This window comes from Aotus nancymaae, unplaced genomic scaffold (assembly GCF_030222135.1).
Source record: "Aotus nancymaae isolate 86718 unplaced genomic scaffold, 86718_ANA_hifiasm-v0.15.2.pri h1tg000040l, whole genome shotgun sequence".
NCBI lineage: Eukaryota > Metazoa > Chordata > Mammalia > Primates > Aotidae > Aotus > Aotus nancymaae.
Genome location: NW_026988454.1, coordinates 54,671,414 through 54,815,592, shown reverse-complemented (window position 1 = coordinate 54,815,592; position 144,179 = coordinate 54,671,414). Strand labels below are relative to the sequence as shown.

Sequence of the window (144,179 nt, the reverse complement as noted above, 5' to 3'; positions counted from 1 at the left end):
ATATACAGGAGGGGACCAAAAATAGTCCGTACCTTTAAGGAGCTTTAAATCCATTGGGCTGTCACAAAGAATACTTTTATTAAGCCTCACTGTGTGAGGAAAATGTTTATTTCTCCCAAAGAATTGTTGTGTTTTCTTCAGGCAGATATTGGAAATTATAGTATTTAGAATCGTTCTTGTTCGCTCTTGCTGCCAGAATGCTGAGCACCAAATATAACATTTACAGACTATAATTACTTAAGCTTCAATTGCTTCCTTTTCTTTATATGGCTTTGAATTTATACAGTTATTATAAATGGATACATTTTATTGTAGGGTTAATCTTTTCTTAAGCTTTTTAGAAGTGACACTGGATTTAAATAACTAGACAAAACTTTAGCTTTGACCTGGTTAAAAATATAAGACATGCTTATCAAATTTGCACATGAGAAGAGGCTAGGAAAGAGCATTGCAGTATTTGGTACAATGCTGGGTCAATAGCGGCTTCATTCTTCAGAATTCCAGGGAAGTGACATCATGAGAAAAGCAGTTAGAGTGGATGAAGCCAAGGTTACACAGTAGGTGATGGGCTGTGAAGGAATGTCAGTGGGTAAATAACCTTGCAGAGAGGGGCAGTGATTTCCATGAAGTCAATTATACTTGTATGGGCCAGGAGTGAATTCTTAACGGATAGAAAGTGAGATTTTAAGTACTTTCCAGGTATCTAACATTTGAGGGAAGGACGATGCCTTTAGTGATGATTTTAAGAAAGTTTTCCTATCAAATGCTCTTTCTTCAAGGCTCTTTCAGTCAAGCTGATGTTTATTTGAATTTGGTGATGCCTCCAGATGAAAAGAAAGCTACTTGGCCTTGGGACAGTAACAGTACATAGACTCAGAATGTAGAGAGATCTCAGGGGGCTAGAAGAACAGTTTAGAACTGATGCAGAGAATACTAAAAGAAAACATAACACATTGGTTGTAGTTCATGTTCAAAATATAAATAAAAAATTAAGGATTCAGGTAGACATAGAAAAGAATGGGAGGTTTTCATTAATGCATGAGTTAAAAGTATGATGTGGGTTTCAAAAAACAGGTGCCTTCAGATCACTGGTGGTGGTCTGGTTGTACTTTATTCAGTTCTGAGCACACAAAAAAGAAGAATTTTTTTGTAAATGACCACATACAGCATATAGTGGCTAAATGGAAAAATAATTACAAATAATGTTACCAAGGAATGGTAAAGCCATTAAACACTTTTAATCCAAAGAAGGAAAAAATGGAATGAGAGGTAAGATCTTATTTTTAAGTATTTGAAGAGAAACAATCTGGCTTCAGGGAGGGAGCATATGATTTAAAGGTAGAGAATACTGTGACCAGATCTATGATCTGTCACCTACTTACCACCCACCCCGTATTGCCTCAACAACACCCATAAACTCTGTGATAAGTGGAGAGGAAGTATCTTGTGCAGCACATGGTAATTAGCAGGCCCTCCACAAATGTGATTTTATTTCTTTAATTAAGAAAATATGAGAAATCAATGTGTATATTCTCTACAGTCTCAAAGAGTTAAGTCTAAAACCAATGTACAGTACCTACAAGGGGAAAGGTTTTGCTGAATTAAAAATATAAAATACACACTTTTGAAAAGAAACTGGGCTTTCTCAGCAGATGATTTTGTTTTCCAGCCCAGAAAGTGTTCAAAGCCAAGCTTTCTGATCCCAATGTTACCTAAATAATCTGTGATCCAAGTGACAGCTCCTATTTTAAGACTTCCATTAGGACTTAGGCCAAGGGGCTTTTTTTGGTCTTCTCTTAGAAATGAGTGATGAAGGAGATGGAGAAGGGATGTAACTATGCAGGAAGAAACAGAAGTTGGGTAAAATCCGCAAAAAAGAACCTGTTGCTTTATGAATCTGGTACCCATAAAGAAACAAAGGCCCACTTGAAATTCAGTAATTTGAGGAAGAAGTTTATGAAGTTTTTGTTTACAAAGTTGAGTTGTTAGGGGCAGAATGTACCTGAGTCATGCAGTACCATAGTATGCTATTAGTGGAATGTATCCAAGACATAGCACCAAAGTACGTTACCGGCAACTAATCCATACGAGTTTGTAGCAACAATTCTTGCCTCCTTAGAAGAAAGAACTCAACTGAGGGTCATAAGGCAGAGGGAAAGACTGAGGGATTTAGAGCGGGAGTGAAAGTGTATTAGAAAGCTTTAGAGCAGGAATGAAAGGAAGTGCACTTGGAAGAGGGCCATGTGGGTGACTGGAGATATCAAGTTTGCAGTTTGACCTTTTGACTTGGGGTTTTATATGTTGGCATATTTCCTGGGTCTTGTGTTCTTTCTCACCAGATTCTTCCCTTGGGGTGGGTTGTTCACATGTGGAATGGCCTGCCAGCACTTGGGAGGTGAGCGTACACAGTATGTTTACTAGAGGTGCATGCATGCTTACCTGAGCTGTTCTTCCCTTACCAGTCAAATGTCCCTAGGAGGTCATATGCCAGTTAAACTCTACCGTTTTGCCTCTTAATGTGCATGTTTGAGCCCACTCACCCAAGTTCTGAGATCTTATCAGGAAGCTGCTGATCACCAGTTTCAGGTGTTTCTGCTTATTGGTAGACTGCCTTTCCCTGATACTGGGAAATTATTATTTTAGAGAGACAGTTAACAACCACCTGACCATCACACAACAGTTGCCTAACATTCCTGGTGTGTGTGTGGGTGTGTGTGTGTGAGCGGGAGCCCTCTCCTGTTCTGCCAGTGTCTGACTAGCTACCCATGTAACAGAGTGAGAAAGAACCACAATCCAACATTAGGGACAGAAAGAACCACCTAAATCTGGAAAGGGAGCATCATGTGGATAAGATTACCTTGGAAAAAAGAGAGATCATTGGTCAATAGAGGGTGACAGCCCTAGGAGAACTCACAGTGAGGGCATCACGGAAAGTATACCCTGACCTCACTCTCCTCCCTCCTCTCCATTTCCTTGGGGTCCCTGTTAGCCAAAGACAAGTGAAAGCTGGAGGGCAAGGAACCATGTTGATGTTTTCCAATGTGTCATCTTCCCAGGGCAGGGAGAAAGGTAGATCTTACTCACTGAAAAATGTTTAAATAGAGTAATACAACCCCTTTTTTGATGCTTTTCAAAATCCCTTTCTAAAGGCATTTGAACTAGAAACAAGTAGTAAAATCTCTCTTGACAAAAGAAAGTATTATCTGAATTATTCTTATCTTTCTCTCCCTTTTCTCTTTCCACATTTTCTCCTGTTGAGTTCACCACTATCAGTTCCTCCATTATTCTCCTCAGAACTCTGTGATTGGATCTACAGATGGGGCTCTATAGCTGATTCAGGTCTGTAGCTGCTCCTGAGAAATTTATGAGGAGCCAGGTTGGGTTTCTGTGAGTCCTTTCCCAGTGCTTAGGTCCCCTTTACAGTTGGCTAGTCACAGGGTACCATTTTTTCCTTCTGATATATTAAAACTGCTTCCCTGCATCCCCATTATGATTCTAGGAAGCCATACAGATCCTGAGCCTTGTTACTCTCTCTCTTTCTTCTTGTTGTCACTGTCTTTCATTCATTTATGCACTGATTTGTTCTTTTAAAAATACATTGAGAACCTATAATATGCACACATTGAGGATGCAGTGGTAGACATACCAGGCATGTCTTTAACTTCATGCAACTTTTAAATTTTATTTTATTTATTTATTTTTGAGATGGAGTCTTGCTCTGTTGCCCAGGCTGGAGTGCAGTGGTGCTATCTCAGCTCACTGCAAACTCCGCCTCCCAGGTTCAAGAAATTCTCTGTCTCAGTCTCCCGAGTAGCTGGGATTACAGGCACATGCCACCACACCCAGCTAATTTTTGTATTTTTAGTAAAGACAGGGTCTCACCACCTTGGCCAGGCTGGTCTTGAACTACTGACCTTGTGATCCACCCACCTGGGTCTCCCAAAGTGCTGGGATTACAGACATGAGCCACCGCACCTGGCCAACTTATTTTACCTTATTCATTTTATAACATTTAAATATTCTAGAAATTTTCAAAATTTAACTACATCCAAGACTTACTTTATAAACTTAAGATATACAAATATTCATTTCAGATCAGGTATTCTAATTTTTGACATGGAAAATATGTCCCTATAGCAATTTGAAGGGCAAATATGTTCATATTAGTGGTCAAACAATAGTTTGAAATGCCTGCTCCCTAATTAATTGTCACTGTTAGCTTATAGTTTTATTTAGTTTGATGACAATAGGGGTAGAATGTATATTTAATTAAAGTACCATAAAATTGAGATATGAGAATATTTTGTGAATAAAAGTCAGTTCTTAGAGTTTGCCTGTAAAATATACTCAGAGTTATGTGTAAGCTCTAGAGACTTAGGATGGGTATTAAAAATTTATCTAGTCCAACCTCCTTTCTCAGGTTAAGAAATTTAATTTCCACTTATATTAAAAGAAAAAAACAAGATATTCCACAGAAGCCCCCTATGTTTAATCTCCATATCTAACAATCTTCCTTTAGGATTTTGATTCTCAGCAGCAGGTATGTAAGGCTGAGTTGACCTTGACTTTTTTGTACAATTATGAACTTGGGTTGTCACTATTGTTCCTTGTCTTTATCTGAGCTGCACATCCATAATTTCTGGGATTAATTGAACCTCAGGAGCCCTATCCACAGACCCAAACTGCTTCTGAGCAGAATCTATAGATTTTCTGAAGAAGGCAAATAGTTTTTTTTTTTTTTTTTTTTTAACAAAGACTAAATAACTTTATGCATAGACATTGTATACTAGTATCTCCCATGGGCTAACTGATCGCCAGGAAATTCTTATACTAGCTTTGGGGATTTAATTTAATTTAATTTATTTTTTTCTGGCTTTAATTTTAAAGCTCATCTAAAAATTAATATAAGCTTATTCTTCGTCATTTAAATAATCACCATAAAATGGAGCACTGCTATGCACTATTAGATTCCCTATTTGTCTTTGGTTTAAGATTGAACTTGCCAAGTGACATTTGCTATAGGCACTGAGATTGTAGGTACTATAGCTATAGTTTGAAAAAATGCATTAGATGGACCTTATTTGTATACACACCACTTACATACTGCATTATCTCTAAGTGTGCCAGTGAATAAGCAATGAAGTTGCTTCTGTACCTGATTTGAGTAATGATCAAATTGTGCATTAATTCATTCAAGTATTTACTTGGCTAGGAATGGGGCTAGGTGAGGGGATACGGAAATAATGATGAAGTTTACATTCTATTGTTGGAGTGAGGGAAAGGATCAGAAAATATGCAACTAAGTAAATAAGAAACAAAGGCACATAACCAAGAAAACACAAGTTAGTAATACTTATCGCAGATTTCAGCGGAGCCACATGACAACCTCATCTTCACATGAGAGCTTTAAAGAGTTATTAAGTGACATTACAATAAAACTTGCTTTTGTGGCTAGCTTACTGGTAGAATTTTAGTTAATGTGGAGTCTGATTATCATGAACCCAGCAACAAAACTTTGAAATGATGAATATCAATTTGTAAAGCATGCTAACATAAACAGGCATTTATTCTTTACATTAGTATAACTGAAATGAAAACAAAGAAACTGATTAAATGGAGAAATAGACCTGTCTACATTTCTCTAATATTAATTCTAACTTCTGCTATTTGTTTTAGCACATCAATATCATCTATCACATTGCATTAATGTTTTAATTGTATTATATTTTTTGTAAATTTGTATCTAATTTGTAATTTTGATTTCTATTTGATAATTGCATAAAAGCTCTAGGTATGAGATGCTTACACCTTGTTCTATAGATATTTATTAATTAACATAATTTACATCAAAACTAGAGGTTCCTAATCTTATTTTCTTTAATATGAATTATTAATAAAATACTTATTACGTTGTTAAGATTGTGGGAAAATAGTTTTAGAGACTAAGGAAAGAATGAATTACTACAACCTTTTGAGATAACAATCTGGCAGAATCTGTTGAAATTCAAAAGCCTCATACCAATCAATTCACTTTTGGAAAACTATTCATCAGAAATGAAAGCATCTTCATATGTAGTTTTATAAAGATTATCATTGCAACATTTCAGGTAATGCCAAAACACAAAAAACAAAATTTTAGCAAATCAAACTCAACAATCTATAAAATGAAAAATACATTATGACTAACCATACTTTATCCCAGGATTTTAACATTCTTTGCCTTTTTTCCTTTTTGTTCTTTTGTGAGGTACAATATAATTTTCTAGAGGCTAAGTAATGTGTGATAACAACAGTTCTAATGGTCAGTGGAATTTGTGACTATGTGCTCTTGCGTTTTAAAACTTTCTCAGTTTTAATTTATAATAAAGCAAAAGCACTGATAGATATAACTCAAATTAAAAAAGCACTTTGGAGTCTACAATATTTTTTACTATAAAATGTTTTTTATTTAAGAAATTTCTAACAATTGTTACTGCTAGTGTTTGTGAATCTAAGAGTTATAATTTATTTCATCTATATCTATATCTATATCTATATCTATATCTATATCTATATCTATATCTATATCATCTATATCTATATCCACATCTTTATTGCACTTTAGGTTCTGGGGTACATGTGCAGAACATGCAGGATTGTTGCATAGGTGCATACATGGCAATGTGGTTTGCTGCGTCCATCCCCCTGTCACATATATCTGGCATTTCTCCCCATGTTATTCCTCTCTAACCTCCCTACCACCCACCGTCCGTCTCCTATGCCCCCCAACAGACCCCAGTGTGTGATGCTCCCCTCCCTGTGGCCATGTGTTCTTATTGTTCAACACCCACCTATGAGTGAGAACATGCAATGTTTGATTTTCTGTTCTTGTGTCAGTTTGCTGAGAATGATGGTTTCCAGATTCATCCATGTCTCTACAAAGGACATAAACTCATCATTTTTTATGGCTGCATAGTATTCCATGGTGTATATGTGCTACATTATCCTAGTCCAGTCTATCTTTGATGGGCATTTGGGTTGGTTTCAGGTCTTTGCTATTGTAAACAGTGCCACAATGAAAATACATGTGTGTATGCCTTTAGAACACTATTTGATTTACAGAAAAATTGAGAAGATGGTAGAGTTTTCATATATCCAAATTTAGTTTCCCCTATTACTAACATCTTATACTTTTCACAATTAATAAATCAGTGTTGATACATTATCATTAACTAAAATCCATATTTTGCTTAAAATTTGATATGATGTGATGAAAATGGAACTTTATTTCTGTTGTCTTCATCCTAAAATTATGTAACACCGGTTACATAATGAGAAAAACATTAGAAAAATTCCAGTTGAAAGGATCCTACAAAATACATCACTAGTATTTCTCATAATAGTCCTAGCCATAAAAAAAGAAACAGAAAAGTCTAAGAAAATGTCAAAATTTGTTATTTTTTTAACCTAATGTGCTTTTTCTCTATTCCAGGATTCCATCTATGATGCCACATTATGTAGAGTGCCATGTGTCTTTAGGCATCTCTTGGCTGTGACATTTTCTTAGACTTTTTCTGTTTTTTATGACCATGACTATTTTGAGGAATACTTAGCAATACATTTTGTAGGATCCTACTTTGAATATGATTTATCACCTTTGATGGTGACTTTCATCACTTGGCTGTGGTAGTGTTTGCCAGATTTCTATAATGTAAGGTTACTTTCCCCACATCCCCTTTTTATGGTACTCTGTGGAACAAAAGTCATTATAAGAGTTCTCCCTACCTGAAGGTGAAGTATTTACATAAATTATTAGGAATTCTTTTTTATGCACAGAAGATTTGTCCTTTTGCCTTTATGTATTGATTTAGTCAATTATTTATTCATATCATATGACTCATTGCTGTGGTTTGAATGTATCCCCAAAATTTCATGTATTGGAAACTTAAGATCTAAATTCATATGTTGTTTGAGGATGGGGACTTTGAGAGGTAGTTAGGATTCAAGAAAGTTTTCAGGGTGGGGTCCCCATCATGATGGCACTGGTAGCTTTACAAGAAGAGGAAGAGAGACATGACTTGTATGTTCCTGCTTTCTTTCCTTTTGATGCCCTCCGCCATGTTATGATGCTACAAGTAGGGTCTTACCAGATGCCGTCACCTTGATATTAATCTTCCCAGACACCAGAACTGTAAGAAATAAATGTATATTTATTATAAATTGCCCAGTCTCAGGGATTCTGTTTTAGTAACAGAAAAATGACTAAGACTCATGGATATTTATTTTATATGCTGTGTTATAATTTTTTACCACTTTGCTTATTTTGTTGCTCGTATTGTTCCAGTTTTGGCCATTGTGTGATATTTTAGTTGGTTTTTACATGCCTGTAACATACTTCTGTCAATGGGTAGGGGGGTGTTTTATTGGTGTGAGGGTGGAGAAGTACTTTCTCACTTTCTGGCACTTATATGAGATGCTACATGATCTCATTTTGGCCCAGTCCTAAAATTGGCCATTTATCCAAGGAGCTCTACTTCCTTTTATAGGAAATAGTATTAAAAACCAAGGCCTTGGTTGTTGAGGTACAATAATTTTTAAGAGTTTGTACTAACTGGTGCAAAATTCACTTAAATATTGTGTATAATTATACCTACAGATGTCTGGAAGAAAGTAGTGTATTGAAAAGAGCAGAGCACAGGCAGATTTTGTTTTGAGTCAAAGCTCTTCATTTTGGGGGCACTATGACCTTGAGACACTTACCTATCCTTCTGATTACTTCTTCAGTCTTACTCAAGCCAAACAAACTTGTTTTTCTTTGTAATTTTTCCAAAGCAAAAGAAAATTTTGTGACAAGTATCATGCAGAAAAAATATATATGTGTATATATGTTTAAAATAAAATACTGTACCTTAATGGTATCTCATAATCTACAGTAATTATTTACTCAGGCATTATAATCTTACATGCATTATATCCTTTAATTCTTACAACAACACTATTTGTATTATCTGTATTATTCTTTCCTGCATTTTAGACATAAGGAAACTGAAACTCAGGTTAATTTAACAAGTGTAAAGTTTCTAACATCGTGGCAGTTACATATTCAATTCTAATTAATGTTATTCCTCTTGTCTTTTACTAATGTGAACAAACAATGATGAAAGAGTAAACTTTTGGCCTGTCTCATGGGCCAGGGAGTTGCTTGCTAGATCTTACTGGTTTGCCAAAGTGTCTCACAGAGTCAAGCACACTGTGGGGGTTGGTGAGTCCACTGGCTAGAAGCCATCCCCCTCATGCCAAAGTTAAAGTGGCCTATATAAACTTTTTTCTAGAACTGGTACACCAAAGGCATAAGTAACAACAATCATCAGTAACAATAATATTTGACATACTTGAGATTTTACTTTGTACCAAGCACTGTTAAATTAATATTAATATTCATCATCTTAATTCATTGTCACAACAAATTTGCAAGGTCTTAAGTAGCCCGTTTTTTTTAGATGAGAAAACTGAAGCTTGGAGTGATTAATTTTATTTCCCAAAGTAATGCAAATTGTAAGTTGCAGAGTCAGTGTTTGCAGCCAAGATTGTGTGATTCCAAACCCGTTTTCTTCGCTATTATAAATGGGAGAACAGCAATTGTTGGCAAGTGAAGGATGCTATGGGAATTTTTAGAACTTAGTAACAGCAACAAGCTTCCCTTAAGTTCTAGGGTTGCAAATATTTGTGCACTGCAAATGAAGAGCAGGGTCATGAGGACTGTAGAAAGATAATTAATGAAGGCTTTATGCTTAAAGTCTGAACACTGAACAACTAGAAAGACCTGATGAGAATTTTCAACAGTAGGTACAGAAGTTCTGATACATGGATGCAGAGATCACTTGGCATAAGAAAGGAAACCAATGTACAACACAGAATTAGAGAAAACTATGGGAATTTAGGTGGAACTAGGATAAAGATGTATCCCTCAACCATTCCCAGCAAAGTATGTCAGCATTATTATACTGAAAAGAGTAGATATTAACATTTGACCTATATGTAGTCTTTTATTTGTAGTTTTTGTATGTGCATTGTAGTGGATTATATGTTTTAAAAAGACTTTGTGATGGTTAATTTCATATGCCAACTTGACTGGGCCATGGGATGCTCAGACATTTGGCCAAATATCTTTCTGAGTACATCTGTGAGGGTGTTTCTGGATTTGAATTGATAGGCTGGGTAAAGCAGGTTGTCCTCCCTAATGTCCTCCCAATCAATTCAAGATATGAATAAAATAGGCTGAGCAAGATGGAGCTCCTGTGACCTTACTGCTTTGAGTCAGGACATCAATCTTTTCCTGCCTTTAGAATCAAACTGAAATGTTGGCTCTTCTTGGGTCTTGAGATTGCTGGCATTCAGAATGGAGTAACGCCATCAGCTCTTCTGGTTCTCTGGTTTTCAAACTTATACTGGAACTCATACCATCAAATCTCTTGCATCTCCAGTGTGGGACTCATCAGCTTCCATTATAGCAAACCTTTATAATCTTTTATAAGGATTAAGTATTATTATCATATTAAAATTTTTATTATTAAGAATTGAATAATAATCATGCTATATTATATATTATTAATTACAATATATAACATATTATTATATAAAGATTATTATATTAAGCCAATTCCTTACAATAAATCTCTTGATATATGGTATGTAATATAAAATATGTATTAACTACATATTTAATACACAAAATATGTACAATATGTATTATGTATTTATATGTATTATATACATAATATATATACACACACACACACACACACATCATACCCATGTATTCTATTCTGTTTTTTCTGGAGAACCCCGACGAGTGCAGACTCCAACAATATTTCTATTTTCATGTGCTATTAAAGAACCTTACCATTCCTCTATTATGTTTCCTCCTTCCTGCCTGGGTTTAGGACTAATGGAATACAGCAGAAATAACATTGTGTGACTTCTGAGGCAAGCTCATAAAAGGTGACACAAATTCCAACTGCAACTCTCACTTGAGATGTATGCCTTACGAGAGTTGAGCTTCCGTGGAAGTGCTTGACCAGACATGTGAGTGAGGAAGACTTCCAACAGTTTCAGCTCCAGCCACTCACTGCACAAGAAAGCCTGAGAAAAAAATTGCCTAGCTGAGGTCAGTCAACACCCAGTACCTTGTGAGAAAGATAATAAAAATAATTTATTATTGTTTTATGGGACTAGCATGCAGTTTGTTACAGCAAGAGATAACAAAAATATGTGCACAGAAAAAAAATACTTAGAAAACTATAAACCTAAGTATATGAATGCATAAGGATGCAAATTGGAAGTTATAATTGAATGATTAAGATGCAATAAATACCAGATACAAAAGTGTGTTGTGAGATAGGCTTTCTATAACAATTTTAGAAATATATAACCAAAACTGGGCTAAACAGCTTACATCAAAAGTTTAAAGAAATTTAATTGTTGACATTTTTAGGTAGGAGTGTGAAGAGAATTTTTTTTTGGACAAAACTGCCCAGTGATGGCAACTCTCCCTGTCCTCCCACCATCATGTAGGAGGGAAAGGTGCTTCCACAATCTTAAATCAGTTAGAGAGTCCCCAGCGGAGCCTCTCAGAGGCTGCAGTATCTTACTGCAGCCTGGGAAAGCTAGAGGATGAGAGATGGGCTGGTTAGCTGCTTTAGTGGTTGAGTGAGAAAAGCTTAATGCTAGAATAAGATCACACAACACGCCTACAATTTGTTGGGGCAAAGAATGCTTATTTCCAGAGGATTAGAGGTAGGCTAAGTGGGGACAGACAGAGCTATCCTGTATACATTTTTAATTCATTCTAAGAGAGTTGCCTGAAGGCATGATGGAGAGTCTGTTTAGAATAAGCCTCCAATGCAAAAAGTGATGAGGGATGAACATGTACCCAGAGGAAAATGCACCACCCATACCATAGGAAATACAATGAATGCTCCTGGGAGTTTCTAAAGAATCCACAAAACATGCAAAACATGCAGAATCCACAAAAGCATGCAGAATCCACAAAACATGCAAATCCACAAGAATTGCATAAAAATTCTTCTTACATCTGCCTGGCTCAGGGTGTTTGAAGCCATCTTAATATAAGAATAGTCAACTAAGCAATGGCCTGCTTCTCCCTCCACACAAGACCAGCCTCTTTTTCTAATCTTTGCTCCAACCCAAAAGGATGAGGAAACTTGGTGAACTAAATGGAGTAGAAGTGGGGAAGGTAGAAGAGAAAAGGACTCCCTCATTTCCTGATCTTCTACCTACAGAAGAAACTAACTAAGGGAGAGAAAACAATTTAAATAACTTTAAATTATGATTATTAAATGAGATTAGACATTTTACAATTTCTGAATTGAAACTGTATTTCAATAGATATTTAACCAATAATTATTAAGCAACTATTATGTAGCAGTCACTATCAGAGGTTTTGAGGATAAAGCTGGGAATAGGACAAAGAAAATCCCCTGCTCTCATGGAACTTGCATTCTAATGGAAAGATGCAGACAATAAATAAATGAATAGGTTTCATTTGTGGTATATCAGATGGTGATATGTGCTGTGGAGAAAATATAACAGGGAAGGGTGGAGGGAGTGCCAGGTGTAGAGTGAGTAGATGATCATAGAAGGCATCCCTGAGGAGATAACACTTTCCATTAATGCTTTCTGTGGAATCTATTTTAAAAAAATTGAAAGCACCTCTGTTATATTAAAAAATTGTATTCATTAGGGAAAATAATGCTAGGAGTTATTCAGAAAAATTGTGCAATCTCGTTCTCTTGACAAAATACAGTTTTATTTTTGGGTCATGTTATAGGCTGACATGGCTCATAGCCTTTCAGGTACACAGGCTCTTTGCCTTGAGTGGCCACTCCAGCCCCAACCCCCAATCCCTTAGAGCCCTGCACTGAATTGGCCTCACTGGACCCACAGGTGAGGTAAAGAGTATATGTGGAGAAGGCACAGCTGTGTTTTATTACTTTAGCCCAAAGGAGACACACATCACTCTCACCCACATTCACTGGCAAGGAGGCACTTATCCATGCCTAGATGTAAGAGAGTTTAGTAACAAGTCCACAGAGGAGTAGAAAATATGGATTTTGGTGAACACTATGAATCTTGGGCCCAAAGATAGCTTCTTGGATTGAGTGCAAGCAAACAAAGACAAATACTGGGACACTGGTTGGGCTGGCTAGGCAGGGAAATTGTGCTAACCAATAGTGCCTGATAGAACAGTTTCTGATTATGCTTAATACATGCTAGATGTAGTTATGTTCAGTACTAGAATGGATTTGTTAGGGTAGAATAATTATGAATGACTTTTTATCTTGAATGTAATTTTAAATTAATTCTATTTACTTAATAAAAAGGGGGAAATACAGTTGAATACAAATAGTACAAGATTTGCTTGAGTAAATGTTTGCTATTGTTTTATAGAATGTCATTAAAGTGGCAGAAATGTTTCATTTTAAACCAAAAATATAATTTATCTAAGAATGTGCTTGAAGGATTCTTATTCATTGAACAATTTATCAAGGAGTAAAAGGGCATTTGTAATATTAAATGTGCTTAAGGCATTAACTAGAGAATTATTAACATATCCAACATGTCTTGTTCTGTTTTAGTATCAGATTATTGGTAGACATCATTTATTTAAGAAATAACAAAAATATTAGGAATATTAGTATTTTTAGTATTATAAAATATATACTATTTCAATAATATTTCCCCATTGATTTGCAGTGAGACCCCCCTCATTCATCCTTTATCAGGATTCTTTATGTGTGTGCATTGTTTGTGGCTCTTTGTGAAGAAGGTTCAGCGGTCCAGGTGCAGTGCTGATATGTTTGATATCCAGGGTGTTTATTAGGGATCAGCACTTGTGGAAGGGATGAGAAAGAAGCAGGATTGGGCAGATAAGAAGTCAATATGTGGTAGAGGGCTAAAAAAAGACTCAGACAACCTTTCAGGGAATTTGGAATAGGAATGTAATAAGCCTTGAGAATTGTCCCATGGTCCCTGGCCTTTTTACTTCCTCAGTCAGTCTTGGGATGTGGACCACTCTGGGAGGGATGTGCTGTGGAAAAGCAGGCCATTGCCTGGGACAAACCCTGAAGGAACTGATGGCAGAAGCTATAAGCACACAGCATCAGTATTAAATCCTTTCCTGAAGATGGAAGGCCTCTTTGGGAAGGCCCCTTTGGCACATCTCCCAGTCCACTATTATTCTCTTCCATTTGTGTATTATCCTATCCTTAAATCAAGAATTAATATATGCAGGCCGAGCCTGGTGGCTCACATTTGCAGTCACAGCACTTTGGGATGCCGAGGCAGGTGGATCATCTGAGGTCAGGAGTTCAAGACCAGCCTGACCAACGTAGTGAAACCCCATCTCTACTAAAAATACAAAAATTAATCTCACGTGGTGGTGCATGCCTGTAATCCCAGCTACTCAGAGGCTGAGGCAGGAGAATCGCTTAAACCGGGAGGTGGAGGTTGCGGTCATGCCAGAAGGCGCCACTGCACTCCAGCCTGGGCGACGGAGCGAGACTCCATCACAAACAAAGAAACAAACAAAAGAATTAATATCTGGGAGGGTGAATCTACCTACCTGACAATTATTCCTCAAAATGGAATTATCTATTATCAACCTTTTTGTTTCTATTTTAATACTGGGGATTGTATATCCAGTTTCAAGAAATTGCATAAATTTATAATTCAGGAAGAAATAGTATCTCTGTGATATCACCTTACTGTAAAAATATATAATATGTTTCTATTAATGTACAGTTTATGACCTTCCTAAGGCTTTATAATTTTCTCCATAGAAAATTATCATCTTTCCTTAAGTCAATTTCTACTTAAAGTTTTTGTAGCTATTTTAAGTGGATTTTTTTTCCTTTGGCAATTTCTATAGCTTTGTTTCTCATATATAGGAAAACTTGATTTTGTATATTCATTTTACATCTGGAAATTATTTTGAACTGTTAGTTCTATTCATTTGTCTATGGATTTTTTTCATATTTTCTTTGTAAAAAATCATATCATCTTCAAAAGACTGTTTTGCTGTAATTTTATATTTTAATTCTGATGCTTTTAATATGTTTTATTAAAAAATTATTATATAAAAATTATTTTATTTCAAGACCTAAAATTTTCAGTACAATGTTGAATAGAAACATTGTTTTGTTTCTCATTTTAAAAGGTATGTATCTAAAATTTCACCATTTACTTTTACTTTAGATTTAGGTTATTCATAGACGATTTTTATCTGCTCAAAATAGTCTATAATTCTCATTTGCTTATATTTTTTCTGCTTTCATAAACAAGTGTTGAATAGTATTCAATGCTTATCAATATCTTAGATGAACCTTTGGATTTTCTCTTTTACCATCTTAATGCTGTATTCTATAGTACATTTTCTGGTGTTGTACTCTCTTTGCATTTCTGGATTAAAAGCAAGTTGCTTATGACTCATCTTTCTTTTTATACATTTTGTGTTACAGTTTTATATAGAATATTTGAATCTGTTCAGAAGTGAGATTGATCTATAAATTTCTTAGCTTGTACTATATCTGTTTGATTTTGGGTTGAAGTTATTGAGGCACTTCAACTGTTTTTGTTTTCTAAATTATTTGAAATAATTTTTTAGAATAGGAATTTTTTTTTAATTGTTCACTTGGCAAAATAAATCCCATATAGAAATAGTAAAAGTGTGGAGATTTTAGGGGAAAGGGAGGGCATTGGGGGTAAGGTTTTGTATTATCAATTCAATTTATTCACTAGTCTTTATTTTACTCAAGTTTCTAATTTTTCTTGAGCAGATTTTATAATTTGTATTTGTTCTAGCTAATTATCTTTTTTGTTTTCATTTTTGAATTTATACACATAAAATTATTTCTTTAAAGCTTTTGAAATAAAAAAATCTTTACTGTAGTTGTCTTTTCATAATGGTTTAAGTCATTTTTGGATAAATATTCATAAATATTTATATGAGCTTGATTTTTTGATATAATACCCACTTTAGTTTATTAAATTAATTGTTATTTTCTGAATTACTTTTGTTTTGTATTTTTAGTAGAGATAGGGTTTCACTATGTTGGCCAGACTGGTCTCGAACTCCTGACCTTGGATTATCAATCCATCAGCCTCGACCTCCCAAAGTGCTGGGATTACAGATGTGAGCTACCGCTTCTGGCCAATTGGTTTTTACTCTTAATTATCTCCTTTGTTTTGTACTTTATATTATCTCTATATAATTTTTTTGCTATCTGCTTGACTTAAATGCTGAAACCATTTTTTAAATCTTTCTTTATCTTTTTTCACAGCCTGTACTTCAAGCTATATTTGTTCCATTAGGACAGCTTTAGTTAACAGAAATTTATAGTTTCTTTACTATAATTAACAGGAATTTATGGGTCCTTTTACTTTGAATGTGAAATGCTTTTTCACAACTGCTGTGAATTGACCTTTATCACATGAGCAATTTAGAATTGGATATGTAAGTTTCCAATTGTGTATGCTTTAAAACATTATCATAAATTACTGCTATTGTATGATGAGATGCAATGATTTTTTAGAGGAAATAAATGTCAGAGGAACCATGTGCTTAATGACATAGAATTGTGAATTAGGCAAATGCTACTGTGTTGATCAAAATTATTCTCTTTATTATTTGATAATATGACAACTGATCATAAACAACTATTAATTCTTGCTGATAATGATAGTTTTCCAGGGGAAATGTTCTGGTAGAAATGTTAGAACTATAGCAGGATCTCCTAGTGTTCCTGAAAGACTAGAAACCTATTCAGTCTCAATTTTTAAAATATGTAAACTGGACAATTTTGTTCTTAATTGTCATTTATTCTAAATGAAGTAACTCAAGAATGAGAAACCAATTGTATGTTTTCACTTATGATTTGGAAGCTTATATAAGGACACAAAGGTAGGAGAATGGTATAATGAATTTCAGGGACCCAGGGAGAAAGTTGAGAGGTGGGTGATGAATAAAAGACTATATATTGGGCACAGTGTACACTGCTGCACCAAAATCTCAGAAATCACCACTAAATAACTTATCCATGTAACAAAAAATATTTATTGTTTATATTAAAAATCCCCTGTATCCCCAAAACTACTGTAATTAATATATATAAAATGTCAGTCTGATAAAGTTGCAGTTTTGCTTTCCAAATAAAACATTTGAGATGGAAAAATGGAAGGCTTCTTATCAAAATAGATCTATACATTCACACTGTGGTTTAATATTTTGTTGTTGCTGTCATAGTAACTATAGATATAAAATGGTAAAACTAGGCTCAAAATATCTTTAAAGTCCATAATAGAACAAAAACCTAAAATGATAAGCAGAAGAGAAGGCAGAATCTAGTTAGGCTCCTCATCCAGGGTAGACAGTTGGGCCTAGGTGTGAGATAGAAAAGAGCAAAGGTGTTGAGTGGATGGGGCATTGGGGAACTAGAAAACCTGAGCCAAAGTCTCTCTCTTTAAAGCTAGGACCTAGAGTGTCACTGGAAAGAATTTTCCACAGTTTTTAGAAGGATGCAGTCCCAAAGAAATAAGAAAGCATAGATTCAAGAGCTGAGGCAAGTTGCTCATTTGTTTGAAGATAGTATTGTCAGTATCCCATTATAATGGTGGAGGATCTCAGGTTCTCTTATAGAACCTAATTCTGGACAAGAGGTCTGGCAAGCTCTGGGGATGCAACAGAAACCTACAACCAGAGAAGTGTCTGCAGAGAGTAAGATTGAGCAAGAGAAATAGAAGGAAAAAAAGCAAACACTTGAAAACACTGCCCACTTGAAATAACTCTGGTAACCAGTATTTCAAAATGTCTAATGCTAATATGTTTTTAAATTAACAAGCAGTTTAGAAATTTACTTCAGATCAAATTACTTTCATAAAACAGTCTTTAAAGATGACTTAAAATTAATACATATTCTATATATAAAAATAACAAATGAAAATATATTTTCTTTTAAAGTTGTGTCAGATATTTTTTAAAGTGGAAATGAAACAAGAACAAGAAAACATGAAAAATCATGAAAGCAATAGATGAAAAAAGTCTAGATGAGTGCATTTCATATTGTTTGTGGTAAAAGATTATTCTTTTCCAATTTGATATTTTTATGAAATAAAATAATGAATTCAGTTAAATTACAAAAACTATCAGAATGTGCAAAATGCAAGCACAATTTTTATATTCAATAGACATAAAATAATTTTAATAAATTTTAATACATATAATCAGAACAGAAAAAAGAAAATAATTTTAAATATTACACATCTGTTTTGAAAGCAATTAATATATGGAGTCACTATTACACTAGTAATTTAGTACCATTCTGTAAATAGTTATTAGTAAAATAATGATTCATTTTCTTAAACACTTTGAATGACACCACTGTATATTAATAAACATTTGAAGTTTTTTATATAACAAGTGTGCTTGCTCCTTGTTTATGAACTACTTAGGAAAATATTAGCAAAAATGCTCCCCATAGGGTATAATGTGCATTAAAAATGTTTCTATGTTTTATTTTAATATCATTCATAACAGAGGAATCACATTCACAAGAGATCTCATGATGCTCATTTTTAGCTTTCATCCAAAATGAAACAAATGACACCATTTTCAAACATCATCAATTTTTCTTTACTATCCAGATCCAACAATTTATAATGCAAAGTTACAAGAATTAAATTTAAATTAGCATCAGATGAAAGAAATGGACTCTAGATCTATAAAGTTTTTTTCTGTCTATGCATTTCTCTTGATTAAAAAAAGAAAATTGGCCAGGTGCAGTGGCTCATGCCTGTAATCCCAGCACTTTGAGAGGGTGAGGCAGGCAGATCACTTAAGGTCAGGCATTCAAGACCAGCCTGGCCAACATGGCGAAACACTGCCTCTACTAAAAATACAAAATTAGCCAGGAGTGGTGGCAGGTGCTTCTAATCCCAGCTACTGGGGAGGCTGAGGCAGGAGAATCGTTTCAACCCAGGAAGCAGAAGTTGCAGCCAGCCAAGACCACATCACTGCACTTCAGCCTGGGCAACAAGAGTGAAACTGCATCTCAAAAAAAAAAAAAAGAGAAAAAGAAAATCAAAACATTCTATCACATTACTTCAGTCTAATCATGAGAAAATGTTAGATGGCCTCAAATTGAAGGATGTGCCACAAAATGACTACTCTAACCAAAACTCTTTAAAATAATCAAAGACATTAAAAAAGAAAAGAAAAAAAGGCAAGACTGAGAAACTGTCCCAATTGGAGAAGACTAAAGAGATGTGATGAGTAAACACAACGTGGTATCTTGGGTTGAATTCAAATGAAGTCTGAAATTAAAGCTAAAATAAACATGTTAAATCCAATCACATTTGGTGATAAATTTTTGCAGATGTGCAATAGCAAGACAATAGCTTGTTTCATTGATGTATAATATTAAATTATGAAATTTGTCAAATAGGCAGTAGAAAATTGTTTTTGCCTTTAATCTTATCTGCAGTTGAAAAATATGTTGTGTTCCCTTCTTGATGTATGAGTATTAAGAACATTAAAATAGAATAATGGCCTCCAGCTCCATTCAAGTTGGGGTAAAGGCCATTAGTTCTTCCTTTTTATGGCTGAGTAGTATTCCATGGTGTATATATAACTCATTTTCTTTATCACTCACTGGTTGATGGGTATTTAGGTTGGTTCCATATTTTTGCAATTGCAAATTGTGCTGCCATAAACATGCGAGTGCATGAGTCTTTTTCATATAGTGACTTCTTTTTCTTTGGGTAGATACCCAGTAGTGGGATTGCTGAATCAAATGGTAGTTCTACTTTCAGTTCTTTAAGAAATCTCCATATTATTTTCCATAGTGGTTTTACCAGTTTACATCCTACCACCAGTGTAAAAGTTTTCTCTTTTTTAGCACATTCATGCCAAGCTCTATTATTGTTTGATTTTTTAATCATGGCCATTCTTGCAGGAGTAAGGTGGTATCTCATTGTGGTTTTAATTTGCATTTCCCTAATAATTAGTGATGTTGAGCATTTTTCATGTTGTTTGGCTGTTTGTATACCTTATTTTGAGAATTATTTATTCATGTCCTTTGTCCACTTTTTGATGGGATTATTTGTGTTTTTTCATGCTGATTTGTTTCAGTTCCTTGTAGATTTTGGATATTAGTCCTTTGTAGGATGCATAGTTTGCAAATATTTTACCCCACTCTGTGGCTTCTCTGCTTATTCTGCTGATTATTTCTTTTGCTGTGGAGAAGCTTTTTAGTTTAATTGGGTCCCATTTATTTACTTGTTTTTTGTTTTTGTTGCATTTGTTTTTGGGGTCTTAGTCATGAATTCCTTGCCTAAGCCAGTACTTAGAAGAGTTTTTCTAATATTATCTTCTAGAATTTTTATGGTTTCAGGTCTTAATTTAAGTCTTTGATCCATCTTGAGTTGATTTTTGTATAAGGTGAGAGATGAGGATCCAGTTTCACTCTTCTACATTTGACTTACCAGTTTCCCCGGCACCATTTATTGAATAGAGTGTCCTTTTCCCACTTTATTTGGTTTTATTTCTGAGTTCTCTACTCTGTTCCATTGGTCTACATGTCAGTTTTTATACCAGAACCATGCTATTTTGGTAACTATAGCCTTGTGCTATAATTTGAAGTTGGGTAGTGTGATGCCTCCAGATACGTTCTTTTTTGGTTCAATATTAATTTTAGGATTTTTTTTTATAGTTCTGTGAAAAATGATGATGATATTTTGATGGGAGTTGCATTGAATTTGTAAATTGCTTCGGACAGTATAGCCATTTTTTACAATATTGATTCTACCCATCCATGAACATAGGATGTGTTTCCATTTGTTTGTATCATCTATGATTTCTTTCAGCAGTGTTTTTTAGTTTTCCTTGTAAAAATGTCTTTCCTAGGTTAAGTGTATTTCTAAGTATTTTATTTTATATTTTTTGCAGATGTTGTAAAACGAATTGAGTTTTTGATTTGATTCTCAGCTTGGTCATTGTTGGGGTATAGCAGTGCTATTGATTTGTGTACATTGATTTTGTATCCTGAGAGTTTACTGAATTTATTTCTTAGATCTGGGAGGTTTGGGATGAGTCTTTAGGTTTTCTAAGTATATAATTATATCATCAGTGAATAGTGACAGTTTGACTTCCTTTTTTTCAATGTGGATGCCTTTTATTTCTTTCTCTTGTCTGATTGCTCTGGCTAGGACTTCCAGTACTATGTTAAATAGAAGTGGTGAAAGAGGGCATCCTTGTCTTGTTTTAGTTCTCAGGGGGGAATGCTTTCAGCTTTCCTCATTCAGTCTACTTTTGACTGTGGGTTTGTCATAGATGGCTTTTATTACTTTGAGGTATGCCCTTTATATGTCCATTTCATTGAAGGTTTTTATCATGAAGCGATGTTGAATTTTATCAAATGCTTTTTCTGCATCTATTGAGATTATCATATGATTTTTGTTTTAAATACGGTTTATGTGATGTACTATATTTATTGACTTGTTTGTGTTAAACCATCCCTGCATCCCTGGTATGAAACCTACTTAGCATGTTGTATTATCTTTTTTTATATGCTATTGGATTATATGCTAGCATTTTGTTAAGGATTTTTGCATCTATATTCATCAGTGCTACTGGTCTATAGTTTTCTTTCTTTGTTATGTCCTTTCCTGGTTTTGGTATTCAGGTGATATTGGCTTCATAGAGTGATTTAGGGAACATTTCCTCTTTTTTTGTCTTTTGAAATAGTTTCAGTAGGATTGGTACCAATTCTTTGAATGAATGTCTGATAGAATTGAGCTGTGAATCCATCTGGTCCTGGACTTTTTTTGATGGGCAATTATTTTTATTACTGTTTCAATCACATTGTTGGTTATAGATGTTTTCAGAGTTTTTATTTCTTTCTGATTTAATCTAGGAGAATTGTACATTTCCAGAAAGGTATCCAGCTCCTCTAGATTTTCTAGTTTGTGTGCATAAAGGTATTCATAGTAGCCTTGAATGATCATTTGCATTTCTGTGGTATCAGCTGTAATATCAACAGTTTTATTTCTAGTTGACATTATTTGGATCTTCTCTCTTCTTTTCCTGGTTAATCTTGCTAACAATGTCTCAATTTTGTTTATCTTGTTAAAGAAGTTTTTTGTTCATTTATATTTTTTGTTTGTTTCAGTGTATTTAGCTCTGCTCTGATCTTTGTTATTTCTTTCCTTCTGCTCGGTTTGGGTTTGTTTTATTCTTGTTTCTCTAGTTCCTCAAAGTGTGATATTAGGTCATCTACTTGTGCCCTTTCAGGATTTTTAAATTAATGCTATAAACTTTTTGCTTAGCACCATTTTTGCTGTATCCCAGAGGTTTTGATAAGTTATGTGTCACTATTATTGTTCATTTCAAAGAATTTCTTAATTTCCATATTGACTTTATTGTTAACTCAAAGATAATTTAAGAGCAGATTATTTCATTTCCATGTATTTGTATAGTTTTAGGGTTCATTTTGGTGTTGATTTCTAGTTTTATTCTTCTGTTGTCTAAGAAGATACTTGATATGATGTCAATTCTCATAAATTTATTGAGACTTGTATAGTTGCCTATCATATGGTCTATCTTGGAGAATGTTCCATGTGCTGATGAGAAGAATGTATATTATGCAGTAGTTGGGAATACTGTTCTGTAAATATCTGTTAAGTCCATTTATTCTAGGATATAGTTTAAGTCCATCGTTTCTTTGTTGACTTTCTGTCTGGATGATCTGTCTGGCACTGTCAGTGAAGTATTAAAATCCCCCACTGTTATTATGTGACTATCTCATTACTTAGGTTTAGTAGTAATTGTTTCATAAATTCGGGAGCTTCAGTGTCAGGTTCATATATATATTTAGGAGTGTAATATATTTTTGTTAGGCTAATCTTTCTATCATTATATAATGTCCTTCTTTGTCTATTTTTACTGTTGTGGCTTTAAAGTCTGTTTTGTCTGATATAAGAATAGCTATTCCTGCTTGCTTTTGGTTTCCATTTGCATGGGATATCTTTTTCCACCCCTTTACCTTAAGTTTATGTGAGTCCTTATGTGTTTGGTGAATCTCTTAAAGACAGCAGATATGTATATATATATTTGATCCATTCTGTCATTCTGTATCTTTTAAGTGAAGCACTTAGGCCATTTATATTCAACACTAGTATTGAGATATGAGATACTGTTCTATTCATCCTGTTAGTTGTGCTAAAATACCATTTTTTTCATTGTGCTATTGTTATATAGGCCCTGTGAGATTTATGCTTTAGAGAAGTTCTATTTAGGTGTATGTTGAGGTTTTGTTTCAAGATTTAGGACTCCTTTTAGCATTTCTTGTAGTGCTGATTTGGTAGTGGCGATTCTCTCAGCATGTGTTTGTGTGAAACAGACTATCTCTTCTTCACTTATGAAGCTTAGTTTTGCTGGATGACAAATTCTTGGCTGACAATTATTTTATTTAAGGACCCTAATCCCTTCTGACTTACTATGTTTTCAGTGTTTCTTTAATGAATGTCACTAAATGAATACAGACATGATCACTAGTAGTATCTAATTCAGAATTGCTGTTTTTTGGTCTATGAGGATAAATTTAAATATAAAAAATTTCCTCTAGATACTGAAATTTAAATGAAATACAGCTTGCCTTCAAATTCTGTTTTATTGGTCCTCCCACACTTTCAGTAACTAAGATAATACAATATAAAAGGACATGGCATTATAGAAATTCAGTAAGTGTAATTCTTCTTAGTCACATCAGAAAAGAAGCAAAATACCCCTTTCTACAGTGAGGTTTACTTTGAATTATTAGTAATCTTTCTTTGCTACCTAGATTATCATTACTTTTTCACAATATTTCTGCCTGTTTTCATACCAAATATATAGTTTTTGGTGCATATCAAGACTTAGAGATATTTCAAGTCAGGCTTGACAGCTAGATTTATTTTTTGAGAATGAGCAATATTACTAGTAAAACAATGTTTTTTATTTTAAATATTAATAGATTAAAAAGATGACATGTTCACTATGTTTTATTAATGAATATAGATTTTCTTGTTCTATACTGAGACAACTAATTTTGGTTGAGCATACTCTGAATAGTGACTAAATACTTTAGAGAAATATATTTGGAAATGTATTAACATGTTTAGATTATAAACTTACATTTAATATTCTCAAACTATTTCTTTAGAAAAATTCTCAAATTTATTGGGAAGAATTAATGCATTAAAATAATTTTCTACATATTTGCTTTTAAGATAAAATCCAGTGGAAAAAACAGAAATAGCAAACATATGAGAATGGATGAAGTTTGCTAAGAAGACATGTTTTTCTTTATGGTAGATATTAATGATTGCTTACTCAATGGCCATTTTATTCCACTTCTTCCATTCTGACAGAATTTCCCTCTTGCCATAGAGGCAGAAAAAGTCCAGATATCCATTTTCTGGTATCCCTGATAGCTATGTCAAAAGGGATGGAAGAAGTGCTACATGTTTCTGGAATAGTTTTAGGAATTTAAAATAAGAGAGACCAGTGAAAGGAAATACCTTCGTTTTTGCTGCTTTTGGAAATTGTCCTGGGAGGATGAATTGATGAAAGCTATGACAGCCATGATGTAGTCACAGCAGGTAAGCCAAGGGCTCTGACACTTCTGGGCTGTGGAAAAAATAAACTTTGTAACTGTTTTCTTCTGGACTTTCTGTTACATCATATAAAAACTTATACTTTTAGTTAGGTACCATCTTGATGCGATAGTTTCTGCTTAAGAGCTAGATTAATTCTACTCTATAAAGATATTAAGAAGTAGCTAAAATATGCTCATGCTGGTGGTCAGTGCCTGATGTGGGGAGATGAATGGATGGGTGAAGAGTTAAGAATGATTGTAAAGTTGAAATTACAGTTTTATGTTTATCCGAACTAATATTATCTTTTGGGCTGTAGAAATGTGAAAGCTGTTGTTTGGAAAAGCGGAGTCTCTGAGAAGCAGGTATACTGATATTAGAAATGACAGGTGAAAACCTAACGACAAAGATGAACTGGAAACCAGAGTACGACATTGGCAGTTATAACGATGACTGAATCATCAATGGAAAGGCAAATTATGTTTAGGATAGTATGTTTTTAAAAGACACAGATGTGAAATCAAATAGCGTTTTTAATGGTTAAATATTTTGGACCATGCCAGGGTGAGGTTTAGCTGATTAGAAAATGGATACATTTGGTTATATTACTTCCCAAGTGTCTTATAAATAGAGGCACTGATTGCCTTTCGTCCAGGCTGTATTTTCCATGGTGAAAAGATATTTCATTGCCTTTGTTCATGCACAGGTAAAATGTAGCCTCTCAAAGTCTTGAATTAATCATAAATTTTTGCCTAAGTATTTTTCTCAAAACCATTTCATATTCTGCACACCAAATTATTTAAACTCTTTGGGCTTCTTTTTGAGCCATTATTTCCATTGACTTTCTCTTCCTCCCTCTCTGGCTGAACATCTGCATAGATATTCCTCTTACTATGCATTGGTCAAACATCTATGAGAGATAAGCTCCAACAGTCTCTGGTATGGATTCTATGGTGATTTGAAATATTTTTCAATATTTAAAAATGCCACTCTCATCAAAAGAGTGTCCAATTGCCTTTCTTTGAATATAGAACCATCTTAACATGAAAAAATATAACATGTCTGAGAGTTTACTCTATGTTCAAGCTAATGAGTTTGCCTGCTACAGTTTCAGGATTGCTTGTAGACTTCTGAGTCAGAAAAGAGCTTTATTACAACAATAACAACAGCCAGAATATCAGAATTTTCTGGTCCCCTAATTACCTAAATTCTAATTCCCCCAGGGAGGTACAAAGAGGGTCAGGTGACATCTGCACACATAAGAAAGAAACTTGAGCTTAGGGAACTCTAATCTTTTAGAAAAGGTTAGTATGCATGTCTTCTTTTCCTTTGGAGGAAGTCATTATTTTTTACTGTATTGGGTAGTAAGCATGACTGCCCATTTCTTGGGAGGATGCACTATATATTTCAATGCCATTGACTATATAAGCATTTTTGAAAAGATACCCTAGACCAAAGGCAGTCAGTGCTTCTATTCACAAGACATGCAGAAACACAAGAGACTGTGGAGAAGCATCTCCCAACACCCCCCGAAAATAATCATGGTTGACTTCTGAGGCTAGCTGTACCTTTCACAGTTTTAGCGGGGATTACAGCTGAATCCAGACAGATGAGTACTCAACTGCCAGACATGTGAGCAAGGTAGCCTTCAGTTGATTCCAGTTCCCAGGCTTCATGCCATTTCAGCTAAAAAATAGAGCAGAGATAAGAAGTTCTCAGCAAACTGTGTTCACATTGCATATTTATGAGTAAAATAAATGTTTTTGGGCCATTATGTTTTGGAGCAGTTTTTTATGCAGGAGCAGATAACCAGAACTGACTGTTTACCTTAATGCAGCTCTGTAAAGGCAAATCTTCCACCAGATTTACCAGCTGTGAGATTAGAGTCCCCACTCCAAAAATTCGGGATAAAATAGGTTTTATTTTTCTTGTATCATACAAACAAATAAAGAAAATAACTCAGCGGGGGAAATTGTAGCTCTAACGAGGAAAATATGTTAACATCAAGATTTAAAGGGTCGTAGTTAAGTGAGACTTTTTGCCATTTCAGTCTCTATCTACATGATCTTTCCTCTATAGGAAGCCAAACAATGTATTTGCTAATATTTTCCTCATGGTGCAGTCTTCCATAATCTATGTCTCCTTGCCATAACCCAAAGAACGTAGAGAACACGAAGACGCTCTATGTATGTAGTCTTGTGTTTGTTACTGAAACTATTTCCCAGTGCTGGAGTCTACAAAATACAGTTTGTAAAAAATGCTTTGGTGTCCAACTCTGCTAGGCATCTAGCAAAGGAGGTAGCAGCATCACCAGCTCAGACCCAGTTAATTCTGATGAAACATTTGTTTAGGGTGAAATCTACTTGCCAAGAAGTAAACTTGAGAGAGTTGAGTTGTGTCTGTTTCACCTCTAGCTTATCAAGTCTTTGTGCTCCCATTCTTCATTTTTTTTTTTTTTGAGACAGGGTCTCATTTTGTCACCCAGGTTGGAGTGTAGTGGCATAGTCTCAGCTCACTGCAATGTCCACCTCCCAGGCTCAAGAAATTCTCCTGCTTCAGCCTCCTGAGTAGCTGGGACTACAAGTGTGAGCTACCACTGGCCTGTTAATTTTTGTATTTTTAGTACAGACGGGGTTTCACCATGTTGGCCAGGCTGGTCTTGAACTCTTGACCTCAAATGATCCACTCACTTAGGCCTCCCAAAGTGCTGGGATTACAGGCATGAGCCACTGCACTTGGTTTGGGCTCTCATTCTAATAATGACATTCAGTCCTTGTTCCCTGAAGGCAATCATGTTTCAGTATTTGTATTGAATTAGGTTCACTTAGATGAGAGAGGTGTAAATTTGTTCTGTCTTGACTATAAATTGACTTGATCTGGCCATTTCTGATTCTCTAAGCTCTATATCAGGATATTGGTTTGCTATAAAAATCTTGTAAGTCTGAACACATATAGAGCATATCATCTTTCTGCTGTCTTGCAGTTATTAGCTCAACATTAGCCCCAGTGATTTCTCCACCTCACTGTGTTTTCTTTGAGGGCTATTAGGTATCCTCCCTCAGAGGTAGATGCTTTTGGAGCATTCAATGCAATGTAATTCCAAATACCATATCTTGCAACCATACAGTTAATCTCTGGCACTTCTCAGTCTCTGAGTCCTGCAATCTCTATAATATTCCAACGGCTTTATTAAATCATGCATGTCTTCTTTTATTAAACTACGGGTGTCTCAAAGGCTGATGTTGGGAAACACTGCAAAGGAGAAAGGACTTACAGAGTGCCTACATAAATTGTTATGAGTAACATATAAACAAGGAACAACAAACTGTGGAAGGCTGCAGGAAGCCTCTAAAGAGGAAGGCCTCTCCATGCCTCATGTTCCGGTGCAGGGTGACCTAGGTTCTGTTACCATAAACATTGTGCTCAAGGATGTAAAACCCCTTCGTAGCACTATGATGTAGCCAGACTTGTAGGCTCCTTGTAAGGCCCAAGCTTCATCAGCTATACGTAGATATTAAGCTAAAGATAACCACAGGTTCTTGTTTTGTGAAACTACCAAACCGCCACTGTTATCAGTCCTTAGGATGACACACCAGTTCCGGCTTACTGATTCACTTCCGGCTCACTGATTCACTCCACCATCACTCCACCCCTACCCTATAGATCAAAGTGATTGTAATCAATAAATAGTGTGGATGATCAGAGCTCGGGGACTTCACTGTTTCCTCCAGAGTAACAAAGTGATGGCCCCCTGGTCCTACTTTTTCTCTTAATCTGTCTCTTTCTCATTTCTTTGTTGCCACTGAACTTGGGGTACCCATGGGTGATGTAGGGCTGGCTCCCTACATTCTGGTGCCCAATGTAGAGCTCATGGATACCTACATTCTGGCACATCAACGTGTGGGGCTCATGGATTCCCTACAGGCTGATACTGTAGTCCCTAAGGATGTCTTCAAATCTTGGCAAAATGTGACCTAAATCAGTTATTTTCATAGCATGTTATAAAATTTTAGTTCAGCCTACAGACAATGTGGATTTGCTTGTTAATGTTACTCCAAAATACACCAAAGCTTACTGTGACACAGCTATACCCATAAATTTATCTATTTTCTATGCTGCTTTTGTGCTACAGTTAAAGAGTTGAGTCGTCATGACAAAGACCATATGGCCCACAAGACCTAAAAAGTTTGCCAAATCCTGTCTCATATGACTGTTACACTTATTTGTGTGTGTGTGTATGTGTGTGTGTGTGTGTGTTTTGTCTTTTTTCCCCCTCTCTGCTCTTTAGTCTGGATATTTTCTATTGGCCTATCTCTCGGTATATTAATCCTTTAATCTTCTTTTCTGCTGTGTTTAATCTATGGATAAACCCATCTATCAAGTCCTTAAATTCAGTTATTATATTTTTCATATCAAGAATTTCTATGTAATTCCTCTTTTGTAGATTTTTTGATTGCTGGTGAAATTCTTATTTTGTATTTACACATTTAATAATTAAAGTTATTTTAAAGTTCATATTTTGTAAGCCAATATTTGGATCACCTGTGGGACTATTTATATTTTCTGTTTTTTCTCTTGGCCTTTGTTTATTTCATTTTGTCTCATGGTAATTTTTCTTTGAAGATGCCAGATATAGTGGTTAAAAAAGGACAGAGATACTCTGAAGCTCTGGCTGAGATCATCTTCATTGACAGAGGCATTTCTTTCTGGTGGGCAGTTACAGTAAGAAAGAGTACCTTAATACCAGTCATGAGGTGGTTGCAAACTAGGTTTGAGTTTTCATGACAGTTGGTTAATTTCCAGTCATCCTTGCCCTTACAGTGTAGCTCTTCCAGTGTCCTAGTTGGATGCCTATGGCATTTACCATGACCTGTCCTCTTTTGTGTGTCCTGAACTCCAAGTTTTGTCTTCTTAGCCCTATGAAGTTTCCAGTAGTTCTTCTCAGCTTCTCAGTCTCTTTACTGTCATCTTCTGATTAGCTTCTTAGTCTATCTAGCTACTTACAGATTGCCACAGAAAAAGTACTACATAACGTTAGGTCTCTTCAAAAGAGCATCCATTTTTTCCAAGACCTTTGTCGTCTCAAGTCCTGGTTGACTTACTAGCTTTCTGATGGTTTCCAATGTGTTTTTTTTTTTTTTTCATTTATATATAAATATTCTGAATAGCTTTTCTAGTCACTCTTGGAAGTGACTTGAAGGGGTCAGCAGGGAGATGATTGTGACAAAGCACTCAAACATTACCCTCAGTAAGCAAATTCTTATTAGTTTTGATAAGTTATTTTCCTTTGTTTCTTATTTCAGTGTGTTTCAAACCATAGATTTCTGTCTCTGGCCCCCTGCACTGGAAAAAAAATTACCCTAGGGTAAGTTTTTTCTCCAGGACTTTGTTTTGTGCTGGTTGCCTGTGGGGGACACCTGCTCTGGAAGGAAGCCATACCACACAGTTCGTTGATTTGTTGTAGCCTGTGAGAAATCCCTGTTGCACTGAATTTGTTTGTTTTGGCTGCCTGTCCTACTGCCTGTCTTTACCTTGCCAAATTACAGGTTTTATATAAATTTTTCTGAGATTCCTCCATTTATTGCCCCAACATCCTCTTTTTCACAGTCAGAGGAATTGTGAGTCAGTGAGATGTGCCTGCTTATACAATCAACCATACATCCTGTATTATGAAACTTCATGGAATTAATATACCATTTTTCTTTATTTTTAAAAAATTTCTCCATTTATTTTGACAGCGCAACTTTAGAAACCATTACATCTAACAAAACCATTTCCTAGGGCTTCATTTCCAGCTTATTTATTATTATTATTTTTAACAATGAACATTTTATGGCACTCTACATGTGCCAGAAAATCCACTAAACACTTGATATATATTATTTAATGTATTTTCCCCATTTTACAGATAAGAAAATTGAGGCACAATGATCTTAACCAACTTTCCCAATGTCACAGAGCTAGCAAGAGCCTGGGCCATAGCCCCAGGAATTCTAGTTTCTTATCCCAGCCCGGAAGTTTGACTTGGATGTTCGTGTCATAGAATGGTAGAGGATAGAAGAAAATCACAAATCACAAGTATTTCCCTGTTGATAACTTCTCAAATACAAGGATGACTCAGGTTGGCTCCCAACACGTGGCATGTCATGGTTCTATCATGCTGATTCCATAGTCTAGACCTCATTTGTGGCTGGCTATCTGGAAGGGGAGGAAAATCCCCCAGACCCTGTGTTGGCTGGAAGTGTTTGGCATTTTGGGTGAGTGAGGGTGTGAAGGGCAGCTTATAATGTCATAGGATATCTGAATCACACTGAATTTTTCTACTCCCATTTCTAGTTCAGCTTTTCCTCCAATACCTGTATATCTTTCTCCTTGGCAATCTACACATCTTTGCTCAAAAGTCACCTTCTAAGCAAAGCTCTCTCTGCTGATCTTATTTAAAATAGCAAGTGCTCTCTCTACAGACATCCAATCCCCTACCTTATTTTTTATAACACTTACTGTCTCTAACAAACAACACAGTTTATTTACTGTCTCTTCCCTACCCCATTACTATATTATTACTATCTAGAAGATTGTCATGCACATATTAGATGTTTATTAAACCTTTGTTGAATAAATGAAGAATAACAACTTAAAAATCAGTTGAATATATTTTAAACTGCTAGAAAATAAATTCAATGAGAAAAAAATTAATTGATTTCAGGGATCACTCTCCTTCATTGCCTGATGTTCAGTGTCTTGAAAACTGTTGTTTTACACATTTTCTCCATTTTATGATTGCTTCAAATGGGAGAATAAATTGATTTTCTTTTATTTAATCTTGGCCAGAATAAGAATTTTATGTTTTAGCTTTTATTTATTTGTTATCTGTGTCTCTCTAAAAGAATATAAATTCCACAAATGTGGGGGAGTTTTCTGTTTACTTCCATCAATATCTGTCGCAATGATGTGTATTCATACGTATTCTCTGTTAACTATTTTGTGTATGTCCAGTTACCTTACTACTGGGAAGAGCTTTCTTTGCTGCAGCCCAGAGCATATGATAGATACATGTTCTGAATCTAATTTACATGTGACTATCTTAATCTTGCGTGACAACAGTGACTTTAATCTTATAACCCTCTTTCTCCTAGACTAGGTGATTAGAAAGGGAATTAAGACGACTTTATTCCCATCATATTACCAGGGCTTAAACTGAACAGGAAATGCCAATATCTTAGAGTCTTCACTGTATAATCTTTGCATGGAGAGATATATGTTGGAAATATAGTTCATCTAGAATGGGAGAGAAAGCAATCTGCTACTCCATTACTAAAAATATAATTAAATTCCTTATTGCTACTGGTTACTTATTTTACATAGCTGAACATGAAATACAAAATGTCAGAAACAATCACCTCCTTTGTACAGTTTATCAGAGTCAGTTGTAATCTTTTGATTTGGAAACCTCATTAACATGATTTCAGCATGTCAGTGGAACTCCATTTAGATAGCATTATTATTTTGCTTTTCTGAAGCTGTGCTAGATAAATTAAGTGACTCTCCAATTGTCAAGTGTTGAGTGCTGTTGCCAGAAGCAAACAATAGAAACAGAAACATAACAATCAGGAAACCTTCAACATATATCAAATTTGCAGACATTTTTCACCTGAATGTCAATTTTGAAAAAAACCCAATAATCTTAATAATTTGTTAAAGCAACAGTTACCTATAAACAAGAATTATATTTGGTGATGGACTCTCTTTGACACAGGGGAATGAAAAATAGAAAGTGGATTAGATTACTTAGAATGGGAACTCTCTGCTTGGAGCATTAGACATATGCTTTGGGGTTAGAAGATACAAAGCTTGTCAAGCTACTTTGTAATTCAGGCCTGGAGCCTCTTTAAATGCATGGCTAGTCTTTATTTTCAGACAACATATTGCTCATTAGCTTTTCTTCAGATACAATCTTAGTGTTCATTTCTTTTTGGTGCTGAGTTCTGCATTTTGTGACACCAATTTTTGGTGCTGAGTTCTGCATTTTGTGACACCAATTATGGAATGGGTGACCTTACTTATCTCCTGCATGTTGCCTGGGCCATAATGCCAATCGGATAACAGGAGGGTCATGATTGGCCTGTGGAGAGGATGATGAAAAATTGTAAGCCAGGACTCTGCTGATGCAGGAGAAGACATAGACTGCAAAAACTGATTGATCATGAAAAGTACATTTGCAAAGGACAGTGAGCATGCACTCTGAAGCCTACAGGAGAAGAGCTCACACTTACACCTCCCATGGCATTATTGTCATGCTTTATTCATTCATTTCTTTAGTAGGCCTAAATGGATGACGGTAGACTCAGGCATTTGATGATAGTTTATTAACCAATTTCTACCTCTTAACTCCTGGATAATAAAAATAAATAAATTTTATTTATAGAGATGACAAGACCTTAGAAATCGTCCCAGGTAGTTCACCTTAATGGGAATGAGAAGGAAAATAAGTTGCCCAAGGTCATAGAGCTTGTAAGGCACAAAGAGTCTGTTTATGCACATTACCTCATTTAGTCTTCATTGTATCTCTGTGAAGTAGTTGTGGAAATTGGCCTAATTCCTATTTTATTAAAGAGAAGAGTTGAGTTTCAGAAATTTCAATACCCAACACGAGAAGAAAAGTGAGTTATAAAATCAGGTCTTGAACTCATAGCTTTAACTCCTCCTGCAATGTTCAGTGGCCTCTGAGTGGTACCCAGAATGAGAACGTTAATAAACTCTGGCCTGTCTTAGCTTCCTACTATTTTTGCTAAACCATTACTTTTTTAAAAAATAAAACTTGATATGTTAACTCACAAAATCTGTTGTTCTGTTATTCCATGTTCTGTGTAATTCTTATCAATAAACTTACTGTAATTAATAAAGCAAACCAAAAAATGATTTATGGAAAACTATTGTTTTTCTATTATACCTCCTGCCATCGTCTTGTTTAAATTTAGTGTCTACACAGATGATATTACTTTCACCTCTTATGCCTTGGCCTTCAAACTCCTTGACTTTTTAACCTGTTTTCCTTACCCTATATTTGATTAGTCAATAATAGGAAATAGGTTGCCTCCATAATCTTAAAGACCAACAACTTAGGGGGATAATTATACTAGGCAAGAGTAGAGATGTTGGCAGTGGCAGGATAGTCAAGGTTGGCTCTGGTCACGTTACCAATTTGAGATTTTATCTTTAATGCAATAGAAAAGCATTGTAATGTTTTCAGTAACCAAGTGACACAATCAGATTCACAATAAAAAAATAAACACACTGCTGTCTGGAAAACAAATTGAAGAAGGACAAAATTGATTTCAAGCAACTAGGGGATTATTAAAAGAGTTGATGATGGTTTGTATCAGGTTGATGGCAATGGGAATAGAGAGAATTTTAGGAGCTAGAAGCAATAGGACATGGCCATTGGTTGAATATAGGACTCGAGGGAAATGAAGTATTTAATAATAATAATAATAATAATAATAACAACAATAAAACACTGTTAGACTTGAAAAACTAAGACTAGTTGTGGAAATATTTACTGAGATAGGGAATACTGAAAAAGAAATAGGGTTAAATTTAGGAGGAAAGACAGATGGGACAAATGGTGAAATTAGGACTTGATGCATTCATTTGTGGTAACAGAGAAATCTGAGTCCTACAGGGAGTAGGATACAGGAGACTGAAGTTAAAAAGAAGAGAGGTTCAAGAAGAGAAGGAGACTCAGGTAAATATGTTATCACAGATACTGTAGGTGGTAGATGCTCCAAGTATGCAGATGTGATCAAATGATCCCAGCTGCAAAGTGAAGATTCATCACATTTAGCAACAGTGAAGTCAGGTATGTTTTTAGTATGAGTTATTTCAATAGATTAGTGGTAGAATCTAGTATTCAGTGAGTTGAGGAATGAGGATAATATGAGAAAATAGAGGCAGATATTGCAAATATTTCTTTTCAGAAGTCAATAACAAAATACAAATCTCAATGCCATCTAAAATTGCTCTTCTCACTCACTGCCTAGATAAAAATCAATCACTCAAAACTGGCAGCTCTACCACTTCTTTTTCAGATTCATACCCACTATCTCTATCAGACTCCCTTAGCCTAGTTCCTCTTAATTTTCACATGAGTCTCCTCATCTTCAGCCCTCTTAGTTACATCATTTGAGAGCTACTGGAATGACCTTTTGAAAATTCATATACTACTCAGAATCCTTCCATGTCTTTCCTTGTTGTGACTAACTTCCCATCTCTCCAGGCTGACCTGGCCATTCCTGGGGTGTGTCCCACATTCTAGCTGCAGAATACTTTTTCAACTTCAAGTGTCTTCTTTGCTTGGCATATGCTGTTTATTTTCCAGGAATGCCTTTAATCCCTTCCTCATTCTACTTTACTTGTCAGATTCTTCTTCAGCCATCACAATTCAGCTGATATTTCATCTCCAGAAAGCTTGTTGGCTTTCCTCTGCTGTCTTTATTAAATGCTGCCACTGCACATGGTGTGTCATCAATTTTCACCAAAGTATTTATTTATCTATCTTTCATTGCTTTATATCCAAAACCTTGTGCAAAATCTGAGACTAAATTGATATGTGCAGAAAGAATGAATACATGCTTTAGAAACAAAGGGAAAGAAATAGAGATGGCCTTTCACTCTCCCCAGATGCCCATCTTATTTATTTATATTTCAGTTGAGATGACTTGAGGGAGCAAGACAGCCTAATAGAAGGCTCCACTGATCAACACCTCCTGCAAGGACACCAAGTTAACAACTATTACACACACAAAAGAACAACTTCATAAGAATCAAAAATTAGGTGAGCACTCAGTCCCTAGTTCTAACTTCACATCACTGGAAGTGCACTGAATAAAGTAGAAAAGATAGTCTTGAATCACTGACCCCTCTCCCATTCCCCCTGGCAGCAGCCACATGGCACAGAGAGAGAGAACCTGTGCCCTCAGGGAAGGGAGAGAACAACAGTTGTTAGACATTGACTTGAACTCAGTGCTGCCCTGCCACAGCAGAAAGAAAAGCCAGGCTGAACTCAGTTGATGCCTGCCATGGAGCGAGTATTTAAACCAGCCCTACCTAGAGGGGAATTGCCCACCCCAGTGGTTGGAACTTGAGTTCTGGCAAGCCACACCATGGTGGGCTAAAATGCTCTGGGGCCATATATAAACTTGAAAGGCAGTCTAGGCCACAAAGACTGCAGCTCCTAGGTGAGTCCTAGGGTTGAACTGATCTCAGTCAGTGAACTTGGACGCACACAATCTATTGAGACACCAGCTAGGTCCGCTAAGGGAGTAATTGAGCCACCCCTATCCTAACCAGGCTGCATAGCTTGTGGCTCCAAAAGAGACCCCCTTCCTTCATTGGAGAAGAGGGGACAGAAAAGTAAAGAGGATTTTGCCTTGCACCTTGGATACCAGGTTAGCCACAGTAGAATAGGTACCAGGCCATTTGTAGGTCCTAGCTCCTGGACATTATTTCTGGACACACCCTAAGCCAGAAGGAAACCTTCTGGCTTGAAGTAAAGGAACCAGTCTTAACAGGACTTATCACCTGCTGACTAAAGAGCCCTTGGGCCCTGAGTAACCAGCAGCGATACCCAGGTAGTATGTTGTGGGCCTAGCATGAGACTATGAGACTTGTTGGCTTTAGATGAGAGACTCTGAAACTTGTTTGCTTTAGATGAGACCTAGCACATTCCCAGCTGTGGTGGCTACAATGGAAGACTCCTTCAGCTTGAGAAAAGGGAAAAGTAAGGGAACTTTGTCTTGCAGCTTAGGTACCAGCTTGGCCACAGAGTGAGGGAGAGCACCAAGCAGGTTAGGGTCCTTAATTTTAAGCCTTGGTTCTTGGATGACATTTATAGACCTATGTTGGATAATAGGGGAGCTCATTTCCATGAAGGGTGATTCCCAGGCCAGGCAGCAAGCCGACTGAAGAGTCCTCGGGTCTTTAAGGGAACATCTGTGGTAGCCTGGCAGTAATCCCTATGGGCCTGTGGTGGTGACGACCATAGATTGAGGTTCCTCTGCCTGTAGAAAAAAGAGGGAAGAGTGGGAAGGACTGTATCTTATGGTTTGAGTGCCAGCAGACCAGCAGTACAGTAGAGTATCAGGTAGACTTCTAAGATTTCTGAGTCCAGTGTTTGGCTCCTGGACAGCACCTCTGGGCCCACTCAGTACCTGGGGGAACTCACCACCTTGAAGGGAAGGATACAAGCCTGGTTGGCCTTGTCTGCTGATGACTACCTCAAGGCATTTAATAATCAAACTCCTAAAGGTCAAGGATAAAGAAAGGAACCTAAAAGGTACAAGAAAAAAGAAGCAAATAACATACAGTGAAGCTCCCATGCATCTGTCACCAGATTTTTCAATAGAAAGCTTACATATAACCCAGGAGAGTGACATGAAATATTTAAAATGCTGAATGGGGGTAAAAAAACTTTTACCATAGAGTTGTATACCTGGCAAAAATATCCGTCAAACATGAAGGAGAAATAAAGACTTTTCAAGACAAACAAAAACTGAGAGATTTCATCAATACCAGATTGATCCTACAAGAAATGCTAAATTGAAAAATAAATAAATGAAAATGGAAACACAACACACCATTACCTATGGGATATAGTGAAAGCAGTACTAAGAGGCAAATTTATAGCTAAAAGTGCCTGTATCAAAAAAGAAGATAAACTTCAAATAAACAACCTAATGATGCATCTTAAAAATAAACTAGAAAAGCAAGAAAAAACCAAACCCAAAATTAGTAGAAGAAAAGAAACAATAATGATCAGAGCAGAAATAAATGAATTTGAAATGAAGAATATAATACAAAATATCAACAAAACAAAAAGTTGGCTTTTTGGAAGATAAACAAAACTGGCCAACCCTTATCCAGGCTAATTAAGAAAAAAACAGCAAAGACCCAAATAAATAAAATTAGAGATGTAAAAGGAGATATCACAACTGATATTACAGAAATTCAAAAGATCATTAGTACCTACTATGAGCAACTGTATGCAAATAAATTGGAAAATCTATAAGTTGATAAATTCCTAGATGCATGCAATGTACCAATATCGAAACATAAAGAAATCCAAAACCTGAACAGACCAATAACAAGTAGTGAGATCAAAGTCAAAATAAAATCCAATCCAGTAAGGAAAATCCTAGGGCCTGATGACTTCATTACTGAATTCTACCCAACATTTCAAGAGGATCTAATACCAATCCTACTCAACTGTTCTGAAAATAGAGGAGGAGGGAATATTTCCAAACTCATTCTACTAGACTGGCATTACCCTGATATCAAAACCAGAAAAAGACACATCAACAAAAGGAAAGCTATAGGCCAATATCTCTGATGAATATTGATGTAAACATTCATAACAAAATATTATCAAACTGAATTCAACAACATATTAAAAAGATCATCATAATCAACGAGTGGGATTTATCTCAGATATGCAAGGGTGATTCAGCACATGCAAATAAATCAGTGTGATACATCATATCAATACAGTGAAGGACAAAAACCATATGATCACTTTCATTGATGCTGAAAAAGCATTTGATAAAATTTCACATCCTTTATGATAAAAATCCTCAAAAAATTGAGGATAGAAGGAACATACTTTAACATAATAAAAGCCATATGTAATAGATCCACAGGTAGTATCATAATCAATGGGGAAAACTGAAAGCCTTTCCTCTAAAATCTGGGATATGACAAGAATGCTCACATTCACCACTGTTATTCAATATAGTACTAGAAGTCCTATTAGGGCAATCAGACTAGAGGAAGAAATAAAGGGCACTCACACTGAAAAGGAAGAAGTCAAATTATCCTGATCTGCAGATGATATAATCTTATATTTGGAAAAACCTAAAGAATCCACCAAGAAATGGTTAAAACTGATAAATTCAGTAAAGTTGCAGGATAAAAACCAACATACAAAAATCAGCAACATTTCTATATCCCAATAACAAACAATCTGAAAAAGAAATCAAGAAAGTAAAGTATTTATATTAGTTGCAAATAAAATAAAATATATAGGAACCAACAATCAAATAATTGAAAAATGAAAACTATGAGCCACTGATGCACAAAATTCAAGAAGACACACAAAAATGGAAAGATATTCCATGTTCATGGATTGAAAGAATCAATATTGTTGTAATGTCCCTGCTACCCAAAGCAATCCACATATTCAATGCAATCCCTATCAAAATACCAATGAAATTCTTCATAGAATTAGAAAAAACAATTCTAAAATTTATACAGAACTACAAAACACCAGAATCACCAAAGCTATCCTCAGCAAAAAGAACAAAACTGGAGGATCATATTACCTGATTTCAAATTATACTACAGAGCTATAGAAACCAAAATGTCATGGCACACAGATCAGTGAAACAGAATAGAGAATACAGAGATAAATCCATACATCTAAAGTGAAATCATTTTTGACAAAGGTGTAAAGAACAGATATTGAAGGAAAGATATTCTATTCAATGAACAGTCCTGGGAAAACTGTATATTCATATGCAAAAGAATAAAACTAGACTCCTGTCTCTCACTATATACAAAAATCAAACCAAAATGTATTAAACACTTAAATCTAAGACTTCAAACTATGAAACTACTAAAAGAAAACATTGGGGAACTATCCAGAACATTGGACTGAGCAAAGATTTCCTGAGTAATATCACATAAGCACAGGAAATCAAAGCCAAAATGGACAAATGAGATTACATCAACTTAAAAAGCTGCTACACAGCAAAGAAAACAATCAACAAAATGAAGAGCCAACCCACAGAATGAGAGGAAAATATTTACAAACTACCCTTTGACAAGGGATTAATAAACAGAATATATAAGGAGTTCAAATAACTCTATAGGAAAAACAAACCTAATGATTTGATTAAAAAATGTGCAAAATACAGTTTACAATAGCAAAGACCTGGAACCAACCCAAATGCCCATCGATGATAGACTGGACAGGAAAAATGTGGCACATATACACCATGGAATATTATGCAGCCATTAAAAACGAGGAGTTCGCGTCCTTTGTAGGGACATGGATGAACCTGGAAACCATCATTCTCAGCAAACTGACACAAGAACACAAAATCAAACACCACATGTTCTCACTCATAGGCGGGTGTTGAACAAGGAGAACACATGGACACAGGGAGGGGAGCACTATACATGGGGGTCTGTTGTGGGGGAGTGGGGGGGACAGCGGGGGGGTGGGGAATTGGGGAGGGATAGCATGGGGAGAAATGCCAGATATGGGAGAGGGGGAGGAAGGCAGCAAATCACACTGCCACGTATGCACCTAAGCAACAACCTTGCATGTTTTTCACATGTACCCCAAAACCTAAAATGCAATAAAAAAATAAAAAAATTTAAAAAAAAAAAAAAAAATGTGCAAAATACCTGAATAGACATTTCTCAAAAGAGGATATACAAATCGCAAATAGTTTATGCTAAGGTACTCAACAACATTGGTTATCAAAGAAACACAAAACAAAACTACAAGGAGATATCATCTCACTTCAGTTAAAATGAACTTTATCCAAAAGTCAGGCAATAACAGATGTTGGCAAGGATGTGTACAGATTAATCTATAGATAAAAGAGAAATCTTGTACACTGTTGCTGGGAATGTAAATTAGTATCATCACTATAAAGAGAAGTTTGGAGATTTTTCAAAAAATGAAAAATAGAGCTGCCATACATTCCAGCAATCCTACTCTAAGAAATATAACCAAAAGAAAGAAATTGTATTTGGAAGAGATCCCTGTACTCCGATGTTAACTGTAGCACTATTCACAATGGCCTAGATTTGGAAGCAATCTAAGTGTCTGTCAACAGATGAATGAATAAAGACAATATGGTATATATACACAATGGAGTACAATTCAGACATAAGAAAAGAATGAATTCATGTCATTTGCAACAACATGGATGGAACTGGAGGTCACCAGTCACAGAAAGACAAACATCACATATTTCATTTATTTGTGGGAACTAGAAATTAAAACAATTGAACTCTTGAAGATGGGGAGTAGAAGGATGGTTACCAGAGGCTGTGAAGGGTAGTGTTGGGGGTAGTGGGGCTGGTTAATGGGTACAAAAATATAGTGAGAAAGAATAAATAAGACCTTGTATTTGTTAGCACAGCAGGGTGGCTATAGTCAGAGATCATTTAATTGTACATTTTTAAATAACTAAAAGAATATAACAGGATATTTTATAACACAAAGGATAAATGCTTGAGGTGATAGATACCCCATTTGCCCTGATGTGATTATTATGCATTGCATGGCTCTATCAAAATATCTCATGTAACTCATAAATATATACACTTACTATGTGCTCATAAAAATTAAAAAGAGAGAAAAAAGAAAGAAAAGAAAAAGAAAAAGATCTAGGTGACTTGAAAGGCAGAATAATTGGTTTTTATATTTCAGGTAAATAATATTTCTAGAAATATATAACAAAATAATTTTCATGAGGAGTGAAAATACAGATTTTAGCTTATGCTGAGTTTGTAAATCAATTAAGATGAGATCACAAAATAAATACCAGAATTTTCATTCCTTATGGTCTTTTGCTATTAATTTTGAAGATTTTATAGGCATACATATTTTGGAATTCTATTAAAGTAATGAGGTTTGGCAGTTAATTTCACAAAGGTTTAACTCTAGAGTTAAACCTTTGTGAAATTAAGTCTGCCATCACCGAGGCAGTCCGCCATCACTGAGGCAGACCACCATTACCAAGGCAGTCTGCCGTTACCAAGGCAGTTCTAACAGGAAGTTCACACAGCAGCTTAGCAGAGCCCACAGCAGCTCAGTAACACCTCTGCTGGCAGACTGTGGCTAGACTACCATCTTGTTGGGCAGGGCATCTCTGAGAAAAGGCAGCAGCATGTCAGGAACTTATAAACAAAGCTCCACCTTCCCAGGACAGAGCACTTGGGGAAAAAGGCATTTATGAGTCCCAATGCAGCAGAATTAAACATACCTGCCCAGCAGCTCTAAATGGAACAATGGAACTCACAGCTTAGCACTTGAGCACCTATTAGGGACAGACTATCTTTCCTCAAGCAGCTCCCTAACCCCTGCATATCCAAAGAGACACCTTGTAAAGGAGAGCTCAGGCTGACATCTGGCGGGTACCCTTCTGGGATGAAGATAACAGAAGAAGAAACTGGCAGCAATGCTTACTGTTCTTCAGGCCTCATGGGTGATCACCAGGTAAGCATGGTCTGGAGTGGACCTTCAGCAGTCCTACAGCAGAGGGACCTGACGGTTAGAAGGAAAACTAAAAAACAGAAAGAAATAACTTCAACATCAACAAAAAGGTTGTCCACTCAGAGGCTCCATCCAAAAGTCACCAACTACAAAGAACACAGGTAGATAAATCCACAAAAATGGGAAGAAACCAGCACAAAAAGGATGAAAACACCAAAAACCAGAACACCTCTCCTCCTTTAAGGGATCACAACTCTACACCAGGAAGGGAACAAAGCTGGATGGAGAATGAGTCTGATGAATTGACAGAAACAGGCTTTAGAAGGTGGGTAATAAGAAACTTCTCTGAACTAAAAGAACATGTCCTAATCCAATGCAAAGAAACTAAGAACCTTGAAAAAAGGTTAGATGAAATGCTAACAAGAATAAACAGCCTAGAGAAGAACATAAATGACCTGATGGAGCTGAAAAACACAACAAGAGAACTTTGCGAAGCATACACAAGTTTCAATAGCCAAATTGACCAAGCAGAAGAAAGGATATCAGAGATTGAAGATCAACTCAATGAAATAAAATGAGAAGGCAAGATTAGAGAAATAAGAATGAAAAAAAATGAACAAATTTTCCAAGAAATATAGGATTACATGAAAAGACCTAATCTATGTTTGATAGGTGTACCTGAATGTGACAGAGAGAATGAATCCAAGCTGGAAAACACTCTTCAAGATATTGTCCAGGAGAACTTCCCCAGTCTAGAAAGGCAGGCCAATATTCAAGTCCAGGAAATACAGAGAACACCACAAAGATATTCCTCAAGAAGAGCAACCCCAAGGCACCTAATCGTCACATTGACCAGGGTTGAAATGAAGGAAAAAATGCTAAGGGCAGCCCAAGAGAAAGGTCAGGTTACCCACAAAGGGAAGCCCATCAGACTCACAGTGGATCTCTCAGTAGAAACTCTGAAAGCTAGAAGAGAGTGGGAGCCAATATTCAACATCCTTAAAGAAAAGAACTTTCAACCTAGAATTTCATATCCAGCCAAACTAAGCTTCATAAGTGAAGGAGAAATAAAATCCTTTACAAACAAGCAATTGCTGAGAGATTTCATCACCACCAGGCCTGCCTTACAAGAGCTCCTGAAAGAAGCACTAAACAAGGAAAGGAACAACCAGTACCAGCCACTCCAAAAATGTACCAAATGGTAAAGAGCATCAACGTAATGAAGAAACTGTGTCAATGAATGGGCAAAACAACCAGCTAGCATTAAAATGGTGGATCAAATTCACACACAAGAATATTAACCTTAAATGTAAATGGGTTAAATGCCCCAATCAAAAGACATGGACTGGCAAATTGGATAAAAATTTGAAATCCACCAGTGTGCTGTATTCAGGAAACCCATCTCACATGCAAGGACACACATAGGCTCAAAATAAAGGGATGGAGGAAGATTTACCAAGCAAATGGAGAGCCAAAAAAAAAAAAAAAAGCAGGAGTTGCAATCCTAGTCTCTGACAAAATAGACTTTAAAGCAACAAAGATCAAAAGAGACAAAGAAGGGAATTACATAATGGTAAAAGGATCAATGCAACAAGAAGAGCTAACTACTCTAAATATATACACACCCAATACAGGAGCACCCAGATACATAAAGCAAGTTATTAATGACCTAAAAAGAGACTTAGACTCTCACACAATAATAGTGGGAGACTTTAACACTCCACTGTCAATATTAGACAGATCAACAAGACAGGATATTAACAAGGATATCCAGGACTTGAACTCAGATCTGAACCAAGCAAATCTAATAGACATTTATAGAACTCTCCAACCCAAATCCACAGAATATACATTCTTCTCAACACCACATCACACCTACTCTAAAATTGACCACATAATTGGAAGTAAATCACTCCTCAGCAAATGCAAAAGAATGGAAATCAAAACAGTCTCTCAGACCACAGTGCAATCAAATTAGAACTCAGGTTTAAGAAACTAACTCAGAACTGCACAACTTCATGGAAACTGAACAACTAGCCCTTGAATGTTGACTAGATAAACAGTGAAATGAAGGCAGAAATAAAGATATTCTTTGACAACAACAAGAATGAATACACAATGTAACAGAATCTCTGGGACACATTTAAAGTAGTGTCTAGAAGAAAATTTTTAGCAAAAAATGCCCACATGAGAGACAAGGAAAGATCTAAAATCAACACCCTATCATCAAAATTGAAAGAGCTAGAGGAGCAAGATCAAAAAATCTCAAAAACTAGCAGAAGCCAAGAAATAAGTAAGATCAGAGCAGAACTGAAGGAGATGCAGACACACACACAAAAAAAAAACCCTTCAAGAAATCAATCAATCCAGGAGCTGGTTTTTTGAAAAGATCAACAAAATAGACAGGCTGCTAGCTAGATTAATAAAAAAGAAAAAAGAGAAGGATCAAATCGATGCAATAAAAAATGATAAAGAGGATATCACCACCGATTCCACAGAAATACAAACTACCATCAGAGATTACTACAAACAACTCTATGCACATAAACCAGTAAACCTGGAAGAAATGGATGAATTCTTGGACACTTATACCCTCCCAAGACTAAACCAGGAAGAAGTTGAAACCCTGAATAGACCAATAACAAGGGCTGCAGTTGAAGCAGCAATTAATAGCCTATCAACCAAAAAAAGCCCAGGTGTAGATGAGTTCACAGCCGAATTCTACCAGACATAAAAAGAGGAGCTGGTACCACTCCTTCTGAAACTAGTCCAAAAATACAAAAAGAGGGAATCCTTCCCAAATCATTTTATGAGACCAGCATCATCCTGATACCAAAACCTGGCAGAGACTCAACAACAACAACAAAAAACTTGAGGCCAATATCCATGATGAACATAGATGTGAAAATCTTCAATAAAATACTGGCAAACTGATTGCAACAGGACATCAAAAAGCTTATCCATCACGATCAAGTAGGCTTCATCCCAGGGATGCAAGGCTGGTTCAACCTATGCAAATCTATAAATGTGATCCACCACAGAAACAGAACCAAAGACAAAAACTGTATAATTATCTCAATATATGCAGAGAAGGCCTTCAACAAAATTCAACAGCCCTTTATGCTAGAAACTCTCAATAAATAAACTAGGTATAGATGGAACCTATCTGAAAATAATAAAAGCTATTTATGACAAACCCACAGCCAGTATCATACTGAATGGGCAAAAACTGGAAGCATTCCCTTTGAAATCTGGCACTAGACAAGGATGCCCTCTCTCACCACTCCTATTCAATATAGTATTGGAAGTTCTAGCCAGAGCAATCAGGCAAGAAAAAGAAATAAAGGGTATTCAGTTAGGAAAGGAGGAGTCAAATTGTCTCAAATTGTCTGCAGACAACATGATTGTATATTTAGAAGACCCCATCATCTCATCCCAAAATCTCCTAAAACTGATAAGCAACTTCAGCAAAGTCTCAGCATACAAAATCAATATGCAGAAATCACAAGCATTGCTATACACCAATAACAAACTAAAAGAGAACCAAATCAAGAGCAAACTCCCATTCACAATTGCTACAAAGAGAATAAAATATTTAGGAATGCAAATAACAAAGGACCTTTTCAAGGAAAACTACAAACCACCGTTCAAGGAATAAGAGAGGAAACAAACAGATGGAGAAACATTCCATGCTCATGGTTAGGAAGAATCAATATCATGAAAACGGCCATACTGCCCAAAGTAATTGATATGTTCAACACCATCCTCATCAAGCTACCTATGACTCTCTTCACAGAACTGGAAAAAATCAACTTAAACTTCCTATAGAACCAAAAGAGAGCCCACATAGCCAAGACAATCCTAAACAAAGAGAACAAAACTGGAGGCATCACGCTACCTGACTTCAAACTATACTACAAGTCTACAGTATTCAAAACAGCTTGGTACTGGTACCAAAACAGAGCTATAGACCAATGGAACAGAACAGAGGCCTTGGCGGCAACACCATACATCTACAACCATCTGGTCTTTGACAAACCTGACAAAAACAAGCAATGGGCAAAGGATTCCCTGTTTAATAAATGGTGTTGGGAAAACTGGCTAGCCATGTGCGGAAAGCAGAAACTGGACCCCTTCCTGACACCTTACACTAAAATTAACTCCAGATGGATTAAAACTTAAACATAAGACCTAACACCATAAAACTCCTAGAAGAAAACCTAAGCAAAACCAATCAGGACATAGGCGTAGGCAAGGACTGCATGACTAAAACACCAAAAGCAATGGCAACAAAAGCCAAAATAGACAAATGTGATCTAATTAAACTCCAGAGCTTCTGTACAGCAAATGGAACAATCATTACAGTGAACTGGCAACCAACAGAATGGGAAAAAATGTTTGCAATCTACCCATCTGACAAAGGGCTAAAATCCAGAATCTACAAAGAACTAAAAGAGATTTACAAGAAACAAACAAACAAACCCATTCAAAAGTGGGTGAAGGACATGAGCAGAGAATTTTCAAAAGAAGACATATATGAGGCCAACAAACATACAAAAAAATGCTCATCATCACTGGTCACTAGAGAAATGCAAATCAAAACCACATTGAGATACCATCTCATGCCAGTTAGAATAGGTATCATTAAAAAATCTAGAGATAACAGATGCTGGAGAGGATGTGGAGAAATAGGAACACTTTTACATGGTTGGTGGGAGCGTAAATTAGTTCAACCACTGTGGAAGATAGTGTGGCAATTCCTCAAGGACCTAGAAACAGAAATTCCATTTGCCCCAGCAATCCCATTACAGGGTATATATCCAAAGGATTATAAACCATTCTATTATAAAGACACATGCACACGTATGTTCCTTGCAGCACTGTTTACAATAGCAATGACCTGGAAACAACCCAAATGCCCATCGATGATAGACTGGACATGGAAAATGTGGCACATATACACCATGGAATACTATGCAGCCATAAAAAATGATGAGTTTGTGTCCTTTGTAGGGATATGGATGAATCTGGAAACCATCATTCTCAGCAAACTGACACAAGAACAGAAAATCAAACACCGTGTGTTCTCATTCATAGGTGGGTTTTGAACAATGAGAACACATGTACACAGGGAGAGGAGCATCACAAACTGGGGTCTGTTGTGGGGGGACTAGGGGAGTAATAGTGAGGGGTAGGGAGTAGAGGAGGGATAACATGGGGAGAAATGACAGATATAGGTGACGGGGGGATGGAGGCAGCAAACCACATTGCTGTGTATGTACCTATGCAACAATTCTGCATGATCTGCACATGTATCCAGAATGTAAAGAACAATTATATATATAATTGTTCTTTACATTCTGGGTACAATCATATATATATATGATTATATATATATATAATCATATATATACATAATTATACAAATTGTAATATGTATAACATATATAATATATATGTATATATTTATAATTACATAATTATACAAACTATAGTATATATAATTTATTATTTGTGTTACATATATAATTATAATTTGTATAATTATATATAATATATAATATTATGTATAATATAATATATAATTATAATATAGATAATATATACAATTATAATATATATAAAATATATATTATTATATATAATAATATATAATTATAATATATAATATATAATTTTTCTATATATAGAAAATATAGAATTATATAAAAATTATTATATATATGATCATAATTTGTGTAATTATATATATAATTATAATTTGTATAATTATATATATAATTATATATTTACATAAAGAAAAGTGATACGTTGTGGCTGTGCCCTGACCCAAATCTCATCTTGAAATCCCACATGTTGTGGGAAGTACACAGTGGGAGGTAACTGAATCATGGGAGTGGGTCTTTCTCATGATGTTCTTGCAATAATTAATAAGTCTCATGAGATTTAATGTCTTTATAAGGTATAGTTTCCCAGAACAAGCTCTCTCTTTCTCTCTCTTTGCCTGCTGCCAACCCTGTGAGATGTGACTCCATGCCTCCCACCATGATTTTTACACTACCCCAGCCACGTGGAACTGTAAGTCCATTTAACCTCTTTCTTTTCTAAATTGCCCAGTCTCAGGTATGTCTTTATCAGCAGTTATAAACCAACTAATATAGTATGTTGGTACCAAGAGTAGGATGCTGTTTAAAAGATACCCAAAAATGTGGTAGCAACTTTGGAACTGGGTAACAGGCAGAGATTGTAACAGTTTGGAGGTATCAGAAGATAGGAAAATGTGGGAAAGTTTGGACCTTCCTAGAGACGTGTTGAATGACTTTGCCCAAAATGCTGATAGCAATATGGACAATAAAGTCCAGGCTGAGGTGGCCTTAGATTGAAATGATGAAATTTCCGGGAACTGGAGCAAAGGTGACCCTTGTTGTATTTTATCAAAGAGACTGGCAGCACTTTGGCTCTGCCCTAGAGATTTGTGGAACTTTGAACCTGAGAGAGATGATTTAGGGTATCAGGCAGAAAAGAAATTTCTAAGTAGCAAAGCATTTAAGAGTTAACTTGGGTGCTGCTAAATGCATTCAGTTTTAAAAGTGAAGTAAAACATGAAAGTTTGGAAAATTTGCAGCCTGACCATGTGATAGAAAAGAAAATCCCATTTTTTGAGGATACATTTAAGCTGGCAACAAAAATTTGCATAAGTAACAAGAAGCTAAATGTTAATCACCATGACAAGAAGGAAAATGTCTCCAGGGCATGTCAGAAATCTTTGTGGCAGCCCTCCTATCACAGGCCTGGAGCCCTAGCAGGAAAAAATGGTTTCATGGGCTGGGCTTAGGGTCCTTCTGCTGTATGCAGCCTAGGGATTTGATGTCCTGCATTCTAGCCGCTCCAGCTGTGACTAAAAGGATTCAAGGTACACCTTGGGCTGTTGCTTCAGAGGGTGAAAGCCCAAGCCTTTGCAGCTTCCAAGTGGTGTTGAGCCTGCAGGTGCAGAGAGGTCAAGAATTGAAGCTTGGGAACCTCTGCCTAGGTTTGGGAAGATGCATGGAAATGTCTGGATGCCCAGGCAGAAATTAGCTGCAGGGGCAGGGCCCTCATGGAGAATCTCTGCTAGAGCAGTGCAGAAGGGAAATGTGGGGTTGGAGCCCCCACACAGAGTCCCTACTGGGGTACCACCTAGTGGAGCTGTGAGAAGAGGGCCACCATCCTCCAGACCCCAGAATGGTAGATCTATGGACAACTTGCACTGTGCACCTGGAAAAGTCACAGACACTCAATGTCAGCCTGTGAAAGCAACCAAGATGTGGGCTGTACACTGCAAAGCCACAGGAGCAGAGCTGCCCAAAATTGTAGGAGCCCCTCTTGCCTCAGCAGGACCTGGATGTGAGATCTGGAGTCAAAGAAGATCAGTTTGGAGCTTAAGATTTGACTGCCCCACTGGATTCTAGACTTGCATGGGGCCTGTAGCCCCTTTGTTTTGACCAATTTCTCCCATTTGAAATGGCCGTATTTACCCAATGCCTGTAACTCCATTGTATCAGGAAGTAACCAATTTGCTTTTGATTTTACAGGCTCATAGTTGGAAAGGATTTGCCTTGTTTCATGTGAGACTTTGGACTGTGGATTTTTGAGTTAATGCTGCAATGAATTGAGACTTTGGGAGACTGTTGGGAAGGCATGATTGGTTTTGAGATGCGAGGACATGAGATTTGGGAGGGGCCCGGGGGCAGAATGATATGGTATGGCTATGTCCCCACTCAAATCTCATCTTGAATTCCCACATGTTGTGGAAGGGATCTGGTGGGAGGTAATTGAATCATGGGGGTGGGTCTTTCTTGTGCTGTTCTTGCAATAGTGATTGTTCACTATTGACATTACAGGTCAGTAATGTCCTGTCTGTGACCTTTGATCTTGACCCCTAGACCCCAAAATGTGAACAGTGCATGTGTTAATGTCATCTTTGCTCATGTGTTATAAGCCCCAAGTTGCTATATATTTTCACAAGTATGTCTACACACTGGCTATGATTTTGATAATAAATATGATAAATCGAAGAAAAAAAAAAAAACCAGGTCTCATGAGATCTGGTGGGTTTATCATGAGTTTCCACTTTTGTTTCTTTCTAATTTTCTCTTTCCACCACCATGTAAGAAGTGCTTTTCACCTCCTGCCATGATTCTGACGCCTCCCCAGCCACATGGAACTGTAAGTCCAATTAAACTTCTTTTCTTCCCAGTCTCAGGTATGTCTTTATCAGCTGCATGAAAACAGACTAATACAGGAAGTCTTAAAGTCAAAACACTTGCAGGTTTTGAGTTCATTGCTGCATCGTTTACACAGGAGGAAAGATTAATCCTCACATGGCAGAAGGTGGAAGGGCTAAGAGGCAAAAGGGGGCCAAACTTGTCCTTTTATAACAGCATTAATCCCATCCATGAGGCAGAGCCCTCAAGGCCCAATCAGCTCCCAAAGGTCCCACCTCCCAGCACCACTATGATGACAACCATATTTCAGCATGAGTTTTGGAGGGGATGGATATTCAAAGCATAGCACCTTCCTTACTCCACTAAAGATGAAAACTTCGTGATTTCTGTGTTGAAATTGATAGTTTTTTGCTTTTAAGGTCTTGTAATTACATGCACTCTTTGGTTGACTGATTGATTTTACTGATAAGGAAAATGAAAGAAACTGTGGTTTCTTTTTTATTTTTCTTTTTACAATTTTTGCTCTGGTCCATAGCATGATGCTTTCCAACTGGATGTCAATAAAAACAGTGATTTTAATATTTTTGAATAAATAAAAAGTAGCAATTCCTTATTTTTATCCTGCCTTTAGTCTACAGTCTACATTTTTGACAAAATGTTTCATTTTGCAAATATTTTTCCAGTATGTAGTGCCTGTGAGTTTCAAGTGCATTTATTAATTTGTTACATTTTCTTCTTTTGTCCTTTCTCCCTTCACATTTATTTCATTAACAAGAACAACACATCATTTCAAATATCAAAGTATAATCATTCTCCTGCAAGGCAAGTGTATCTGGCCATACTTTGGGCAGTTTTTATCATTTCTCTTAGAGAAGAGTCCCATTATCTTTATGGCAAGTTCACATTTATGACTATGGACTTCATGCCTATCAAGAAGTGCTGACAGGCTGGGTGTGGTGGCTCATGCCTGTAATCCCAGCACTTTGGGAGGCCTAGGTGGGCAGATCATGAGGTCGGGAGATCGAAACCATGCTCGCTAACATGGTGAAACACTGTCTCTACTAAAAATAGAAAAAATTAGCAATGCATGGTGGCACGTGCCTGTAATCCCAGCTACTCAGAAGCCTGAGGCAGGAGAATCACTTGAACTTGGGAGATAGAGGTTGCAGTGAGCCAAAACTGCACCACTGTACTCCAGCTTGAGTGACAGAGTGAGGCTCTGTCTCAAAAAAAAACAAAACAAAAAAACACTGACAACCAAAAGACAGAATCAAGCTGGATTCCTAACTTATTGTGTATGGCTTTTACTCAAAAAGTTTGTTAAGAAGATTGGAAAAGACAATATATATGCCTGGCTAAACAATTACTTGTTTTTATCTTCATTTTTCCCTAATTTCATTTTTGTTTGTTTGTTTGTAGAAAGTGATTTATTTAAAGAGAGAGAAACCGGAGGAGGAGAGAGAAAGAAACAGCTAACTTTCACGTTGAGTGAGTGAGAGAATCCAGAAAGATGGAATCCAGGAGAGGAAAGCAGCTTCCACACTAAGTGGAAGGGAATAGACAGACAGATGGAGTTTAGGAGGGGAAGACAGGCTTCTGCAAGAGAGTGTGGAAGGGGACTCCAGAGGGGAAATCCAGGAGAGAGAAAGACCACTTCCACGAAGGGAGTGTTGGTGGAAGAGGACCCAAACATGGAGTCCCCCTGATTTCATTTTCATTATTTTTTTTGAATCAAGCATTATAGTAATAATTTTCACTCACGTGAAGAACTCCTAAGGGTATGAGGGATAGGCTTGGCATGGCAGATAGAACAGAATAGCACCTATATTTTTATGCGCCACTATGCTCGGTGGATTGATATCTTGTATCAAGTCATGAGACAATTGCTCCAATTCTAGGCATACCTCTCCTTTGAAGGGAGAAAAATAGGGCAGTGAAAAACAGTAGGATCTAGTTGCACCTGTCCTCTTTTATTTGCTTATTTTTTATTTTGAAAGAATCTCAAGCCCACATAATACTCAGAAGCACAGTACAAATAGTAATCATTGTCCCCCTGAACTGTTTGAAAGTTGCTAATATGGTATCAAATCACCTCTGAATATTTTTAAATGTATTTCTTATAAATGAAGATACGATTCTACATAAATGTTAACAATCATCATGAAATTAACACTGATACTGATACATTACTGCCATCGAATTGTCAGACTCTGTTTAAGTTTTACCAAGTTTTCCAGTCATATTCTTTATTACCAGATGACCCAGTCCAGTATCACATGCTAATTTAGCTGTCATGTTTCCTTAGTCTCTTTCATTGGGGAGCAGGTTGGCATTGGTCCGTCCTTGGCTTTTATGACCTTGGTACTTTTGAAGATTACAGGTCAGTTATCTTGTAGAACATCCCTCGATGTGTTTTTATTTGATGTTTCTTCATGACTGGATTTGGGTTGTGCATTTTTGGCAGAATCTTATTTTTTTGCATCTTTGTAATCTTTTTTGTTGCATCTTATTTTCATTTGCACTATGAAAATAAGAGTTATAGTGACTCTAGTGATATTAAGTTTGATAAACTTGATCAGGTGCCATCTGCCACACACATTTACATCATTATTTATACACCTATCCATACAAAACCAAACACCACATGTTCTCACTCATAGGAGGGTGTTGAACAAGGAGAACACATGGACACAGGGAGGGGAGCACTATACACGGGGGTCTGTTGCGGGGGAGTGGGGGGGACAGCGGGGGGGGGAGTTGGGGAGGGATAGCATGGGGAGAAATGCCAGATATGGGTGAGGGGGAGGGAGGCAGCAAATCACACTGCCATGAATGCACCTATGCAACAACTCTGCATGTTTTTCACATGTACCCCAAAACCTAAAATGCAATAAAAAAAAAAAAAGAAAATCATATGTTCACACCAATACCTCTAATTCCAAACCAAAGCCACAAGCTTTACTCTAGTTTTTTTTTTTTTTCCTTTTCCACAATTGCAACTTGTATCTGCAACAGCAAAAATCTTGGCTTTCATAGTCCTTAACATATTTACTTAGTTCATCAATCTCCCCCAATGTAACTAATCTTAGGCCATATCCGCCTCACCTCACACAAATTCTACGCTTCCTCTGCTCAGGCCCTACTACCCCATGTTGAACCACTCTCCTACTCTAATATTCTCCTCACACCCTTGGGCTGGCACATTCTGAGCTAGGATGCCCTTCTGTGTGAGCCTCCATACCGCCTCGAGCTCTAACACTGATCTGGGTCCCTCCTCTCTCCACTTACCAATGTCTACCTTGCTCTACTTTCCCTAATAGCTTTTGGATTAAATTATTTAGGAAGGGAAGAAAAGGAAAGGAGAAATAAGGAAAGAAGAGGTAATGAAGCAAAGAGAAGGAAAAGGAGAGCAAGATGGGAAGAGGAAGAAAAGGAAGTTGACTTTTGTAATCCCCTGCTTTCACCCCCGAGTTCTATCTGCTTTTGAATTCATTGCCTCTTTTACAAACATTTTCACTTTCAATTAATATTATGGTTTAACAAATTGGAGGCCTCTACTTCTCTGCTTCTGTTTTTAAAACTGTCCAGCTTTATTGAGGCATAATTGACACAAATGAATGTATTTATTGTATTAAATATGATATTTTGATATACATGTACACTTCAAGCTAATTAACATATTCATCACTTCACATAGTTACCACTTTTTTTTTTGTTGTGAGAATACAAGATCTACTCTTTCAGCAAATCTCAAGTAAATAAATTACACTATTATTAACTAAAGTTAACACGCTGTATGTCAGAGCTCCTGAACTTATTTATTCTGCGTAACTGATACTTTTGACACTTTGACCAACATCTCCCCATTTTTTCCATACCCTGGCCTCTAGCAAATCATCATTCTACTCTGTTTTGATGAATCTGACTTTTTTAAATTCCATATATAAATGAGATCATGCAATATTTGCCTTTCTGGGCCTGGCTTATTTCATTCAGCATAATGTTCTCCAGTTTTATCAATGTTGTTGCAAATGGCAGGATTTCCTCTTTTTTTAAGGCTGAATATCATTTCATTGTATGTGTATATCACACTTTCTTTATCCATTCATTTATCTGTGGATGCTTAAGTTGAATCCATATCTTGGCCATTGTAAAAAATGCTGCAGTGAACATGGAAGTGCATATATTTCTTTGAGATACTGATTTGATTTCCTTTGGATATATACCCAGTAGTGAGATTGCTGGATCTTACGGTCGTTCTATTTTAAGATTTTTGAGGAACCTCAAGACTGTTTTCCATAATGACTGTATTAATTCACACTACAACCAACAGTGCACAAGGTTCCCTTTTCTCCACACCCTCATCAACACTTAACTTTCATATTTTAGATAATAGATGTGAGGTGACATCTCATTGAGGTTTTAATTTTAATTTCCCCAATGATTGGTGATGTTGAGCATTGTTTCATATACTTTTTGGCCATTTGTATTTCTTCTTTTTTTTTTTTTTTCTTTTTTTTTTTTTTGGAAGGAGAAAAAAGGAAGAGAAAGAGAGAGAGAGAATGGGGAGGAGGGAGAAGGAAAAGAAAGAGGGAGAGAGAATGGGAGTATTGCTTTCTTGCCCAGGCTAGAATGCAATTTAGTAATGGGTATTGAAAACCTCTTTTATACTGGTAATTATACTTAATGATGTAATCAGGAAGGAATAAGGGAAGAAGATAACAAACAAACAGCCAACCAATATTTAATTTAAACCTATGAAATGCTATGCGATTACTGAGGAGTGATTTACTTCCAATTATATAGTCACCTTTGGAATAGGTGTGAGGTGGTAATGTATGTTTTGTGTATTTGAAGTGGAGAGTACTATAAATATTTATTAAGTTTACTTGTTCCGGGTCTGAGTTCAAGTTCTGAATATCCTTGTTAATTTTCTATCTCGTTGATCTATAGAATCGTTAGCTCTTCTTGTTGCATTGATCCTTTTGCCATTATGTAATGTCATTCCTCGCCTCTTTTGATCTTTGTTGCTTTAAAGTCTACTTTATCAGAGGTGAGAATTGCATCTCCTGCTTTTTGTTTATTAGTTTATTTTTACTCTCTGTTCAATTGGTAAATCTTCCTCCTTCTCTCTGAGTCTTTGTGTATTGTTTCATGTAAGATGGGCCCGGATGCAGCATTCCGATGGGTTTTGGCTTTTTATCCAATTAAAATATATGTAAGTTTAATACCAGCATTTGATGCTAGCTGGCTGTTTTGCCCATTAGTTGATGTGAATTTTTTATTGTGTTAAAGTTCTTTGCTTTTTGATATATTTTTGGAAAGGCTGATATTGGTTGTTCCTTTATATGTATAGTGCTTCTTTCAGAAGCTCTTGTAAAGCAGGCCTGGTGGTGGTGAACTCTCTAAGTACTTGTTTGTTCGCAAAAGATTTAATTTTTCCTTCGCACATAAAGCTTAGTTTGGCTGGGTAGGAAATTCTGGGTTGAAAGTTCTTTTCTTTAAGGATGTTAAATATTGGTCCCCACTCTTTTCTGGCTTGTAGGGTTTCTGCTGAGAGATCTGCTGTAAGTCTGATAGGTTTCCCTTTATGGGTAACCTGAACTTTCTCTCTAGCTGCCCTTAGTATTTTCTCCTTCATTTCAACCCTAATAAATCTGGCAATTATGTGCCTTGGGGTTGGTCTTCTTGAAGAATATCTTTGTGGTGTTCTCTGTATTACCTGGAGTTGAATATTACCCTGTCTTGCCAGGTTGGGAAAATTTTCCTGAATGATATCCTGAAGAGTATTTTCCAACTTGGATTCATTCTCTTCATCACATTCAGGTACACCTATCAAACGTAAATTAGGTCTTTTCACATAGTCCCATATTTCCTGGAGACTTTGCTCATTCCTTTTCATCCTTTTTTCTGCATTCTTGTCTTCTCGTTTCATTTCACTGAGCTGGTCCTCGACTTCTGATATCCTTCCTTCCGCTTGATCAATTCGACTGTTTAAACTTGTGCATGCTTCGCAAAGTTCTCGTGTTGTGTTTTTCAGCTCCATCAATTCACTTATATTCTTCTCTAAATTGTCCATTCTCATTAACATTTCGTTAAACCTTTTTTCAAGGTTCTTAGTTTCTTTGCATTGGGTTAGAATAAGTTCTTTTAATTCACAGAAGTTTCTTATCACCCACGTTTGGAAACCTGCTTCTGTTATTGGAATACCGGTGTAATCTATTAAGCCTTGTTCCGTTACTGATGAGGAATTGCAATCCCCTGTAGAGGGAGAGGCATTCTGATTTTGAGTATTCTCTACCTTTTTACGCTGGTTTCTTCCCTTCATTATATATTTGTCCGTCTGTCGTCTTTATAATTACCGACTTTCTAACTGGGTCTCTGACGTCCAACTTGTTGATTCCCTGCGCCGAAATCTGAGCAATCCACTGAGCCGGCCAAAACAGCGGTGTTAAGATTGATGGTGCTTTTCTGCCCGGGAATATCCGGACTCTGCACCAAGAACTGGCGTGCTAAGGCACCAGCAAAACCGCCACGCCGGCCACAAGAGTCGCCCTGGCGACCCGTGGAGCTCCTCCACTGGGAATCCCGTGGTCCGTGAGCAACTAATATTCGTCTGAAAGTGTGGCGTCCTCTCGTTCTTTGCGCTTTCACTGGGAGGTACGTGCCCGAGCTGCTAATCATCAGCCATCTTGGATCTCTCTCGTAAAGTGAAAGTCGTATTTCTTCTTTTGAGAAATATCTATACAGGCTCTTTGCTCGTTTTTAAATCGTATTATTTGCCACTGTTTTCTTTGTTATGGCTTGCTCAACTTGAATTCTATTTAATTTAAATTAGTTTGGGAAAATTATCCCTAGTGGTGGTAATGGTTTTGAATATCCTTTTCTAAGTACAGCTCATCCTCACTCTTATATTCCTTTTTATCACTTTGGACAACTTATTTAATAGGCCAAAGCTTTACAAATAAAATAATTGGCTAAAAGATGAGCTCATATGCATTTTGACAACTCAAACGTGTTTGACTACTTAGACTCCGTCAGCAGGGAGAGCTGAGAAAGTAACTCTTTTATAATAAGCTTTTGAGTGGGGAAGGTCACATCCAACAGCCATGGTACAGTGGGCGGAAACAAGTTATTGTGTCATTCAGCACAATCCTGCCCATTAGTTCTGAATCAAGTCTGTCTCTTAAATTACATTAATGTTGCTGGTAATTTCAAATTTTAAAAATGTGGGTAATTTTTGAAAGAAGAATGTTTTGAATTTCTTGGTGACAAGGCAAGAGATAGCTTTAGCTTGGATCTGGAACAAAGAAGAATACAATCTGGACAGAGGCAGTCTGTTTCAGAGGTCAGCCTGGTGTCTAGTGGCAATACCAACCTCCTGGGAGCACATCTAGTTATGCTGGCCCATCTCAACTAGATGAAAGAAAAGCACACAAAGGAATTTTGCCTAAATTTGGACTGGAGTTTTAAAGGTGATTAGCAAAATCTTGGGTGCTGTCTGTGTCGTAGCAATAGGACTTTAATTATAAAATCTCCAAAAGCAATACATAGATCAAAAGTTGAGTTCTAGTGTTCGATGGCCCAGTAGGGAAACTTTGTTTCGATAACTTATTGTACATTTCAAAATAGCTGAAAGAAAGATTTGGAATTTTTCCAACACAGAACAATGGTAAACATTTGAGGCATTGAATATCCCAATTACCCTGATTTCATCACTACACATTGTATGCATGTATTAAAATAGTGTATGTACCTCAGGAATGTGTTTGGTCATTATGTATCAGTAAAAAAATGTTTGAGACTACTTGTCCTATTCCTCAGCCTTTTGTGATGATTTCTCCTCAGAAACACGTGTATTGCCCTGTTGCCAGGCTGGAGTGCAGTGGCACAATCTTGGCTCACTTCAACCTCTGACTCCCCTGTTCAAGCAATTCTCCTGCCTCAGCCTCCTGAGTAGCTGGGATTACAGGCATGTGCCACCACACCCAGCTAAGGTTTGTATTTTTAGTAGAGATGACATTTCACCATATTGGCCAGGATGGTCTTGATCTCCTAACCTCGTGATCCACCCGTCTCGGTCTTCCAAAGTGCTGAGATTACAGGCATGAGCCACTGCGCCTGACCAGAAACTCGTTTTTGTTTTTTAATTAAATAAAAGCATTTAAAATTTCATTTTGTAAATAAGACCATTTCTATTTTATTTCTATTGTCATCCACAGATATTTAAATGAAAGAGACAAGCATACCACACCTTAAAGTAGTGAGAATTGAGAGAAGACAGACTTTCCTTTTTTATGAACATGCCAAGCAGGGTCCTAACTTACGGTGTTTGCACTAGTTGTTTCCTCAGCTGGAAAGCTGTTCCCCTAGAGCTTCCTTCCCATTCTTGACTCCTTCTTGCCATTCAGGTCTCAACTCAAACTTCAGTGAAAACTTTTCAATTAACTAAACTGAAGTCCCTTGGTGTTTCACTAACACAGCACCTTAATATATTTTCACCTTGGCACTTTCATATTCTTATTGTATTCTTGATATATTGGCTATCTGCTTACTGTCTACCTTCATCGGCATGAATGTAACTACCAAGAAAGTAAAGACCTTGACTATTTTGTTCACAGTTGTATTCCTAGTACCTTGAGTATCTGCTGGCATATAGTATGTAATCAATAAATAAAGGCAATAGTGACTGAGTAGAATGAAATCTATTCAGATGAATTGCATCAGACACAAGAAAAATAGCTGGGATGTAAAATGAGCTAAAATAGCAGTTAGACAGCTGTTAACACACTGGTTCAAGAGTGTAATTCACTTCATATTGACCAGCCAGAGGTAATAGCAAGCAGTTTCTAGTTGAATAGGGCTCAATCAATGTGGTTCCTTATGACTAATTAAATTAATCATCTTCAACATTATTAAGTGCCTTATAGATGTTTAAAATATCTATAAATATTTAACAAATTTACATGATTCATTATAGGTCATTTTCAATATTCATGGAACACTAAGGATGCGCTAAGCTTCATTCAAAATGCTAGGGATCCGATGGTGAATTAGAAAGCATTCACTGCCTTCAAAGAACATAGTCTACTGTCTAGAGTCTGGAGGAGGATACAGGCCATGAGATTGGTGGGGCCACCATGTGGTGAGTGTTAAGATACTACCAAATAGAGAGTGTTAACGGAAGCACAATGGAAGGTCATAAAAGGTCACAAAAACTTCCTTGAAAATGCAAAATCTAAGATAAATAAACTTGTAGGAAAGCTACAGATTAGCTAATCAAATGTGAAGGTTGATAAAAGGGCAAATGACCCGAGAGGGTGAAAGATTCCAAGGTCACATAGAAAAGCTTAGGAACATACATATATTTGTGGAGTAGACCAGAGGGAATGCAGTGAACACACCCCACCAAGTGATCATGCTGGTGCTTTGTTAAAAATAATTTAGTGCATCACTGCATTTACCCAGGGTTAGTGAACCAACCTTTCTTACTTAAATTCCCAATGTGTCACATCATTTGTGGGGAAGGACAAAATAACTTCATTTAAGAACTTCAGTAATTTAGAAAAAGCACCTAATTTTGAAAATCCATTTTATTCATTTGGGTATTGAATGTCTGCTCTCTGCCAAGCATGTGGTTGATGCTGAATGCAGGGTAGAGAACAAAACAAATAGAAGGCACACTGCTGCAGATCTTGAAGACTGTGCCATTGGAAGCATCATTGGCAAGGGCTCTGCATTGTTGTGAGGGCCACAGTCAGCAGCAACAATGATGAATTTTACCCCATGGCTTTACAGGCAGTAGATATCCATGAGAAAGCAAAGAAGATATTACAGATGCCACGTGGTGGCTATGGTGCAAAGCCTAACTTTAAGGAAGCATGTAAGTAGCCTCCTTAGTGTTTCCTGAAAATACTTGATGAATTGGGGAAACTATGTAATGGAGGTAGCTGAGGTTCTTTGTAAGCAGAAACAAGAACAATTCATATCCACAGGTTGGTAAGGTCTGGTGATCTGGAGATTATTCTTATGATCAAGTTATAATGGATTCTGATGCTTTCATATACCATAACACCATAAGTAAAAAAAAGTATTAATACCATGCTTTCAGCCACAGACACATTTGTTGGGCCCTAGTGCACAATATTGGTATAATAATTTTACCTGGTGGAGTTAAGTGCTTATTCTATGGGTTGCAGTAAGCAGACAGCTCTCCTTTAGGATAGCAGTAGAAGTAAAACAGTGATTTTGCCAGCTCATTCAGGTGTGGGTTATTCATGTGATAGTAAAAGTTCATATGCACAATTTTAAAACACTAAGATGAGTTAAGACTGAACAAGAGATTTTGTAAAATACACATATATCGATGATGGCATCTCTTTCTCTTGAAAGCCAGGAAGGAAAGAATGTTTTTAATCAAGAATCTGGACAGTTTACTGGAGAGTACTGGAGCAGCCTCAGACAGTGGCTTTTAAATTTTACTTTATAAACTTTTAAAAAAATTAGATGGCAGGATAGAGAACTTCTAAAGAGGTACTGGAAGACACCTATTCTTTTTATTTTGTTTGATCGTTTTAAATTAAAATGATAAATTTAGAACTCTAATCCATTTATATTGTAAGCTTATCATTTTGAGCTAACTTGTCATTTATCTAGCTCTCTTTTTCTGCTGTATAGTTCATTAAAAATAAGCTAATTCATTTTAATAAATGCTTTGTGCTTTTAGGATTGAAAAAGATCCCACTTGCATTAAATAAAAATACTATTTATGATTGCATCTATAATCATTTCTGTCATGGGAAAATGGTGTTTCTCTAAACCTCTAATGAGATCTGTGCAGGTGTTTATATATTTGCCATAAATCTGTACCCACACAAAGTTCATTCTGTAGCATAAAAATAAATCATCTCATTCAGGTGGAATTGAGCTTTGACTCAAGAATACTCCTTCTCACTTCTCTTTCCAAAAACCAAAGCAACACTTCCACTTCCACTGCCATATGTTATGTTTCTCAGCTCTCAAACTACTCATTATATATACTGGGCCCTTTTCCTTTTCCTCCTGTTATTTCAAAGACATGATAGAAACTGGAGCATGAAGATGGATTTCAGCTTATGTAAATCCACAGAGCAGGTTTCCTTAGAGAGTTAGAGAGAGGATTTGTTCTGAAGTTATGATTAGTCATCACATACAGGCCTCTGGCCGAACTTGCTATCATATAGTATTTGCATATGAGTAAACAGAGTTGTTCCTTTTATAAGATTGATAATCACATCAAGCTTTTAAATTGGGGCCTTCGCCAGTTAAATATATTACATATGTATGCAATATATGTATGCTATATATGTGCATATATATGTATACATACAATATATATATTGCATACATTTTTTTTCCTCAAAAGTTGAGTATTGTAAGGATACAAATACTTACTTTCCCAATATGTGAATGTTATAATTATTTTCTATAAACATGTAAATTCTGGTTTCTGCTTGGGCTGTGGCTTACTGAGTAAGCTTGGGGAAGTCCCTTGATGCCTCTAGATTTTCAAGTTTCCATTTATAAAGTGATGAACTTAGAATAAGTCTAAATGAGAGTCAAATCACTTATGGAGCTATTTTCATCTATCTAAAAACTTAGAACCATAAAGACTGAGAACCCAGAAAACAAGGAGAATCACCTGCTTTATGACCTAGAGTTTCAAGACTACAAAGACACAAAGCAAAACCCTAACAGAGCACCAACACCCATGTTCAGTCTCCCCATGACAACTCCCTGTGGGAGTGGCTTGTCCTTGCCCTCTGTCTACTCTCAAAGCCACATGTTCTTCTATAACCAGGAAGCTCAGGGAGAGCTTTGTGTGCCTGGATTGAAGGCAACATGGTGAAGTAAAACTATTAACAGATATGTGAACATGTTAATTCTAAATTGTGTAAAATGACCAGGCAATGTTTTTATTGAAAGCTAAACATAACTAATATCTGATCACAGTTTGAATATTAATAATATGTGGAGAAAAAAGGAGGCCAGTTTCTCTGGTAGAGTCGCCATTATTTTATCCACCATAGGATAAAGTTTCTGAAGTTGTTAATATTTATTAAAATAACTTTCTTCTGGCTCTAAATATATGAATGCATTTCATCTACAAAATTTAAGACATATAATGTATTTGGAAATTTACTGAAATGTTCTTATATCCAGCAAAGTAACTACATGAAAACATGCATCTAGTTACTGAATTCAATAAATATGTGTAATTGTAGAGTTTTTTTCTTAGTTTTCTCTTCTTCATTCACACTCTAGGGGAGTAACTCAAAGTGAGGCTGAATGGCATTTCATGCCTCTACAGGTATTACACAATTTCCATGAAAAAAAAGCAACTAGTTCAGCTCTCAATTCCGAAGATCACACAAGTGCTTTTCCTCTAAACAGCCTTCTGCTTTGATTGTGGCAGGAGTGCTTTATGTGTTCTTCATACTTCCTATTGCCTCACCCAGAATATTAAAAAGACCATACCCAGAAGTCTAGATTTAATAAAAATAACAATCATTGCTTCATCAAGGGCATTCTGAAGCAAAACTGGCATATTTTTAAACACCAGTGTAGAGCAGTAGAGAGTACAGTTAGCTGCCTCTGCCTTGATTCAAGCTAAGGTGACTGTGCTGTTCCTGCTATTACTTTTGAACTAGCAGTGCAAATGTTAACACAGTCAAAAGGGCAAATAATTCCATTATATAATTATGAAAACCGTCTTGCCCATATAGACTGAAAGTGTAATATACATTGAAAGTGTCAGAGGGAGACCAAGAGGTTTGCTGACATTTAAGAACTGCTAGTTTTCATTTTTGGTGTTCCTTTGATGAGTTTTACAATCGATAATATACTAGTTTAATAAAAAAATTCAAAAATGTTCCTTTCTTTCCTATGTGCTTGGAACACTTTCAGTAACAATGAAATTATCTGAACTTAAAAGTTTAGCAAAATACACCCATAAAACAAGCTTATTCTAGTGTCTTTTGGGGAAGTGTCACTTATGATAACCAGGTCTATTCTTTCCAAATTAATTATTATCTCTATATTTCTTAATTCTTATGAGGTTATTTCAAGTAATTCATGCTGCTAGAAAACATTTCATCAGATGTTCATCTTTTTTTACATAGAATTAATCAAAGTGGACAATTATGATTTGATTAATTGCTTCATTGTGGATATTTCTTTATTAAATTCATTTTTATACAATAAATTGGGTATTTTTCCCTTTTATCTTCATTTGGTTAAGTCTACCTTACAGTTTTGTTATATTTTAAATCAACATTGTTTGCTTTTGAAAATTAATTCTAAATTTTAATGTTTCTAATAGATTACTTTTTACTTTAAAAATGCCTTCTTTTGGACGGGCATGGTGGCTCACGCCTGTAATCCCAGCACTTTGCGGGGCTGAGGCAAGTAGATAACCTGAGGTCAGGAGTTCAAGACCAGCCTGACCAACATGGTGAAACCCTATCTCTACTAAAAATACAAAAAGTTAGCTGGGCATGGTGGTGGGCACCTGTAATCCCCCTCCCTCCTAGGCTGAGGCAGGAGAATTACTTAAACCCGGGAGGGGGAGGTTGCAGTAAGCTGAGATTGTGCCATTGCACTCCAGCCTGGGCAACAAGAGCAAAACTCCATCTCAAAAATAATAATAATAATAATAATAATAATAATAATAATAAGTCTTCTTTCTTAAGTTTGTCTAATTGTTCAAGATCTTTAAGTTTGAAAACTTTTATTAATATAAAGAGTTAAGGCTATGGATTTTCCATGGAGCTTTGTTTTAACTGTAAAATATATTCTGTTATTTTGATTTCCATTTTTCTCTTGGACAGCAGAGTTGTTTAAGAGTAGACTTCTGGGTGGATAGGAAGTTGACAGCAAAGTTTTGCAATAGTAGGTTTTTTTTTTGCTGTTAAAAATTTTTTTTAAGTTCTAGTTTTATTGCATTGTGATTAGGAAAGCTGATACACACAATACACATGGTAACTTTATTGCTTTTTCAAACCTAATATAAATATTGTTTGTGAATATTCCGTGTGTTCTTAGAAAACAGTTGTCAACTTTGTTCAGTCTACTAACTTTGACGTATATCAAATAGATCTACCTTAAAAATCATCATGCTGCTTATGTCTTTTTTTTTTTAAATTTTACTTTACGTTCTAAGGTACATGTGCAAATCTTGCAGGATTGTTCCATAGGTATACACATGCCATGGTGTTTTGCTGCCTCCATACCCCTGTCACCTACATTAGATATTTCTCCTAATGTTAACCCTCCTCTATCTCCCCATCCCCTGCTATCCCTCCTCTAGTCCCCCATCCCCCAACAGACCCCAATGTGTGATGTTCCCCTCCCTGTGTCCATGTGTTCTTATTGTTCAACACCCACTTATGAGTGAGAACATGCCGTGTTTGGTTTTCTGTTCTTATGTCAGTTTGCTGAGAATGATGGTTTCCAGGTTCATCCATGTCCCTGCAAAGGACATGAACTCATCCTTTTTTATGTCTGCATAGTATTCCATGGTGGATATGTGCCACATTTTCCTTGTCCAGTCTATCATCGATGGGCATTTGGGTTGGTTCCAGGTCTTTGCTATTGTAAACAGTGCTGCAATGAACATATGTGTGCATGTGTCTTTATAATAGGTTGATTTATAATCCTTTGGGTATATACCCAGTAATGGGATTGCTGGATCAAATGGTATTTCTATTTTTAGATCCTTGAGGAATCATCACATTATCTTCCATAATGGTTGAATTAATTGACACTCCCACCAACAGTGTAAAAGTGTTCCTATTTCTCCACATCATCTCCAGCATCTGTTGTCTTCAGATTTTTTAATGATCGACATTCCAACTGGCATGAGATGATATCTCAATGTGGATTTGATTTGCATTTCTCTAATGACCAGTGATGATGAGCATTTTTTATATGTTTGTTGGCCTGTATAGATGTCTTATGTCTTTTATTTTCTTACTAACTTTGTGTTCACTTGAACTATCATTGACTAAGAGGAGTGAATTAAAGTCTCTTGCTCTTAACGTATTTCCATCTTTCCTTGTTCTCTCACCCTGCCACACACCTTTTTCCTTCATGTGTACTAATGCAGTGCAGTCCTATCTGATAATAGATGTATTCATATTGTTAGATATTCATTGAATTCGAAACTTGAGTCATGTCTTCTGCGTTTCATTTAATACCTTACAGTACGAATTCAATCTCGTTAAATTAAATTGTAACTTCTATTTCTATTTGTGTTTGTCTAGTATGTCTTCTCAATTCTTTAATTTTCAATCTTTCCAAATAATTACATTCTTCTGCTCCATACTGACATATCATCTTTCCAAGTAACATGGCTCTGACTACTTTCTTGTGTAAAACATATAGTTGAGTATTTTTTTTTTCTTTTGACATCTCTGTTTAGTCTATTTATATTTTCATATAAAGAAGAGGCTTGGTTTTATGTAGTTCTGTTATCATAGTCTATGTTGTACTTTCTGTTTTCCTAGCATGTGTGTGTACATAGGGGTTTTAAGAAGTAATTTTGAAATTTGTCTTTGTCTAGTGATTATTTATTTATTTATTTATTTAAACAGAGTCTCACTCTGTTGCCCAGGCTGGAGTGCAGTGGTGCAATCTCAGATCACTGCAACCTCTGCCTCCTGTGTTCAAGCAATTCTTCTGTCTCAGCCTCCAGATTAGCTGGGACTACAAGGATGTGCCACCACTCCTGGTTAACTTTTGTATTTTTAGTAGAGATGGGGTTTTACCATGTTAGTCAGGCTGGTCTTGAACTCCTGACCTCAAGTAATCTTTCTGGCTTGGCCTCCCAAAGTGCTGGGATTACAGGCATCAGCCACCATGCCCAGCTAGTGATGACTGTTTTAATTTTTACTTTTTAATCATAAATTTATTGGTTTCCTATTGTCAACTGTCAAAAAATGATGAAGTTGATATATTTTCACTTCTTTCCTCTTTCCCTCCTTTCCCTTTGATAGTGAATTTTTATTAATTTGTATATTTAATATTTGTCTTTTGTATTATAAATATAATTCTATTGTTTCTTAGTCATTTAAAACAATCTCTATTGATCCTTGCCTTGATATAAAAGATGACTTATTACGTCCTATCTTCCTCTCCTTTCCCTTCCCAACTTTCTTCAGCTGTCTCATTTCTACCTTGTCAGGGTTTCTACTATTTACATTCTGTTCTATTATCATAATCACCATATTTGTTTTGTTAGTCACAGTATTAGTTTCAATATTTGATATCATTCCTTTTACAGTTGTTTATCAAACATTTTTTGGTTGATTGAAGTGTTTTCTAGTACTTTCTTCAAGAAGACTCATGGAATCCATAGCCTATGAGTTCTTGCTTTTAAAAATATATTTTCTTTTCCTTTAACAACAATTAGAGAATGAAATTCTTGGGTTTCATTTTCTTCTGATGGCTTGGTAAAAAATTATTCCACTTTCTTTAAAGTTGACTGTTTTATTGGGAAATCAGACACTAGCCAGGCATTTTTTTTTACGACTGCATATATAACATCATCTTTTGCCTTTTTGGCTAAAAGATTCTTTTATTATTCATAACATTCAATAATTATACTAAGATATGCCTCAGTAGTGATCATTCTACATTATTTTCCCAGGGATAAGGTACATTCTTTCAATATTTAGATTCAACTTCTTTTTATTTCTGGAACACTTTCTTTAATTATATACTTATATGATTTTGTTCTGTTTTATTATTTTTCATCCCTTATTCTAGGACTCCAATTATAAATGTTTTGCATTTCTTTGACCTACACTCCATATTTAACATTTTCACTATAATTCATTCAAAAATTGGTGTCATTTAAAAAATTTAATTTCACAGCTATATGTTTAGTCACAGTTTCTGTCTGTTCTTTACCAATATTAGAACCTTTTAAAAAGTTAATATTTGTGACCTTCCATTTGGATTTTTTTTCTATTTCTTTTTTTTTTTTTTTTAAATGTCTCATTTTGGTTCTCTCTGATTAACCATCTTAAAAAAAAAAATGAGTCCTTCCTGAACTCGCAGGAAGGACTAGGGCCAACTACTTATGAGCAAATAGGAGTTTTATTTAGCTTTCAGCGTCAGTATTATTTTCCAGTTTATTCCTCACAAGTGAGATGAGATTAGCACCTCTGGGGCTACTCACATTGTTGTATTTCCCTTCTCTATCCTTTCTGGAATATGGGTTGTCTGTGATTTTCTATTTAGCTCCAACTTGGCTTTTCTTTGTAACCAAACCAGATGTGAGGAAGCTCTTCATAGCAGTGTACTTACATGTTTCCATGTGGCCAATACAGTTTTATGGGTCTTGCACTGTGGGAATTTTAAAACATGGACATGCACATTCTTTGGCACTCTTCTCATCCACACTTTGAAGTTTGAGGTTTCCCTTAAATCTGAGCAGACCTGTGACTGCTTTGACCAATAGAGTACAATGAACGTGATGCAATGGGACTCCCCAGAGGATGGCATAAAAGGACATGTGGCTTCTGCTCTATTTGACGGAACAGTTGCACTTAGAATCTGAGCTAAGATGCAGGATGCCCAAGTCCTCTGGCACTACCGCAGTGGAGAGCCCATATAAAGCACAAGCTTAGGCTGTGACAGCTGAGCTCAGCACTTTGGTCATACCCTCTAGGGTACCAGATGTGTGAGTGAAGCTGTTTTGGATGCTCCAGACCAACTCAATCACCAGTTGCTTACAATTGAATGATTTCCGTCAAGGTCAAATGGAACCGAGAAATGACTCAGCTGAACACTGCTGAAATTATTGACCAAGTTCATGAGTTATTATAAAATGGTTGCATTTTAAACTTTTAAGTTTAACTAAAACAAATATCTTTGTGCTGCTTACTTAAAGAAGTGCACCTGGCTTGATTTTGTGAGATCTGCAGTTACAGGGCCTTTTGAACTATGTTTTCTTGTACCATAGATTTTTAATGCTTCTGAAGCCACTTTCCTATTACTTACATTGAAATTTTAGCTATCTCACAATTTCAAGGAAAGTAGAGCTTCCATTATTTATTCTTAGTTTTGCTTTTGATGTTATTGAAGAAGGGGAGAGGACAGGACTGTGACTAACAGTTTAAAGTCAAAAGACTTTTAAACAGAGTATCTCCGTATCAGAGCTATTAATGAAGATGTTCAAGTCTAGAATGTAAAATGACCTTTCTAAAGACATGAAATTAGTGTTAGGTAAAATTTCCAATTTCCTGACTTCTCGTTCTTCACTTATTTCATTATGCTGTTAATATTATTTACAAAGAACGAGAACAGATTTACAAGAAAAAAACAAGCCCATTCAAAAGTGAGTGAAGGATATGAACAGACACTTTACAAAAGAAGACATACATGAGGCCAACACACATATGAAAAAATGCTCATCATCGCTGGTCATTAGATAAATGCAAATCAAAACTACATTAAGATACCATCTCATGCCAGTTAGAATGGCGATCATTAAAAAATCTGGAGACAACAGATGCTGGAGAGGATGTGGAGAAATAGGAACACTTTTACACTGTTGGTAAGAGTGTAAATTAGTTCACCCATTGTGGAAGACAGTGTGGAGATTCCTTAAGGACCTAGAAATAGAAATTCCATTTGACCCAGCAATCCCATTACTGGGTATATATCCAAAGAATTATAAATTGTTCTACTATAAGGACACACGCACACGAATATTCATTGCAGCACAGTTTACAATAGCAAAGACCTGGAACCAACCCAAATGCCCATCGATGATAGACTGGACAGGAAAAATGTGGCACATATACACCATGGAATATTATGCAGCCATCAAAAATGATGAGTTCGCGTCCTTTGTAGGGACATGGATGAACCTGGAAACCATCACTCTTAGCAAACTGACACAAGAACACAAAACCAAACACCACATGTTCTCACTCATAGGCGGGTGTTGAACAATGAGAACACATGGACACAGGGAGGGGAGCACTGCACACTGGGGTCTGTTGGGGGGAAATAGGGGAGGGACAGCAGGGGGTGGGGAGTTGGGGAGAGATAGCATGGGGAGAAATGCCACATACAGGTGAAGGGGAGGAAGGCAGCAAATCACACTGCCACGTGTATACCTATGCAACAATCTTGCATGTTCTTCACATGTACCCCAAAACCTAAAATGCAATTCAAAAAAAAAAGAAAAAAAAATCAATGGTGACAAGAGTTCCAGATTCAGCATATGGGATTTATAAATATGCTTTGTTCTCTCAAGTAACAAAGGAAAATTGAAAATTAAAAGATAAACTACACTATAGTAATTTACTGAATAATAATCTTTAAAAAAACTTTTGTCTAGAAAAAATAAAGTATCTAAGTTTTACAATTCCTGAATGGCTTAGCGGACTGCCATATTAATTAATAAAGTTGGATATATTAATAACCAGGAGCTTTTCCAAACATTCTGGTAGTATAAAATGAACAAAGGCTTCATTTTCATTAATGTAGTAATGTGATTTCTTCTGTGTTAATTTACTTTAAATTTCAGTTTTATCCAATGTCTTCATTTATATGGAGAACTTTATACTTTATGAATAAATATTAAAAACAGATATTTTAATTTCAGAAGATTCTGTATTCCATTAAAATATGCACATTTAATATTTTAATTTGCATTTCTCATCCAAAAAACCATGAAACCAAATATCGATTTTTAACATAAAATTGTTGTAGTAAAATATGCTATAATATTTTGTTTACAAATGAGATCTTTATCAGATTTGATTGGTAGAGTCATTTATTTACTATGTTGTGGGTATTGTTGCAGTGGCTGAGATTACAAAACTGAGTAAACAATAATTCCTGCCTTAGAGAAAGTTTTAAGTTACTGGATTATACTAAATTTACCAACAATTTACATTTTTTAAAAAATTGACTTTATAACTATATGGTGCTAAATCATAATTGCAGGAAGGAAGTAATGAGTAAGGAAACTGAGAATGAATTTACTGTTTCCTGCCTGGGACTGGTGGCTTGGGACAACATTAAGCAGATACTTTAAAAACTCAGAAGAATTAGGTTTTATGGGGATGCCCCTTTGGATAGCTTTGAATTAGCATTTGATACTGAGTAGTCAATTTGCAAAAAGAATTTCAGAGACAGATGTATAGTTTTTGAGATGGATATACAGTTACTGAAACTATTAGAGCTAAAGACATGTCTAGGATCGTCTAAATAAAAGTGTAAGAGGACAAGGAATAGAATCCAGAGGTAACACAGCATTTCAGGAGAGATAAGTGGAAGTTTTAAAGAGACCTTGGGATTTAAGTAGTTGATGACCTTGGACCAATATCTGTTGAGTGGTGAAGTATTAGAAGTCAAAGTGTATTGCATTATGGTCAGGAGTGGTGGCTCATGCCTATAATCCCAGCAATTTGAGAGGCCAATGTGGGTGGATCACCTGAGGTTGGGGGTTCAAGAGCAGCCTGACCAACGTGGAGAAACCCTGTCTCTACTAAAAATACAAAAAATTAGCCGGGCGTGGTGGTGCATGCCTGTAATCCCAGCTACTCGGGAGGCAGAGGCAGGAGAATCACTTGAACCCAAGAGGCGGAGGTTGCAGTGAGCTGAGATTACATCATTGCACTCCAGCCTGGGCAACAAGAGCAAAACTCCATCATAAACAAACAAACAAACAGACAGACAAAAAAAGTGTATTGCATTAAACTAAGAAGTGAGTAGGAGTTGAAGAATTACAAATTATATCAAGAGTTATTTTTTAAGAATTTTGGCAATGAAGAGATAGGGGCTTGGCCATAGAAATCATTATGAATCTATTTCCCTTGTCTGCTTGCCACTTAAAAGGCTGGAAAGACAGTAACATGTTTTCTACCCTGCTTTGCAGAGGATGCTATTGAATGGTATGTATCATTTCCATTTTGAAGGTCAGGAAATTGAATCAGAGAAAGCTAAGAGACAAAGTGGTAAATGGTAGTATTTGAAGGCAACAAAAAAAATCCAACACCTCTTAGTCCGCTTCCAAAACATTTTAATTTCCCCTTGTGCCACAAAAATCTCAGGAATACGACATGGTGACAAGGAGATGAGGCGGGTAGGAGATATTGTCAAGTAAAGTTTTTGTTTTTTAATAGGCCAAGGGCAAGGTATTAGAAGTTTGTGGAATACTAATAGGAGAGAAAATGGGGATAATAAAGTACAGCCAATCTAGAATACAGTAGGAGATGAAATCCATAACTTCTGGGAAAGATGAACTTTGCACAACCTAGGTATTTCCCCATTTGAGACTGAAAATAAGAAGTTGCTACAGTGTGCAAATAGAAAAAATAGTTGCTACAGTGTGCAAATCTAAAAGTGATACAGAAAAAAGCAAAGCCAAACTAGCCTTGATGGCTTCCTTCTCTTTGAAATAAGACCAGGACTGTACTTGAGAGTGGGAGTGAGGATTGAGACATGAAACAGGAGCATGAAAAGAGCAGTAAATGTTTGGTGGAGTAGCAACCCTGGGGTGTGGGAGCACAGTCTGGCCAATGGTCTGTGAGGGGCCACAGAACACAGCCACGAGTTCTGCTGCACCTGGAGATGGTTAGCTACAGTCCATGTCAACTTTGATATGGCTGAAAATCCTGAGTCTGCCTTTGCATCATGAATTCTACTTGGATATAATCAATTCATGATCAAGTCTCATCAATTATCCAAAATATTTCTCAGATGCTCCTTTGTTATATTTTCCCAAGAACCTCAAAATAGGAAATCATATTTATTGGAATTATTATCAATGACTCTAATAGATTTATTGCAAAATACTTGAATGCATTTCCAGAGATATATACTAGTCAATATAGTATTTATATATGAGAAAGAAAGACATTCAGATACACAGTCTTAAAAATATATATCCAATTTTAGCTTAGTATTTAAAATTTAAAATTAGAAATTTAGAGTATCTCTTTGATGCTCTGTTCCTCTTTCAATACTATTAGCGTAACAGAATGCAGTTTAGGGTAAGTTACTTAACCTCTCTAGTTAAGTAGTATTTTAATCTGTAAAATTAACACACTCATGTCTTTATTGTGAAGATGAAATGAGAAAATGAACATAAAGTGTTTAACAAAGTGCCTGGAATAAATGTGGCAAGTGCTCTGTCTCTCCTCTCTCTCTCTCTCTCTCTCTCTCTCTCTCTCTTTCTCTCTCTCTGTATATGTATACATTTGTATATATGTATACACACACACAGAGAGAGAGAGCGCTTACACACATGTACATACACACACACACACACACACACACACACCTATATAGAGAGTTCTATCAGACAAGCAAGAGATTAAACAAAATTTCTGACTCAAAAAAGGAAAATCAGAGTATGAAATAATTTGCAGTGAGTATTGAAACCATATAAACATAGAACACAGGGCAAATAGAGTTAAATGTATTTATAAGACAGAGAGCAAATCTTTCTCTGAAATCACTGGTATAGACATTCTAGTCCTCCAATATACCTCTCATCCTCTTAGATAAAATGCTTACTTATTCCCACTATAACTGGCAACTTTGGTTTTACTGAGACGTAAATTTCAATTTCCCCCGACGTGTTATCCGTTACCTACCCCCTACCATCTCTTCTCTTGTTTTCGTTATGGCTTCCGTGATCCATCTTTTTAACCTCTTTTTTGGGAATACATAAAACTCCTTTACTCCAGTGTCTTCCAAACTCCTTGGCAAAAATATCAAGCCTGGATTAATGAATATAATTATTTTTAGTTTGTATACAGAGCTCTAGGAATAGTAGCTATATGCTACTAAAGAAAATGTAGAAACAAATCAACTGATTCCTATGTTAATCTGTCTTTACTTGGGTTTTAAAGCCTAGCAAGTAATCTTGTGATATTTCTGTAGTTAGATTCCTCTTCCATTAACCACAAAGACAAACGTAAACTTTCTCTTCCTTAAACCTTTGGTCCCGTCCTGTGTCATTTGATCTCAAAAACCTATCTTCCTTCTTATTTTATTTAGTCAATGGATGGGAATATAAACTTTCTATTTTCACACCCATCCTTTCCTCCCTTGGACAGATTGTAATGATAGAGATGCTTCTAGAAAGTCAATACCTCATCTGGCTTCCCATTATTTACCTCAGGAACATTCCCTTCCTCCATCTACCCTCCTTCTCTCTCCTGAATTCTTTTCATTTGTGCTTACATATGCTCAATTTCTCACATCCTAAAATAAAGGAAAAAACAAAGTATCTACTTATGTACCTTTTCTGGAAAGCCAAATCACTTTGGCTTCAATATTTGTCTAAAACTCATTGATTTCATGTCCTGACTCTCACTCTTCAAACAATGCTAGTCTGGCTTCTGCACCCATCATTTTACTGAAACTGCTTTGTCCATGGTGACCACTAACTCCGTGTCCCTAAATCCTCAGTAGTATATTTAAGTACTTTTCCTACTAGATTCCTCAGCAAGATTTAACACAGAAAAACAAATCTTACTTCCTTAAGCGTTCCGTCTTTCCTTGGAACTTCTGTCAGCAGATTCTTTTCCTCTTGGTCACTGATTTTCCATTTTTACTCATTCCTTCAATATTGCAGTTTCTCAAGGCTTAGACCTTTTTTATCTCTCCATAGGTGACATAACCCACTCTCCTAGGTTCAACTATTAACTATATTCCAACTACTCTCATTTCTCTTCCTCTAGACCAGATCTTTCTTCTGAACTCCAGGGGTGCATCCCCAGAAGCACACTTTTATCGCCACTTGAATTTTCACAGATTTCTCAACCCATCCTATCTAGGCCTGAACTCACCTTCTCCTCTCTACCCTCTTCCTTCTCCTGTATTGTTCATCTCATTTGTGTCACCTCTTGTGGTAAGCAAAATTCCAAGATGATCACACTCTCTGGTGTACATGCCCTCTGTAACCCCTGGGACTGTGAACCACACAGACATCACTTGTGCAATTGAGTTGTCATATGGTACAGTTGTCTCTAAGTAACCACCTGAGCCCTATAATAGTGGAGAAGGGAGTCAAAATTTCAAAGCATGGAAGAGACTCAACATTGCTGGCTGCAAGATAGAGAAAGCCACATGATAAGGAAATGCAGGTGGCTTCTCAGACAAAAAACAGCCCTCTGGTTGACAACTGGTAAGAAAAATAGGACTCCAGTCCTACCACCTCAAAGAACTAAAATTTCATCAAATAGAATGAGCTTGAAAGACAAGTTTTCTTGAGAGTCTTCAGACAAGAATACAGCCCAGACAACACCTTGATTTGAGCCTTGTGACACTCTGAGATGAGTCTGCAGCCATGCCATGCCTGACTTGTAAGCTACAGAATTGTAAACAAATAAGTAGGTGCTGTTTCAAGCCAAAATTTTGTAGTAATTTGTTATGTAGCAAGAGAAAATCAATAGAGCATCTGTCAACTGAGTTTTTGAGAGTCAAACCATCCTAGAAACTATCATTACTTTCTTTCTGTTAAGTTATTCCAAAACTCAATACGTGAATGCATTTTACAGACTCTCTGCCATGTATCTGAATCTACCCAGCTCTTCATATCCCCTGAATGACATTGTAGCCTAAATCGTTACTGTCTCTTGAATGAAACTCTGAACTACATTCCTAATTTGTTGCTCCCAATTCATGGCTGCCTCAATGTAATCCACTCTTTACAATGTAGCCAGGTGTATTTTAAATCAACCACGGATCATATTACTCTCTTTTCAGTGTCATCATCTCACTGATAGTAACAACACTATTAGTTCCATTCCAAGTATCTCTCTGACGCGAGAAGCACTGCATGTGATGTTTCCCTTTTACCACCACCTTCTTCCATTCCCTACATGGATGTCACCCATTCCCTACACAACAGCCTCATGTGCTTTGTTTCAACTCCTGTCACGTGCTGTGCTCCCCTCACTGCATAGCTCCTCTCTGTCTTCTACATATGCTTTTGATCCTCTTCCATCTTTCCTTGTCTAGTTAATTCATGATCATCCTTAAGTCTTAGGTTACATGATACTTTATCAAGACAACTTTCCTAACACCCTCAAATCGATGAAGTCTCCAGAATTTGATGTGCACTGTTCATGTTGGTCTTCACTGAGAACACTAACTTCCCTGTCTCCCCAGCACTTGTCACAGACACTGAGTAAACCTTTTTATATTGCTTGCTTATTTGGTTTTCAAGCCACATTTTCAAAAAGAAAGAAAAGTTAGATAAAGCCAAAACCAGCCAAACCAACCAAATAATCATCTAGTCTACAGTCTTGGTCATTATAAGAAAAAATGGGGAGGCAAATGGAAGCAAGTTGAGAAAGAAGGATACTCTCGTTAATTACTCATGTAAAAGGATGTATTTAATAAATAGTAATATATTTAGTTCTCGTGTAAAAATACTAAGTTGATAAAAAATATAACCCATTTTTCAAGTAACCATATGCTTCCTCTAGTGCTTGTTATTTTAGGGTGAAAACTGTATGAGTATTGGTATGAGCCATGTTTTTCTTATCACAGTCTCTAGAATCATATGGATGTACTCTAACTATGCTATTGCTCATCTGCATATTTATATCAATTAATATTCTTTTATAATTATGATTTATGCATTACTTTTTTTGAGGCAAAAATAGTTTCAGAGCCAATGCATTATATTTATCTACTTCATGGACTCTAAAATATTACAGAAATCTGCTAGAGATTTTCTTTAATTCCAGTCGTGTACTTCATAATCCACATGGAAAAATATTCAAAATGTGAATTCAATTGCTCACCAAAAACAATAGTAAGTGGTGCCAAATTGAAACAGAAACAAGCAATACATCTTATATCAGTAACACATGTGGAAAGAGTAAGTGAAATTATATACTTATCAAAGTTAATAACAAACTTTATATTTTGGGAAGTAACAAGCCCACTAATAATCATACCATTGCACACAGAGTGCAACCGAGAAACAGATGTTTTAAGTGAATATGCCTTAAAGCCAAACCCACTAATAATACATATATTAAAACCCACCATTGCTCCCCAACTGTTTATTGCTTTTTCAGATTCTGCATAGACCCCATTTTTATAGCTGTCTTTATGACTCAGAGCATAAATATGCAAATACCCTAATGCTTATTTTGATAGTTTGATGCTGAGTTACTTCAGTGCATCTTGGTATGCAACTAATACAGTGTGCATAAAGATAAATTGTTCACCAATTATAGCAAGTTTTATATTATTTTAATGCATCCTCAGCTGTTTTAGTATTATCTATATCTTACATTTTTTGAAAAAGTTGGGACTGTAACTTTTCCATTTTCTTGCATTTATTTATTTATTTCGTAAACACCTCTGTTCTCACAGACACTTGAGGGTTTTTTGGGTCTGAGTACTATATTAAAATTTCAGCATGCTTATGAGAAACTCTTAATTAAATTAAGATATTGTGTTATAATTCAATTTAGGAAACAAAAAGAACTTTCCAATGTATTTTTCAGTCATCATTCTATGGTTGTGCCAGAGAAAATATTTAAAGATTGGTATGAATTAGAAAGTAGTACAATTAACCAGCCCTGGAAACATCTGCTCCACTTGTTCCACTAAGTTAAGAACTCCACGTTTGTATTTGTTAAAACATTTGCATTGTGGCAGGATTTCTAAGAAGTAAGATTAACCAGACTTATCGTTGAACATTTTATTAAAAAGCATTGCTTTTGTTTGGCTATCTTCCTAATCATAAAGTGATTTTATTTTAAGATGTTAAAGTTGGTTAAATGGAGGGGGCACTGCTATTGGAAGAAACAAATAAACATAGTCTTTGTTAAATTTTCTTAGTTAGATTACATATTTTAACAAAGGTAAGTGTGACAGTAAAATTATTTGCTTTTACATAGGCAGATAGAAATACTCTCCACATTTCTTGAGAGAAATACTGGAAGTGAAGGGACAGATTGTTAGATCTAACCAAAAGATTATGAAGAGATTAATCATCTGCCAAGGACTGTGAGGTTCATCGAGTATGTCTCACCAGGGGATAACTGGAATGGAAGTATGCATTTACAGATGGTCTAGCGGTTACGTGAATCCCATTTGGAAAGCTATATCTGGAAGGCAGTGGTAAATCAGATTCAAAACCTGCAAATATGATTGTCCTGGATCTGCATGGATTATCAAAGCCTAAAAAGAGCAGAACAAGCCTTTTTCGTTATCAACTTGTGCAGTTTTGCTGTGCAGATAAATCATGCTGACTTATTCTATTCCTTACTGATTTTTGCCATCTTATGACCGATTTGAATAGGCTGACAAAGTTTTGAGAAAATCCTGTGATTTGTTACTGTCCTGGCAAAATTTTCCTGGCAAAAAATTTCTGTTCTCTATATTTACTTTCTGATAAAGATTATTCTTTAAAAATATATTTATTATAAAATACTGCAAATACATTTATAAATATGGGAATAGTATAATAAAGAGACTTGTACCAACAACTCAGCTCTAGAAATAATCTTCCATATGAGCTTCTAAAGATCAATCTCATATATATATATATATACACACACACACACACATACATACAGCATAGGTCCATATTTGCTTTTGAGCTTTTAAAGATCAATCTCATATATATATATAGCATAGGTACATACATGGCAATGTGGTTTGCTGCCTCCATCCCCCTGTCACATATATCTGGCATTTCTCCCCATGTTATCCCCCGCCAACCTCCCTACCCCCCACTGTCCCTCTCCTATTCCCCCTCAACAGACCCCAGTTTGTGATGCACCCCTCCCTGTGTCCATGTGTTCTCATTGTTCAACACCCACCTATGAGTGAGAACATGCAGTGTTTGATTTTCTGTTATTGTGTCAGTTTGCTGAGAATGATGGTTTCCAGATTCATCCATATCCCTACAAAGGACACAGACTCATCATTTTTTATGGCTGCATAATATTCCATGGTATATATGTGCCATATTTTCCCTGTCCAGTCTATCATCGATGGGCATTTGGGTTGGTTCCAGGTCTTTGCTGTTGTAAACAGTGCCACAATGAACATACGTGTGCATGTATCTTTATAATAGAATGGTTTATAATCCTTTGGATATATATCCAGTAATGGGATTGCTGGGTCAAATAGAATTTCTATTTCTAGTTCCTTGAGGAATTGCCACACTGTCTTCCACAATGGTTGAACTAATTTACACTCCCACTGACAGTATAAAAGTGTTCCTATTTCTCCTCATCTTCTCCAGCATCTGTTGTCTCCAGATTTTTTAATGATCGCCATTCTAACTGGTGTGAGATGGTATCTCAATGTGGTTTTGATTTGCATTTCTCTAATCACCAGTGATGATGAGCATTTTTTCATATGTTTGTTGGCCTCATATATGTCTTCTTCTGAAAAGTGTCTGAGAGGTATAATTTTTATGCAATAAAATACACCCTACTTGTAGTCACAGTTCCATTCATTTACAAATGCAGAGCCATGTACCTATCACCACAATCAAGGTGTAGACCATCTCCATAACTCCAAAGAATCCCCACACACTCCATTGTAGACAGTTGCCTTCCCACATGCCCACTGAAAACACCAGTCCGTGTGTTCTCTTCCTGTAGTTTTGCCTTTTTAAGAAGGTCACGTAAAATAGAACCATTTAGTATGTAGCATTTTGAGTCTGGTTATTTTCACTTAATATATTAAAGATTCATGTATGTTCTTGCATGGCTCATTCTTCTTTCTTGCTAAATAGTATTACTTTGTAAGGATATTTACAAATTGTTTATCCATTTACTTGGTGATGAACATAGAGATTGTTTTCAGTTTTTTGTAATTTCAAATAAAGTCATTTTATAAATATTCATATACAAGATTTTATGTGACCATGTTTTCATTACTTTTGAGTAGGAGTGAGATTGTTGGGGTGTATGGTAAGTGAATGTTTAACTTTATGAAAATCTTTCAAACTGTCTTAAAAAGCACCATTTTGCATTTTCACCAGCAATGTAAGAGAAATTTAGTTCCTTTCCTTCTTCACCAGTATTTGGTATTGTCATTTAAAAAATGTAGCCATTCTATTGTGAATAGTGCTGCAATGAACACATATGTGCATATATCTTTATAATAGAATGATTTATATTCCTTTGGATATATACCCAGTAATGTAATTGTTAGGTCAAAAGGTATTTCTGGTTCTAGGTCTTTAAAGAATTGACACACACAATCTTCCACAATTGTTGAACTAATTTACATTCTGACCAACAGTGTAAAAAGCATTGCTACTTCTCCACAGCCTCACCAGCATCTGTTGTTTCTTGACTTTTTAATAATCATCATTCTGACTGGCATGAGATGGTATCTCATTGTGGTTTTGATTTGCATTTCTCTAATGATCAGTGATGTTGAGCGTTTTTTCATGTTTGTTGGCCACATGTATGTCTTCTTTTGAGAAGTGTTTGTTCATATCTTTTACCCAATTTTTAATGGGGTTCTTGGTTTTTTCTTGTAAATTTATTTAAATTCCTTGTAGATTCTGGATATTAGTACTTTGTCAGATGAATAGATTGCAAAAATTTTCTCCCATTCTGTTGGTTGTCTGCTCACTCTGATAATAGTTTGTTTTTTTTTTGTTTGTTTTTTTTTTTGTGTGTGTGTGTGTTGTGCAGAAGCTCTTTAGTTTTAATGAGATCCCATTTGTCAATTTTTGCTTTTGTTACAATTGCTATTTTGACATTTTTGTCATGAAATCTTTGGTCACAATAGCAAAGACATGGAATCAACCCAAACTCTCATCAATTATAGACTTGGGTAAAGAAAACGTGGTTCATATACACCATGGAATACTATGCAGCCATAAAAAGGAATGAGATCATGTCCTTTGCCATTATCCTCAGCAGACTAACGCAGGAATAGAAAACCAAACTCTGCATGTTTTCACTTGTAAGTGAGAGATGAACAATGGGAATAGGTGGACACAGGGAAGGGAACAGCACATAATGGAGCCTGTTGCTGGGGGGAAGCAGGGGGAGGGAAAGCATCAGGAAAAAGAGCTAATACACGCTGAGCTTAATACTTACATAATGGGTAGCTAGGTACAGCAAACCACCATGAATATGTTTACCTATGTAACAAACCTGCATATCCTGCACATGTATTCTGGAACTTAAAATAAAGCGATAAAAAATGCCCTCATGGTTCTTCAAAAAAAAAAAGTAGCCATTCTAGTAGGTATATAGCAGTATCTAGTTGTGATATGCATCTTTATTCATCTTGTGACTAGTGATGTCAAGCATCTTTTTGTGTGTTTAATAGTCATCTGGGTATTTTTTGGTGATTGATTTCATCAAATATTTGGCTAAACATTTTGAGGGGGCTTTCTTGTGTTACTATTATTGAGTTATATGAAATTTTAAAGTTTTTTCTGCATTCACGATCTTTTTTAGATAGGTTTCCTGAAAATATTTTCTTGTAATCTGTGGTTTGTCTTATTGTTTTCCAAACAATATTTCTGAAAGAACAAAAGTTTAAAACTTTGATTAAAAACAATTTAAAAATATCTTTCTTTTTGAAATCGTGCTTAGATTTTCTATGTAAAAATATTTTGCATAATATAGAGCTGCAAATACTTTCTCCTATAATTTTCTCAAAAAATGCTTAAATTTTAGGGTCATATTTAGGGATATAGTCCAGTTAGAATTAATTTTTTATGTGACTTAAAATAAATGTCAAAATCCTTTTTGAAAAAAATGTGAAGACTGTATTTTTCCAGCACCATATTTTGGTCCTTCTTCACTGAATAACCTTGATACCATTGTCAAAAATCAATTGTGTATCTATATAGGTCTATTTCTTCTCTCTCTTTTTTTGAGACAAAGTCTCACTCTGTCGCCCAGGCTGGAGTGCAGTGGCATGATCTCAGTTCACTGAAACCTCTGGTTCCCAGGTTCAGCGATCTCCTGCCTCAGTCTCCTGAGTAGCTGAGATTACAGGTGCCTGCCACCATGCCTGGCTAATATTTGTATTTTTAGTAGAGATGAGGTTTCACCATGTTGGCCAGACTGCTCTCAAACTCCTGACTTCAGGTGATCTCCTGGCCTTGGCCTCCCAAAGTGCTGGGATTACAGATGTGAGCCACTGCACTCTGCCTATGTAGGTCTATTTCTGAACTCTCTGTGCTCTTTAATTAATCTATGTATCTATCATTTTTTCAATATTATGCTCTCTTAAATACTGTTGCTTTATTATAAATCTTGAAATGAGTTACAGTGAATCTCTTACTTTTTCTTTATTTTATTCAAAAGTTGTTTGGGCTATTCAAATTCTTTTTTTTTTAATGCCAGTATTGAAATTGGGTTGTCATTGCAATTTGTAAAAATTGACATCTCAGCAACATCGAGTCTTCTACTCCATGGTCATGGTACATCTGTCGGTTTATGTAGTTGTGTTTGATTTGTCATAAAGGTGTAGTGTATGTTTTTTATAATTATATTTTTAAAGTATTCATGTTTTAGTGCTATCATAACTATTGCTTTTAAATTTAAATTTAAAAGGTATTTTTGCTAGTTAAAATTCAGTTGATTTTCCTATAATGACAAGACAACTGGGAAGCTGACTAAGCTCCCTTTTAATTTCTAATACCTTTTTTGAGTAGTCTTTATTTTTTTTTGTAGACAATATGTCATCTGCTAATAGAAACACTTTTATTTCTCCTTTTCCTATTTATATGCATTTTATTTCATTTTATTGCCTGCTTGCACAGGCTAGAGCCTTTAGTATGATGCTAAATAGAAGAGGTAAAAGAAAATATCCTGGACTTATCATTCTTTCACCTTTAAGCATAAGGGTAGCTGTAGCTGTTCCAATTTAATTAGGTTGAGGAAGTACCATCTAAGTTCTAATTTGCTTGGTCTTTTTAAATACTAAATGGATATTAAATTTTATCAAATGATTTTTCTTCATATTTTTCAGTGATTACATGATCTTTTTAAGTCTATTGATATGATGAAACACATTGGTTGTTCTTTAGATTTTGAACCAATCTTGCATTTCAGGATAAATGTGACTTAATTATGAGATATTATACTTTTTATATATTTCTGGACTTAATTTAATAAGATTTTATTGAAGATTTTGTTACCTATGAAGAATTTCTGATATTGACCATTTGTTCATGTCTTTTTCCCAATGAGTCTGACTAGGGGCTTATAACATTAATATTTTCAATTAACTAACTTTTGTTTTCATTTATTTTCTCTGTAATTTCATTATTCTCATTTTTATTTTCTTCTTCTATTTACTTTGCTTTTTGTAGTTTCTTAAGATAGGAGATTAGAACATTGATATGAGATTTTTCTTCTTTGCTAGTATAAATATTTAATGCTATAAAATTTCCTCTAAGTATTGCTTTAGTCAAATTTAACAAGTTTTGATATGTTGTGTTTTCATTTTTATTAAATTCAATAGCTTTTTCAATTTCCCTTATGAATTCATATTGATCTATGGATTATTTCAAATTATGTAATTTAGTTTCCAAATATTTGGGGATTTTCCACATATCTTTATTGGTTTCTAGTTTAATTCTAATAGGTCAAATAATATACATTGTACTATGTTCATTCTTTTAAATCTGATGAGGCAAAAATATTATAGCATGAGCACTTCCTTGTTTACATTATGGCAAAACATCTTACAAAGGTTTGTAAACTACAGTAGATACTTTATATTGATGACCAGAATTCTGTACCCAGCTCATTATGGGTGGGGTATTCTGCCACATCTCTTGACTCTAGAATCAGCTGTGTGACTTGCTTTGGCTAATGAGATGTTAGAAAATGTGACACAAATAAAGGCTGGAAAAAGGTCCTTACATGTTTTTACCTTTCTTTTTTCCTCTGTGACCACCATAAAATCGTGCCTGGGTCAGCTTGCCCAAAGATGAATCACATGGAAAAGAGCTCAGGTCTTTCACCTAAAGCCATACTGAAGAAGGAAATTAAATAATAGCAATAATAGTAAAACAAAACTTTACAATTTGTAGTTGCTATATAATAAATTTTGCTGTGTTGTGTGCTGTTTAATATAATACCTCCCCAGCTCTGTCTAAGGCAAAATATTAACTGTCTCCCTGTAAACCATTTAACCTTATCTATTCACCCCACATTCTTAGCAAAGTTCCCAGGCATCTACAAGTTCCTGTGTTTCTTGCCCACCAGCTGCAAGGTCACAAAGCAAATAGGCTCAAAACTGCAAAATGTGTTTCTCAAAATGTTACTTTTCTAATGTAAAGTGCATCAAGTTAATTAACTGTTCTTTGTTCTGGCTTCCTCATCCTACACCTCTTAAGTGCATGAAAGGCATTCCATTTTCTTTGTCCTTGGCCCGGAATTAAAAAGCAATTCCGCTGAGCCCATAATCAAGTTAAATAAAATCCTCCTGCAATCCCCATCGCTCTCTCCGAATCTTTAATTTCCCGCTACAATACTACCCATTCTGCAGCTGACTAAACAGTCATGAACAAGCACAGCAAAGACTGGCATAACTATCCAGCAGTCTTATAAACTCATAAATAATAACGTATAGCTGCTATTTAACACCAATGACTTTTTAGGTGGTGTGCTCTTTCTTGCCTACTTTAGCTTTTCTCTTTCATTTCTGAAATTGCCATGAGAACCTATCTGGAGTTCTATATTGAGTATATCCTCAGGCTAGCCTGCTGGAAAAGAAGATGTGCAGAGTAGAGTTGCATAGAGAGCAGAGTCACAGTCAGGGTCACTGTATCCCAGCTCTAACTCATAATTGGCCTCAGCTGCAGGGGCAAGCTTAGCTCAGACTAGAAGAAGTTCCCAGATGACTACAGCCTCAATTGCTGACCTGAGGCCAATGTGCAAAATAAATTGCTGTTGTTTTAAGGCCATGAAATTTGGAGTGTTTTGTTACACACCATTATTGTGGCAATAGATAACTGATACAAAAACCAATAATCATTTATATTTTATTTTGAGAATGAGAAGAGATACAGAAAAAAAGTTGTTTGTATAATGTTTTACAGGACTTTAGTGGAGCAGTGAAGAGAAAAGGAAAAAGCAGTGATGGTTTGCTTGATCTACTTATATCATTCTCAACACTGTTCCTCCAAACATGACAGAACCTACTTTGCATGTTTTAGTGACACAAAGGGTTAGAAAATGAAGTGTTCACATTTTATGAAATCTTGTAACATCTCTAATTCATCATTTCTGGTATTGGTAATTTCAGTATTTTCAGTATTTTAATAATGATAACTGTAATTTCTTTTTAGATACAATTTTTATTCTCCTAGAGAAGCACATACTTTCTATAGAAATACGTCTGCAGTTTATAATGAGAACCATTGAAAAACAGGCCAGCCTTGCAGTAATTTACCTGTAGGCAATTATTCTAGGACGGATATAGTTTAAAGAATCTGAGAAATTCTTACAATGCAAAATGAGTTTCATCTCCTTAAATTTTCATAGGAAGTGTAAGGTTGAGCTTTTTCTCTGATTAGCATAAAAGCTCTTTCTTCAGAAAATGTCACAATACAAAAAGATTGTTAGAATAGAGGTACTCAGTTGCAGAGTGTAACTATTGCATTTCATTTTTACATAATGATATTATTAAAAATTAAGAACTTTAAATGTATTTGCATAAAAGAATAACATTTGGAAAAACATAGGTTGACTCTAAAGATTGTATAAAAGAAAAGCTCAAATTGCATATTTGTGGTCTTATTCTATTTATTTATGTATTTGTGGTCTTATTCTATATATTTATGTATTAACCTTTGAAAGGTTCCTTGAAAGGTTGGAGTAATGGGCATTTAATGGTAGCCATGTGTTGACATATCCAATTAATTATATAAATTTGTATTAGGTTGATCAAAGACCTGACTTGCTAAATTTTGGCCCTTATAAAAAAATCACTTCCATTTTACATATGCAAATTCTTATAAAATTCTACTTTGTTTTTCCTTTTAATAGTAACACTGTTTAACGTGGATCACTGTACTCAGAAAAAAAAAATCTTTGCAGGTTTATGTGACCAATGCAGCAGTAAGCATTAAGGTAGTGTATTCAGTACTGGTGATACTTAAGGAACAGGATAACATAGTCAAGAAGACTTACTTCAAAGGAAAGTGTAATTAAGTTGCAAGACCATATTTGAATCACAGCTCAGATATTTATAATCTGTGTGACCTTTGGAGATTGGTTTAACCTCTCTAATACCACTTGGTTTAACTCTTCTAAGGAGAATATGGATATAATGGTGATGCCCATTTCATAGGATTAATCAAGGTTCAATGAGGTGATTTTCAATCTCCTCTCCCGGATTGAGGGCAGATGGCTGGGGTATTGGCAGGATACTAGCACCGTATAATCCTGGGTGGACAAGACAGCTGTATTGACAGTGGGGCAGGAGATAAGCAAGGGAACCTGAGTAGCAGCCATGACTGAGTACAGGAGACAGAAAAACTGTGAACTATTCAATAATAATAACATTAATAATAATAGCAATGTTAAATATCAAGAGTTGATGTGCCAAGACCTAAGCGAGTTAAATATATTTTCTCATTTAATTCTCAGAAAAAATCTCCTGAGATGGATAGAACTGTTAGAATGAGAAAACCGAGCAAGAAAGATAATGTTACATCACAGCTACCAACTGATAGATGTGAAATTTAACTCAAGTACACCAACCCCAGAATGAATGCTATAAACCACTGTGCTATGCTGCCTTTATACACATCCAAAAAATTCAGACAGAGGAAAAATATTTATCATTAAGCAATGTATGTAGTTGCAATGATCAAAAGTGAACAAGTAGGTTCTGAATTTTGAGTAGGTAGAAGGCAGAATCCATTCATTCATTCATTCAAATATTGATTCAACACATGCTTATTGCTTTTTATATGCTAAGAATAACACTGGCAGGGGAAAAACAAAACAGAAAATGGCCTCATGGAACTACATTCTAGTTGAGGAGACAGACAATAAAAATTAAATAGGTAGTATCATTTCAGAGAGTAATAATATTAAAAACAAAATAAAGAAGAGTAAGGGGACAGAGAGAGGCTACTTCAGAAAGAGTGATTAAGGAAGGCTTCTCTGAGGAGACCGACATTTGAATGAAACCATTAATAATGAGAGGGATTCATCTCTTTAAAAAACTGGAAGTAGTCCTTTAGCAGAGGGAACAGGCAGTGTTAAAGGCTCTGAGGTAAGAACAAGGCAATATGAGGGAAGCTTAGGGCTGGAGGAGGAGATCAGACAGACCATTGAGAGAGTGAAAGGTCAGGTAATACAGTGCCTGTGGGAACCCTTAGAGAGATTTCTGGAGGTTCCATTTGACGGATCCACAGAGCCAGGCTATTTTCTATAATTAGTCTGAGTGGAAGTTTCTACCATGAATGGAATAGAGATGTTAAAGCTACTAAGATAAGTCGAAGATTGTCAGAATCACACTTCTTGTATGTGCTTAGCTCAAAGTAGGTCATCAAAAGACCTGTTGCTGGGTGCAATGGTGCATGATTGTGGTCCCAGTGACTTGGGAAGCTGAGGTGAGAGGAAAGTTTGAGCCCAAGAGGTCAAAGCTGCAGTGAGCTGTGATTGCCCCACTGCACTCCAGCCTGGGCAACATAGCAAGACCCTGTCTCAAGTAAATAAGTAAATAATCATCTTTTCAATTTTTCTGATGCCTTATTTCTTATTTATTTTTTTTAATGAGCCTTAGCTGAAAAAACTCCCTAAAACCTTTATAATGCAAAGTGAACTGAAACCAACGTTAAGTTTAGGTTCTGCTGCTGATTATTAGGCACATGATGCTGGGCAAGTAATTTAACTTCTTTCAGTCTTAAGTGTCCTCATTTGGAAAACAAATGAAGGCAGGGGTTTAGATTACTGATATATGAAGTTCATTCTCTACCAAACATCCATTTTTCCATGTTTCTACGATCTAGATAGAAAATAGAGTTTACCTCCCAGTGATTCACTTTTTTTTCTACACACACACACACACACACACACACACACACAAAGAAAATTCAACATCTGCAGCACTCCAGACAGCAGAGTGGATATTGCCAAAAAAATACAAATGGATACACAAATAGTATACATATTCTATTAATTGTGATCTTCTCCTTACATATGGCATGTTTTGACTCACCAAATAGTCTCTTTAAGAGACATTTTTATCACAGAAAATAAGATGCATGTAAGTTTATCTCGGAGCCTGTGATACTCAACCACTTTTGCTTCTTCCTTGAAGTGACACAAGTTTTCTGGTCATTTCCACGTGCATTGTTTCACTTAGCTGCTACTCAGTTGCCAGACCGCTGGCAACAGGTCTTCCATGACAAGGAGTTCCATTTTCATGCTGAGACATTAAATTGAACAATTTCTATCACAAGGAATTAAACTTCTGAAACCTGCCACCTCCACTAAATAGAGGATTAAACAGAGGTTTAAAGTGAGTTTCCATTGATTAGCTAAAGGATTTATTTTGGGCATACTTAAAACTCACCTTTGACAGAAGTGTCAGAATATTCTGTTGAGAAAAGCAGATACACCCATCAGACACTAAGCTAAAGTCTAGCTTTTTAAAGAGGAGAGCTTTGATTTGTTAGGAATTGAAGAAAAACATATTTCTCATCTGCAAAGTCACATCCTATCCCCAGGAGGATGTCCCTTGGAGGAAAACATATTTCTGAAGAGCTAACAGTTGTTTGAATTGAATTAGCTCAGTAAAAAATTGGTTGATATTCTGTGCTGTTGCTTAGTATAACTACGGTGTTTTGTGAGGCTTTGTCTTTCAGTAAATTTTTGGTAAATGTAGGTTCCAGATTTTATAAAGCTGGAGTGAACCAATCATTTACTTTCAGTATGAACGCTATTCATTTGAAGACAACAATGTTCATGCATTTTTTTTGTTACATTATCTGTATGTATCACAAGCAACCGTATTTCCTCAACTGGCAAATCAGATTTGCAGTTTCCTGTTGAATTAAACCTAATTTGGAATTTGAGTAGATCTTATTTTAAACAAGCTTTCCCCTCTCTTTCTGCTCTCAGATTAGCCACGTTGGCTTAGAGCATACCCATCTAATCTGCACTTTGTTTTGGATAGACTTTGGAAACTTGAATTAAAAAATAAGGAAACCCCACGGTCACCTGACCCCACCCAAACCAAAGCAGTATCAATCTTATTTATTTTCCTGATCAAGTGCTGCTAAATAATTTTGAAACCAGTGTAGTTAGAGGCAGGCAGTAGTACATGCTCCTAAATTCAGGATTTGCACAAACCCAGCCTTTCTTGTATGTCATCGGCTTTTCCAACTAATTCTTCTCTTGGAGTAGTCTAGATGATTCCACATACTGCTTGCTTTTGTGTCTTATTTGAATTTTTTTGGAATTAAAATATTGGGACGGTTTGGTTTCTGGACAACTTTATTTCACTATGAAGTATTACTTAATGAAAACCCTAAGACTAGTTGACTTTCTTCCTAACGTTTGAAAACATTGAGTCCTTCTGTTACCTGAATTTCATAAATAAGCAAACATTTTTAGTTTCTGTAATATACTATAGATCTAGCTGGTGCTAAACTGACTTATCTTGTACTACTGGTACATTTGCTTTTGGGCCCAGCCTACTCTCCCAAATAAAGTCTGCTTATTTCTAGAATATTACTTGAGCGTGAAAGCACTAATATATTGTATCTTCAATTTTATTCTTCATCATTTTACTTTCCAATGCATCCTTTGTTGTCTCTTCCTCTTCTGTCCAGGTCCTCTTTTCTTCATATTAAACTCTTTTGCCAGGAAGTTCTTTACTTTTCATCAATTCACCGAACTTTCCTTAGCAGACCTAGTTTTCAACACCCCAGAACAGCTTGTGCCATACTTGGATTTCTGTAACTAGGTCGCTGCTGCTGCAATTGTAAAGACTGAGCAGCCCTGCACAGAATGCCAACTGGCAAAGGCAGATCTCCAGATCTCCAGGCCTGCTCGTTGGTTGAATGGACCCACAGGGACTTGGATCATCTTTCTTGAGAAAACAGATGTTATGACCAGAAGTGCAGAGGAGTAATACCTTGCCTTGATAAGATAAATTTAGCCAACTGAAGCCAGAGGACAAGAGAGGACCAGCAGATAAAATGTTTCCCTGATTGGTCCTTCCTGAGGCTGGCAGTTCATATGGTCTCTCTGGAGACAACAGCAAGTCGTTGATTGCCAAGCTTGGTAGGGGTTCCCTAACATGTAGTCTTTTTCCTTCCTTGTTCCACTTCCCTTTCCCTTTTACTCCGATTTCTATGGGATTTTTTTCTCAGTGAAGTGTAAGAACATGCTTTTGCTGCAGGCTTATTTTCTAAAGAAGCTTGCCTAAGATATTCCCTAATTTGCATCTCTCTTTTACTCCTCTCTTCTGAGTTCCAAAGTCAAATATCCCAAATATCCAACTACCTACTTGGTTTCTCTATTTGAACCTCCAGTTGTGACCGAGACCAACAGGTCCAAAATATCCCCATTCCCAGAGATCTCTAACATTCTTTTTTCACTATTCCTATCTTAATAAATTACATCTTTAAACACTGAATTGCTTAAGCCTAGAGGCTGGAAGTCATTATTGCTTTGTCCTTCTCTTAACTCCCACATATATTTAGTTCCTAATTGTTAATTATATTTCTTAAACATCTCTCTAATCTCTGTTTTTATCTTTACTACTGTCATAGTAGTTCAAGGACCAGTAGCCTTTACGTATAATATTTTAATTGCTTCTGATTAGTCTCTTTGAATTCATGCTTATCCCCTTCAATTTATTCTCTAAATAAGGCCCAAATGCTTTTACAAATGCAAATCTCATCAGGTTATCTCCTACTTACAAGCCTTCATTAGCGTCCTATTGCTTCCTTTTACCTTAAAATAAAATTTTCAATTCTTATGGTGAACTGGGCTCTGCATATATCCGCCATCTCATGTCATACTCCTCTCATATTTGTTCTCTGTGCCCCAGTCGCACTAAACTTCTTTCAATTTCTCATTCAGATATGTTATTTCTCACCTCAGTAATGTCACAAATGCTCCTTTTGCATCCTGGAATATTTGGCCCCGTTATAGTTACCTGGAAAATTCTTAAAGTTCTTTTAGGTTTCAGATTTTAGCATTAAAATTAATGCTAATTTTGTTGTGAAGAATTTGATGAGCTTCCAATTTATATCAATGATTGCTAACTCCCATATCAATCCAAATTTGCCCTTTGTAGCATCCATCATACTTTTGAAGATTTGCTAAGTTTCTGTATCCCAGCAGATTGTAAACTCCATGTGATCAGAGAGACCATATGATCATCACTGTTCCATTCCAGCTACCTAAATACTTTTCCCCATCCTGTTGCTCCATTGGGTCATGTAGCCACTCTGGTGAGAGCAGGCAACAGGGAGAGATTTCAGTGTCAGGTCCAGACAGCTAATATTTTCAGAAATTTAAGCCTACTGAGAAAAGTTATCAAAATAATAAGATTTGAATTATCTAGGCAATTTTTTTTAGTTTGCTTTAATTAATTTTATTTCTTTTCCTTAATAGGCAAAAGAAACAAGCTAGAGGGATGTGTTCATTTGAAGGTCATTGCATTGAAGCATAATATCTGGAGATGGAATCCAGATAATTCCCTGCTTGCAAGCTCAGTGAAATCCCTTCCTCCCTCCCTCCCTCCCTCCCTCTCACTCCTTCCCTCCGTTTCCTTCCTTTCTTCCTTCCTTCCCTCCTTCCTTCCTTCCTCCCTCCCTCCCTCTTTTTTCTTTCGCTTTTTTGCATAACAAATTCTAGGACTTAAATAGTATTGTACAACAATAGCATTGTGAACAAATTTTAATGTGAAAAATATTGTCTTACTCTGTTCTTATTTCTTGGTCATCTGTACAAATTCAATGCACTCATTTTTAATTCTAATTCAGAACATTCCTCGATATGATTTTAGCATCTCAGTCATCATCCTTCTTACAAATTCTTTCTTACTTCCTCTCAAGTTCCTCCCTCTTTCTTGGGGTTTCACGAATGCTAGAGCTCCACATTTTTTCTTTATTATTCTTACATCTCAATGTTTTTTGCTTAGTGAAATAAGTTCTTCTGATTTTATTATTTCAATAATTCTATCTTCAACCATAAAAGGACAAAAGAGAATATTAATAAAAATGTCTGAAAAAAGTATTTTTCTTAAAGCATTCTATTTGGTCAAAAGAAGAGGACCTTCAAGGATATAACAAAACCATTCTTCAGTCACCTTAAGTGATAGGCAATATGGTGAATGGTTAGTATGTTAGTGGGATGGGAGGATTTGAAAAGGAGCAGATATAGTTGAGTTATGGGAAGCAAGAATTCTGTTTGGTACATTTTAAGTTGAGAAGTCAATTTTACGGACATCCAAGGAGGGATGTTGTTTAAGTAGTTAAATAATTGAGTCAAACATTCATGGTAAAGGTGAGAACCAAAAGTATAAACTAGGGAGTTATTAGCTTATAAAGTTTACCATTAAAGCCATGGGATTTAATGTTTCCACCTAGAACATATGTGTTATTAGAGAAAAGTCTTGAGGATTGAGCCCTAGAGCATGACAATACTTAGACATCAGGAAGAGGAGAAGGATCCAGGAAAGGATATAGGAAGGAGTGGCCAGTGAGATAGAAGGCAAGCAAATGAACAAAAAATGTCCTGGAAGAAAAGTAGAAACAAGTTTCAAGGAAGAGAAAGGGATCCACTGTGTCCAGTGTAGCTTTTGGATTAAGTGGGGGAAGAAATGAGAATTGACCATTGGATTGTTAACCAGAGGTCATTGGTGATTGAGAAATTTCAGTGAAGTGATCAAGGTGAAAGCAAGATTGTCGAGTGTTCACAAAATAATGAGACAGGAAGAACTGGAGACAGAAATAACTCTTTTAAAGAGTTTCCATCTAAAGGGGTTGAGGGAAATAGCTGATAGCTGGAAGGAAAAATGAGGTTAAGAGAGGGTTTTATTTCATTGTTTCTAAAATTGAGATTTAATGTACATATCATGAAATGCACAGATCTTAAGTATACATAGTTCTGATAAATGCAACTCACATGGCATGCACACTCTTATGAAGACATACAACATTTCTCTATCCAGAACATCCCCTTTTACCCATTCTAGTCAAGTACATATATCATCCCACTTTCCCTATCCACTTCACGTGAAGCAGCTATTGTTCTGATTTCTCTCACCACACATTCTTGCCTAGTCCAGGAGTTAATATCAATGGAATCACAGGGTGTGTCTTATTTTGTGTTGCCTATTTCACTCAGCATAATGTTTTTGGGATTCATCATGCTGCTGTATGTCTCAATAGTTCATTTACAATTATTGAGGAGTATTTCACTTCATAAATTTCACACTGTTTATTCATTCTTTCATTTCTATTTCTAATACTTTCATTTAAGTGGGATTTTCTATGATCATAAAAAGCCTATCCTATTATTCTAATAGTTCTGATCAGTAGATAATTTAGTTTTGTATGGAAACAAAATCCTCTCCCTGTAACTTCTAACAACTCATTCTAGTTGTACGTCCTGGACTCAAATGGGAAAAAAAAGGTATTTTCCTTATGCTTTCTCATTTAGTATAAGTTTCCCTGATTCTTTCCAATGTTTCTGATATGGCATATTCTTTTACTTCTGAAATTGCTCTCATTTTGCTTCTGAGACTATGATGACTTATGACCCTTTAAATAATAGTACTAAGACAAATAAATAAATTAATATAGAAATACATAAATAACCCAGATGTAGTTTGATCAATACAATGAGGAACTGTCACCTCTTATTCTATCTACGATATTTTATTAGTGCAACCTAAGATCCCATCAGATTTTTCTTAATCACATATTTCCTTTAAAAATTTTGAGCTTATTTTCAATCATTATATTTGAATGCATATTTTTTGAGTCATGGTTTTCAAGTTATAATTTTTAAGTTAGTTTCTTGGAGCAAATAGCAGGGCTTTCCATTTATTCCTGTCAAGCTTTATTTAATTAGATATGTCACACCGTTCCAATGTGTTGAGCTTCTTTCACAATCCTAATTATTTTATACAATGTATTTTCTGTATCACTCAGTGTTATATCATCTTATATGTAATGAGAACACCATGAATATAGTTATCAAAATCATTGATTAAAGTATTACATAGACTGGGTGCTACTAAAGATAAGTCCTTTGATACACTTAAATACTTCTCTCAATATTTACTTTTGTCCCTATGAAAAACACTTTGCTCTTTCCAAGCAATTTCAAATTTATATATTTGTGCTAAAACCCAGCTTATATACATTTTTATAACCACAAGAATATAATGAAAGATGAATGCCCTTTTGATACTCAGATTTCTAAAAGATTTCCCTGGTCAACGTTTCCAGCATCTTTTAAAAACAAGTAAGCAAAAATTGTTTTGAATTACTTTTCCTTGGAGACAACAAACAAACTTCTAATTATCAGTGGTTCCTTCTTCTAAATGCCAATAAATGTTTTTAAAACATCATTCATTCAAGAATCTTTCCAGGTAATGGCATATAAATGATATCACATTGTAATGAAAAGAAAATGCATAGACTTTGGATAAAGAAAAACTTGATTTTAAAGTTCAACTATATGATCTTGAGCAAATTATTCAGGTTTCTTCAACTTTAGAATTAGGGTAATCATTTCTACCTCATAATGTTTCTCTCAGGATTAAGTAAAATAGTGGAATACGGAGTAAATGTTTGATACATTCATGTTATTTGGCATCTTTCATTCCCCTTCTGCTGTGCACATGTCAGAGACCACCAAGAGAAAATATGATCTGTGAATCTTCGATATGCAGTTGAGAACAAGATTTAAACCTTTTAAAAGCCATTTCCTACAGTCTACAGTGTACCACTTTCAATTATTTTAAACTTGTTTTCTCATACCAATCCTTGATCTATGTTTTTCAAACTTATTTGTTTTTAATGAAGCCATCCATTTTCTAGTGATTATAGTTTCTCTATGTGCCATGAATCAAATTTTAATAATTCATATTTAAGGTCTATTTCAGGCAGCATAAAATAGGTGTAACTGCTTTGTTTTTATGGTTGTATGAACTAAATATTTGTGTTTTCCCAAAGTTCACATGTTAAACCCTAATCTCATTGTGATGGTATTTAGAAGTGGAACTTTTAAAAGGTCTTGTGAGTGGAGCCCTCATAAATGAGATTAGTGTCCTTTTAAGAAAAGGCCAGAAGATTAGCTGGCCCTCTTTCAGCCATATGAGGATACAACAAGAAGTCAGTGATCTGCAACCTGAAAGAGGGTTCTTACCTGAATCCAATCATGCTGACACCCTCATCTGGGACTTCCAACCTTTTGAACTGTGAGAAATAAATTTCTGTTGTTTATAAATCACCCTGTCTATGGTACTTGCTTATAGTACCCTGAATTGATTAAGATAATGGTAGAAAGAAAAAGGCAGAGTTCCTGCCACCTTAACAAATTAATAATTATTTAGTATAATTATTTTTAAAGCATGGGCTCATGGGAAATAACACTTTTTAATAGAATTTTACATGATAATTATCCAGAATTATATACCTTTTCCCCTTATAGATTCTTTACTTAATTGCTACTAAATCTTTACAGTATTGGTCAGGTTTGAAAACCTATTTAAATAATAATAATAATAATGATAATGGCTATTGATTATTATGAGACAAATCCTAAGGAATTCTCAGAGTTTACCAATTTAATTCTCATGAGCAAACCTGTAAGTAAATGCTGTTTCATTACAAAATTGAAGCATAAACGGGTAAAGTAGCTTATCCATGATAGCTTACCTACCCATAGCCCAGCTCCACCATTTACAAGCTGTAAGTGGGATATGAGCCTAGACATCTGAAGATTAACTTTGTTATTGTAAAAGTAGTGAAAGAAAAAGGTTTTAGGAATAGGTATACTTAAGAAGAAAAACTGGGGGCAAAAATAGATAAAATGGCTATGGGATAAATTTGTGCAGAAGTCTGTTTTCATGTCTTCATTGGGCTCCCAAAGTTGATTCACGGCGTTAGGAATTTTAGGAGGCATGCATTCATACACCATGGTTTATTTACTGGGCTGTGGTTGTATCCTGGCAAAAGAAGAGCACTCCATGTCTTCCCATTACATCCTGTGGGTGGAGCCAATGTCCTCACACTCTAATTGCAGAACAGGGAACTGTCTACCAACTTGCATCGTGATAGGCAAGGTGCACAATAAAGAAGACATCATCACACACTTATTCTGGGCACCCTTATAAAACATAAAATGCATGTGCACTTTTATTTCATAAGGCTACCTAGGAATTCTGTGTTAATCCAAAGTTCTTAAGAGCATGTTGCTTGTTTGTTTGTGACAATGGCTGAGGCCCTTGCAAGCGTGGGTCCAGGACTGCAACTTTACCTGTCAGTCTATGGGTGAAACGGACACATGCCTTTCCCATAATTTACCTTCAATAGGTAGACCTTTCTGTAAACTTGACATGTAACTTTATGAACATGGATAGAGTCCCACCAGAGTAAGTGGTCCTCACATGGACAGACTCATTATGGCAATTCACGTTCATGCTTTATTTAGTATTTCACTACTGATTGTGTGGTATTGCTGTTGTTGCCTCCCTCTACCACCTAAAAAACACACATGTTGGAATGACAGTTAATGAAGTCACATAAACTGTAAGTTGAAGCTGTAACATATAAGTCACATAAACTGTAAGTTGAAGCTGTAACATATGATAGAGCCAATTTGCTTGTGGAGTATAGGTTCCAGATAAAGGCAATCAATAAAGCAAGTGGTGTCTTGGCTTTTATTTAGTGACACAAGCTTTTGAGGGATTTTAAAGTCTCATTAGCTTGCTAAGCATTCCTTTGTGATATGTTACATAGAAACTACATTACATATAAAGTGAAGCATCTTTTTGTCATGTAGATCGCTGATTAGGTGATGACATGTTCAGTATGTCTCTGCTGCACTTTTTTATTTGCACAAGGTTAAGTATTTACAGTAATCTGGGAATGAAATTCAAGATGAGTTTGTCTACTTTAGCAGAAATGTTGTATGCTTACATTCTTTAACTTAATAATTTATTAAGATAAAAAAGGGATTGAGTCTTTTGAGGAGAAAATAGAGGCATTAGAATTCAAAGTAATGTAGATTCCTTCTGAGTAAAAGATGGTGTCATTACTCTTAAATATGTTAATGGCTTATTCTATACTGTACCATTATGAATGAATGAAATCACCAAATATTAAATGTCATAACCATTATAGAAAGAAAATCTGTTTTATTTTATTTGAAACACAAAATAAAGAGTCTCACTCTGTTGCCCAGGTTGAAGTGCAGTGGCATCATCTTGGCTCACTGCAAGCTCTGCCTCCTGGGTTCAAGAAATTCTCCTGCTTCAGCCTCCCAAGTACCTGAGATTACAGGTGCCCACAACCACATCCAGCTGATTTTTGTATTTTTGGTAGATACGGGGTTTCACCATGTTGGCCAGGCTGGTCTTAAACTCCTGACCTCAAGTGATACACCCAACTTGGCCTCCCAAACTGCAGGGATTATAGACCTGAGCCACGGCGCCTGGTCTATTACCTATATAGTGATATTCTATTGTATGCTTTGAGTGCAGTTGGCTAAACACGTTTGCAATAGAATAGCTTTTAAGTGCAAAATATCCCAGAAATTGAGACATTAAATTTGGTGAGGGAGTATTTGGAGATACAGTTCAAATTTTCAGTCATAAAAATTAAAGCCATGTAAGTAGATTCATTAATTAAAAATTAGTTAAAAAATAAAGAAAATATGACAATTTACTACACTTAGGTAAATCAGGTGTGCTTTGCACTTAGACAATAGTAAGATAGTCGATTTAATAAATGACCTCAAATTAAGAAGAAAAATCTCTCTTGCAATGGCTTATGCAATGATTCTACTCTATTTTTTTCCCTCTTTCTCTGTTGTTCTCAGTACACTGCCTTGAAGTCTTGATAAAACTTATCTCTGATCTGTGCAGACAGAGTACAGAATGATTTGGTTTCTTTAAGTGGGTCTTCTCTGTGAGACCCTCTTACAGCATTTTAGACAGAGGTCATCTAAGTGAGTAAATAGTAACAAGATTGAAGGGATTGGATGAAAGGAGACTCTGGGTCCCATTTAGATTTTTTTTTATTTTAGCAGGTAGTCACCCTGTTAGGTTTTCCATGCAAATCTTGGCCTACAGTTGTGGGCTTTGGTTCAACATTTTCTTTTCAGAGCTTTTGTGTTACTATTTTGGTCTGCTTAATTTACCTGGTGCCACTGTGGATCCCACTGGTCCCTGTGGTGTTTCCCGAGTGGGTGGAAGGAGTGCCCCAGGCCAGGTTGCCTGATGCCTCTAGCTAGGGGAAGGAGGTCTCCTGCACATGAAAACAAACGTACAAAAAGTGTTTTCTAGATTGGGTCACTTGTGGAAACACAATTCTCTTTGCTGGTGCCACTGGCCACCTGGATCTCTACATGGAAGAAAATGTTTTCTGTACAGTGAGGACCATGAAGCTTCCTGAGAGAGGCTGTTTATTGGGAGAAGTATCCTCTCGCCATTGCAACCTGACTGTCCAGCATCTCTGAGTTGAGATGCGGAGGGTCTCAGGCTTGTGGAGAAAGATAGCATTGCCTCTGGCAACTTCTTGCCAGCAGAGCCCCTGAAGAATTTCTGTTGCTACATCCGCCAGGCTTGCTAGGTGTTTTCAGCAGCCTTTTTGTCCAGGAAAGGAACGAGTCTACCTGGGCTGCCTTCTGTTGCTGGATTGTGAGTCAGGACACATCAAGCCTGGAGAGCCTTCTTTTGAGGGGGCATAATATGACCTGTTGCTATGTTGCTCCTCTAGTCCTGCTGCCCCTAACCAGTTCTATTTTCCAGATTTCTCCTTTGATTGTTTCTTGCATATTGTCAATATTTATAGTTGTACTTAACGGGGCAGAACAGGGAGAAATGATCCTATGCCATGTTGTATAGGTGAAATTTCACTATAATTACTTTTTGAATGAAGTAACTTTATGTCAATATAAAATTACATAAATTTTGGTACTTGTAAATTTTTCGTTGTTGTTGTTTGAGACAGAGTCTTGCTCTGTCGCCAGGCACCAGGCTGGAGTGCGGTGGCATGATCTTGGCTCACTGCAAACTCCGCCTCCTGGGTTCAAGCAATTCTCCTGCCTCAGCCTCCTGAGTAGCTGGGACTACAGATACGCGCTACCATAGCCAGCTAGTTTTTATATTTTAGTAGAGATGAGGTTTCACTATGTTGGCCAGGATGGTCTTGACTCTTGACCTTGCGATCCACCCGCCTCAGCCTCCCAAAGTGCTGGGATTACAGGCGTGAGCCACCAAGCCTGGCTGGTACTTGTAAATTTTTAAATTAAAAATCTTACCATAGAGAAGGATTTTAATCCAGAAAAATGAAAACAGCTAATTTCTTATTTTTGTGCCGCATTAGGTTCTTGACACTTTAAGATGACTCTATGATTGAATTAATTAAAATTGATAAAGACTGCCAATATTTACACTATAGTGATGTCTATCATTTGTGCATGAAAATTACCCTTTTTGGATACCAGATTAAATGAACAAAATTAGTTGAAGTACTACAGATTAATCACTATACCTTGTTTGAAGTTTTCCTACATTTATTTCTAACTCGTCTCTTCAGTCTTTATCTCAGCCCAAAATGCATCCATATTTTACTATGTAGAATTCATATCAATGAAAAAATCAGCTGAGAAGACTGAAAAGAAAAAGATGCCATTATTTTTTGTTTTTAAGCAGGAAAAGAATACTATTTTTAGTCTCTCTCATTAAATATTTAATCTTGTTACTTTTTCCTTGGATCACAGGAATATGGCAGGTATTATAGAAGCTTGTATTAATCAGCTGAATCCAAAAGCAGATGCAATACTTTGTGACAAGGAAAGATGAAAATACCAGCATGTTTTTTTGAGCTATTTTCTCCCATGCTTTCATCCTTTCACTATTTGAGATTTTTCTACAATCACTGTTTCTGTTCTCCACCTGTCATTATTTTCAGTGTTGCTGCATTTATACAATAGGAGTGTGGGTGTAGTGGTGGGAAGCCTCTGTATCTCAAAATCTCTGGCTAGTAGCAAGGCAGTTCACCAGGAACTAATGGATAGAAATTTTCCAACACTATAACGTTTCTTCCTTATAAAAATTAAATTAGGCAGGGCGTGGTGACTCACACCTGTAATCCAAGCACTTTGGAGGCCAAGGCGGGCAGATCACCTGAGGTTGGGAGTTCAAGACCAGTCTGACCAACATGGTGAAACCCCATCTTTAAAAAAAGAAAAAAGAAAAAAAAGAAAAAAAATTAAATTAAGGCTGGGCCCGGTGGCTCACGCCTGTAATGCCAGCACTTTGGGAGGCCAAGGTGGGCAGATCACCTGAGGTCTGGAGTTTGAGACCAGTCTGGCCAACATGGCAAAACCCGTCTCTACTAAAACTATGAAAACTAGCCAGCTGTGGTGGTGTGCCTGTAGTCCCAGCTACTCAGGAGGACCACAGGAGAATTGCTTGAACCTGAAAGGTGGAAGTTACAGTGAGCCGAGATCGTGCCACTGCACTCCAGCCTGGGCAACAGAGTGAGACTCTGTCTCAAAATAAAAAAAAAAAATTAAATTAAAACAAATAAAAGCATTATATATAATACTTAAGGTGTCTTTTGTGCCAAAAAATTATAAATGAAGTTCTGTGGGCAGAATTTGTATGAATAATGTGCCAATGTTAAGTGTGACTACACGTAAAGTTCAGTGAGTTCATCTAACTTTAAGTGACTTTTTCATAGGACATGGTTGATACCTTTTTCCTGAGGGATAAAAATATAGGTATAATAACAACAATGTCTATAGTCTGTGATAGACCTGTAAAAAGTTATATCATGCAGAGGTTTCACACATGTAATTCTTTAAAATATGTATGAATCTATTTTAGAAAATATCTGAGATTATTAAAATTGAAGAATGACAATTGGAATAAAATAATTGTGCATATTAAATGTGTATTATTTATTGTTCTGTGAAAAACAATCTTCTGAATTGCTTGCATCTTAGTTTGGCAATAATAAACTATCCTATTAAGTCTTTTTAAATAATGAAATGGAGTATTTATTCATATTTTCACAAGTACTTTGGTTTTCTTTATTGTCATGTGTCTACAAGAATGTAAACAGACTTTATTTTTAAAAATCTACAATTGTAAATTAGTAGAAGAAATGATAGTGACCTTATTGGCCTTAGAACATCAGTGTATCCTGGAGGCTCTCTCAGTTGACCAAGAAGATTGAGCTTGAGGAATGTATGGAGAAATTGTCATCAGAATATTTATTACTATTTTGGGGGAGCTTATAAGCCTTATTGCTAGTCTAAGAGCCTGTTAGCTTGTCTCCCAGAAACATCAGACCCTGCTTCTTATTCTGAAACTCTAAGTTCAGGAAAGTACCAGGACCATGATGTATTATCCTGGGGAACGTGAGTATGATAAATGAGGACTGGTGCATGCTGAACCATGGCACTGCATCCAGGCATGTTGTATAACATCAAGATTGATAGAACACACTTGGCTTAAATGAAGCAGTCCCTGGTATATATTCAGTTGGGCCTACATGCAGATCGTTAGAGACTTAAAAATGTAAGACTTAGCTTTAATGGGGAAATGGAAACTCCAAAGGTCTGATGTGGTGCTTATTCAGATACTATAATCTATAAACATGTACCCTTAGTGGGGATTGAGATGCTAAACTGTAAACCTTCATTGTCTAACTTCTTTTAGATAAGTACCTTATTTTATTTTACAAAATGAGGTCTCTATGGCCTCTCTCTGACAATCAGTGCTTCCTACTGATAGACAATGTAGTGGTGCTGCAATTACTCATACTCCATGTTTTCCTCTGCTTTCTGCTGCTGTAACAAAGTACTGGAGACTAGGTATTTACAAAAATAGAAATTTATTTCTCATAGCTCTGGAGGCTAGGAAGCCCAAAATTAAGACACTGGCAGGTTTGTTGTCTAATGATGACTGATCTCTGCTGCCAAGATGGCAACTTGAAGCTGTATCTTCCTGAGGTTAATAACACTATGTCCTTATGTGGCAGAAGGGTCAGAGGGTGAAAAGGAGCAAACTCCCTCCACAAGCCCTTTTATAAAGGCACCTAATCCGGTTTATGAAGGTGGAGCCCTTATGACTCAGTCACTTCCCAGAAGTCACACCTCCCGATACTGTTGCATTGGGGATTAAGTTTCAACATTCAAACCGTAACACTCTGTGTTCTAAATGGAACAGCAAAGACCTCACTCTTTTATACTTATTTTAAGTTACTTGACAATGGATCCAACTCTGTTTGGTGTTGGGTCATTATGAAATTGAGACTAAGTGATTGACAACCTTTAAAGCTAGCAATTAGCAGCATATTTCTCAAAAGACTAGAAAAGCAAAGTGAGACCATACATTAATTAAAAAATGATTAAAATTATGCACTCCTGAGATAATAGTATGAAAGATAGTTATTTTTGTAATATATTTAAATGAATAAGATTGTTAAAATATGTTATGCAAAGATAGCTGAATACTTTCTAATTTTCAAATATTCCTTTATTTTAAATTAGTTATTCAAGAAAACTTAAATTGTACTACATAAGTACATAAGTTTCAAAGTATTTGGAGGAAATAACTTAGGTGATTTAAAATGTAGTTTCTTTAGTATTTATTGCAAAATTGTATGAAAACCATTACTTTAAGACCTAAAAGGATGCATAGTCCATGCTCTACATAAGGACGTTTCCATCAATGATGGACCAAATATGTGACTGTGGTCTCATAAGATTATAATGCCACATTTTTACTGTACCTTTTCTATATTTACATAGATTTAAACACATTAATACTTACTATTGTGTTACAATTGCCTATAATATTCAGTATAGTAAAATCCTGTATAATTTTATAGCCGGAATGAGGGAATGTATTCTCTTTCTGGGTCCACGAGGGGGTGTAGTTTTAAGGGCCAAGAATTTCCCAGCACCATGCCCCCCTCCCATCTCTCTCCATCCGGGACATTTAACGGTCTCTGTTTAAATTTCATGGGCACACAAGGAAACTAAGAGTCAGTCACCTCAGTGGAAGTTCTAAGGAACTCCTTTCATCGGCCAGGGTGTGGGTTCCTCCCAGGTTAAAAGTCCCCTTCTTCCACATCCCTTCAGACTCCATGTTTGGATCCCCTTCCACAAACACTCCCTTCATAGAAGCCGTCTTTCTCTCTCCCGGATTTCCCCTCTGGGGTCCCCTTCCACACTCTCTCGTGGAAGCCTGTCTTCCCCTCCTAAACTCCATCTCTCTCTATTCTTTTCCACTCAGTGTGGAAGTTGCTTTCCTCTCCTGGATTCCATCTTTCTGAATTCTCTCACTGAGTGTGAGAGTTAGCTGTTTCTTTCTCTCTCCTCCTCCTGTTTTTCTCTCTGTCTCTAAATAAATCACTTTCTACAAACACTTTTGAGTCCGGCATTTACTGCGCACTGCGCTGTGGTCCCCTCTCTCATTGTTGAGAGGGCAGGAGACCAAGAACCTGGAGAAACATCCTCTTAGGGGAGCTGAGGGCACCCTGAACCCCTGAACCCCAATATTACATTTTGGCGAGCCAGCCAGGAGAGGGGTACACCAGAAGAGAGGTATAACCAAGAAATGGGTACTGCCAGAAAAGAAGACTTCAAAATTGTGAGTAAAATCAGCCCCATTCTGTCCTGTTTCTTTAAGAACAGCTGAAGCGGCCGCAGCCAGGCAGGGCTGTGGGGAACCTGAGCGGAGACACCTCGGAGGCACGACCCAGCCCCTCTTAAGCTACGAAGCCCAGCCAGAATTAAAAATGCAGTTTTTTTTTTTTTACCTTCAAGCTCTCTGTCTGCTTTCCGTCCCCTTCTGTATCCTTCGGATATTATCTCTGGGACCAAAACCTGAGGGAGCCTGTGGGGCTGAACCGGCAAGCACTGCCCCCAGGCCCTTCACTCCTTGCTGGCGGGAACAGCCCAGCCCCGGGGCAGAATGGAGCGTGCAGCCCCGGGCTGGAGAAAACAGGGGGGGTCGAGGTACAACCAGAGCCTGCGGGGGACTGGGGAGCGCAGTAGCCTGGTGCATGGCTCTGGCAGGCCTCTCCGGCCTTCCCCAGCCCCAGGCAGCAGGGTAAAAAGGCTCCTCAGGGCGTCTGCCTGCTGGCCACAGGTCCCTGTGCGGGCAGTAGCTTGGGAAGTGGCCCAGGTGGGCAAGTGGTTCTGGCGGAGTCAACATGGTGACCAAAAGCCGCGGGGGTGGGGAAATGTGGCAGCCCAGCAGCAGCCACGAACACAGCTTTTAAACTGACACAGCAAGCGGCTTTTTTCCTCAGCTGGTGCGGCTCTGAGGGAAAGGAAGCAGCTGAAGGGCTGTTGGCTGTCAGCCCGCCTGGCTTTTAGGCAGGCCACACCCCCTCAGGGTGCAGCATTCTCATTCAAAATACCGCTTAAGAAAGCTTTCTGGGCTGAGCGCGGTGGCTCAAGCCTGTAATCCCAGCACTTTGGGAGGCCGAGGCGGGTGGATCACGAAGTCAAGAAACCGAGACCATCCTGGTCAACATGGTGAAACCCCGTCTCTACTAATACAAAAAAAATTAGCTGGGCATGGTGGCACGTGCCTGTAATCCCAGCTACTCTGAGGCAGGAGAATTGCCTGAACCCAGGAGGCGGAGGTTGTGGTGAGCCGAGATCGTGCCGTTGCACTCCAGCCTGGGTAACAAGAGCGAAACTCCGTCTCAAAAAAAAAAAAAAAGAAAGCTTTCTGCTTCCCCTTAATGCAAGTGGCCTATTTGTGCAGGTGGTTAAGGTGTAGGCCCTACAACTGCAAGGTTGCTGGTTTAAATTCCTGGTGGAGTCAGTGTTGAATTGGTGAAGCGTTTTGGGGAAATTCAGAAGCTGAAGGCTATGGGACTTTGTGTTTGGTGTATAATTTGTCTTGCTTAGGATTGGCTCTCTCTCTGGCAGAACTTTTCCATCTAGAAGATCATAGTTAAACCAGTTCCAGGGCCAAATAGTCAATGGCAGGTCTCACAACCTTAAGAGCATTTTCCTACAATGGAAAATGGCTTAGGGGAGAGGAGGCCAGGGTCCTGAGGGTATTATTCCAGCCTCAGCCATGCCCAGCCTGCCTTCTTTGAGCTGTGTGCTCTAATGGCCCCTCCCTGGAAATTTACCCTTCTGGGGCAGTTTTATAATCTGGATTGTGTAAATTGGACTTTTGCTGGGAAATATTGGTACCCATCTCCTGAGCCCTTAGTAGTCACTGGAGGTCATGCAGACAGTGAGTGGTCCTATGATGCTGGTAGGTCGTGATTGGAATCCGGTACACGGGAGGCCCTCTGATAAGATGGATCATGCATCTTGGGCACATGAAATTTCGGGGTACTGACTGAAAGACGTTTCATTTCAGTACCCATTTTACCTGGGAGATGCCTCAGGTCAAAGTGGCTGTGATTTCTTTAACCAAGGGTGCAGGCAGCCCTTGTGTTCGATTTCAGATGTGTGCTTCTATTCCCAAGCTCAAGTCCCCATTAAAATGTATACTGGAAAATTGGGACCAATTTAGCACACAATCTTTAAGGAAGAAGCGGCTTATTTTTTTCTGCCAAATAGTGTGGCCAAATTACCCTCTGCCAAGTGGAAAACCTAGCCCCCAAAGGGAAGGGAAGAAAACCCAACAGCTTCCCTTGAGCAATTGCAGGAGGCCTTAAAAAGGTACACTCCCCTGTCACCGGACTCCATTGAGAATCAGTTAATACTAAAGGACAAGTCTATTACTCAATCAGCAGCAGATATCATGAGGAAGCTTCAGAAGCTGGCCCTGGGGCTAGAACAGAGTCTAGAATCATTACTGAATCAGGCAACCTCAGTGTTTTATAATAGAGACCAGAAGGAACAGGCTGAAAGGAATAGGAGAGATCAGCTTTAGTTATGGCTTTTAGGCAAGCAGACCCTAGGGGCTCAAATGAGGGAAAGTCTTGGGTTAGCTGCCAGTCTGGCAGAACTTGTTACCAGTGTGGTCTGAAGGGACATTGTATAAGAAATTGTCCCCAGAGGAATAGACCACCATCTTGTCCATGGGAATCACTGGAAAGCACACTGTCCCAGGAGATGAAGGTTCTCAGGGCCTGGGGTGTCTGACCAGATGACCCAATGGCAGGACTGAGGGTTCCTGGGGCAAGTGCCAGATGAACCATCATCCTCACAGAGCCCCAGGTAAAGTTAACCATAGAGGTCCAGGAAGTTAATCTCCTGGACACTGCATGGCCTTCTCAGTATTTCTCTCCTGCCCTGGAGGCTTGGTGCTTGTTAAATCTCTCCGCTCAGACTCTCCCTCACTAGGCCCATCCTGGAAGTGGCCCAGGCCATCCTGGGAAGGACCATTTCCGGTCATTCTGTCTACCCCAACAGCAATTAAGGTAGTGGAAATTAACTCATGGATTCATCACACTCGGCTGAAGCCTTGGATACCTCCTGAGGAAAGTCATAGACCCTCCCCTCCACAGCCTGAAGTTCCAGGAGACAACATTTCATATCCCTGTGAGCCATTAGAAGATCTGCATATGCTTTTCCAACAAGATCCTCTGGGAAGTAACCACTCATAAGTTTAATTTATATCCTGGCATTAATAGGACTATAACCCTCAACTTTGCTATCTCTCCAATGCCGATTATCCTTTTCATAGTGGGAAGGGAACCTACCTCTTTCTAGGAAAAATGCTGCTATTTTGTAAACCTGTCAAGTATTGTTTTGAACATAGAGCTCAGGAATCAAACACAGGGCTAAAAACCTTCAAGAAACAGTATTGTGAGGCTTAACAACTGACTGTCCTGGCTCTATTCTCTCCTAGGCTCGTGTATAACCATTCTATATGTGTTGGCCTCTAGGCCTCTCATCTTTAACCACTTTGTCACTTTCATTTCTTAGAGAGCCATAAGGTCACAAATAATCCTGCTGCTGGAACCCCAGATGTCCTTGGCTTATGGGCTCTATTGTGGACCTCTAGATCAACCTGCACCCCTGAAAGGCTCCCCTCTGGAGGAAAGCTCAACTGCAGGGCCCCCTCTAAGTCCCATTTCAGCAGGAACTAGTTAAAGAGGGGGTATAGTTTTAAGGGCAAGAGTTTCCCAGCACCATCCCTCCCTCCCATCTCTCTCCATCCGGGACATTTAACGGTCTCTGTTTAAATTTCATGGGTACACAAAGAAACTAAGAGTCAGTCACCTCAGCAGAAGTTCTAAGGAACTCCTTTCATTGGCCAGGGGTCTTAAAGAAGGTGGGGGTTCCAGGTGCGTTAAAAGTCCCCTTCTTCCACATTCCTTCAGACTCCATGTTTGGATCCCCTTCCACAAACACTCCCTTCATGGAAGCCATCTTTCTCTCTCCTGGATTTCCCCTCTGGGGTCCCCTTCCACACTCTCTCATGGAAGCCTGTCTTCCCCTCCTAAACTCCATCTCTCTCTATTGTTTTCCACTCAGTGTGGAAGTTGCTTTCCTCTCCTGGATTCCATCTTTCTGGATTCTCTCACTGAGTGTGAGAGTTAGCTGTTTCTTTCTCTCTCCTCCTCCTGTTTCTCTCTCTGTCTCTAAATAAATCACTTTCTGCAAACACTTTTGAGTTCGGCATTTACTGCTCACTGTGCTGTGGTCCCCTCTCTCATTTTTGAGAGGGCAGGAGACCAACCTGGAGAAACATCCTCTCAGGGGAGCTGAGGGCACCCTGAACCTCTGAACTCCAATATTACATTAGGAACCTATACCCTAGGTATGTAGCTGACTATACCATCTAGGTTTGTGTAAGTAAACTTTATGATGTGTACACAGTGATGAAATTTCCTAATGATGCATTTATCAGAACATATCCTTGTAGTTAAGTGATACATGGTCATATTTATTTAATCAATTCCTCCTGAAATTTTTAAGTGAATTACAACTTTTTATCTTAAGTTTTAGTTTCCAAATTGGTGAAATTATGACCCATCCTAATTTGAGTTGACTAAAGCTCTGCTGCATGTCAAAAATCTTGGCAGGGAGTAATACTCAAAGACAGTAATTTCAAATGCTCTAATTGAACTTACATTTAATTTAATAATATTAAAATGTTATGTGCAGTGATTTATATATTGTGGTGACAACATATATTCTCCATAATCTCAAGCTTAAATAGTGAATCTCAGATTTCGAGAGTTATGACATGTATCTCAGAATATGTATCAGATTTTTAAGTCCTCACTTAATTGTTCATTAGTGATAGTTAATGTCACCTCTTGCAAAATACTTTCTAAATCCATCAGAAGTGGAAAAAATCCCAAAGACACACTAATAACAGCTGATATTTACTGGCCACTTACTCTGCTTCATATGAATCATCTCTTGGTTGCTGCTCTTTCTCTGGATTCCACTGTGTGGCTGTCAGCACCATAGGATCTCTGGGAACAGACACTCAAATGCTGAGTCTCCCATGGAATATGTGAGAGCGTTCTTTAAGGGGCATTCATCACTGTGAGATAGTGGTTGAGGAAATGGGGTGTTTCTTACACTTTTGTCTCAACAATCTTCCACCTTCCCACTCAGCCTCTTGCTGCTACAGCTTCTTGCTCATTGGCTCTTGGACCAGGTACCACCAAGTTAGCTCAAATCCAGGTACTGGTATTACATTTCTATTAAAGCAGTAGAACTGCTTGTCTGGCAAATAGTTTGCATTAGTAGAATTCCACATTGTGGCTGCAGATTCGAGCCTCCCTGTGCTCCTGGGGACCAGGAGCAGGCAGGATCCCTGCCCTAAGCTGTGCCTGCAGATCCAAGCCTCCCTGTGCTCTTGAGGGGCATTGAGCAGGCAGGAGTCCTGCCCTCAGGTGCAGCTGCACCTACCCAAACCATGGCTACAGAACTGGGCCTCACACACTCTGGGCACAGCTATAGCCACCCAAACAGTGGCTGCAGACTCAAGCAACCCTGCACTCTTGGGAGCCCAGGAAGGCCCCGCCCCGCCCTTGCAGACTGAAAAGTACCTGCTTACACTGCCTGGCTTCTCCCTGCTGTCAGTGCCTGCTCTGGTCTCAGAGCAAAATTGGGAGAGCCAGGTGCCATGAACTGCAGCAGGAGACACATTCCTGGGCAGAAAAGGGTGAGTCACCGGTGAGACCCCATATTTAGGCCCAGAAAGTCCTCATGGCTGGGTGCCTAGCTGCACCCCCCATGTACAGGAGTAGGAACTTGTGGGGCCTTTTCTAGGCCACCCATGGCCATCCATGCACCAATCAGCATGGCCTTCCTCCCTTCTGAGGCCCATAAAAGCTTCGGGATCAGTCAGAACTGAGCAGACCGCAGAATGACCCACTCCCAGGAACTGGGCAGATGTTGGGATGCCCATTTGCAGAGATACCCACCCTCTCCAGGGCCTCCTGTCTTCTTACAGCTCAACACTTTTTGGGATAATCTTCAGCATAGAGGAGCCACCCACTCCAGGCTTCTCTGCTGAGAGCTGCAGAGAGGATGAGATAACCTCCCTACAGAGAGGAGCCACCCACTCCAGGGCCTCTTCTTCAACAGGACGACCTGCCTACAGAGAGGAGCTACCCACTATGGTTCTCCTCTGAGCTGTTCTCACACTCAATAAAGCTTCTCTTTGTCTTGCTCACCCTTCACTTGTCTGCATACTTTATTCTTCCTGATGCAGGACAAGTACTCAGACAAAGGTACCAGGCACCACTGACTACAGAGGTTTCCAGCCAGAAAAGCAACACCCCAAAGATTCTGTAACACCATGATTGAAATAACCTTTTCTGGATCCCTCCCACAACACGTGAAGATTATGGAAACTAAAATTCAAGATGTGATTTGGGTGGGGACACAGCCAAACCATACCATGTGGTATTTAGGAGAACATCAAATTGGTGCTGAGCATGACAAATCATTGTGTATTCTTATGGGTACAATGCACATTGAGATAAATTAGTTTGATCTTACCAGAAGGCAGAATCAAGTTTAAGGACCTCATGATTGCTTATGGTCCATGTAGTTTTAAAAGGTGATTGTTTTAATGTTAGCTAAAATTAGAATAGTTGGCCTGAACTTGCTTGTTTCTAGGTAATATTTTCCAGGTAGTTGGAAGAAAGGATCAGAGTCCTTATGCATGAGGGAATTTAGATTTCCTATATCAAAAGCCTGCTCTTTTACAGCAGATAATGTCTTTAAGGGTGGTTACAAAATCAGGCTCTTTGCATTTGCTGTCCAGCCCGGTGGAATCTCATTTATAGTCTGAGAAAACTTTGCTTTGTCTGTTGAACTCATGTCATTCTGAAATCATACCAACTTTGTCAGGTATATATTTTAGCTCTGGCCTGTTTGTAATTCTTGAGTAGGGGACTATAAAATTTAGTTCTTTTAAAATTTCTTATAAAAAAATAAGATGTGAAAGAACATGGAATATTAAAGGAATATGAAAGTGCCAATCTAATCACAATTTAATGTGTTCCTTGTAGCTGAGACAAAACATACACTAATGCTTAGAACAATAGTATACTAAACATGTAAATCATTAGTAGTCCATTAAGTCTTATTCCTTTATTACGAAAATACAAACATTAAAAATGATATCAAGCTGGAAGTTCTCCAGTTTTCCCTAATTCTTCTTTAGTGTTCCCCAAAGAGAATGGAACGATGATCTGATTTCTGCTTGTCAATTTGGGCAGCCTTAGGCTTTGTATTGAAAGGAAGAGGCCTCTCTAGCTTGTGCTCCAGCTCATGCTCTCTTTCCTGCTCTCTTCCCACATGAGAGAAATAGCAGGTTCTACATGTGAAATTTTCTATTTATGAATAGAGCTATTCTATGTCTCCTTTGTCTTTTCTAGGATAATTTCATTCATTTTCTTGTCATTGGTCTAAATTCTGTAAAATCTTGTTTGCTTTATCTACATATGTTTATAGTTACAAATGTTTCTTTTAGAAAAACCTGATGGAAAACACAATACTTTATATTTGGTCTTAGCCATCAAAGAGAATCAAGGAACTTAGTTTTTAATATAGAGTTATAAAAACTCTAACCAATACGGACTAAGATTACATAAATTTTGCACCTGCTAGAAGATATTGATGATTTACAATAAATGTGTCAATTTAAAACCATATGTCTGATCTCTTAGTCTGCTCACTGCTATAAGAAGGTATCTCAGACTGTGTAATTTATAAACAGTAGTAGAAATTTATTGCTTACAGTTCTGAAAACTAGAAAGTTCAAGATCAAGGCACCAGCAGATTCAGTAGCTGGTGAGGCTTTTTTCTGCTTCGAAGATGTTCTAGCTGTGTTCTCACATGGTGAAAGGGGCAAGGCAACACCCTTCAGCCTCTTTTATACAGGTACTAATGCCATTCATAATCATGAAGCCTTCATGATTTAATCATTAGCAAAAGACTCTACCTCCTTTTTTTTTGAGATGGAGTTTTGCTCTTGTTGCTCAGGCTGGAGTGAAATGGCACAGTCTTGGCTCACTGCAGCATCTGCCTCTTAGGTACATGAGATTCTCCTGCCTCAGCCTCCTGAGTATCTGGGATTACAGTTGCCTGCCACCATGCCCAGCTAACATTTTGTATTTTTAGTAGAGACTGGGTTTCACCATGTTTGACAAGCTGGTCTCAAATTCCTGAACTCAGGAGACACCCACCTCTTAATACCATCACATTGGGTATTAGATTGCAACATATGTATTTTGGGAGAACATCAACATTCAGAACATGGCATCTGATTAATGAACTTTCCTTCATTCTTTTGGATATAATTGGATATTAGTATCAGAATTACTTTTGTGTATTTTCTTTGATTTTTCTGCTTTTTCATTACTTGGCAATGTGTGCTCCATTTTAGATTTCTGAAAACTTTCCTCTCTTTTATTATTTTTCAATATTACTGACAATTCATTTGAGGCAAAACCTGTTAAGTTACTACTGTAAACTGAAATAGTATTCCTGGACATGCAAACTTGAACTTACTTAACTTATGTAGGAGCTCGGTCAGTGTGGTGGGAAAAATTGTAGAAAGATGCAAACCTTCTTGGAAGGCTGGAAGGTTTTGCAAAAGCCTTGGGAAAAGGTTTATGGCTGAAGGAAGCCTAATCCTCTTACCTTGAGCTAATAGCAAAGAGCAGATAACAAGGGAATATAGAAGAGTTTATCAGCTTGTTTACTAAAACCAACATTTGCCCATCTGCATGCCTGGCTGCTCTCTACTCGAGGGGTTGGCAATGTTGATTACCCACAAATGGTGTTTACTCAGGACCTTTGTCATTAAAACTGTACTAATTAAATATGAGGGTCCCCAGTTTACTGGGGGGCAGGCAACACTCCCCTTGGAGTCAGTAAGCTGCGAGCCATCTAGCCGTGTGACCAGGGAAAAAACCTGTGTTTGCATACTTCTTTCATCCGTTGTTCAGCAAGAGTCTGCCAGCCAGACTTTACAGTTGGTGTCTCTGTGTGAGGATGCTGTAATGAATCAGGGATTGTGATAGAACCCTCAAAAACAAAGGTGAAGAGACTGTGCAGTGGGTAAGTCAGTAAGTCAATAAGTCAGTAAGTTGGTAAGTCATTGGTGTCCACTTGAGATTTACAAGTTTGAGGGAATTGCTCAGGCTAGGGTATCATGATGGGACAACAGTTATCAGCATGACAGAAACAGTATATAAAAGTATTAAAACAGCTACTTAAAGCTAGTGGAGCCCCAGTTTTGCAGGCTCAATTAAGGGACCTAATGCAAACTGTTTCCCAAAGCCCACGGTTCCTGACAGAAGGCACGCTAGATGTAGAGCTCTGGGAACAAGGGGGGAGAAGTCTTAAACAGCATCATGCACAAGGGCAACAGGTCCCAGTAACATCTTTAATATTATGGGCCTTAGTCAGGGCTGCTTTGGCCCCACTCTACACAAAAGAGCCCAAAATGGGAAGGGAAGAGGAACTGTTACCTACCTTACCGCCTCCTCCATCTCCCTTAGTCCAGCAATTAATGGGAAAACATACCAAAGAGGCAATGGAGATTTTGCCTGAGGCCCCTTCCCCAATAAATTGGAAAAAAGACAGGGGATACACTACAGCTGTGTGACCCTGTCTTAGGCAAGTGGCATTATAAGGGGAGCTCTTGGCCTGCTTGCTAATGCCAGATCAACAATGCAATCAGGCATATAAAAAGATAAGAAAAAGCATTAGAGAAAACGGACTGCTAGCCCATTTATGAAAGGATTAATTGAAGCCATAGTAGATGACTTCTATATGAGCCCATGGGACTGGTCAGGGCTAGCTAAAACAACTATAGATGCCAGTCAGTACCTCCTCTGGAGGGCAGAATTTGATGAATTATGTGAGCAGCAAACCCTTTTCTACTAATGGCCACTGTTTTTCCTCCCCTACCCCTGACATGGCTCTCTCAAGAACTTACTTGGGTAGAACAGTGACCTTTAAAGGGAGAGAAACTGCAGCAGACCCATGAATTAGTTGAGAAGCAATTAAATGCTGGCCATATAGAACCATCAAACAGCCCTTGAAATTCACCCATTTTTGTCATTCCCAAAAAGTCTGGCAAATGGAGACTTTTGCATGATTTATGGGCTATTAATGCTAACTTACAACCTATAGGGCCTCTATAGCAGGGGATCCCTTCCCCCACAGTGATTCCTCAAGATTGGCCTATAATTGTTTTTGACTTAAAATACTGCTTTTATACTATTCCCCTTCAGAACAGGACAGAGAAAAATTTTTTTTTACAATTCCAGCTATCAATAATGAAAGGCCGCTTGCTGATTTCACTGGAAAGTGCTTCTTCAAGGAATGCCATGTGGACTTCTTCAAGTCCTACCATGTGTCAGTATCATATAAATCAGATTTTGCTCCCCAGTAGAAAAGAATTTACTAATTGCAAAATCATTCATTTTATGGATGATATTTTACTGGCAGCCCCAATGGAGCCAGTATTTTTAAGTTTATATGCCTCTGTCCAAAGGAATACACAGTTAAGAACTTTAATCATAGCACCTGAAAAAGTACAAATGTCCTCTCTTTGGAAATATCTTGAATACATACTAACTTCCCAGTCAGCAAGGCCTCAAAAGATTAGATTAAATATTAGCACTCAGAGAGCTGAGATTAGAGCTCTAATATTGACCCTGGAAATTTTTCTGCTCAGCCCATCAATATTGTTAGTGACTCTGCTTACTCTGTTTACTTATTGCAGAATCTTGAGACAGCCCTTATTAAATCTACTTTAGAGCCCACCCTGTATGCCCTTTCTCTTTGACTTCAGCAATTGCTGGATCAATGTACACACCCTATTTTTATCACACATATTCGAGCCCACAGGTCATTGCCTGGCCCACTGGCTTATGACAATAATCAAGCAGATTTTCACGTTATCATGTCACTGCTTGACCAAGCTGCATCAATTTTTCCACCAAAATTGGAGAAACTTCACTAAACAATTTCAACTTACCCCAAACCTAGGCAAACAAATCCTGCAATGTCCAGATTGCCAGCTCCCAGGCATGTCCCCTCCTTCTACAGGTGTTAATTCTAGAGCACTAGAACCTAATCAGTTATGGCAAACAGATGTTACACACCTCCCTGAATTTAGAAAACTAAGATACGTACATGTAGCCATTGATACCAACACTTATCTAATTGGTGCACATACTCTTCCTGGAGAGGCCACTCAATATGTCATTGAACATCTTTTAATTTTTGCATTTATGGGGTGGCCCACAAAAATTAAAACTGATAATGGTCTGGCTTATGCCAGCTCACAATTTCAAACTTTTTGTGACACATGGAACATCCAACATTCCATAGGTATCCGTATAACCCCCAAGGACAGGACATAGTAGAATGTGCCCACTTCATCCTTAAAAATATGCTCAGAAAACAAAAAAGGGGGAGTACAGGTAAGGACCCTGCAACACTACTAACAAAAGACTTATTTACCCTTAATTTCTTAAATTTAGATGACAAATTTTAATCAACTATACAAAAGCACTTTGCTAAAACCTCTCAAGGCATAAAACCTGCAGTTTTATGGCAAGATATAAAGAGTAATGAATGGTGTGGTCCAAATGAATTACTAACATGGCAAGAGGATATGCTTATGTTCACACCCCACCAGGCCCTCTGTAGATTCTAGCACAATGCATCAAACCATACCATGGTGTAGCTAGGACCCAACCTGGTACCAGAGATGAAGAAAATGACCCTGTAGAACCTGCAGCCCCAGATGATGCAACTTCCTCGGATGACACAAGTCCTAGATATTACCTGGGGGATGCTGAAGAAAACAATCCAGAAGGCTAAGTGAATCCTGCTCCAAACAAAAACACCATTCACTCCAGATAATTTGTCTCTTTCTTATTCTCTCACTCTGCCTGCAGCCTGTATCTGCTAGATTCTATTGAACCCATCTTCTGAATCTGCCTTTTTTCCTCCTGTTACTTAGGCTGATACTCCCTTCTCAGCCTCTAATGACATGACTGCTTGACTAGAAAGGATTAACCTACCCCTGGTGGGTCCCTCATTAATGGCACACAGTGAACTAAGGTGCCAAGTAACACTACAGGTCACTCCTTGATTGCAAAAGAATGTTACTGATTATGCTGATGTTTGTCTTAAGTTATTTACTAATTCTAGGATGCAAAGCTGGAACATGACTTATAACCTCTGCACCTAACAAAACTGCTGCTGCACAGATCTGTACTCTTCAGTCAACAAAACCTGATACAAAAAACAGAAAAGGGGGAGATGTAGAAGATAAGTCAGGGTGATGGGAAGAATTAGAAAGACGTAAACCTTCTTGGAAGGTGGGAAGGTTTTGAAAAAGCCTTGGGAAAAGGTTTATGGTTGAAGGCATCCTAATCTTCTTACCTTGAGCTAATAGCAAAGAGCAGATAACAAGGGAATGTAGAGGAGTTTATCTAAATAGCTTGTTTACTAAGACCAACCTTTGCCATCTGCATGCATGAATGCTCTCTACTCAGCGGATCGGCAATGTTAATTACCCACAAATGGTGTTTACTTGGGACCTTTGTCATTAAACCTGTACTAATTAAATATGAGGGTTTCCAGCTTATCGGTGGTGGTGGGGGCAACACTCCCCTCAGGGTCAGTAGGTTGTGAGTCCTCTGGCCACATGGCCAGGCACAAAACCTGTGTTTGTGTACATTTTTCATCTGTCATTTGGCCAGAGTCTGCTGGCCAGATTCAACAAATATAGTCATGTATTCCCTGACATTCTTCTTATCTGCTTGGATTTCAGTTCTGTCTTCATATTTTGTCCTACCCCTCAGCTTCAAAATTATTCTTTCTGGAGAAGATACATACAAACTCTTTGTTGAGTGGGTCTGATTTTTCCAAATTACTTTACATTGTTCCTTTTATTGTTTGTTTTATTGTTTCAAGCATAACTAAAATATTTTCCTATGACCTCTAGAATTTCTGAATTTCTTGGGAATTTTTTCTTTATGACTCTCTTTTCATGAACTTGTGATATTTTATTCCTTTTGAATCTCCCTCAGTATTTCTGTTTTAAATACACAAGTAATTTAGATTTACTTTAATGAAGAAGAGGGAAGAGGGCACTATTGAATATTTTCATTATAGGGATGTTTGTGATTGAAGTGGTACTCTAGAGAGATGAGTCTTAACATTCATAGGCTGAAGAACTGATCCATCTTGCTAGAAGATTAACTCATGGGGACAACTATGGTCTCTGTGTTCATTTTAACTACATGTTCAGTCTCTACAGAATGTTGAGAGGGAGTAGATCAGTTTTTGTAATGCTGCTTTTAACTGGACAAAATGACCAGTAAGGAACAGATTTGGGTTTAATAAACACTTAACTCTACTAAAAAAAAGTATGAGAAAGCCTAATAAATCAAATGTCTATGGAAATGGAGACCAGGTGTCTGTAAAGGAGCCTATCTTCATTCTTTTATCCTAAAATAGACTAGACTCTAAATCTAGTAAAATTTTCTTCTGAAAAGTTGACAGATACCTATACATATATGTTATGATGATTTCTCTACATTTCTAGATTTGGATATGGAAAGAAAGTTGTTGAATGCTGTTCTAGACTGTATTTTTCCTTTTCTTTCTCCAAGGATACACACACACACACACACAAACACACACAGATATCTCAGTTTGATCATATAATTAGAGATGATTAATATCAAACACTGACCATTCTACTAAATCAATACCAGTCTTGTTGACTGATGCATAAATGATGAGTTGCTTTTTAATTCAATATGTAGAAACATGATATTACTAAGGATACTCAATGAAAATAAAGATATTTTTCTTCAGCTTAAAGTTAATTTTCCTTGGGTACATGATGTCCAATTTCAGTATGTATTAAATGACAAAAGGAACACTGGAAAATTTATTTATTCACTCATCAAATATTTATTGAATACTGACTGTATACACTAGATTTTTACTACCAGAAGTAAAATGGTTAACAAAATTTTTAAAAAGCCCTATTATTTGCAGTTTATAGTATACTGGGGAACAGGTAAAAGTGTGATAAGTTATCTAGTAGATCAGAAAGTCAGAAAAGCACCTAGCCTATACTTAGGCTGCTAGAAAAAGATTTTCTGAATAAATGATACAAGCTGATTCCTTAAGGAGGGATAGAAGTTAATAAGGTAAAGAGGAGATTTAATAACATATACCAGGCATTTATCATTGCAGCATTTGAATTAGACATAATCAGATTTTCATTTTATAATTCTCATCTTGGTTGAAGAGTAGGGAATAGGTTGGGTGATGCTGATGGAAATAAGAAAAGAGACCTTGGGACCAGTCATGAGGTACTTGCCATAACATATGAAAGATGATAGTGACCAGAATTAGGGCAGTGCCACTAACAGCAATGTAGCTCAAGTTAAAGCTATAGGACGTGGTACTTGATTAAGCAAGGGCAACAAGGAGTTGAAGGAGGATCCCAGAATAGTGCCTTCTTTTGTTTCTGTAGAAATATATTGGGATTGTGACCTTTGTTGAGATAAGAAGTACCAGAGGAAGAACAGAATGCAATCATTATTTAAGACCTCTCCTCTTCTCCCTCACTGCCCATGCCCTCCCTCCCATCCCTTTCTTCCTTTTTCTTCTCCTAACTTCCTTTCCCCTCCTCCCTCACTTCCTTGGTCCATCTTGAAAGCTTAAATCTTTAGTTTAAAATTTTCAGTCCCTTCAGGTCATTGTCTTCTATGAAGCCCAAAATTATTTTGACAAGAAAATATTACTTTAACTTCTGTATTTAGGGCAAATCTTTGGGTAAAAATAACAACAGCCTATCACCTTGCCAAATTATTTCAAATATTCCTAAGTGCTTAATCAAAGGAGACAGAATATTGATGTATTTAAGGACATTTGCCGAGAGTATTCTTTGACCTTATTTAAAGACTGAAGATGAAGCTAGGCAAATTATTCCATGCAAAATAAAATAACAGTAACTGAGAAAAAATATATCCAAGAGAAATTATATGCTGCTATGTGAATATAATTTCTGTAGATTTTGCCTTGAATACTCACAATTCAGAAAGAAACTTTTATTTTATTATTCTGCCACAGAGCTCTTCAAATGGAAGAAATCTAATTTAAAATAAAGTCAACAACAAAAGTAATGACACTATCTTTCTTACCTGAGAAGTGTTGGCAAAAATGTGGAGAAATTGGAATGCTTGTACACTGTTGGTGGGAAGATAAATGCTTCAGCTGCTATGAAAAACAGTATGGAGGTTCTTCAAAAAATTAAAAATGGAAATACTGTATTAGTCCATTTTCATGCTGCTGATAAAGACATACACAAGACTGGGCAATTTACAAAAGAAAGAGGTTTCATAGACTTACAGTTCCACGTGACTGGGGAGGTCTCACAGTCATGGCAGAAGGCAAGGAGGAGCAAGTCACATCTTACATGGATGGCAACAGGCAAAGAGAAGGCTTGGACAGAGAAACTCCCATTTTTAAAACCATCAGATCTCATGAGACCCATTTACTATCATGAGTGCTGCATGAGAAAGACCTGCTCCCGTGATTCAGTCATCTTCCCCTGGATATTTCCCACAACACATGATAATTATGGGAGCTAAAAGATGAGATTTGGTTGGGGACACAGAGCCAAACTACATCAAATACCATCTGATCTAGCACTTCTGAATATATATCCAAAAGAACTGAAATCAAGATCTGGAAGAAATATTTGCACTCCCACATTCATTACAATATTTTTAACAATAGCAAACACGCAAAAATAACCTAAATGTCTATTGATTGATGAGTGGATAAAGAAAATGTGGTATATACATACAATGAAATATTATTCAGCCTTAAAAGAGAAGAAAATCCTGCCACATGTGACGATTTGGATGCATCCTGAGGACATTATGCTATGTGAAGTAAGCCAGTCAAAGATGATAAATACTGCATGATTCAACCTATATGTGGTATTTAATATAGTAATGCAGAAGGAGAGAGTAGAAGGGTGTTTGTCAGGTGCTGGGAGGACAGTGAAATGGGAAGTTGCTATTCAGTAGATATAAAGTTGTACTTCTGGAAGATGATTATGTTCTAGAAATCTGTTGTACAAGACTATGCTTATAGTTAACAACACTGTATTGTACACTTCAAAATTGGGCAAAGGATAGATTTAATGTTAAGTATTCTTACCACAATAATAATAATAAAGAGACAAATTTAAATCTAGTTTGAAGTGAGGCCAGGGACTCAAATAGTGTTACTGACTCACTTGCTCTCAACATCTCTCTCACATCTTGGCTCTGTTTCTTAGGAATTATTGGCTCATTCTCTCCTAATGCAGATGGCTCCCTCCAGGAGGGCAGAGGACAGAGATAGTGGGGTCTAACATTACCTCATCTAGAGCCCTCAGAGGCGTGAGAGAGCTCTTTGCTCCCATTGACCATATATAAAACTCCAGAAGATTCTAATTGGTCTTGCTTGGGTCATGGGTCCCACACTTGTTTGGCAATGGTGGTCAGGTGTGCAGAGAATTGTGACAGCTCACCAGTATCATATAGCATGGAACAAAGTGCCTGCCGTTATCCAGTGAAGGGGATGCAGAATATGGGCAGACTGAAACACACATGTCCATTATATTTCTATTGGACACATTTGAAAATTTGCCTGAATATTAACTATAAGTTATAAGACTGATAAATCATACCAATGCCAAACCACTGGCATGAATAAATAACTATAGAAAATTGCCCAGTAAACAAACAAGTATTATTAAAGAAAATGTTTCAAAAAAAGTCTTCATGACATGAGACTTTTCTCCTATTATAGGCTGAAGAAGACTTTTGTGTTATTGTAGTTGTTAAAAGTGTTGTCACTGAAGTTTTTCTTTTTCTTTTTTTGAAATTTTGTTAGAAAGTGACTTAAGGCTTTAACTTTAGTTAGAAAGTCCTTTGCTGCCTGTTTTATAGCTTGTAGTTGAGCAACCTCCTTACTCTGCTATTTCTTTGGTTGTGAACTGCAATCATCTCATAGCACTTGCTTAAGGATATGACTCTAATGTATTCTTCTCTCATATTCAGCCAGGACTATGAAAATTGTTTCTGGAATATAAAAGAGGCATTCTTGCTTTTTTTTATCTGATGGTTTCAGCTTGCTTATTAATGTCAAAATGAAGATGCTGGAAGAACTCAAGGAAGGAGATGAGTGTGTGTATGTGTGTGTTTGTGTGTGTGTGTGTATGTGTGTGTGTGTATACTTGTTTTCTGGTAGATTCCAATTACCCTAGCAGTTATGATGGCATCATGTATCAAGATATTTAAAAATGAATTGTGCACTATTCATTTTTAATTCTATCAAGAAAGAGAGATAATGCATTTTGGCTTTTCAACATTTTTCCTGCCACTACCCATCCAAAAATTATTTTTCTTATTTTCATAATTAAGGATTTCTGTTGACTTCAAGGTCATTCCCTTTAAACAGATATAATATTTGTTGGTAAACCATTCACACATCCCAACTAAGCCTCAGAGGTGGGGAAAGTCTAACTTCTCTTCTATAGTAAAGGATTATACTCTAGAAAAAATCATTCATATAAACATGCCTTGGCTAACTGGATGTGCACATTGTCTTACGCTTTCTTAATATAGTTTCATATTTATTTCACAAAGAGAAAAATGTTAGCAAGTCATTAAAACCAAAATGTTAACATTCTGAGATTCTTGGTTCTATTTTTAGCCAGATCATTTCTTATTGGATTATCCTGGCTTCTCTTTAACCTATCACTTGACAAATAGCTCTTATGCTTGTCCAATTTGCTAGGCTACTGCACATTGCCTTGACAACTCAATGGAAGACTTTTATCACTATAGAAACAAGTCAATATAAGCATCTTCACATTTTATTTATAGACTAGGTAATGTAGGGGCATGATGAACACTTGGTATGATCTGAAATGAAATATGGGAGATGCCTTGTTTTTAATTAATAGAATTATTGGTTGATACTGACATACACATCTTTTCATAGCATCTTTTCACAGAGAAGACAAAACTGCAATTATCACTTTATTTTATGTGTTAATTTACAGGTTTTTCATAGTTGAAGGTTAACATCTAGACCTGTGACAGGAAACCTAATAGATGAACTAACATGAGAAGGGAGCTTATGGATACTTCAACCAGAGAGGTGTCAGATCCCCAAAATACCTGCAAACTGCTATAATAATCTTGCACTTAACGTTTTCTAAATTGGAATAGGAAATTCATAATTCACTCCTTTATGGGTTCCACTGTATAACAGAAAGAAGAAAGAATTTGAGTCATACACTAAATAACTAAAAGATTTGGGGAAGCTGCTTTATTTCATTTTAGCTTTACCATTTATAAAATGGATATAATAATATTTATCTGTTGGATTATTGTAAAGATTGCAAGTGATCAGAAAAGAAATGTCTAGTGTAGTGATTCCATACAACAGGTGACAAAAAACAGGAGCTATTACCAACATGATGTGTAACTTCTAAAATACTGAAATGATTAAGTGACTTAATGATTAGCAGCTTTTCTCTAATCATGCAGCTCTCATATGCCATATTAGTAGATTTATAGCTATCTCAATAAGTTTACTGTTGTGGTAGAGACAGGAGGTAAATGTGTCTATACCCCACTTCTTATTTAAAAATGTTAAAATGTATTCAAATGGGTAACTTATTTTTATTCTTACAAGCTACAGTCTCTAAAACATAATTTTCTTATTACAAATAAGGAGAACTTACCTTCACTTATTTCTAGAAAACAATATTTTAATCATAATTATTTTCATTTAAGAAATTTATTTCCTGTTAGTTTGGCAAAATTTAGAAAACTTAGATAGCTTTCCTGTGTGTGTGTGTGTGTGTGTGTGTGTGTGTGTGTGTGTGTTCTTAAATATGGCATCGTTTTCTTCAACTGAATTAATTTTAAATAAAATACATCTTTTGTTCTTTGACATGTAAGAGACCCTCCAAAAAATCAGCTCTTGAATAGCAGAAGAAACATATACTAAGTTACACCATATTGTAGGAGATTTGATGGTAACTATTTCAGTAAACCAATTTCTGGTTTAATTTTCACTGTGTATAAAATGTTTTTCTTGGTTTTAAGTCAGTTTCAAAGGATGCAGGGTTTATTCTGAGATCCTAAGTTTATGTGTCATTGGATAAATAAGTACATTTTCCTCATTCTTCAAATATTTTTCTGGAATAACTATTTCTAGCTAAAATGTTTTGATGGTAAATTGAAAATAGCTAAGTTTATACAAATGTGTTTAAGACTATCATATAGTTTTAAAACATACCCTTGTTTTAAACTAGCCCAGTCATGTAGAAAAACAAGAAAGTTTGCCAGCCATGGAGATAGGTATTTATTTAAAAAAAAATAAGCATTTCTTTTTATGCTCCTCTGTTTTATTTAATCAGATAAGAATTAAATGTTGGCAGATTGGAGACTGTCACCATAAACAAATGAAGGATGTGCACTTTGTTTCAGGGAAAAAGAGACAATGCTATTTAGTTGTTGGGAGGGAAATATGATATGAAGTTGGTGAGCTCTTAAGGATCCTTTGGGTTTCACATCTATGAATTTGTATGAACTTGTTCATTAAACAACAAACTTCTCTTTACTTCTCCTAGTGCACAAAGAGAAAAATTAATCTCAAAAATGCAGAGATTATTCCTTTGTGCTTCTTCTTGGTGCAAAAGTCATAGGTTGATTTTCTACAATTAGATTTGTTTTTTAACGAAGAAATTTGGCTGCCAACAAATAATTGAGAGAAAAAGTATCATGTTATTAATGAGAAATAAAATAGTAATATGTCCCAGAAATGCCTTTTTACATTTTGCTGTTTTCTACTAAAGGAATGAATATCAAACCGAGAAACATTAATGCATGTGGTTGAACAGCAGCTAACACAGGTAATAGCAACACTAAACAAACAAAAAGTAAAAAGAATCAATTGCATATCTGTCTCATTAGTACTACCTATGATTTCAGACTTGTATCCATATTCAACATTTTTCTGTGGAAAGATGTAAGACCTAAAATGGAGTAATATGTTTTCCAATTAAGTTTATCTGCAAAATATTTGAAAAAGCAGATTATCTGACCATGTGCAAAGCAAACATTAATGATCTCAACTTCTAATGTTACATCAACAAACCACCCTCCTCCTTTGCATAATTCAGTAGCTTATGTATATTGTGGCAGATTGTTCACAATTCTCCTTCCTTCTCTGCCCTTGTTAGGACACCGCATGGACTTGGTAAAGTTTCTCATTCCACTGGCTTTTGGCCTGGTTGTATGACTTGCTTTGACCAATGGAAAGTGCAGAATTGAGAACATGCTTTGTAAGCATGGCATTAAAAAGCAGTATGTGCTTCTTCTCATCTTTCTTGCACTCTGCCATGACATTTTCACATCACAGATGGAAGCTTCTCTTTTCACCTAGATTCCAGAATAAGAAAACACAAGGAGTAAACCTGTACCCAACCCACAGCCTGGAGCAGACCCACCGCAGCCAATCCCTAGACCCATGAATGAGAAGTCAGTGTTTTTTTGTTTTTTGTTTTGTATCTTATTTTATTTATTTATTTATTTATTTATTTATTTATTTATTTGTGTTATTGCATTTTAGGTTTTGGGGTGCATGTGAAGAACATGCAAGATTGTTGCATAGGTACACACATGGCAGTGTGATTTGCTGCCTTCCTCCCCATCACCTATATCTGGCATTTCTCTCCATGCTCTCTCTCCCCAACTCCCCACCCCCTGCTGTCCCTCCCCTATTTCCTGCTGACAGACCCCAGTGTGTGATGCTCTCCTCCCTGTGTCCATGTGTTCTCATTGTTCAAGAACAATGTAAGCCTGAAAATTTGGGCTGGTTGGTTATGCATAATTATAACTGGAAAAGCTGTCTAACACAGTGTCCATGAAAAAATTCAAAAGAAAAGTTCACTAGAGATGGTATTATAAAACATGCTTTCAGTTTATCCAGGAGTAGGGGATAACATCTTAGCACCCAGGCCTTAGTACCAAGAAAGTGATGCAAAGGAGTTTAGTGCATAGTGGTTGAGATCTCATCACGGGGTGCAAGAATTAGCCTAAAATATGTGAGTTTGGGGACCTACTTTTAAAAAAACTAGGACCTTGAACAGGTTAGCATAACCAGAGGTTATATCAAAGGAAAGAAGGCAAGGAAGCAGTGACCACAAATGGAGTAAAAAAATATATATAGAGAGAGAGGAAAATCAGCAGTAAAACTGATGGTTTACAGAGCCCTGGAGTAGTTGAGCTGTTTCTTCTTTAAATTTTTTCTTATCATAATGCTAGCTTGTACTAATGTCAAGTGGTTTCAGCTAAGACGGGTCAAGGTAACAAGGCAGGACATGGTACTAGAAGCGAGGGTCACTTGGATGTGAATTATCTTCATAATAAGCTGACAGTATTTGAAAGGATCTTTTTAGGATGGGGCTCTAGGGAGTGATAAGCATACCCATATGACCTGTAAGAACAAGCCAAACCGCAAAATTAACACAAGACGAATACACTTCCAGCTTGCCAAGACAGATCATAATGTAGTGGTGGTCTCTTTGTCATGTTCAGTAGTCATTGTATTGGCATAAGCTTACAAATAGAAATATATTTTTAAAGAATTACAGTGAAAAGTCATTTTACTTTTACAAAGGCCATCACTACATTTGGATTTAAAGGCTTTCAAAGACAGAACTGTGTTCCCTTCTGTGGCTGATACAGGTTTGTTTCTCCATCTCCCTGTATGGATGTTTCACTCTCTTGCTTTAAGATTGTCAGTAGTTTCCCCATTCCTGTAGTGTAAATGCTATACCCTCAAATTCCTCCAGACTCTGACTAAGACCTTCTTACATTTCCAAACCCATTTCATATTACTCCTCTCTTTGAAACCTCTTCAACAAAACTGGACTTATTTAAATACGATAACATCTGGTAGTCAGAGTGCTGGATTTTAAATAATCCTTCTTCACTTATGAGCCATGTGGCCCTGGACTGGTCTTTATTCTATCTGAACATTAGTTTTTCAGATGATGCATGTATTGCTTAAAATTTTAAATGAGCTATTTTGTAAAAAGAAAAACTTAGAGGCAAGACCAATGTTTCATTTTGCTTATTCTTGAGAAATGTGTTTATTTTTGCTACTATGCTATTCTCTCTTGCTCAAATCTTCCGCCTTTTGTTTTCTTTGTGTAAGTCTTAAGGTGAGTCACAACTCTTGTCAAGCACTATCTTTGGTGAGTATCTCTTTCAGACTATTGTACCTGATGGTGACTGATTTCTCCTGTTGCAACATGATTGTCATTTAGCATGGCTATCTGTATTTTTGATTGTTTTTTAAACGTGTATTTTGTATTTCAACTCAAAGTTTTGTAGGGAATAGACAATCAATTTCAAATTTGTGTATACTAACTACCTTGTGCAAAAACTTGCTTATTAAAGACAATCGATAAATAGAATTCTAGAAGGTTACAAGTTACTTTAAAAGGCATAAAGTTCCACTTCATGTGTAATCATATGATTATTATAATTATAATAATTATGCAAAAAAGGCCAAATATATTTATATATTTTATATAAGTATATATTATATAAATATACATAAATGTGCTAACTAACCCATCTTAAGGTGGTGCTATTTTTTTATCTCTTACATTTTTCTATAAGTATAGATTAGGAAATGCATAATATAAAAGATTATATTTATGATGATGTAAAGATTCATATATAAATATTTTCAAACGTATATTCCTTTTATTCTGTATTTTTAGCATTTCTGTACCTGGTACTGAGAAGTACGTTGTTTTATGATATGTAGTAAGACAGTTATCTAGAGCTTTATCAACATATAGCATTCAGATGCATAAAACAGAAGAATTTAGTAATGAAACTATACCAGGATCAGAAATCATTTTCTGTAAGGGGCTGGGTAATAAATATCTTAGACTTTTTGATCTCTTGCAACTACTCAGTCCTGCATTGTTGTGTAAAACTAGCCATAATAGGTTAATGAATAAGCATGGATATATTCCAGTAAAACTGAATTAAAAAACAGGCATGATCTGTGATCCAGTTTGCTAAGTCCTGAGAGACAATTATATCATCTAAACCAGCATATGAGTTTTCTATTAATGACTTTCCAGTTTTTCAGTGGATGAGTTTCATTCTATAAACCAACTATCAAAATAAAATCCCCGGTGTTTATTTGAGTGATTTTTCCTAAATCCTTTAATAAAATTTTTGGTCCATATCTTTTCAAGATTGAAGTATTTTACAAAGAGAATCCTGAGATACATTGCCAGATTTTTACATTTATTTTGCTTAAGCTTGATTAGTATTTTTTCCTTTAATTTGTTGACTTTATACATTTATTTTATGTATATAAAATAGTGAATTTTCAGTTCAATTTACAAGCATCTGTTCAAATCTCTATATGACTAATGCTGAGTCAATTCCTCAATAATGTATTTATCTATATCTGTCCTATTTCTTCATACTAGATTTCTTTAGAAATATTGACATAATATAGTCAAACAGTGGGGTTTAAATTGTCAGTTTGTTTATATAATGTCACTTGAGGTAGTTTCGTAGGAGAGTGGAATCTTTTAAAAAGTTATCTTTATTCTAGTGTTTTTCACCACTTGTATTTCACCTCTGAAATAGGGATGTATCTTATCATCAATGTAATAAAAATATCCAGTGTCATATTTTAATATATAACTTAATTTTTAAATAATACATAAAGTAATGAAATGCCTTACCAAATAAATAGTAGTGATTCAACTTGATCATAGAATCCTGGAGTGGAGAACATACATTCAAATGAGTCAGTAGCAGCAAAGTGTTGAATAATTTTAAGTTTTTAATTGTCCTTTAAATAGTGTTTGGGAGCAAATTCTTGGGAGTAATGTCTAATTATTTGGTGGGATATGCAGCTGGGGTTTATTGTCTAATTATGATTGTCATCAAAGACAAGACTTCAAGCTCAACAGAAGAAGCAGGAAAAAATATGCATAAATATATTTATCCTCTTATTTTACATTACATACATAAAACTAGATACTAAATACTCTATACATGTCTGCTATTCCATAGTATACATCTATACTATAACAGAATTCTAGTTATAAAAAATTGTTTGGGTAAGGGTACAGGCTAGTGTATCATATGTGTAGATACATGGAGTGGATGTAGACTGAGTGGATACTGAAGTTTGGGAGAGCAATACATTCCAGAGCCTTCCCACTGATCAAAATTGGGCTCCTGATATACTCCTAGGCACTGCTAGGACTTTGTATCATCCCATTGGAATGGAATGAGTCTGAAGTTTGAAAAAATTAAAAGTTACAGGTGGATGCATTTGGCAGAAGGCAATAAATAATATGTCCCATAAATATCAATTGATGTGTTTCTATTAAAGTGACTACCAGAATGAGCAAATGTAATCCTTATTTCCACATCCATTTAAGTCATAGAATCTTAAAAATCATTCAACAAGTATGTTTCATTGCTTACATTTATTTTTATTATTTTTTAATAGCTTATCCATAAAGATGACTTAAATTTTAAACATATCAGGAGACAATCTAATGAGAAATAAATGCCACTCTTTTTTTAAAAACGGAAATTGCTATTTTTATGTATCATCCCAGAAGTATTCTATCAATATATAAGCATACACTTACAGCATTTATGTATTGTTATGCGTCTACATCTCAGTGGTGTGCTGCATGCTATTCACATTGTGCTTTGTAAACTTAATATCAAACTCGGGGAAGAATCTATGTCAATGAACATTTTAAGAATGGCTACAAAAGTATGGATGTATCATAATGTATTTAATCAGTCTCCTGCTGGCGGACAATGCAATTGTTTTTAATATTTTTGCCAGTATGAAGAATGCTGAAATAAATATTATTTCAAGAGACTAAAGACATATTTTTATTAGAACCGCTGTGCTTGAGTCAGTGAGGAGTCAATTGTCATAGAACAGAATACAAGTGGGAATAAGGGGGAAAAAAAACTATTGTCTTTTGAATTATTTGAAATAACCATATTTCTTGTAGTAGTTTCCTTCAAGCAAGCCCATTAATCTCAAGAGCACTGGCATTCTGTTATATTTGCCTCTTAAGACATTAATTGACTCGTGTTTAAATAAAATCTTTAAAGTTATTGAAAGAGATATTTTCTTACTAGTTTGATTAGAACAGGTTAATAACGAATGCTGATGCTTTTTTATAATTAAAAAGTTTTGTCATTCTATTAATAATAATAATACATTTGTGTAGATTCCACAATCTATAAACACATTCAAAGAAGACATGAGGTTAAAACAATGAGCAAAATAGCAAAAAACCAGAGATTTTATCTTCAAACTATGTCATTTTCAATTAGGGTTTACCTCAAATTATACTAGTACATGAGATGATAGACTTTTCATAGACTTTGAATATGGGTCATTTCAGCCTCCTCAAGTAACCAATTCTAGACCTTAATCCTTAATGTCAGAAAATTTTATTTTGCCTAACAAAATACATTTGATTTTAGACCAATTTAACTTTCATAGATTACAACAAGTTACTATTTGACAAAGCATTAGAACTCCAGCAACTAAGTTCTCTGATTTTACAGATATAGAAACAAAGCCTCAGTATATTCTTGACCACATAAAAGCAGGCAAATTCAGATGTATGATTTGCAAAAGTGTTTTTTTCCACTCTATGGGTTGTGTCTTCACTTTGTTAACTGTTTTATTTGCTGTGCAGTGTTTTAGTTTGATGCAATCCCATTTGTTTTTGCTTTTGTTGCCTGTACGTTTAGAGTCATAGCCAAAAAATGACTACCTATACCAACATTGTGTAGCTTTTCTCCTATGTTTTCTGCTAGTAGTTTTCCAGTTTCAGATCTTATATTTAAATTTTTAATGCATCTTGGATTGATTTTTATATATGGTGTGAGAAAGGATCCAATTTCTTCTGTTGCATATCGATATCCTTTTCTCAACACTGTTTATTGAAGAAGCTATCCTTTCCCCATTGTGTGTTCTGTCACCTTTATCAAATATTATTTGACTATAATATAAATATGTGGGTTTATTGCTGGATTTCTAATGCTATTACCTTGATCAATGTGTTTGTTTTCATGCCAGGACCACAATTTTTAATTACAATAGCTTTTTAATATATTTTGAAATCAGTATGTGTGATGCCTCTGGCTTTATTCTTTTTGCTCAAGATTTTCTCAGTTATTTGGGGTCTTTTATGGCTCCATACAAATGTAATAATTATTTGTTTTCTATTCCTGAAAAAAAATGACATTGAAATTTTGGTAAGAATTGCATTGAATCTACAGATTGCTTCAGATTGTACAGACATTTAAAAATATTATATATTCCAATCTGTGAACATAACCTATCTTTCCATTTGTGCATTCTTCAATATATTTTAATAAGATATATTATGTTTACAATCATTATACAATAAAAATGTTTTTAGAACTATACAACTATTTTTAAAATTTTTGTCAGGATATTCCTTCAGTTTCTAGCACAAAATGGAAACCTAATCAAACTCATAATAATAATAACTGGAAAAGTAAAAACAATGCATATGTTAAAATTAACACATAGGAATATTTAGAAATATTTTGAGAAGGATAATGAAGAAGTAGCCATGCCAGGTATTACATATAGTATAAAGTCACCAAAGTTAAATTTTTAATGGATTAAATAAGCAAAATAATCTGTGATAAATATAGAGTTCAGAACAAATGTAAATGAATCGGAAATTTAGTGTTTAATGCAATATGTTATTGAGGGAAAAATAAATTGGTCAATAAAATATTTGAGGTGAATTAATTTTTCCTGGAAAATAGCTATGTTGAATATCTAGTTCTCTCTTTATATTAAAATAAATTCCAGATGGATTAAATATATAAAGTAAAAATAGAAACATCAGATTACTTTAATAAAAATTAAAAGATAATTTCAGGGCATGAATATGGGAAAAGACTCTATGTATGGCACATATTCAAAAAAAACATACAAGATAAGATCAATAAATTTGAATACATAAAACTAAAGATATTTTCTTAAAAAATATAAACAGAGTTAAAGGATGAACTACAAACAGATGAGAAGACTTACATTATGGAAAAGGATAAAATTTCTTAAATACACAAAGAATTCTTAAAAATCAACAACCCATCCCTCCCCCCAACAAAAAAAGAAACCTAATAATGAAAGAGTTTCAAATGATTGTTCCAGGAAAGCAAATAAAAAACAGAATTTAAACAAATGTAAAATATTATTCCTAATAAGAGGAATTAAAATTAAAAAAAGGGTTTAAATTTGAAAAATAAGAAAAAAATCCAAAAGTTTAATAAAATGCTATGTTAGGGAGAAAGTAGAGAACAGGCGCCCTCATACACTGATGGTATCAGTATAAACTAGCCAGATCATGTAGTAGAAGTGTTTCCCGATATCTATCAAAATTTAAAATGCCACTCACTTCTAAAAAATATATCTTGCAGACAGAGCTGCAGGTGTATTAAAGTATGTGGTTTTCTTGTTATTCTCTAGAGTTAAAACCAAGCAAATTTCAGTAAGCTAAAAAAAAAATTAATAAGAAAGTGAACTTGCCAAATTAAGAGCTGTTTCATGAGATTGGGTTTGCTATGTGTTTAAACAAAGTCATGATTCATTAACTATGGCCTGTAACAATCAAACAAACAAAACCATGCTCTACAAGCCATCCATTAGCACGTTTAAGTGCATAAATCACTAACCATGTGACTTACGGCTTAACCATTTGCCAAAACAGCTGTTTTCTCAGTTCAAATAATGAAGAGAAAAAACAGCTGAAGCCAATTAGTGGATAAGCATTCATTCCAAAATATCTGAGACAGTTGAGTGATTTATTTTGCAGGCCAGATATGTTGTTATCCAGATCCAAGGAAGAAAGCTCCTTTTACAATAAATTGAAGGTTTTACATTAACCCTTGTTTGTATTGGGCTCTCCTCGAAACAGCAAGGAGAGAAACAATAAACAAACAAACAGCTGATTAAAATCCAGTGTCCTTGAAAGCAATGCAGTGCATTATTTATTTAGGATAGTTTGTTTTGTTGATCATGGAATATGTTAAGCATTCATGAAGACTAGGGCAAAGCAAAATATCTAATTTCAAGCAGAAACTATGTTTACCAAAGAGAAGTTATCTATCAAACAGAAAAAGACTCTAGAGAAGACTGGCATATTTTACATACTCAGATGTTGAAAGGAGATCTATTTTCAACCACGGAAAATCTTTAAACATTGCATTTTAGGTTGGAATCAACACTTTGTTAGCAAAATTATTTATTGAGTTTTAAGTTAGAATCCTCCAGTAAAAGATTTTATGCACCTGTAATCCCAGCACTTTGGGAGGCCGAGGCGGGTGGATCACGAGGTCGAGAGATGGAGACCATCCTGGTCAACATTGTGAAACCCCGTCTCTATTAATACAAAAAAATTAGCTGGGCATGGTGGCGCGTGCCTGTAATCCCAGCTACTCAGGAGGCTGAGGCAGGAGAATTGCCTGAACCCAGGAGGCGGAGGTTGCGGTGAGCCGAGATCGCGCCATTGCACTCCAGCCTGGGTAACAAGAGCGAGACTCCGTCTCAAAAAAAAAAAAAAAAAAGATTTTATGCAGCTTCTTCTGCTACAGTAAGGGGATAATCTGGAACTTCCTTTGCTTTGACAGTCATGATAACTGAATTAATATCATTCACTAATAAAAATTCCAGAAACATGACAGATTTCCTTCGAAGGAGTCATCACCAGGCAAGGTACCAAGACACAATCTTTCTTGTAAAGACTGCCTTGTCACACACACAGGAAGAAGAATTGGCTTTGCAATCAGATGAGCAGAATTCTAACTGGGCCACTTACTAGTTAGGCAATGTTTGTTAACTTTTGGAATCCTTCTGAACCTCAATTTCTTCATCCATATAACACAGATAGTTATATCACTCTCAAGGTCTTACAAGTTTGTATTGTGAAATTTAAATAAGTCATATACTTTTTGATGAAGTTGACATAGTGTGAATTTTATCCAAAGCTCAGTTCTTGCCTAGTGAAATGTGAAAATATATTTTAAAACATTCTGCCTGTTACAAAATGAGCATTCGAAATAAGTGGAATTTATTTTCATTATTTTTCATGGAAGTCAAATGTCATGGGTTGTCTGAGAGAGACTGGACTTTTATAACTGGAGAAGAACAGATTTACATTAAAAGTTACAAGTTTGATTTTCTAGAATAAAGATATGATTTTGCCTTTAGGAAGGAAACTGTCTCTCTGGAGGGATCTCATCAGTTATGCTGATAAAGATAGCACCTACCTACTATCTTTGGGAGGACTTGAGAATCGTGAATTAACAAAAATGCTGTTGCTACAAAGAAAATGTTAGGTATTGTATTAGGGTAGCTTGTCCTGGTAGAAGCCTGAGAAAAGTCCACCTTCAAAGTATAGGAATGTCAGGCTTACATGAAGATAATAGATGATTTCACTGCCAATGATTCAAAGAAGAGGACAGAAAAATAAGGAAAGGACTTAGGGGTGAAGCAGGAGAGTTTACTCTTTGGGGCGCTTAAGGGGTTAGGGACTGAATTGAAGATAAGGGAGAGACACTCATGGGCAATCCTATTGGGGGTTGGCTATTGTGAGGAGGTGGCAAACTCGAAATAGGAAATATTTCAGTAAGAAAGTCAAGCCCGAGGAACCCATTAGAGAACCTGGGGTACCTGTAGCATTGTGATGACCGTATCTCACTCTCCAGTAGTGTATGGGAGTTCCCATTTCATTATGCTTTGACAGTAGTGATTATGCACAATAAAAATCTTTGCAAACTTCATATATGTATGTATATATAGAGAGATTATAACATGACAGTGCCACATAGATATGAATGCTATGACCCTGCTTTATACTTATAACTGCTTAGTTTTTGATAAATATTTATTTTTTCTGAAACACAGGAAAACTAAACTTAATCAGGAGACTCAGAACAGTTGAGCAGTTCTTGATCTAGTTAGGTTAAAAAACTTCTGCTTTCTATCCAATACAGACTCTCTATCTTGGTGCTTCCCTATTTTTCTGCCATATTTTTCTTTCCTCTTCCTCTTATTGCTATTTGAATTTCACAAGGTGTTATGTATGCTGTTTTTCACATGTCAGGAATGAAGAGGCTACATATCTAGTCTGATTGTCCTGCCTTCTGGTTCTGGCCACTGGTGTCCTCTGGTCTCTGGCATAGTGGGGCTGAAGGCAAGGGAAAGAGAGAAATGGAAAAAGGGATGACTTACTACTATGTCACATCCAAGTTGTGGGTAGGCAACCAATAATATCTACCTGCCTAAAATTTGCGTTTTCATTACTGATACAAATGAAGATAAGTACACTTGTTAGCTTGAGTTTATTGACCTTTTAAAGATTATTTTCCTTTGTTCTGTTATCCACTGTGGTTTTAAGGTTTTCACTTTCAATTTGTGGCAGAATCTGATATAGAAAGGATATTAATGCTTTATCAAGTAATTTCATGTGAATGTTCTACTTTTTTGTTTGCCTTTCAATTTCATGTTTTGCCATGCGGAAGAATACAATCCTTTCTTTGTTATTACTTTTAAATGTTAAAGACATTCTTTATATTAGCAGATTAGAATACAAAAATTTTAAATTTTCCAAATAAAGACAATGCTTTTTCTAAATTTACAATACATGAAGCCTTTCCTAAAGATAGATTAAGAAAAAAATTCTCATTTAATATTACAGATGGTGGATAAACACCATAATATAATTAATTCAGATTAGAAGTAAAATTCAATATAATTGTACAAATGAACTCAGAATACAAACTAACAATCCATAACAAAAATGCATAGTTCTATGTATACAATAATCATAACTTCAATATTTTTATTTTCATTCACTGTTTATTTGTATAAAAATATATGAAAAAATTACTCTTTCTAGAAAATTAAAAATAAACCCAATCTAAGTTAAAGAAAATAATATAGTTCATATATAAGAAAGTAGTCAAATTGTTTAGTGTGAATATAATCTTTGCTGGAAAGATTCTTGCAAGATTCTTCCCTTATTAATTTTTGGTATAATTACTAAACATTTTTAGAAAAGCAATACGGACATTTATAATAAGAATCATAAAAAATCTCTGTGCAGAAATTCAAGATTGAGACATTCATACTAGGAAAATAATTCTGAGTTAGCAAAAAGGCTATAAGCTATGAATATGATTGTATTATTGATGGCATTAGCTATAATAGAAAGCAAGTAGAAATACTGTCATAAGAAATTAGCACATCATTTTCTAAAAACAAAATGGAATATTATATGCCTATTAAAATAATAATTGTAAGAATTGACAAGTAGAAAATATGCTGGAAATGTCAAGTGAAAATGTCAAATGCAATATAGCATGTACAGTCTGTGTCAAGCTACGTATAGTATTTGCAATGTTGTATAGCTGGATAGCTGAAAATTCATTTTATTACATGTACTTTAATTTTTATTTAGTTTCTTTAATTTAATTTAATTTAATTTTTATATTTTCCAAATAATTAGCAAAAGAATAGTCATACTAACAAGATAAGTAACAATTGTAACATGTGTATTGTTTGCTTATGACCATGGTACTCCCTGACATTTGCCCTGGTATTTCCTTCAGTAATTAACTTCTCTCACTACTGTCCTTGTCTTCAGTAGAAAGTCTCCATAACCAAAATGCTAGGATTTTGAATTCACCATGCCATTTAGCTTACTTCTGTAAGAACTTTTCATTAGGGTAGGCCCATTATGTGCATTTAAATGTGCATTTCAAGAATAGGAGAGTGTTGTCTGGGATTCTTGTTTTGGTTTTTGCATTAGAGGATAAAAGCTTCAAAACAAGATTCTTTGTTTGAAAATCTTCTTTTGGATTCTACTTAAAAAGCGGGGAAATGATCAAAATAGTATCCCACAAGCATTCTTGGCAGGGCTGTGATATGTGTTGAAGTTTTCTTTATTCTTAGAATTGGCATTTGTTGAAGAGCTTTTCAAAGACAGCAGATATATTAAAGCAAAAAGAGCTTTCAGCTTCAACTAGTATATGGTTAAATTAATAAGTGATTTTCTGACCTCTGGATTTGTGTTAGAGTAATGTTAATTATCTATAAGACGTTTTCACATCCTCCACCACTGACTTCAGCCAAGGAAGAGACTTCCAGTATAGCACCAGAGAATTTTTTGTGGCTCTTTGCAGATTTATATCTGTAGCAGGGATAAAATTTCATAAGATACTTTAAAATAAATAAAATTACTGTTACTTAAAACAAAACTATATTAGTCATTATTTTTTCTTGAAAGGGAGGGGTGAAAAAAATACAAGAACCTTTTTGCTAGGTCTGTTGTTGGCTTTCCTCACTGGCTTCACTTTAAAGTCATTTCTCCAGTCTGAGCTGCTTTGATTTAAGGTCACTTAAGTGATCCCTAATGCCCCTCCTTTGTTCTTATTTCCTATTTAGTTGCCAGTTCTCCCAACACAGTCTATTATTTTGGAATTGGTTTAGTTGTGCTTGAAAGGAAGTTTGGTTTATTTGGTTTCAGAGCTTCTCAGATCTGCTTTTCTATGTGTAATACACATAGGAAGAGTTAGAGTTCTCCATTGCAATGTAGTATTTTTTACAATTCTCCAGATCCCATCCTTTCTGTGTAATATGATTTCTTTTTGTTAAACATACCAAAATAGCTGTACCCTTAATGGAAACTTTATAAGCCCTAATAAATGAATGTAAAATTTTAAGCTAATAATTTTTAGCTAAGTTTCAGAGCATTGCAATAGTTTCTCTCATGCAGAAAAAAGTTTTGTAGGAAATTAGTTCAAATTTAATTATTTTCCACCAAAACTTATAGGTCCAGGGGCTTTATTTCTTTATATATCTTTTAAGAGGTTGCAGTCCAAAAATGTTTCTAGAGAGGTAGTAGCTTAATGGAAGTAAAGAGGAAAAATGTCTCTTCTATTTCTTGTTAGAGGCACATGAGATAATCAATTGCAGATTAAGCTTCAGGCTTTTGTTCTTCAACCCCTAGAATAAACAGGAGAAATCATTCACTAGGATTGTATTCTACTTTGGGAACATGCTGACCTATATATTTTCAAAAAATATTTTTAAGAAGTATAAATATTTACATAATAAATTCAGAAATCTAAGTCCTATCATGTATTTTCATTGTTTAGGGAAGATTCACCAATCACCCCTCAACACTACTTTTCCTCATGGAGAGCTTGTATTTGACAGAGTTGCTCCTTTAGTGTCACTGCTCTGTTGATTTAGTCTTGAGTTGGGGATCTTTTTATGGGTGAATATTTTATCTCTCTCTTCTGACTTTCATGTCTGTTCCCATCCAATCTGGTCTCTCAGTTAATGCTTTTCAAAATTCATTGTACATACAAATCACCTGTTAAAATACAAATCTTGTTAAAACACAACTTGTGTTAAAACACAGATTCTGGTTCAGGAGTTCTCAGTGAGTCCTGAGATTCTACATTTCTATTACCCTCCAGGTGATGCCAATGCTCCCAGTTCATATTTTGAATTAATAACACATATCTGGATTGTCAGGGACCATTGACAACTCCCTATAGATACTACCCAGTACTACAAGAGGACTTGAGGTTTATGAGACCATGAGAGCTTCCTGATGCAGTCTTCTATTCTTTCAGTCCGATTCTGTAGAGCATCTGCTCTGATATTCAGTTTTCACAACTCCTCTAGCTGGCTAAAGCTTTACCATCTCTAAATGTGTTACATTGCCAAAGTATGCTTTGGAAAGCATCTTTTGATAGGGAAGGTAGCTGGGTAGCAAGATCAATCAGGAAGCAAAATTGAAAGCTACTTTGAGTTTACACGCATACAACTAAAGTAACAGGCAAGGGAGTGACAAGTGAGAATGTAGGCTAAAGAAGATACCAATTAAGGCTAGAAATTGCTAAACGAGGATAAATAAAACAAGTCACAGATCACATATGCTTGGCCAAGGAACAGGAATAAATACTCTAGGTCAAGCCTAGATTGGTATTCCCAAGAGAAAAATTAGAGTAGATTACAAGGTTGTTGTTGAAGCTGTTATTTAAAATGCCCAACAGAGCTGGGCCTCTGTATGGGTTCATACAGGTAGCAGAGTGAACAACTCCAAGGGACATCATTTACCTAGACTATGATGTGAGTGGTACTTCCTGGAATTGTACAATGTCATCTTTGGTCTCACTCTTCTGACTCTCAGAGCAACAGAATGTGTATACAATTGGGTTATTATAGCTGCTAACATACTTTCTAAAAGAAATCCTCTTGTCTTCTACTCCTTTGGCCTTGAGATAGTTGTTCCTAACCAAAGAGAAATAACCAGTGTAATTTATTGACCTGCATGAGTGAGATTAAAGTCTAGACTGCCTAATAAAGATGCCCAACTGACACTGACACCTAATGTATTAGTCATAGTTATCTAAAGGAACAGAACTAATAGATAGATGTATATATAAAGGGAACTTTATTAAGGAGTATTAATTCACATGATCACAAGGTCCCACAATAAGCCATCTGCAAGCAGAGGAGCAAGGAAGCCAGTTCGAGTCCCTAAACTGAAGAACTTAGAGTCTGATGTTCGAGGGAAGGAAGCAACCAGCAAGGGAGAAAGATGTAGGCTAGTGAGGCTAAGCCAGTCTAATCTCTTCACATTCTTCTGCCTGCTTTTATTCTGGTCATGCTGTTAGCTGATTAGATTGTGCCCACCCAGATTGAGGGTGGGTCTGCCTCTCCCAGTCCACAGACTCAAATGTTAATCTCCTTTGGCAACACCCTCACAGACACACCCAGGAAACATACTTTGCATCCTTCAATCGAATCAAGTTGACACTCAGTATTAGCCATCACATCTAAGAACCTTGACGTTTCCTTCTGTCTCATATAACAGTTTTGAAGTGTACTTTTCAGATGCGTGAGTACCGTGCCCCATATGGTAATTTAGAAATCCAATCTGGTGGTGGATCTGCTACCTTCAACAGAAGGCTTCCAACACTGTTCCAGTCATTGCTCTCTACCCACAGAAAGGAAACCTTGGTATCAAGCCAAGCAGAACTTGCACACTTGTATCTGCTCACAATTTATTTGTCAGAAATAGTCACATGGCCATAGTCAGCTGCAGATAAGCTGGAGATTACTGCTTTAAATGGGGGCTATGGATGGGCCACTTCTCAATTACAACTACTATTATTGTATAAAGAAAGAATGCATTTTTTCAAAAGCTAGCAATATCTTTATGCTCTATAAACCCACTTCAGTGCCCTACAATGAGTAACTTTTTATTTTTTAAATTATATATATATATATATTTATTTATTTTTGAGACAGAGTTTCGCTCTTGTTGCCCAGGCTGGAGTACAATGCTGTGATCTTGGCTCATTGCAACCTCCACCTCCAAGGTTCAAGTGATTCTTGTGCCTCAGCCTCTCGAATAGCTGGGATTACAGGTGCATGCCATCATCTAATTTCTTTCTGTTGCATTTTTAGTAGAGACAGGGTTTCACCATGTTGGCCAGGCTGGTCTTGAACTTCTGACCTCGGGTGATCCCCCTGCCTCAGCCTCCCGAACTGCTGGGATTATAGGAGTGAGCCACAGTACCCTGCCCATACAATTCTTATTCTTTGCATTCTGTACCTTGGTGACTTATAATTTATTTCTGTAAAAATGTATGGGCAAGACAATCTTTTTAACTTTAAAAAAATTTTGGTATATGTTAATTTTACATGTTTATTGTTCCATGGACGCTTTTTTGTGAAAAGTGCTAAAATATTGGTTGATGGACATATGCCATTTAGCACAGAAAAAAGAACTACATTTTTTCTAAGTATATAACAAAAATATTTGTTTGGCAATTCCAAGCATATAAAACTGAAGTATGATTTAATAGGAAAAAAAAGATTTCTTGCTTGTAATTGTCTTTAATAATCTGAATTTGAATTAAAATTTGTGGTATTTTTATATGATAGGATCTCTCTAGGACAGAGTACTTTCCTTGTTTGAACTCCAGCAGAAAAAAAAAGTACCCTGTCGTTGTTAGAAAAAACTAATTAACAAGGAAGAGTTGGAATAAAGCCAAAGTTGAATTATGTGTGCCCCTATGAATAAAAGTAGATTCCCACTGAAAGGATTAGTATTTTCTCCCAAGACCCAATATGATTAACACTCACGCTTCAGAAATATGTGTCTACAGAGAATTTATTTTCTATCAAAGGGTACCTTCTTTTCAAGAAGATGTTTCTGCTGCAAAGTAAATTAGTTATCTTGAAGGTTGCCGGTATATTGAGGTTGGGATGATTTATTCAGTCTTTTGCAATTCAAACTTGGAGTAACATAAGTAAAATATACATCACTAATCTGTTTGCACTCAGTACTGATGGTACAGAATTGCTTTGAATATTATTTCTGGTTTCTTGACAGAGCCAGGTGTTGGTATGCACAAAAATGGACCACAAGATTAAAGAACATGTGGATGGAAATGAGTCTCAGGAACTTCAAAGTATATTTGGGCATTAGGTTCCTAGTAGTAAGATACAGCTGTAGTCCTCTAAAATGTGTACTCGCTATTTGGTCCAAGCCCCAGGAAATTTCTAAGATGCACATTTTGCAGAATTTATAGGCAGGCTCTACCTTTCATTTTAAATCTGACTGTCTCTGAGTGATTGATCTGATGCATCACAAGAATAATTTGCCTAAGTGAATTCACATGTGAATGTTTCTCATCCTTACCTATTTTATCCTGCAGCATGCTTCCATGCCCTCTGTCTTATCAGGGTTATCACATGCTCTCCTGGTCAGAGGTCATGCTCATCTGTCACTTTCTTGTATAATCCTGCCACCTGAGAGAAGAAGTGGGTGGAGACACCTGGTTTCTACTTATTCAAGGACATCTGTCTTCCATAATAGTAGAAACAGGAGAAATAATGCGCTCATACTATGTGAGTTTTAAAATGATTGTAAAGCCTTTGAAAAAGTTCAGTAACTCCAAAACAATGGTAAATATATGTGTAAAGTTTAGTGGGTCAAATTCAAATTTTCACCGCTTAAAATACTATCACAATTTGAAGGAAACTCGTCTAGTAGAAATTGTTGAAATTTTGAGTGGTATGTTGTCACTGACTCTGCTGTTGTATGACTTACAAAACGTAAGCTGAAAAAAAAAAAACAAAAAAAACAGTCCTTTTAAGACATCATTGGCTGAGACAATTTCTGTAATCCCAGCACTTTGGGAGGCTGAGGTGGGTGGATCACTTGAAGTCAGGACTTCAAGAGCAGCCTGACCAACATGTTGAAATCCTGTCTTTACTAAAAATAGAAAAATTAGCGGGGCGTGGTGGCACATGCCTGTAATCCCGGCTACTCAGGAGGCTGAGACAGGAGAATCACTTGAACCTGGGAGGTTGCCAGGAAGGTTGCAGTGAGCCGAGAGAGTGTCACTGCACTCCAGCCTCCAGCTTGGGTGACAAAGTGACATTTTGTCTCAAAAAAAAGCATCACTGCATTTACCTAGGGTTAGTGAACTATGGTTTCTTAAAAAATAGTTTCTTCTTGAGATATTAACTAGTATTTCATTCATTGAGTAGATAATTATCAATCACTTATTAGGTGATAAGTACCCTTCCAGGCACTACAAATACAAAGTTGAACCAAACAGACATGGTCCTTGGTTTTCTGGAGCTTCTTTTCAAGTAGAAGGAGACGGTCAAGATCATTTCACTATTAAATGCAATAAAGGAAAAAAAGAAACAGTGTCTGGGGGAGAATTTTCTGGGAATTACTAGAGTTACAGTGGTCTGAGAAGGACCTTGAAGAGCTAATGCCTAAAGAATGAGAAACATTCAGACAATAAAGAGCCAGGAGAGTGCTTTAGCAGAGGGAAATGAATATGCAGAGGTCTTTAAAGGGGGATGTATAGTAGTTAAAGAAGCAAAAGAGAGCATTGTGTGTAGTATTGAGCAAGGAGAGAATGAATGAGGTAAATTGGAAAGATATGCAGAGCTCAGATTATGTAGCTCAATGTAGGCCATGCTCAAAGTCCCAGGTTGAATTCTCAGGAGGTTTCTCTGAGACAGAAATTAGCAAGTGAGGCAATTAGGGGGTGCTCTTAGGATCTACTTTGGAAGGTGGTGATGATGCGGGGTGGGGCAAAAGGAGAGGAGGAGCTGCACTGTAGTCCAACCAAGTGTCAGCAACTCCTTGGGAGCTCTGGATCTGGGACGGCTCTTTTGAGTTGTCCCAAGTCATATTTTAATGGTACTTGGTCACTGGATATAGGCTGCTCCTGAAAGGAAGTGTGATTTTGGAGAAAGCAGTTTTCCTCAGCCAAGACAATCCATCAGGAAGGCTTATACCTGAGAGCTGACTTGGCAGCATTCCCAGCAGTGAGTGGAATAAGTCCTTCATTCCCGGAGGGAGATGGGAACATGTGAATATTATTTCAAGCACAATGGGGAGCCACTGCAGAGTTCTGGAAATGAAGCCCTGTAGTCTGATTTACATTTCTGTATGGTTACTCTGCCTGTTTTTTGAAGAATAGACTATATAGAATGCAGGGGTGAAGGGAAACTAAGTGTAATATTGGTGTATCAGTGAAATTTGCCCCATGTTATTTTCTCTTCATTAACAAAAGTTATAAAATTTAGAAAAATCATGGGAAATAATATTTTTCAGACTGTGATATCAGGACTAATAAGAGGACTAATATAATTGAATTGAATGTTTCTTTGCTCATTCTGTCCTGAGCATTGTTGAAATGAGAAATTATCGATAACTGTGGTTTTAGTGAATGCATGAATTGTGTGTGTGTTTATGAGAGAGAGAGAGAGAGAGAGAAAGAGAGAGAGAGAAAGAGAGAGAGAGAGCGTTCTTTTTCCTCTTCTTTGTAATGTTAACCTAAATTTTTGTCTTATAGTTTTTTTCCCTTCAAATTTCTTCATTTTGGCATCTAACTTCAGAGACCCAGGATGGGTCACATGTGATAGATCCTTATAATGAACCATTAGTCTCACCTCTTGGAAAGAATATCAGAGTTTGTGCTAGGCTCACCATGAGAGGTAAATGCTTACAGGCTGATCAACCTGTTGATAAAAGTGGTGTTAGGTGTGGCTACATGTCTATTGCACGGAAGCACAAGAGAAATCTTCACAGTAATGGGACAGGTCATATCTTGATTGTGATGGTGGTTGCACAAATCTCTATGTGTGATATATTAGTACAGAAATATTCATATAAATTGTACATATATCAATGGCCTGGTTTTAATATTGCACTATAATCATGGAACTATAACCATTGGGAGAAACTCAGTGATGAGTACGTAAGACCTCTTTGTAACTATCTTTCAAGCTTCTTGAGAATCTATAATTATTTTAAAGTAAAATATTAAAAAAAAAAACCTTTCTGTTCTGCATGACAAATATGCTAGGCATGCCACTGTACACACTCCTTGGATCACTGTACCCACTCTGATGACTTAAACTACTGCAGGCACATTGAAGACATAAGAATCTTTATTTTATTCGGACATCCCCCCTAAGTTCCAGACTACGTAACTATCAGGCTGTCCCCATGGATACCTCAAATTCGATACGTCCAATGTGCATCCCCCAAACCACAAAATAAATTTCATCTTAAAAATAATATTTGCTGTATATCTTATTTTCTCAAAATACTTTTAAAGTCTTATTTAATTCTCACAACAACCTTCCTAATTGGTTAGCAGAAATATTATTATCCTAATCTAAGAGATAAAGAAATCAAGGAGAGTTGTTAAGTGACTTGTCTGAGGACTCTGGTTAATATAGCAGAAGAGTAAATATTGAACCCACATATTATGATTTATATTCCAGTATATTTTTTCCTAAATACTATTATTGCCATCTCAAGTCAAATGCTAGTGCATCTTTGATATATTATAACACATGCAAGTAACTTAAAAGTAGTGTGTTTATACTTTTTTTCCTAAAGTACCTGATTAAATAGTTCTCTAAAAAAACGCACATGAAGTAGATCTATATTTTAGGGCATTTTAAGTGGGGCACTAAATGTAATGTTTATCATCAGTCATTCAGCCTATGAAATGAGAAATTATCTATAACTGTGGCAAAAACTTTTTGCTTTCTTAGGGTTTTAAGACCAACAGAAAAAAATTAACATTCTTATAGAGGAAAAAATCCTGGAATACAAAGTCTCTGACATCTGTTTCCCTCATTTATTTGGATCTTTTAAGATTAGCTTATCTCTTCTTGGCTCTTGGAGTCTTAAATTGAAAACATTACTTTGATTTACGTGTGCTGCTATGATTTACACACTGTTAAAATGAATATCAGATGGTTTTATATTTTTGCAAAGGCAATGGCTCAGACAGGTAAACTTTATCTTATGATCTGAGAACCAAGATGTTGAGACATGGATATCAAAGAATATTGCTTAATTGCTTTAAATATCTTAATATTTTAAAAGCTTGGCCTTAACAAAAATTAATTTAAATTGTGTTGTACATTATAACGTGTATATCCAGCACATGCTTATTAAGTATCTGGACACAGATAGGAAACTAAGAAAGGCTTTTCACCAAGGAAGTTAGGCAAAGCTACAGATAAATTCCATTTTAAAGAGAAGCAGATGACTGGTGGAAAAGGTGCCACCAAAGAAAAGGATCTGCTTGGATTGTGTGAACTATGAAATGGTCTTTGAGACAGGACAGCAAAGACCCCTCAAGAGAGAAACGATAATCAAGTAAATACTAAACATTAAGTGTTTATGCCTAGAAAAACTCTTGTAACATATTTTCACAGGAAATTCAAATGTGATAAAGCGTAAGGAAGTCCACATAGTTTGCTGGTAAGTCTTGATTTGCAAACTTATTCATGCTTCTTTCAGATGAATGACATGATACAAGAGACTATATTGTGGCTTAATCCACTGTTCCAATAGCATATGTGCTCCTGTCTCACTTAGCCTTACATTTTTACTCTAAAATGTATAGAAATGGAAGAAGGTTTGGGCATACTACTCTGTAAAGGGGATGGGATGAAAAGGAAGAGGCCATGTGGCTCTAGTAAAGTCACCTGGTGGGCTACCTGCTCCTCATACATTTCTGCTGTTCCTGTGCCTACCACTTACCTGGG

The 144,179-nt window shown here is 36.4% G+C and overlaps 1 long non-coding RNA gene across 1 annotated transcript; it reads right to left on the bottom strand.

The window, feature by feature from the left end:
• Positions 1-24,618: 24,618 nt before the first annotated feature.
• LOC135268300 (uncharacterized) lies at positions 24,619-103,242 on the bottom strand. Its single transcript, XR_010336554.1, has 3 exons — positions 103,214-103,242; positions 26,256-26,373; positions 24,619-24,721 (listed from the first exon to the last, which is right to left on the bottom strand). It is a non-coding gene; the product is annotated as an uncharacterized LOC135268300 (long non-coding RNA).
• Positions 103,243-144,179: the final 40,937 nt, after the last annotated feature.